A 138,440-nucleotide genomic window follows, 5' to 3' on the forward strand; every position below is an offset into this window, starting at 1 on the left:
TTAGTTCCCAGAGCAGGAATCAAACACGTGCCCCCTGCATTGTAAGCATGGAGTCTTAACCTCTTGACCACCAGGAAAGTCCCTGTGTAGGCACCTAGATCCAGTCATACCTGAAGCAGGTGGCCCTTAGCCCTTCCTGTGTATTTTGTTTTGGTTTTTTGGTTTAAGCTAATTTGAGTCACAACTTCAGTCTTTTGTAAACCAAGAGTTTAGACTGATAGTGTCCCTTTTGTTTTTTGGGTTTTTTAATTTTGCATTTATTTATTTATTTATTTATATATTTTGGCTGCATCAGGTCTTAGTTGCAGCACTCATGTGGGCTCTCTAGTTGTGGCATGCTGGCTCAGTAGTTGTGGCATGTGGGCTTAGTTGCCCTGTGGCATGTGGGATCTTAGTTCCCCGACCAGGGATCGAACCGGTGTCCCCTGCATTGCAAGACAGATTCTCAACCACTGGACCACTACAGAAGTCCCATGTTCCTTTTGTTTTGACGTGATTCATCATCCAGCACCTCTCACAAGTAACGTGACCCTCAAAACTCACGGTGGTAGGTTAGTGCCTGCCACCAAAATGTGGCAAAACCATGGAATCAGTTCCCCAATTGTAAGCTCAACAGCAGCAGAAAGCACCCTGGAGTCAGTCAGAAGCCTGTGTCAGCTGCAGAGGTAAGACTTCCACCTCTGCAGGGCAGTCAGTCAACAAATGAGTCCAGGGGGAAAAGAGGCTTCCCCCCAAGCCACCCCTATCTCCATGAGGCTGGGGCCAAAGTCAACATTTCTTCAGCCAAGTTGTGTGGCTTGTGTTTATCTGGCTTTTCATCCTGTTGACTTTCTGAGGTTGCTATGGGCAGCTGTATAGGCCCCAGGTGTTTCCCGCCTCTCTGGGGATCTTCCTGGAAATGGGTTGCAGGGGGCTTCCTTCAACTGCCCAGGAAAGGCAGATTAAAGGCTGTGAGAGCCTGACAAGGAGGGGAAGGTTGCCATCTCCTGTTTCCCGGAGGTTACAGGACACTTTCAATAAATGAATCCCTGCCTACCTACTCAGACTCTAACACACACACACACACACACACACACACACACACACACACACACACACAGCTCATCTGGCCATTCCCCCAGGCCGGAAAACATTAGTTTCCAAAAAGCAAACTCAAGTGTTGTAAAATTCTAAAACACAACCTCTTTTCTCACAGCCCTTTAACGCTTAGCTTACACACAATTAAAACCTACAGCGTTCTCTGTGTTCCCAGGTCTCAGATGCTGAAAGTAATGATAATAATTAATAGAGGTTAGGGACTTCCCTGGTGGCGCAGTGGTTAAGAATCTGCCTGCCAATGCAGGGGACATGGGTTCGATCCCTGGTCCGGGAAGATCCCACATGCCGCGGGGCAACAAAGCCCGTGTGCCACAACTCCTGAGCCTGCATGCCGCAACTACTGAAGGCCGCATGCCGCAACTACTGAAGCCCGCATGCCACAACTACTGAGCCCACGTGCTGCAACTACTGAAGCCTGTGCGCCTAGAGGCTGTGCTCCGCAACAAGAGAAGCCACTGCAATGAGAAGCCCGTGCACCACAATGAAGAGTAGCCCCCGCCTGCCACAACTACAGAAAGCCCGTGTGCAGCAACAAAGACCCAATGCAGCCCAAAACTAAAAAAAAAAAAAAAAGAATAGTGGTTAATATTGAGACTTCCCTGGCGGTCCAGCGGTTAGGACTCCATGCTTCTGCTGCAAGGGGCATGGGTTTGATCCCTGGTGGAGGAACCAAGATCCTGCAAACCATGTGATACGGAAAAAAAAAAAAAGTGGCTAATATTTACTAAGTGCTTATTTGGAAACAGACACCATTCTCAACACTTTATATCATCTCACTTAATCTTTTCAACAACTCTGTAAGACAGCAGTGTAACCTGTTTTAAAGATGAGGAAACAGAGATGCAATCTCCTAACCACCCAGCTATCTTTCATTGAATCTGTGTCCTTTTGATTATTTTACATTTATGCTTATATTTATGTGTGCACCTCCCCAACTAACATCCCAAGGTCTGCCTAGCTGTCCACTGTGCTTCTAGCTTAGACAAAAACAGGGCCTGGCACAGCTAGGAAGACCACAAACCTTCGTCTCTGAGTTTTGCGGCTGCGGAATGACCCCTTCTCACGTCAGGGGGCTGGAACGCACCCCACCAGGCACACATTCCAAATGATCCTCCCCAAACCCCTGGCCACGTGGGAGTGGGGTGTCAGAGAGGAACCCTCATCTCTAGTACTCCCTATTCTTTCCCGGCCAGCTCTTTATTGTATTGTCTTTTCAGCATTTATATTAGCTGGTGATATTTACCTAGAATGTCTGCTCCAGGATGACTGGACATGTCTACGGAGGTATCCCTATTGTCCAGGGTGGGAGCGCAATTCGTGCGAAGGGACCACGTTATTATTGTTATTATGTTGACAAGTCGGTCGCTCACGCATCCCGCCCCCCACCCCACCCCACCCCGCATCCCTGCACCCCTTCCCCGACCTCCAGGATCAAGCGGGCACTGTCGCCACCTAGCGACGAAAGGCACCATGGTCCGAATCCCTGGCTTCAGGCCAGATCTGGAGATGCAGTCATTTGAGCACTTCCCCCCAAAACATCTACCCACCACCCCGCCCCTAACCCCCCACCGCCTCTGGCTCCGAGTGGCTCTCAGTCTGGCAGGGGTGGCGTTACAGCAGTGGGTCTCCAAGAGGGATTCCCCACAACCAGCAACACCTGCATCACCTGAGGTCCTTTAGAAATGCAGATTCTTGGGCCCCACCTCAAACCTGCGGAATCAGAGACTTGGAGCGAGGCCAGGCCTTCTGTACTTCAGCGGGGCCCCCGGGGGATACCCCTCCAGCCCTGAGCAGCAGTCTTCAACCACGTTTGCTCCCCGACATTTTCCACAATTAGGGAGTCCTCCAGGCATCATGCAGGTGGGGACCAGGGATGCTGCTCAACACCCTACAGTGCCTAGAAGGGCCCCAACTCAGAGAACGATTTGGCCCCAAGTATCAGCAGTGCCGAGGTTAAAAAGCCTCGCACTATTTGGGGGAAAAAATGAAATTGGACTCAGTTGAGTCCCTGCTCACACTACGCACCAGGATAAGTCCCCGATGGTCAGATAGGGTAAACCAGGGTGACCCCCAGTGTCTGTGTCTCCTCCTCTCCCTCCCCCTCAGGTGTGTATTTAAATGTGTGCAGCATCCCAGGACCTCAGAGATCAGATGGTCATGGAGTACATTGTCCTGGGGGGTCCATGAAATCCCCTAATCCAGTGAATCTCACTCATGGTGATCCTGCCAACCCCCCAGGGGACACTGGGAGATGTCTGGGGACATTTGTTATTGTCATGACCGGGGGGCGGGGGTCCTGGCATCCAGTGGGTGGGGGCCAAGGATGCTCTCCACACCCCGAAGAGCCCAGGATGCCCCCCCACAAGAATCATCCACTCAGTCTACTGTCTAGACTGAAATTCCTGCCCCAGAGCCAAGCAGATATGCTAATCATAGTGGGGGACCTTGGGGCTTGGGGCTCCGAGCCAAGTTGGGGCCTCCAAGCCCCAACTTTTGTAAGTTGGGAATGATGACAGGACCTATCCGCCTAACGATGTTGCAAAGACAAGGACGAGCATGGACAAGGAAGGACCCAGTCCCTGGGTCTGGGAGGAAATCTATGGGGCGGCAGACCCCACCCCTTTAAAACTGAGGCCCCTATGGGACTTGGGGAGACCTACTTAGGGAAATGGGGGCCCTTCTGCAGAAGCCCGTGCCACTGTGCCAGGGACTGGCGGAGCCCCCTTGTCCTTCCGCCTCCTGCTCTATCCTGCAGGTACAAATGCCTGGGCGTGTCTCTTCCGCGAGAAACGAGGAGACCTACTGGCTGCCCGTCCCGCCTCCGCCAGGAAAGACCGCTTTCTATTGGTCTCGGGCAGCAGTGGCGAGGGCCGATTGGCTGAGAGGCGGGCCGTGGCGAATGATGGACAGTCAGGGGGCGGGGCCTCGGGGCCCTGAGAGCTTTCAGCGCGCGTAGGCTGGTCCTGGCCGCTGGAATCGGGGGCGAGGAGGGCGCGGACAGAGCGCCCCAGCCCCCGCGGAATTGCCCAGGGGCAGATTCGTAGGGGTGGAACCGCAGCCGCGGGGAGATTGCCTGTCTTGCTCCCCCCCTCTCTTTTCCTTTCTCAGATAGGAAACTGAGTGTTTATTCAAAATTTTATTTCCTCCACCATGGCTTTTTTGCATTAATTTTTTTTAATTAAAAAAATTTTTTTATTGAAGTATTTGATTTACAGTGTTGTGTTAATTTCTGGTATACAGCAAAGTGATTCAGTTATACATATACATACATATCCTTTTTCATATTTGTTTCCATTATGATTTATTATAGTATATTGAATATAGTTCCTTAGGCTATACAGTACGACCTTATTGTTTACTTATTTTATATAAAGTAGTTTTTATCTGCTAGTCCCAAACTCCTACTTTATCCCTCCCCCACCCCCTTTTCCCCTTTGGTAACCATAAGTTTGTTTTCTGCATTAATTATGATTTTTAAAATATATTTCAATAAAATGGTATTTACCTTTATGACTGAGTTTTTCTGGCGTGACCCAAGTCCACCTCTGCAGAGGAGGATCCAGGCAAGTGAGCCCAGGGGATCTGCTGCTGCTTCTTGGGCCTCCAGCTGCTGGGGTCAAATCATCACTCCCAGATCTGACCTTTGGGGGGGAGAGGGAGGGACCCTGGCTCCTTTGGCCTTACATTTTAAAATTGATTAATTAATTAGGTACAATGACTAAGTTTTGTAACATGTGTATTGAGACATGCCTTACAGTTCACTCATTTAAATTGTACAGTTCAGTGGTTTTCACAATGTTGTGCAACCAGCACCACGATCTATTTTAGAGATTTTCATCACCCCAAAAGGAACCCTGCCCCCCTCATTAGCAGTCACTCCCCACTCCCTTCCCCAGCTCCTGGCAACCACTAATCCACTTTCTGTCTCCGTGGATTTGCCTGTCCTGGAATGTTATATAAATGGATCATACAGCATTTGTCCTTTGGTAACTGGCTTCTTTCTCTGAGCATCATGTTTTCAAGGTTCATCCACATTCTAGTGTCAGTACTTCATTACTTTTTACTGCTGAATAATAGTGTGTGGACAGACCACATTGGTTTATTCATTCGTCGAGTTATGGACATTTGGGTTGTGTCCACTACTTGGTGATTATGAATTATGCTGCTGTGAGTATGTGTGCATACGTTTTTATGGGGCATACATTTTCATTTCTTGTGGGCATGTACCAAGGAGCGGAATTGCCGGATCATATGGCAATTCGGTGTTTAACCTTTTGAGGAGCTACCAGACCGTTGTCCACAGGGCTGCTCCATCTTACATTCCCACTTGCCACGTGTGAGGTTCTGATTTCTCCACACCCTCACCAACATTTGTTATCATCTACCTTTTTGAATGCAGCTGTCCTAGTGGGCATGTGGTACCATCTCACCATGGTTCGGATTTGCATTTCCCTGATGGCTTGTGATGTTGGAATGCCTGCTGTGTGCCAGGCTCTCTCCTGGGCTCTGGACATAGAGCGTGGACAGCAAACTTGGTCCCTGTTCCAGGAGTACTCACGAGCAGTGGAAGGAGACAGGTAATAACCAAGTAAGATAAAATTGGGACTTCACAAGCAGTTCAGTGGTTAGGACTCTGAGCTTCCACTTCAGGGGACCCAGGTTCAATCCCTGGTCAGGGGACTAAGATCCCGCATGCCACGTTGTGCAGCCAAAAAGAAAAAAAAAAAAGAAAGAAAGATGAGGTCACAGGAAGTACTCTACGGAGAATGGAAGGTAGTTGCTGCCTTCAGGATGACCATGTGGCCATGGTAAATGGAGTGGTCAAGAAGGCATCTCCGCAGAGTGACACTTTCCCTGAATCCTGAATGATGAGACGTTTTCTGTTGGAAAAGCATTCCAGGCAGGACCTGGCTCTGCACATTGAAACCAGGAACATTCCCTGGGATTTGAGTTTGGGGAAAACAGGGGCAGGTGGAGGAGATGAAGCCAGGGAGCTAGAGAGCCTGGCTACTCTGAAAAACCATTTGGCATTTTGGACAAAATCTAAACTCATGGGTATTCCGTGACCCAGCAAATAAGCTCCTGAAGGCGTAGGTGTCTGTTAGGGACTAAATTTTGTCTCCCTAGATGCATACATTGAAGCCCTAATTGCCTGGACCTCAGAATGTGGCTGTATTTGCAGACAGGGTCTTTACAGAGTTAATTAGGGTAAAATGGGTCTAGACCCTAATCCCATCTGACTGGTGCCCTTGTAAGAAGAGGAGATTAGGACACAGGATTGAACAGAGGGATGACCATGAGAGGAGATGGGGAGAAGATGGCTATCAAGAAGAGAGGCCTCAGAGGGAACCAGCCCTGCCCACACGTCAATCTTTGGAGCCTCCAGAACTGGGAGAGAATCAATGTCTGTTGTTTAAGCCCCCAGACTGTGGTACTGTGTTATGGGGGCCCAGGCAAACGAATGCAGTGCCCAATAAAATATGAGTGCGGGCTTCCCTCATGGCTCAGTGGTTAAGAATCCGCTTGCCAATGCAGGGGACATGGGTTCGAGCCCTGGTCGGGGAAGATCCCACATGCCATGGGGCAACTAAGCCCGTGCGCCACAACTACTGAGCCTGCGCTCTAGAGCCCGCGAGCCACAACTACTGAGCCCACGTGCCACAACTACAGAAGCCTGCACACCTAGAGCCTGTGCTCCACAGCAAGAGAAGCCACTGCAACGAGAAACCCCCGCACTGCAACGAAGAGTAGCCCCTGCTCACTGCAACTAAAGAAAGCCCGTGCGCAGCAGCGAGGACCCAACTCAGCCAAAAGTAAAAAAAAAATATATATATATATATATATATATATATATATATATATATATATATATATAACACACACACACACACACACACACACACACACACACACAATCAGGAAAAGACTCATAGCAGCTGTGTTCATAATAGCCCCAAAGTGGAAACCACCCAAGTGTCTATTTGCAAGAGATGGGTCATGAAATGGTGGTGCATAATAAACAATGATAAACCATAATGAAAAAGAATATATATTTAAAAAAAAAGAATGTAAGTACTTCCCTGGAAGTCCAGTGGTTAAGACTCCACGCTTCCACTGCAGGGGGCACAGGTTCGATCCCTGGTCAGGGAACTAAGATCCCGCATGCTACACAGTGTGGCCGAAAAAAAAAAAGTATATATATGTATAACTGAATCACTTTGCTGTACAGCAGTAAGTAACACAATATTGTAAATCAAGTATACTTCAAAAAAAAAAAGAGAAATCACAATTCTCAGGTCAGTGCATCAGAAGAACAAGAATGCTTCTGAATTCTTGTAATCTGTATTTTGACTTAGGATCATGCAGTGCATTGTGAAAGATTTCATTTAGACTATTTGTGAATTTAATATATGTCAATTAATAACATTGAACGGTTTTTAAAATAAATTCATTTATTTATGTATTTATTTATTTTTGGCTGCGATGGGTCTTCAGTGCTGGGCGTGGGCTTTCTCTAGTTGCGGCGAGCAGGGGCTACTCTTCGTTGCAGTGCAGGGGCTTCTCATTGCAGTGGCTTCTCTTGTTGCGGAGCATGGGCTGTAGGTGCACAGGCTTCTGTAGTTGTGGGACTCGGGCTCAGTAGTTGTGACACGTGGGCTCTAGAGTGCAGGCTCAGTAGTTGTGGCGCACGGGCTTAGCTGATCCGCGGCATGTGGGATCTTCCCAGACCAGGGCTCAAACCCGTGTCCCCTGCATTGGCGGGTGATTCTTAACCACTGTGCCACCAGGGAAGTCCCTCGTGTGCAGTTTTTTTTTTAATTTATTTATTTTTGGCTGCTTTGGGTATTTGTTGCTGTGCGGGGGCTTTCTCTAGTTGCGGCGAGCGGGGGCTACTCTTCGTTGCGGTGCGCGGGCTACTCATTGCGGTGGTTTCTCTTGTTGCGGAGCATGAGTTCTAGGTGCATGGGATTCAGTAGTTGTGGTTCGCGGGCTCAGTAGTTGTGGCACCCGGGCTTAGTTCCTCTGCGTCATGTGGAATCTTCCCGGACCAGGGCTCGAACCCATGTCCCCTGCATTGGCAGGCAGATTCTTAACCACTGCACTACCGAGGAAGTATCCCTTGTGTGCAGTTTTTAAAGACAATTTCTCAGAGCAGTTTTAGGTTCCCAGAAAAATTGAGCAGAAGGTACAGAAATTTCCCACTTCCCCTCCCCCCACATGCATAGCCTCCCCCGCTATCAACATCCTCCACCAGATGGGACGTTTGTGACAAGGATGAACCTACACTGACACGTCATTATCAGCCATTGTCTGCAGTTGACACTCGGATTCACTCTTCCTCGTGAACGTTCTACAGGTTTGGACAAATGCATAATGAGAGGCATCTATCGTTATGGCATCACACAGAGTATTTTCACTGCCCTGAAAGCCCTCCATGCTCCACCTGTCATCCCTTCCATCCCCCGACCCCTGGCCACCATGGATCTTTTTACCGTCGCGACATTTGCCTGTATATGTGTAATTTCATTAAGTCATGCGACATTACGCTCTGTAAGATACGTCTTTTTTTTTTCTTTTTTGTCCTCGCCACCGTGGCTTGCAGAATCTTAGTTCCCCAACCAGCAATTGAACCCGCTCCCTCTGCAGTGGAAGCTTCGAGTCCTAACCACTGGACCGCCAGGGAATTCCCAATATATCTTCATTTTTTAAACTTGATTTCTGGGTGTGTCTGTGCAGGGCTTTCCGGATGAGGTGGTCCTTTGAATTGGTGGACCCCGTAAAGCAGATGGCCCTCGCCTAAGTGGGCATCAACCAGTCCATTGTGGACATGAATAAAAAGCAAGGCAAAAGAAGGGAGAATCTGTCCCTTCTGCTTGACAGCTGGCAGGACCATCCATCACCTCCTGCCTTTGGCCTTACAGCACCAGGTCTCCTGGGTGTCCAGCTTGTAGATGGTAGATCCAGATAGAGGGACTTCTCAGCCTCCATAATCCTGATTATACATCTCTTTCTGGGTAGCAATATATCTATATCTATATATTAATAAATTTTCTTTCTTTATTTTTTTGGCAGCGTGGCATGTGGGATCTTAGTTCCCTGACCAGGGACTGAACCCACCCCCTGCATTGGAAGCACAGAGTCTTAACCACTGGACTGCCAGGGAAGTCTCCACAATATATCTATATTTGTATCCTTATATATTCTATTGGTTCTGCTTCTCTTGAGAACCCTCATCCAAGCTCTTAGGGTGGTCCTCCGGCACATCTTTGCTTTGAAACCCAACTCCTGAGGCTGGGCTGGTAGGGCCGTGGTGCAAGGTCTGGCTGTGCCCAGGGAAGGAGCGGGGCTGGGTTCCGGGGAGGGGGCTTCCTCAGAAAAGTCCCATCCAAGCCCCTCTCCCCCTCTCCACCCACAATCAGCTGGGTGAGCAGTGCTATTTTCAGACCCTCCCCCCCCACTTCCTTCCGTGTCCTGTCAGAAGCCCACTTCCTGACTGGGTCTCATCCTCTCCCCTCAGGGTGGGGCAAAGACAAACTTGCATATTGTGGTGTTTCTCCACTGACTCCAGGGTCCCAGACCCCGACCTTGAGTCCTTTCCCTGAACCAGGACTGGCCACATAATGTACAGATCCCAGTGCAGAATGAAAATGAAGATGCCCTTGTTCAAATACTATGAGGAATTTCAAGACACAAGCCACAGAGAAGTAAATCATGGGTGGGTGCGGCCCTTCTGAGCGCGAGGTCCTGGGTGACTCCACGGGTCTCAGCCCAGGACGCTGGCACTGCCCCCAACCACCTGCAGCCCTCCCTCCACCTCCTGGTTTCATAAAGTTTTATTTATTTTATTGTGTTAAAATACACATACTATAAATTTTCCATCTTAACCATTTTTAAGCACACAGCTCAGTGGCATTAAGCACATTCACATTGTCGGGCAACCGTCCCCGCCATCATCTCCAGAACTTTCTCATCTTCCCAAACTGAAACTCTGTCCCCAAGAAACACTGACTCCCTGGCCCCTCCCCCAGCCCCTGGCCCCCACCATCTACTTCCTGTCTCTGTGGATATGACTCCTCTTGGGACCTCACATGAGTGGAATCAGACAGTATTTGTCCTTCTGTGTCTGGTTTCTCTCACTGAGCATCGTGTCCTCAAGGTTCATTCATATGGTAGCAGGTGTCAGAATCTCTTTCCTTTATAAGGCTGAATAATATTCCACTGTGTGGATGGACCACGTTTTGTTCATACATCGATCCACGCATGTTGCTTCTACCTTTGGCTGCTGAGAACCATGCTGCTGTGAACATTCCTGTACAGGTATCTGTTTGAATACCTGTTTTCAGTTCTTTTGGGTCTGTACCCAGAAGCACAAACATTAATTTTTAAAAATTAATCAATTAATTAATTTTTGGCTACGTTGGGTCTTCATTGTTGCACGCGGGCTTTTTTTTTTTGGGGGGGGGGTGGTACGCGGGCCTCTCACTGCCGTGGCCTCTCCCGTTGCGGAGCACAGGCTCCGGACACGCAGGCTCAGCGGCCATGGCTCACGGGCCCAGCCGCTCCGCGGTATGTGGGATCCTCCCGGACCGGTGCACGAACCTGTGTCCCCCACATCGGCAGGCGGACTCTCAACCACTGCGCCACCAGGGAAGCCCCGCGGGCTTTCTTTAGTTGCGGTGAGTGGGTGCTATCCTTCGTTGCGGTGCGCGGGCTTCTCACTGCAGTGGCTTCTCTTGTTGCAGAGCACAGGCTCTACGCGCGCGGGCTTCAGTAGTTGCCGCACGCGGGCTTCAGTAGTTGTGGCTCGTGGGCTCTAGAGCACAGGCTCAGTAGCTGTGACGCACTGGCTTAGTTGCTCTGTGGCATGTGGCATCTTCCCAGACCAGGGCTCGAACCCGTGTCCCCTGTATTGGCAGGTGGATTCTTAGCCACTGCACCACCAGGGAAGTGCCACAAACATTAATTTTTAATAGCCAGCCTTCCCTTAGGCATCTAGTTTTATCTCAGCTTCTAGCTGATCCTAACAGTGAAACACTCCCTTTGCCTGGCAAAACCAACAAAAACTCAGAAGACACATCAAAGAGTGAAGAAGAGAAAAAAAAAAATCTCCTGTAACCTCATCCCCCATCGTCCCCCTCCCGTTCCCACTGTGGCGTGTGTTTGGGGGCGGGGGTGTCGGCTACGGTTGCGCTGGTTGCACTGTTTGCTGGATGTGGCCCGAATCTTCTCATTAGAATCCTCTGCTTCCAGGAATCTTCCCCGCAAGTCCCGCCCACAAGTGGGAAATGCCCCAAGTGCTGTTTTTGTCCCGCCCACAGCGGAAACAACCTAAGTGTCCAGCAAGAGTGGACTGTGTACATAAACAGTGGGCCAGCCCTAGGGATTGCATGAGAGGATCGCAAGTGCAGTGTTGCTGAAAGCTACTATATGTGTCAAAAAATAATAATAATAATGGGGATTGTGTCTTTACACCTGCTCACAGGTGAACACAGATGCCTGGGTTTCTTGGCACTGAATCGGTTGCAACTGAGAATATTGGCCGCCTTAAGATCTGTTTCCTGCGCAGCAGGATTGGGGGAGAGATGTTTTCTGCACAGCCTTTTAAACCCTTTGGATTTTGAACCATGTAAACATATTTCCCATAAAAACATAAATCAAAGTAAAACTTTTTTTAAAAAAATTATTTATTTTTGGCTGCGTTGGGTCTTCGTTGCTGCGTGCGGGCTTTCTCTACTTGTGGCGAGCAGGGGCTACTCTTCGTTATGGTGCGCGGGCTTCTCATTGCGGTGGCTTTTCTTGTTGCGGAGCACAGGCTCTAGGTGCGTGGGCTTCAGTAGTTGCAGCACATGGGCTCAGTAGTTATGGCTCGTGGGCTCTAGAGCACAGGCTCAGGAGTTGTGGCGCTTGGGCTTAGTTGCTCTGCGGCATGTGGGATCTTCCCGGACCAGGGCTCGAACCCATGTCCCCTGCATTGGCAGGCGGATTCTTAACCACTGCACCACCAGGGAAGTCCCCCAAAACTGTTTTTTTCTAAAAAAAAGACTGACAGCCTAGTATGGGTCCGCATACCTCAGGGCTGCAGTTTTTTTCATCGAGGGTTGACCATAATCTTTTTACTTAATTTCCTCTCTTCACTTTGAGGATGTTTTTCTGTTTTCTTTTATATTTTGTTTTATTTTTTATTGGAGTATAGTTGCTTTACAATGTTGTGTTAGTTTCTGCTGCACAGCAAAGTGAATCAGTCATACATGTACATACATCCTCTCTTCTTTAGATTTCCTTCCCATTTTCACCACAGAGCACTGAGTAGAGTTCCCTGTGCCAGCAGTCCCCAAACATTTTGGCACCAGAGACTGGTTTCATGGAAGAAAATTTTTCCACGGACCGGGGGCAGGGGGCAGGGGCTGAGGGTGAGGGTGTGGGGGGGATGATTCAGGCGGTAATGCGAGCAATGGGGAGAGGCAGATGAAGCTTCCCTCGCTTGCCCACCGCTAACTTCGTGCTGTGCAGCTGGTTCCTAACAGGCCAGGGATGGGTACCTGTCTGTGGCCCGGGGGTTGGGGAGCCCTGCCCTGTGCTATAAAGTAGGTTCTCATTAGTTCTCTGTTTTATACATTGTAGTGTATATATGTCAATCCCAACCTCCCAGTTCATCCCACCCCCCTTCCCTTCTTGGTAACCATAAGTTTGTTTGCTACATTTGTGACTCTATTTCTGCTTTGCCAATAAGTTCATCTGTACCATTTTTCTAGATTCCACATATAAGTGATATTATACGACACTTGTTTTTCTCTTTCTGACTTACTTCACTCTCTGTGACAATCTCTAGGTCCATCCACGTCTCAGCAAATGGCATTACTTTGTTCTTTTTTATGGCTGAGTAATATTCCATTGTATGTATGTACCACATCTTCTTTATGCATTCCTCTGTCGATGGACACTTTTCACTATTGTAAATAATGCAGGGATGGACATCTATGGATAGAACTTGCTATCTTTTTTTTTTTTTTTTTTGCATTACGTGGGCTTCTCACTGCTGTGGCCTCTCCCGTTGCGGAGCACAGGCTCTGGACGCGCAGGCCCAGTAGCCATGGCTCACGGGCCTAGCCGCTCCGCGGCATGTGGGATCCTCCCAGACCGGGGCACGAACCCGCGTCCCCTGCATCGGCAGGCGGACTCTCAACCACTGCGCCACCAGGGAAGCCCAGAACTTGCTATCTTCATCAGATTATTTACTTTGATTCCTACAAGGAGAATTCCTTATTTCCTCCCTCCCTCCTTCAAACATTCACTGAGCACTGACTGAATGCTAAGCCCCAAGCTAGGCACCAGAGACGCAACAGGAAACCAAAAGGATACCGATGCAGATGCCTTTCATCTTGGAGCTCAGGGGCTAGACCGATGCTTCTAGAACTTTCTGGGTGGGGGCTTCCCTGGTGGCGCAGTGGTTGAGAGTCCTCCTCCCGATGAAGGGGATACGGGTTTGTGCCCCGGTCCGGGAAGATCCCACATGCCGCGGAGCGGCTGGGCCCGTGAGCCATGGCCGCTGAGCCTGCGCGTCCGGAGCCTGTGCTCCACAACGGGAGAGGCCACAGCAGTGAGAGGCCCGCGTACCGCAAAAAAAAAAAAAAAAAAAAAAAAAAAGAACTTTCTGGGTGATGGACTTGTTCTCCATCTGTGCCATCCAAGATGGGAGCCCCCGGCGCCAGGTGGCTCTTGAGCACTTGAAAATGAGCCCATAGCAACTGGAGAAGTGAAATTTAAATTTTATTTACTTCTAATCAAGTCATTTCAATTTAAACAGTGGCTTGGGGCTGATGGCCTCCATATTGGATAGTGCGGGGCTGGAACTTATGGCTCCAGGTGGGATTGATCTGAGAGAGAGACGGCAGTGAGTGGGGGCTTGAAGTGAGATCCTAGTTCCCCACCCAGGAATTGGACCTGGGTAGCCTGGATGAAAACCAGGAATCCTAGCCGTTAGTCCACCAAGGACTAGAGGCTAGAAGCAAGGTTCCCCTGGCTCTTGCCCCCATTGAAAAATGCATTTCTCAAGGAGGCAAAAACTGTAAAAAACAGGTACGAAGTCTGTTATTAGAGACACAGCACAACAAGCAGGAGAACACACAGAAAAACAATTTGTTTAGTTAAGACAGAAGCAAGGCAGAGATGCACCCCTGGACGGAAAGATATGGGCGTCCCCCCTAAAGAGGAGGATCACAGTAAAGAGGCGGTTAAGTCATTCATATAGGGTAGTTCTTCCGGGTCTTTGTTTACCTTTGGCCAATTATCTGGCTTATTTTTCCACACATGAACTGCTCTAGGACCCTCCCCAGCACGTGTGTGCAACTTTTTTCCAAGATGGATTCCAGCCCAGAGGCCCATGGGGGGCCTTGGCATCACCTATTATGGGTTGATGCCCCCTCCCTTTCGTCCCCGAAGGAGGCTTTCTGCGCATGTGCGGTGTCTCCCTTGCCCCAAGGATGGGAAATATGTGACCTCTTGATCTTTTCCTCAAATAGGATTGCTTTTTTTTTTTTTTTGCGGTACGCGGGCCTCTCACTGTTGTGGCCTCTCCCGTTGCGGAGCACAGGCTCTGGACGCGCAGGCTCAGCGGCCATGGCTCACGGGCCCAGCCGCTCCGCGGTATATGGGATCTTCCCAGACCGGGGCACGAACCCGTGTCCCCTGCATCGGCAGGCGGACTCTCAACCACTGCGCAACCAGGGAAGCCCAGGATTGCTTTTAAGACCATTGATTCCTGTGGTCACGTTATTTTGCCAATGGGTTGAGTGTCTCGGGAGAGAAGGAAAAGCACAGCATCCCGCCAGTCTGAGGTCTGTGCCGGTGGCACCCAAAAGCTCATGGAGCCTCCCTCCACCCTCCCGAAATCCTTCCTCTGGGCTGGGAACTACCCTCCTCCTGTGCGTCCATTGATTCATCAGACAGCATGGGAGACAGCTGGGGACCTGATGGGTAAGAGCCTGGGTCCCTGCCCCAGGGAGCTCATGGAATGGGGGGAAGACAGATGACAAGCAAACAACTCAATAAAATGATGTCAAGTTCTATGATGGAAATGAATAGGGTGTGGTAGGGATTTTGACTGGGGGTGGTCAGGGAGGGCTTTCTGTGGAGGTTATATTTGAGCAGGTGCTTGAAGAGGAGGAGAAGCCGGCCATGTGTCTATCTGGGGGCACTCCAGGCAGTAGGCACCACTTGTGCAAAGGCCCTGAGGTAGGAACAAACTTGGCAAGGATGGTTTGGCTGGGGCAGAGAGAGCAGGGGCAAAAGAGGTGGGGAAGGGACATCCTTGGTGGTCCAGTGGTTAAGACTCTGCACTTCCAATGCAGGAGGCATGGGTTCGATTCCTGGTTGGGGAACTAGGATCCCACACACCTCGTGGTGCAAACAAACAAACAAAAAGAGGTGGGGAAAATGGGCCAGCAGCTGCATGGCGACATCAAGCAGGGGCTTTGGGGAGGGGAGGAGAGAGGAGTGACTGACCTTCTGAGACCTTGGGGCATTCACAGCAGCGCCTTCATCCTTGCGGAGTGCCCTCTGGTTGGCGGGGGAACTCAGTGGGAGTGGGGCAGGCCACATTTGGGTGGGGACTAAGCCTATCCCCACCTCCTGGCCACCCCCTTCACAAGTGTTCCCCTTGGGGCATTTCAGTCCTGGTGGAGCTGGGCTTTCTGGAGGCGCCACTGCTCTGGCCCTTTCTAGCCCAGGGGAAGAGGGCCTGGAGGAGAAGATGGGCAGGGGAAGGAGGCTGCAGACAGGCCTCTTCCTGTTCTGGCACAAGGAAACTGGAAGGAGCCTGGCCCAGGTGTGACCTTTGGACCTCAGGAGAACAGCTAACGCCAGGAGCTCTGAGGGGGGCAGCCGAGGCAGGGGGACTCCGGGGCACCCCTCAACAGCCCCCTGGCACATGGCTGTGGAAGGTGGCAGCTGATCCCGGGGCCGGGGGCCAGAGGAAACCGGCTGGAAACTACCTCTGGACAGTGTCCATTCCTGAGCCTAAGCCTCTCCGGGAATGGGGCCCTGGGGGAGGGCTGGCCAGGGAGGCTTATCTCTGCAAATGAAGCTGAAGGTTAGGCTCCCCGGGGAGGAGAGGAGCCTGGGGTTGCCTGCAGCTGGTGGGGCGGATTTTGAGCTGGAATAGGATTGCCGGCCCAGGGAAAGGCACACGCAAAGGGCGGAGGCCTGGAATGACGAGGCTGTCGCACTAACTCATCTCCCTGACTCAGGCTGGGCCCTGTTGGCCTCTGCAGCCTTCCTGCCCCTGTCCCTGTCACTCCTCAGGAAGGCCTGCCCTGACTACCCTCGAAGAGTTTCCCTGGTCACCTTCAGCCACACCGCCACTTTGCTCTCAACTGACATCGTTTTTCATCTCTCCTACCTTCAGCTCTGTAACCATCCACCTCCCTGCCCGCGGGGTGAGTTGAGTGGGAGGGGCTCGCGATCCACAATATTTTATTATATTATTTATTTATTTGGCTGCCCCGCGCGGCATGCGGGATCTTAGTTCCCTGACCAGGCATAGAACCTGTGCCCACTGCAGTGGAAGTGCGGAGTCTTAACCACTGGACCTACTGGACCGCCAGGGAAGTCCCCGATCCATATTTTAATTGCACTAGTAAAAAAGCCAAAACCAAGGCAAAAGAACCCATGATGAACAAAATATCAAGATTTTAAATAAAGGCAGGATCACTGCCTCATCCCAGTCAGGGGGCCTGGTTCCAACAAAACTTTGTGGGTTTTTTAGTAGTGCATTAAAATATTTTTTTTATGTTGACTACTGAGGTTTTTGGCACGCTGTAAGCTTATTTTCTAGGCGAGTGCCTCACTTGCCTCACCCGAGTCCTGGCCCTGGAATGAGTGAAGGATCGAATGAACGGTTGTGAGTCTGCACTGCTTGAAACCTAAGGGGAACCCAAAGCCCGGGCCCCGCCCACCCACTCTTGCCCCGCCCACCACGACGTGCCCCCGCCCCTCCAGGGAGTCAGCTCCACCCACAAACCCTGCCCAGCGCCCGGCGCCCGGCGCCTGGCCCCCGGCCCCTCCGGCCCTCGCGCACACCTGCGCGTCACTTCCGGGGCGGCGGTGGGAGTGAGGTTCACTTCCGCCAGCGGGGGAGCGGCGGCGGTGGCGGCGCAGGAGACCGGGCCGGGGCCCCGGGGGATTGACGGACGCACGGGCGGGCGGCCGGGAGCCATGGAGCGCGGCCCCGGGGCCGGGGGGCGCGGGCCGCGGCGGTGAGTGTCCTGCAGGGGCTGGCGCGGCTGCGCGGAGCGGTCTCAGTGCTTCCCGCGGCCGTTTGGAGAGCCGGGCCGGGCCGCGAGGCCGGGGCAGTCCGGCCGGACGCCCCCGAGACCCCGCACTCCCGGGGCGGCCGCGGTCCCAGCCGGAGGACCCCCGGATCAGGGCCAGGGACCGCGGGACGGCGTCTCCGACTCCGGCAGAGCCCCGTCCGCCGTCCATTCAGCCCTCCGACTTGGGGTGTGTTCTCACCTTTCCGGGTACGCGGCCCCGCCTTCGGGGAATGCGCTGTCCGAGCCGCGGACTCTATCCCCGGCCCCGAACCAGTGCCCCAGCCTGACACCCGGACCCGCCGAAGCAGCCGGAGCCCTGCTTCCTAAACGTCTCCAAGACACCTCTGCCCTTTCGCGGGCGTCCTCTGGCGGGCTGGGACACCTGGACAGGCTTCCCAGCCTTTGCTCCAGTCCCATCTCCAGGCTACAGCTAGGGCATATCCACAGCTCCTAACCCACGGGCTCCATTCCCAGCCCGGGACTCCTCCAGGGCTCCTCCTTCTCCCCCAGGATGAAGTCCAAACTGCAGCAGGGCTCACGGGCGCGGCCCGACCCAGCTCTGGCTCTCTCCAGGATCCCTCTACTCTCCTCTTCCTCCCAGTGTCCCTCTAGCCTGGAACCCGCTGTCATTTCTGGGTTTTGCCTGTTTTCTCCCCTCCGCCCTGCTTCCTGTCACCCGGCACTTTGCCTGTGCCTTTCAGGCTGACTGGCTGAATGAGGTGCGGTCATAGTCGTCCGTATTTAGGTCGTCCTGGAGTATTATAATTGCCTGGTTCCATGTTGGCCCTCATGACACTGCCAGCCTGCACCGGGCCCGGCAGCGTGGTGTCCGATTATGTGCTTGTGGGTGAAATCGCTGGGCTCTTGGTGCCAGGGGTGCTTGCCCAGTGAGTGAGGCATCTGGATGTGCTCTGTCCAGTCCGAGGCCAGGCTCTCAGGTCACATTCAGTGACATCCATAAAAGACAGCGGGAGGTCCCAGGTCTGCGTGGCTTGAGAAGAGACTTTCCCCGCTCTGTCAGATGTCAGACCCGGCGGACTGTAGCGTCCCCCTTTCCCTTTTGCCCCTGGTACTTTGTCCATTCGTTCAGTCAGTGTTTACTGAGCAAGAACAGGTAGTAGTCTTGCCCTCATGGAGTTTCTCTTTGGTTTGAGGGGTATGGTTGAACATGCAACTACAAGCTGCAGAGACAGATCTGAACCATGAGAGTGTGTGTGTGTGGGGGGCTGACCCTGTTTGGAAGGGTGCTGGAAGGGAGATGTGAAGGGTGGGTGGGACAAGGGTCACAGGTTGTCTGGTGAGATTAGGGGAACTGCTGGGGCTTCGGCTCTGAGTCAGGAGAAGGCAGTGGGGCTCATCAGGGGAGAGTGAGGTACAAGATGCGTGAGGCTGGAGAGGTCGGCCCCACGCCTGGTGCCAACCTGGCAGATCGTGGTGAAGGCTTTGATCTCTATCCTGAAAATAGTGGGGCTACTGGGGCACCCCAAAAGGGAGGTAGCGTGATCAGATTTGTGTTGTGAAAAGATCTTTTGGCAGCTGGGGTGAGAATGGCCCAGAGTGGGTGATGGTGGCCCAGCTGGGGGTGGGGGTAGGGACCGGCGAGGAAGGAGACTGTGCATGCCCCAGGCAGAGTCAGCAGGCCCTGGGATGGGCGGATCTGAGGGTGCAGGGAGGTGTCAAGGACGGCACCCCGGTTTCTGGCTTGGTCAGCGGGACCCTGTCCACCTTAGTATGCCTGTTCATCCTCGGGTCACCAGAGGCCTCCTACCTGCCCACCGGCTCTCAGCCAGGCCTTCCTCTCAAAACGAGCCTTCCCTGTGCCACCCAAACTTCAGACCCGCCAAGTCACCAAAGCACCAGTGCAGTGTCATCTGTTGGGGCCTGGGCCTCTTTGAGAATATGTTGGAACAACATCGGTTTGGTTGACACTCTGGAGGGGGAGGGAGGGTGTCCTGGGCACTGTGGGGTATTGAGCAGCACCCCTGGCCCCGCCCACTCAGTGCCAGTAGTAACCCCCCCCGCCCCCAAGTCATGACAACCAAAGATGTCTCCAGACCTTGGCAAGTGTCCCCGGGGGGCAAACTTGCCTTCGTCTGAGAACAGTGTGATGGACTTGTAAAGCGAGCATCCCACCTGGGAGTCTGGGGGCTCCTGGAGGTGGTCCGTGTCCCCGCCTCGGCTCTTGCCACCCTCTCCCACACCCCTCCGTGTGCCCCCATCCGAGTGACTGTGATGCGGCTCTCTGCAGCCCCCGGTCTCAGATCACAGGTCTGGAGGGAGCAGGTGTATTTCTGGGCCTCAGACTGCGCCGACCTGCTCTGCATCCGCGTATCCCTGGCCCAGTGGTTTACAAATGCTGTGGCCCCGAAACAGAACGGGCTCAGGTGCTCTGCTGCTGACACTTGAGTTGTGAGCGTGTGTCCCTCCCTCACTCCAGGCTGTAGGGAAAATGTAGTAAGTGAGTAAGTACTCTGTATTTTCAAACCTCTATATTTTCTTCCAGTCTCCCTGTTGGCAGCTCCATGTACGATTGTAGTTGCTTTAGCAATTTTGCTGTAGTCTGTTCAAGGCCACGTTTCACACGACATTCTGCGTTTCTTCTCTGAGCCTGACCCATTCCACCACTTTCCCCTCATCTTATTCACTGTCTCTGTGACCTGAGTGGTGTCTGATTGATAGATGAGGAAACTGAGGCCCAGGGAGGCTAAGCAACTTGCCCAAGGCCACAGACACCTAAGCTGGCAGAGCTGGGGAAGGAACCCCAGGCTCCCATGACCCTGCCCTGCCTCCCCCCACCCCAGCAGGCTGACCCCTGGGCCTGGCCCCAAGCACTGGAGAGAGCCATTGTCTCAGCCCAGTAGGCCTTCCCAGCCTCGAGATGTATCCTGCTTTTGTTTCCAGAGCCTTTGTTTGTTGTATTTCCTCTGCCTGGGCTCCTGTCTCTGGACTTCGCAGGCCCTGGGAGCTGGGAGCGTGCTCCTGGGTCCCTGTGGTCAGCAGTCGGTCCTCGCCTGGCTGAGCTGTGGCACCTGGGGGTGGCAGTTGCGGACGGGCCCCAGGGCAGAGTCTGGGCCAGCCGTGTGGACAGAGGCACGGGGTGGGAGTGGGCTGGGGTGACATTTCCCGGGGCCTGGAGCAGGAGCTGTGCTAGGGAGAGCTGGGGGGGGCCAGGGCTCTGATCACCCCGCACAGCCTGCAGGCCGAGGCTGGGCTGATGAATGGGCTTAAATGGCAAGAGTTGGTGTCTGCCAGCGGAGGAAGGGTGCTGGCAGGCGGGGTCCTGGTCAGGTTTAGGTCCCACCAAGGTCACTTGGGAGCCCCGGGGGAACTCCACATCTTGCTGTCCCCCTGCAGGGTTTCCCTCTGTGCGACATGGACACACGAGGCTGCGAGGCTCCCAAGGGCTCAGCTTGGACCGCGATGGGGCTGGGCTGCGGCCTCCTAACAGGGCTCTCGTCTGGGGCGGTGGCTGGGGGTCGCCCTGCCCCCTGCCCGTGTCTCCGAGCACCCCCATCCCTCCCCTGCCGGGCGAGGCCCGCCCCGGGGCCCGGCGCCCGCCATGAACGGCCTGTCGGTGACTGAGCTCTGCTGTCTCTTCTGCTGCCCGCCCTGCCCTGGCCGCATTGCTGCCAAGCTCGCCTTCCTGCCTCCAGAGCCCACCTACTCGCTGGTGCCTGAGCCCGAGCCCGGGCCCGGTGGGGCCGGGGCTGCCCCCTCGGGGACCCTGCGGGCCTCAGCCGGCACCCCCGGGCGCTGGAAGCTCCACCTGATGGATCGCGCCGACTTCCAGTACAGCCAGCGCGAGCTGGACACCATCGAGGTCTTCCTGACCAAGAGCAGCCGGGGCAACCGCATCTCCTGCATGTACGTGCGCTGCGTGCCCGGCGCCAGGTGAGCCACGTGGACTCGACCCCCCGGGGTGGAGGGACCGGGTGGGGGGTAGGAGCCCAGGATGTGCTCCATCCTCAGGGCTCTCGTTTCGGCCTGTGGTGGCCCCTGGAGGGCCAGAGACCGGCGAAAGCCCATCTGGAGGTGCGGGTGCCCGGGGATTCTTCTCGCCAAAGGGGTGGCAGATGAGATCTGCCCATGGCCAAGGAACTGCCGGGGGCCCTTCCACGTGCAGCCCTCTGGGGGGCCCTCTCGGCACCCTGTCTTGTGGACGAGGACCCTGAGGCTCGGGGGTGGCTCTGAGTGGCTGCGTCACGTCACCTGCTCGATGTGGAGCTGTCTCCTTCCGGGTCTCAGTGTTCACCTGCCCAGGGCTGGTCTCCTGGGCCCTGGGTGCCTGGTGAGGCCCGGCACCCGCTTTGGGCCGGTGGCCCCTGAGGCCCGGCTGGCGGCTTGGGCCAGCTCTGACTGCCAAGCCCTACGGCGGTGCAGAGGGGGGCCTTCCAGCTGCTTCTGCCTCAGAGCAGGCTAGGTCCAAAGGGCAAGCTTTTACCTTTCAGCTGGGCTGGGCTAGGGCCACAGTGGGGCTGGAGGAAGAAGGCTCTGCAAGGCTGTCAGCCAGGATCCAGCCTGGTCACCTGCCCTTGGCATGACCGCCTGGCAGGGCCGCCATGGGGCAGAGGGCAGAGGTGGCAGCCCGGGTCATTCCCTGAAGGAGCGGGAAGAGCTGCACCACGGTGAACGGGGCTTGGCTCTCTTCGCCTGTGGTCGGAGGGCCGCATCTCGTCCTCCAGGATGGTTCCGAGCAGTGGGCAGACGCCCCTCCCATCCTGGGGCCATCACAGTCCCTCCAGCAGGAACAATTCCAGGGGAGAGGTGGCTGCTGCCCAGGGCGTCAATGTGATGGTCACTGCGGCTTCCTGGGCTCACGCTGGGGGTCCACCTGTGCCAAGAAGGTGACCGGTGGGCCCAGCGGCCCCCTTTGATGAGCGGAAGCCCGAGGCTCCACTGTGTGTCATGGCCTAAGTCACGCCAGGCAGAACCAGGCACTGTTCCCCTCGGCGGGGCTCCTGCCCCCTCCGCCCTTCGCCCTCTGACCTGTGCTTCCCCACTGCCCACCCCAAGGTACACGGTTCTCTTCTCGCACGGCAACGCGGTGGACCTGGGCCAGATGAGCAGCTTCTACATCGGGCTGGGCACGCGCCTCAACTGCAACATCTTCTCCTACGACTACTCGGGCTACGGCGTGAGCTCGGGCAAGCCTTCCGAGAAGAACCTCTACGCCGACATTGATGCCGCCTGGCAGGCCCTGCGCACCAGGTGAGCTCACGCGGCAGGGAGGGGCTGGCGGGTGCGTCTCCTTACAGGTGGCCGGACCTGGTGAGACCAGGTGGGAGGAAGCCCAGGTGGGTAGCCCCGCAGAAGAGGGAGCTGGTCTGCGGCCACACTGGCCACAGGAAGAGGCCCGACCCCTGTTCCCTCTGCAGGGTGACAGGCGTGCTTGGTGTGCAGGGGGAAGGCAGTCCTCCAGCCTCCCTGGGGGGGGGGGGCCCTCCTGGGAGCCGCTGGCCTGGGACTGTCCCCATGGGAATGGAGGTTCCGCCTGGAGGGAGGGGGCGGGCAGAGGACGAGGCCCCTCCTGAGCCCAGGAGGTGGCGTGTGAGGGCGGTGTGAAAGGACTCTGGGAGCCCCGAGGCTGAGGGAGCACTTGGGGTGCGGGGAGGGGCTGGGCCTCTGTATCAGGGTTCTGGTCGTGGAGCTTGGCCTCATCCTGAGGAGGGTCTCCTCTGAGCCTGGAAGGTTCTGTTGGGCAGCTTCGTACCCAGCACAGTCCTGGTGGCTGGAGGGAGGTCAGCTCCCAGAGGCTGGGTCCTCCCCAGGCATGGTGCCCAGCACACAGCTGCTTGCTTGACTCAAACAGGGCCCCCACTGTCTGGTCTACATCTCCGTCCCCAGACCCCACCACCCCGGTCATCCAGGTCCTGGCAGCCCCCTTCCACCCCGTGCTCGCTCACTGAAGCACAATAGCTCAGTCTCTGTGCAGAGATGGCCCGGGCCCTGTGCTGCTCTAGAGGGAGACCCACCCAACCCCACCCTCCCGAAGGCGGTGCCCTCTGCCTGCCCAGGGCCGCTCCATCTTGGCCCTGCCTGGCCGACTGGCGCAACCAGCTCCTTCAGGGACCACAGCCAGCCTGCCCTGGGGAGGTGGGGCCCTGGTTGCTGGAGTGATGCACCAGGCAGTCCCTGATGCAGGCCCTGGGAGCAGGATCCCCTGGCACCACCTTGGCGCTGGGGACCCGTGCTGGGTGGCGTGGTGCAGGTGTGTGTCCACACTCGGCTGCCGCAGCCTGTCCCCACTGGCTGGGGGTCACTGGCAGAATCATACCCCGCCGAAGGGTCAGGGGTCTGAGCTCTGTCATCCATCCGTCTGTCCTGCTGCCAGCCTTGATCTCCAGAGACCTGGTCCCTCAGACCCAACAGCTGAGAATCAGCAGGAGGGTGGGCCGCTGGGGCCCAAGTGGTGGCCCGGGGCGGGGCAGGCCTGGAAAGAAGAGCTGTGTCAGCCGGCACCTGTCACGTTTGTCCAGGTGGAGACAGCCAGGTGGCAGCTGGGGGTCCCTGCCTGGAGCTGGGTGATAGGACGAGGCTGGTGCTCAGCACAGCAGTGCTCATGGTGAACCAGGGAGCAGGTCGGGAGGAGCTTGCAGGGTGGTAGGCACAAGGCCAGATGGCATCCCCGAGGCCTGGGGGTTGGGGCCGGAGGACAGGGACAGGTGCAGATGGCGCCTGGGTGCCCAGGTGGGTTGCCCAGGTGAGACAAACACCTTCCCTGGCCACTCGGAGGAGGGGCATCCCCTTTGAGATCAGGATGTGGGTGTGGGGAGGAAGGCCGTGGAGGCCCCCTGCAGTGGGAGGGTGGTGAGTGGGTCCTTGTGGGGTCAGGAGAGGACTGTGCTGGGGTGGCGCTGGGGGAGGCCCGTGTGGAGGGGGCGTGGGGGGGTCAGGACCTGGCCACTGTGTAGGAAAGGTGCCCAGGGAGGGAAGTGGTGGCCACCCACCTCCTCCCCTCAGGAGCCGCTATGCCTGCTCACCCACGTTGTACTAAGCAGCTGAGGGGCCGCAAACTGGCTGAGACGAGAGAGGAGAGGACGAGGCTGCCTCCGTTCCCCGAGGCCAAGGGGGTGGGTGAGGGTGACGGGTGCTGGGAGGAAGACACGCCCCCGCCCAGGTGTGACCAAGTAGATGCTGTCGAAACTGAGGGTAGAGCTGGGGGCCTGGGGCTTCGGGCAGCCAGCTCCCCTCACACCTGTGGATCCTGCCTCCCCTGCTGAGCGGACCGCCTCGGGGCTGGGAGGCAGGGGAGCGTGCCTGGGCGCCACCCTATTGCCTGGAGCCTGCGCGGAGAATGGGGGACTGCACTAGGAGGGCAGGCAGTGGGAGGGGTGTGCGTGTTGCGTCGCGGCTGATCTGCCCCCACCGCCGCCAGGTACGGCATCAGCCCAGACAGCATCGTCTTGTACGGGCAGAGCATCGGCACGGTGCCCACCGTGGACCTGGCCTCGCGCTACGAGTGCGCCGCGGTGGTGCTGCACTCCCCGCTCACCTCGGGCATGCGCGTCGCCTTCCCCGACACCAAGAAGACCTACTGCTTTGACGCGTTCCCCAAGTGAGCGCGGAGGGGGGCGGGTCCGCGGGCGGGGGCGGGGACCCAGGGGGCGGGGCCTCGGCGGGGTTGGGGCGTGGAGGCCTAATGTGCCCCGACCCGCAGCATCGAGAAGGTGTCCAAGATCACGTCGCCGGTGCTCATCATCCACGGCACGGAGGACGAGGTGATCGACTTCTCGCACGGGCTGGCGCTCTACGAGCGCTGTCCCAAGGCCGTGGAGCCTCTGTGGGTGGAGGGCGCCGGGCACAACGACATCGAGCTCTACAGCCAGTACCTGGAGCGCCTGCGCCGCTTCATCTCCCAGGAGCTGCCCAGCCAGCGCGCCTAGCCTAGCAGCAGGCCCGAGCCGCGCCGGGACCTCAGCAATAAGGCGGCGCCCGGACCCCGCCCCGGCCCCGGGGGCTGCATGTGAACCCCCGGGCGCCCCACGTCCTCGAAGCAGCTGGCCGGTAGGGGTCGGGACCTGACCCGGCCCCTGGGCCGTGGACAATGTACAGGCGACGGAGCTATGCTCTCCTTTCCTTTTGGAAGCAAAACGAAGGAAAAACGTGAGAACAGAAATTAAAGATTTAAAATTTTAAGGTTCCTCTCCCTTTCTTGGCTCATGCGTGCTCTCCCTGGGGCTCAGCAAGCACGAAGAGGGGGCCGGGCTTTGTCCCCAACCCCCCAGGGAAAGTTCACAACTGCGGGTGTCAGGTCACTCCCTACAGGAGAGGGGTCCAGTTCGGGTCCTTGGGGCTGCCGGTTGCCTGGGTGGTGACGGAGGGGCGGCAGCATTCGAACCCAGGACGAGGGCGCGCCTGGGGAGGGTGGTGGGCTTCCTGTCTCCGAGACAACCCTGGGGGTGGAAGTGGCCGCCGCCGGTTTAGGCTGGGCCTGCTCCGGTCCCCCAGAGAGGCAGACAACCCTTACGTGCCCGTGTGGTAGACATCGCAGGGCTGCTCTTCCCATCCCACCCGTCCTCGGCTCCCGCTGCACAGAGAGCTAAGAGAGTCTTGCAAACGGTGACGCTTGGGTCCAGTGGAGGGCAGTGACAGGTCCGAGGCCCCGTGGGGCCTCCCCAGGAATGAGGTCACGATGAGCACCCCGCAGCACGCCTCCGGACCTTGGTCTGAGCTGTATCCTCCGCCCGGGGTGCCCTTGAAGACAGGGTCGGTCCGCGTCACCCTGGACCCTGGCCAGACGCCTAGCTCATCAACGGCCTCCGGAGTACCCTCTGCGACCTCCAAGGGCGGCACTCTAGAGTGGGTGAGGCCTCAGAGGCCTGTCATCCACCCCGAGGTCGGGCGGCGGCTCGGCGTGTGTGGCGACACTAGGCAGTGGCGAGGCCGGGAGCCGGCGATGCTTCCGCCTCGGCCCCTCGGGGTCCGCGGCCCCTTTAAGAGGGGGCGGTGCTTCGGTCTGTGGGCGGGGAAGACGGCAAGGGGCGCGGCCGGGCGAAGCGGAAGTGGGGTGGCGCGCGCATGGCGGAGGCAGTGGGTGGCGGAGCGCGAGGAGGCTGCGGCTTGCGCGGTAAGTGGCAGCGGCTCGGGCTCCGGCTGGCCGGCCCTGCCCTTGCCGCCGTCCAGGTCGTGGGAGCGCGCGCAGCGGGCCGGCCGACGCCGGCGGGTGTGTGTCAGCGCTGTCTGTGGCTCACAGCTGGGCCTCGGGCCTGGGGCGCTGGAAGAGCCAGGAGTGGCCCCGGCCACGCCGCCGTCCCTGACCCAGGACGGTGCCCGGCCTTGACCCTCCCGAGCCCCACGGGCACTCCCGCTGGGAATCTAGGCTCGCGTTTGATAATCCAGGACGTCTGGGAGCAAAACTGAACGTGGGGTGTGTTCTCTCGGGAGCAGAGAGCATCGGGTCCTTTCCGCCGCGGGGCGTTTGCACGGGCTTGTCCTCGTGACCGACGTGCCGCCACTACGGCTCGGCCTTTGCCGATCCCCCTCAGCACGTCCGGCTCCTCAGCCTCCCGCTGCAGTATTTCTTTCCCGAAGCTGCCCCCCAGCCCTGTGCTCCCACTGACCCCACTGCTGCCCGTGTCACAAGAGTCCGCCGACTTTTCACTCCATCAGAATGTAAGTTCCCTGAGTGCCGGGGCTCCGCAGTGCAGCAAGTCCAAAGCGACGGCTCACGATCGAACAAAAATGTTTTCAGACACACAGAGTAATTCAGAGTATAGAAGTGTTGGGTGAAAACTAAGTGTTCTTCCCACCCCTGACCTCAAGTGCTCCCCTCCACTGGAGCAGAGAGGAAGCAGTTTCTTATGTGTCAACAAAGAAAGTGCATGTGTAGCTAATGAGTTTATATAAAAGTGTGATCCTCTTAGCGTGCCTTGGAGAGTGTTGAGTTTCCCCTACATAGATAGATTGGATCCAGTCCTCCTGGTGGCCACGCCACAGTTTATTAGCACTATAATTTATTCATCCTGTTTCTTGTTGGTTGACATGTAGGTTTTTTCCAGTCTTCCGTAGCAGGCAATGCTAGGTCCAGTATCCTCGTACAAATATCTTCCTACCCAAGTACGAGTACTTCTGGAGGCTGAATTCCTTAATACAGAAGGGTTAGGTCCAAGGGCTTTTCATAGAACTCTAAATGGGTATGTGATTCCTTAAAATAGTATTTCATTGTAGTTTCATTTGTGTTTCCTAGAAGTATAATCAAACATCTCAGTGCTTCTGTCAGATTTGTTTTTATGTTGATCATTTCTACCACTAATATAATCATTTTGAAACTGGAAGTCTATTATAAACATGTATATACTTAAAAAGCCGTTTGTATTTCACGTTCTTTGCCCATTGGGTTCTTGATGTTACTGTTGGGCTCTTGGGTTGGGTTCTGTTGGGTTCTTGGTGTTACTGTTTTATAGGAACACTTTACATATTAAGAAAATTAGCCCACTGTCTTAAAAATATATACATTTTTTCCAACTTGTCATTCGTGTTTGACTTGGATTGTGTGTGGGTTTTTTTGGTTTTTTTTTTTCGTTTGTTTGTTAATTTTATTTATTTATTTTTGCCAGGCACCTAAAATCGTTATCAGTCATTACCTTATCAATATGGCTTCTGCCTTTTGTATCGTGCTCAGAGATATCTTCCCTACTACACGATTGTAAAACTTTTGATGTTTTCTTATGTAAATATAATGGTTTGTTTTTTAAATATGTATTTAAATTTTTGGTCTAACTCTAGAAAGGACTTCTGAGAAGGAGTAAGGTAGGAACCCAAACTGCTTTTTCCCAAATCGTTCGCCCCCAAAGCCATTTCCCGTTAAAGCCATTCTTTCCCCGACTGAAGCACCGCTTTTACCGCACGCACGAGGGGCTCTCCGTGTCCGGGGCTCTGTTTCTAGACCCTATCACCCCAGTCATCCTGAACCCTGCTGACTTCTTTACTGTCTGGAGGCCCCAACTCCCCTCATGAAAATCAAGAGAAGTTGTCACAATAAACAGCTGATGGCTTGAACATGTTCCCTGTAATGCTAGTTCTGACAGATAGGATTCTGAAAACTTAAGCCTTTGGGGCCTCCCCCCGGCCCCCGTGTACAGTCACAGTGCGAGGTGCTGACCTTGCTTGAGGTCAGCTTTACTCGCCGGTGCCTGCCCATTGCAAGGAAGGGATAAGCTAAGGCCAGGGGCTCCGCCGTTCTGCGGGGGACTCGCCTCTCCCACGGCGGGTGCCTCTGAGGGGCTCTGCCTCTGAACCGCAGGGGCTGTGATGGGGGGAGTGGTACCTTCCGGGATGCACGCCCCCCCTTCCTTTCCACTTGGTACGGCCCATGAGCCAGGCCGCCTGGGACAAGGGCCAACTTTCGGTTCTCCATTTTGTGAATTTCCCAGGACACACGTGTTCACACCGGGCAGCGTTCTTGCGCTGCTCAGCAGACGCCCCCGGCTCCCCGGCGCCTCGGGTCCTCGGCTCGACACCTGGCCTGGCGCACCTCACCTGACACCTGGCCCCTGGGTCCCGGAACCAGGGTCCAGGCTCTCTGTTCCGCGGCCTAGGCACGCCTGGCACCCAGAGACCCCGGGGGACACAGCCCGCCCAGGGGGTGGGGCTGCCTCAGCCAGGCACAGGCCCCTCCCCGAGGGTGGGGTCCGGGTTGTGCGCGTGCCCCTCGCCCTGAGGAGCCCCGACTGGACTTCCTGCGGGGCCCAGCCCCCGAGGGCCCTCCGTCCATCCTCCCTTCCTTCCTCTGGCGACCCTGCTTCACTGCCCCCGCCATCAGGCTGAACTGGTGGGACCCACCCCTCTGGTTCTGCCGTCTCTGTGTGAACGGGGGGACCCCAGGGGTCCCAGAAGAGGGCGGGGAGTTCAGTGTCCTCCCTGACGCGTAGTGGCTAAGGTTATGTGAGGAGCTGTGGCCCCCCCAGGGCCCAGATCTGAAATGGGGCCTCGCGGTGGGTGCCACCCCTCAGGGCTCCCGGCACCCCGACCCAGGGCCTGGGCGCTCCCCCAGGGCAGGCACTTTGTCTGCTTCACGGTCAGGGTGCAGGGCCAACGTGTTAACTGTGCGATTCCATCAGGTGGGAGTGCCAGCCCAGCGTCAGGGTCCCCCTTAAGTTTCGAAGCTCCTGCCGTGTGCCAAGTGGATCTTCACGACGACAACCCTGGGCTACTGGGGTCGCTGTCCCCACTGTCCCCACTTCAGGGGAGATGGCTCTGGTCAAGCTGCCCAGAGAAGGAGGCCTGGGACCCTGGCTGGACTCAGGCCTGGACTCTCTGGTGCTCAAGTGGTCTTGGGACACAGGTGTGCCCCTGCTGGACAGTGAGCTCTGTGCTGCCAGACCCCAGGGCCAGGGGGCACAGATCAGAGCCCCGTGTGTGTCCACAGCACGTCCAGGTGAGGTGGAAGGGATGGGCCTGGCTGTGGTCACGGTCATCGCTGGGAGGAGCCGAGCCTGGTGCTCTCTGAAGCCCAGCAGAGCGCCGCGCAACCCACGTTACAGGAGAGGGCCTTGAAGTGGGCTTGTCATCTCCCCCAGCAGGGCACGGGGAGGCCAGGCCCACGGGTGGCCCCCACTACAGCTGGCCATCTGAAACTTGCCTCTGGAAGTCCCTGCTTTCCAGGGGTCGGTCCCAGGCCAGCAAGGAATGGAGGATGAGCAGGGGCCCTGGGGAGGGAGTTCACGCGGCTCAGGCCAGACCCGCCCCCTCCCGCTCCTAGAGAAGGGAAGGGTTGGGGGGGGGGCGGGCGGGCTGGCTGGGTCTCTCCCCAGCAGCTGGGAGCAGGGACCTGGCACCTCCTGTGGGGGAAGATAGCCACATGCCCACTGCCCGGCTAGGCCTGGGCTGGGGCCTTCTGCACCTCCTACGTGTGACCAACCCCTAGGACCATGGTGAGTAATCTGACACACGTTAGAAATAAACACGGATGGGGACTTCCCTGGTGGTCCAGTGGTTAAGACTCCACGCTCCCAATGCAGGGGGCACGGGTTCGATCCCTGGTCGGGGAACTAAGATCCCACACGGTGCACGGCTTTAAAACAGAAAAAGAATATTTTTTGTGTACCTTTGCAGGAGTGGAATTGCTGGGTCACAAGGTACCACATTTACGGCTGTGACAGCTCTGTACACAGCTGTGAGAATGTAGAACTCCTGGTGCCTCCGATGTGGGCTGCTAGCATCCACCCCTCGTGTTTAATTTCAAATGTTCACCTCGGACTAGTTTGGGCTTTACAGAAAAGCTGTCATGTCTAGCCTCCCCCCAGCGCCCCTCGTGGGAGGGTTTTGTGAAAACCAAGGACTAACTTGTGTACCTGCCCATTCGCACACTCCAGACTTTTTTCCCATCTCTGCAGTTTTCCCACTAACGTCCTGTTCTGTTCCAGGGTCCGACCTGGCAGCCCACATGGCCTTCAGTCATCATGTCTGCTTACCCTCTTAAAACATGTGACGCTCCTGCAGTCTTTCCTGGTTTTTCATGACCTTGACAGTTTGGGGACCAGTCGGGAATTTCTGTAAAATGTCCCCTAATCTGAGCCTTTCTGAGGTTTTCTCGTGATCAGACCAGGGCTATGGGTATAGGGAAGAACACCCAGAAGTGAGGTGCCCTTCTCATCACATCCCACTGGGGATTGCTGACACCCTGAAGACGACCTTGACCTCCTGGCTAAGGTGGGGTCCCCAGGTTTCCCCACAAGCAGGTTACTGTCCTCAGCCCAGCCGACACCAAAGTGGGGGAGTTATTTAGAAGATAACTTTTCAGGGACTTTCCCGGCAGTCCAGTGGTTAGGACTCTGTGCTTTCACCGCCAGGGGCCCAGTTTTGATCCCTGCTCGGGGAACCAAGATCCTGCAAGCCGCATGGCATGTACAAAACAAAAAGAAAAACAAAAACTTTTCATACAGAAAAGTATGAGAGGAAAGGGCCCATGGCCCATAATTGCACTGCCTAGATATCTACTGACATTTAAAGAAAATAAAAGTAATAAATACACATGGATTAAAAAAAAGGTTGAACTATACAGAAAGTACTATTAAAACAAAAAGTAAAGGATTCACTCTTTAAAAGAAAAAAAAAGCTATGGTCCTTCCAGAATGTCTGTACATACAGACACACCGACGTACACGCAGGTACATGAGCCTAGATTCCCACCCTGACCTGTCAGGGCGCCAGGGCATCCATGTTTCCGATGCGCTCCACTTTATATTGCCTTCCCCTCACTGGCAGCTGGGAGGCTCGCCCTCTGAGCCCCCTTCCCTTCCACACCTCCCTGTGTCTGCTCCTGCCCAGCTTGGCTCCATGGGCCTTGTGGTCTGGCGAGAGCCCCCCTGAACCCCTTGGTGACAGAAGGGAAGGCTAGAGATGGGCCCCCATCTACAGGTGAGGAAACTGAGGTCTGGAGAAAGAAGGGACTGACCTCTGTGTGGGTGCCCCGGCCAGGACAGAAGCTCAGGCCGCCAAACCCTCTGCTGCCTCCTAGCTCTTCCACGTGGGCCAGCCACTTCAGGCCACTTCTGGGGCCTCTCCCAGCCTTGATGTCTTCGTCTATGAAATGGGGTGAAAACTCCTGAAGGGCTGTAGTGAGGATAGGGTGACAAAACATAAGGCAGAGGTGGGCATGGGGTCAGGGTGGGGCAGGGGGTGTCATCAGGGGTCACCCAGGCATCCCCCGGGGCCTGGGGTGTGAACAGAAACACTGTGGGTGGAGTGTGGTCCCCCGCCTGGGGTCTCCTGCCTGCACAAGTGGTCCGTGGAAGAAAGCCACAGGTCCAAGACCCTGATTATCCGTGGGAGCGAGTGCACACCTGGGGTTCTGAGAAAATGGTCTGTCTGGGGCCGTGAGATCTGCCAGGCACAGCCAGGACGGCAGTCCTAAGCTCTGCTTTGCCACGGTCCACCCCCCGCTTGCCTGTGGGAAGAAGGGCGCCCCTTCAGTTCTGCCTCCATTTTCCCGTGGCTGCCCCCTTGAACTGCAGGCCTCAGGTGGAGCCATCTCTGGGATGCTACCCCCACTTCTTCCACTTGTCAGGCCTGTGTCCATCCCCTTTGCCACTGTCTTGAGTCCCAGCTGCCTTGCCCTAGACTCTGAGCCCCTGGAGGGCAAAGCCACTGGGGAGATCTTGCTCTGGGCCCTATAAACATCAGTGGAAGGAAAGAACAAAGGGTCTCGGCATCTTTCTTGTCCTGCTTCTTCCCCACATGCTAGGGTGAGCTGGGGCCTATGGGGGCAGCCTGCAAAGCACTTCCTGCCTTGTCTGGACTTGGGAGAGGGCAGGCACAGGGACTTGGGGAAGACCTGAGGGTGGGTGTGCTGAGATAGCGGAGGGTGGGGGCCTGCCCAGGCGGGCCACCCTCCTAGACTTTCAAAGGCACAGGAAGCCCAGGCCAGCAGGAATGCTGACAGCCGGCGCCCACCAAGTGCCCACCTGGAGTGGGAGTGGGCTCATCTGTTAAAGGAAGAAGCGGCGTCTCCTCTCTGAAGCCTGAAGTCATTGCTCCAGTGCCCCTCTCCTCTCCCTCCCTCTGTTCACCCTTGTGCAAGGGCGGGCCCCCAGAGGGGGCTGGCACAAGCTGGCACCACCAAGGATGGTCGGGCCTAGACCAGGGGGACGCATGGGGCGGAGCCAGGCCTTGTCAGCCAGCGCGCGGAGTGGGTATGTGTTGCAGGTGGCCAGGGTGAGTATTCAGTCCCGGGATGGGGTCTGGGCCAGAGCCCCGGGCCTCTGTCCACACCCAGCTCAGGGCGGGTCACCGAGACGACTAGAACCCGTGCAGGAAGGCCCCCTGGAGGCCGCTCCTGCCAGTGCACGGTCCCCGTGGCCTGCCGAGGAAGGGGCGGGGGCGTGGTCGCAATGGAGGGGACCACCCCATCGCCCCACTTCCCCGCGCCCGCTGCTTCAGACCTGAGGGTTGGGCGGATCCCGGGCATCTGCGTTCCTGGCGTCATCGACGACATTAAACAACTTGGCCAGGACGTCCTCGGGGGCTTGCCGAGGCCCCACTTTCCCCGTCTGCGCCCCAAAGATCCCTCAGTGGCGCCGGTAGCGATGTTCCCGACCCCCTTGTCCTGGCGGGGCCGGCCCACTCTTCCTCACCAAAGCACCCCGCGCCCCGCCCTTTGTGACCCCAGCCCTCCTCACTCCCGAATGGGGCAAAAAAAGAGGAACGAGCGCACGTTAGCTCGACGCTACCAGGCGGGGAGTCCTCCCCTCCCCTACCTAGCTGCGGGTCTCCGGGAGCGGCAAGGGGGACCCCCCATGAAAGCAAGCGGGCGAGAGAAGGCAGGGGTCGCGCGGGCGAGCAGGGCCACAAACGGGGGAGGAGAAGAGGGGGAAGGGTCGCGCACGTGGCCGGGGGGCGGGGCTAGCCGCTTCCGCACCCCCACCGGGCCACGTGGGGAACGGACCCCTCCCCCATCTTGACCTGGGGCGCGCCCGGGCCAGGGTGGAAGCGTCCGAGGAAGGGGCGGGCCCCCGCCGGCCGCGCGCCCCAGCGTGGGGTGGGCGAGCCCGCGGGGAGGCGGGGCGCGCGCCGAGCAGGGAGGGGCGCGCCCTAGGGGGCGGGGCCCTCCGAGGAGGGAGGGGCGTGACGGGGCGGGGCGCGCTCCGGAGGCGGGAGGCGGGACCGTAGCGGGGACCGGGCGGAGCTTCCTGGTGTGAGGATAGGGTGCTCGGGGAAGCGGACCAGGGGTGGCCGCAGGGGGAGGGGAGGGCCAGAGGGGGCTGGATCCCCGGCCTGGCGCCCCGCGTGGGGAAGGAGTGCTCGGAGAAGGAGGAGAGGCGTACTCCGCTGCCAGAGTAGGCGCGCCAGGGGGCGGCTCCTTCGGCCAGGCCCCGCCCCCGGCGGCCGCGCGCAGCGGGCAGGGTGGTGGAGGGCGCGCCAGGCGGGGGGCGTGGCCGCGCGCCCCGAGGGGGCGTCCTCCGGGCGGGGCGGGCCGCGGCCGCCCCCGCGGGCTCCGGTGCGTCAGGGCGCGTCAGGCGGGGCGGGGCAGGCCGAGCGCGGGCGGCGGCGGCGGCGGCGCGCGCCGGCCTCCTCCTCCTCCTCCGCCTCCCGCACTCGATCAGCCGCCGCCGGCCGGACGGGCGCCGCTCCCGCCGCCTCCGCTCCGCCCGCTCCGCCCGCTCGGCCGCGCCGCCCGCCCCTGCCTGGCATGTCGGCAGCCGTGGCGTGCGTGGATTACTTCGCCGCCGACGTGCTCATGGCCATCTCCTCAGGCGCCGTGGTGCACCGCGGGAGACCGGGCCCCGAGGGCGCGGGCCCGGCCGCTGGCCTGGATGTGCGCGCGCCGCGCCGCGAGGCCGCCCCGCCCGGGCCCCCGGGGCCGCCGCCGCCGGCCCCCGCCGTCCCGGGCCCAGGCCCGGGCGCAGCCGCCGCCGCACCCCACCTGCTGGCCGCCAGCATCCTGGCCGACCTGCGCGGCGGGCCCGGCGCCGCGCCGGGGGGCGCCTCGCCCGCCTCCTCTTCTTCGGCCGCCTCGTCCCCGTCCTCCGGCCGCGCCCCCGGCGCCGCGCCCGCCGCCGCCAAGAGCCACCGCTGTCCCTTCCCGGGCTGCGCCAAGGCGTACTATAAGTCCTCCCACCTCAAGTCGCACCTGCGGACGCACACAGGTGAGTCTGGCCGCGCGCCCGGTCCGCGCGAGGGCGGCCTCCCGCGCTCCCCCCCCACGTCGGGACCCCGAAACTGCGTGGCGCGTCGGGGGCGGGGAGGGGGGCGCGCCCGGGCCGCCGCCGCGCCGGCCGGGAGGGCGGGGCCTTGGTGGGTGGGGCGCGCGCGGGGGGCGTGGCGGCCACGCGGTCGGGCGGCGAGCGGATGGCGGGCGCCGAGGCAGCGGCAGGGGCTCGCGGGGCGCGCGTCGCGGCGGGGTCCGCGGGCGGGATCCGCGGGCGGGATCCGCGGGCGGGATCGGGGCTCCCGGGCAGTCTCCTTCGCTCTCGGCCTCGTTTCTCTTTTATTTTCCGTTGGTTTCGGATGTGGTTGGTGGGCATCGTGGTCGGAGCGTCCAATTCTGAGGTTCTCGTTCTCTCTGCTGCCTTGGTTTCCTTCTCTGTAGAAAGGCAGGAGGAACCGCGCGCTGCCTCCGAGGTGGCCGCGAGGATTCACCCCAGAGAGCGGCAGAGCGCCTGGTGCGGAGCCAGGTTGGGGGGTGCCCGGCACGTTTTCTCTTCCTTTATATGTATTTTAATAAGGCGGAAGGCAGGGTTGGGAGTGCGGGTTAGGGCTTGAGTCTGGGGAGGAGGGGGATCCCTGAGGGTGTCACGTCTTCAGTGCGTTTCGCAGCTTCCTGGGTCCCCCCCACGCCCCCGCCTGCAGCGGGAGCCGGGAAGGCTTGGGGGCGGGGGACGGTTCCGCGCGACACTGTCACGTCTCACAGCCCAGCCGGGGGTGGGGAAGGGCCGCTAGGGAGCCGGAGGTAGGGGGGCTTTGGCTACCCTTTCACTCTGTCACCCCCTCTTTTTCCTCCTGTGGGTCCCCCCAGTCCTCCCCACGGAGTCCCACCCTCAACCCTGAGGATTTTCTCTTGGGCTGGGGGTCTGGGGATGGTGGGCCTCGGTCACCAGCCTGAGTTTGAACATTGGAGGTGTTCCTTCTGTTGGGAAGGGCAGGGGAGCTGGGTGGTCGTGCGCTTGGACTTGGTGGTTCTGTCCGTTTCTAGCGCATTACCTACCGCCTCCGGGCTGCCTTCTCCTGAGGGCCGTTATGGGGGTCACGTCGGGCAATAGGGTGCATCAGCTTGGCTCAGTGGACACGCTCTCACTGTAGAAACAAGTGCAGTGGATGCATGGAAGCGAGGTTGGATTTAGCGTTGTGGCAGAGACATGGATGGTGTGACCCCTGAGAGTGGCTCAGACCCCCGAGAGTGGCTCAGACCCCCTAGTGCTCTAGTTTGGTTTGGTTTTTTCCACATTCTGTTTGAGTCTCTGGGTCTGGTGAAGGGGGTGGCCACCCCCCTTCCCACTGTGGCTCTGTAGGGACACTTCCCCAGGGTATACTGGGATCCTTGAGAACCTCCGTGGGCCCCCAGGCAGTACTGGCCGCCCCCCTAAGCCTTTGGGGGAGAAAGGACTCCTTGTCGAGGGCCTGGATGTCAGTATTGCCATTCTGGTTTTAAAGAGAAAGTGAGGCCCAGGGGACTGAGTTGGGGTGTCCCAGTGATGGGTGGGGAAGGGCAGGGTGCCATCCCCCCATGCCTTGCCCCCTGGATAATAATGGTGCTGGGCCCTGGGGTAGGGGGTGCTGCTCCTGAGAGTCAAAGTCGTGCACCCATGCACCTTTGATGCCGGTTTTGGAGGGTTTGGGGCACCTTCGTGCTCAGTGATTGCTAATTCAGCATCTGTCTAGTGCTCAGGACCACCAAACCCTACCCAGGGTCTGTGTCAAGGCCTTCGGGTTTTTCCAGCCCCCAGGGGAGGGGGCAGCTGTTTTTATGCCTGTTTTGGGGTGGGGAAGCCATGCTTGTCTTGGACCTCTTGTTGCCCACTGCTGGGGGCAGGCCTGGGGAGTGATCTGATGAGGAGCTTTAATTAGATGATGGCTGTCTGCTGCGCCGTTGTCCCCCGAGGGCCTTTGGGAGGGAGTCCCATTCCACCCGCCTCTGCCTGATGACGGCTCTCCTCTCTGTAAAGTAAAGAGAGCTCCCATCCTGGCCTGGCCCCATTTTACAGATGAGCAAGCAGGCCCAGCAGGAGGAGCCAGGCGAGTTGAGCATGGCGCCTCATCATCCCTGCTCCATTTGGCACAGAGGCTGGGGTGGGGAGACCAGGAGGGGCGATGGGGTCTTTCACAGGGCCACCCAGCTGTGGGGGAGCGGGGACGGCTGTCCTCCGGTCCCCTGTGTCTGGCCTGCAGCCCCTGGCCCAGAAGGAGCTCTCCTGCCTCCGGTGTGGGGTACGGAAGGACTGGGAAGCTGCAGGAGATGTTGACGCGGTTGCCGTGGATACCGAGAGGGAGAGGGAGGGAGGTGGGGCGGGGGCGGAGAGGCTGGCAATCTACTCCTCGCTCTCCCAACCTCCCTCGTCTCCGGACTGCTCCCCTACCCCAGAGCCCCCGGTGTCCAGCACCTTCTGGGGGACTCACCCCCTCCCCGCAAGGAGCTGAGATCTGGAAGTGGGGCTGTTAGTCTAGGGTCTCCCCTTCGGCCTTGCTGACTTCAGGGCCGGCTCATTGTCTGTGTGGGGCGTCCTGGCTACTGTAGGGTGTTGAGCAGCCTCCCTGGCCCCCACCTGGAGCACCCCCCGTTGTGACAATGACAAATGTTCTCAGACATCATCCAGTGTCCCCTGGGCATTGCGGCAATACCTCCAGCTGAGACCCCCTGTAAAACCCTGTCTGCTTGAGCCTGAGCAAGAGTAGCTGAGCCTTTACAGTGTGTGAGAGGCACCGTGGGGATGACCCAGTCCCCGTCCCCCGGGGTTCCTGGAACACTGGGGGGACAGTGACAGCAGCGGTGATGGAGGAAAAGGCTTCCTGGAGGAAGAGGCCTCTGAGCGACACCGTGGGGTCAGATGCAGCAGGGAAGGGTGTGTCCCAGGAGAGGGGACGGCACCCTGGCTGCAGGGGGTGGGGGCAGGGGCCCTGGGGCGTGGATTTGGAGGGCTGCGGCTGTGGTCGGTGGGAGGTGGGGAGGGGGCAGAGTAGGTAGGTGCGCCCTTTAATCCCAAGGGCGGGGGGGGGGCAGAAAGGCCCGGCTTTGCAGATGAAAATCCGTTTATGAGGAAGGGATTAGGATCCAGCAGAGGGATCGAGGAGGGGGGCCGCTGCGTGGGAGGGAGAGCGGTGGGGCACCGCATGAATTGGGTGGGAGGGACAAGGCCCAGGACTTGGAGGACAAGAGGCGGCTAGGGCGACCTCTGTTTGCCGAGCGGCTAAGGGGGGTGGTGGTGGTATTCTTTGCTGAACAGGCCCCCAGGACGAGAGGCAGACAGGGAAACTGAGGCCCAGAGGGGAAGTAGTCACCGCACCCCCCAGGGCTGTCTGAGTCAGCAGACCCCACCTCCACCCCTCGCAGAGCTGTGAGCGCCCCTAGCGCGCCAGGTGGGGCGCAGGAGACTGGTGGCTTATCTGGGGGGCCAGAATGGGGCAGTGCCAGGGCGCGGGGTGGGGTGCAAGTGCCAAGGACTGCCCGCCCCCAGCCCCCACCTCCCGCAGCAGGGTGCAGCGAGCAGCTGGGACTGCTCACGGTGCCGGTGCCCCAGCTGGGGGGCGGGGGAGGGTGCCCCCAACCTTGCAAGGGGCGATAACCACCCCCCACCCAGGCTCCCTGATAAAGGTGGCCCAGATGGCCCGGGAGTTGGCACACGATACCAGCCTGAGGAGCTGGCCTCCCGGGGAGGGAGGGCGGCCACTCTCACCCAGTCCCGTTTCCAGAACAGCGGGGCTCCGGAACACACATGCTCTGGGGGGCCTGAACACACAGGCACTGAGTGGGACATCACCCCCGATGCTGAAGATGCCAGTCCGGGTGGGGAAGCAAAGCCAGGGCAACCTGGGTTCCCCGGGAGGGAGGAGAGGTGTGGGGTGGCAGGTGGCCTGCTTTTTATGTAAACGGGGGTAGTGGTGGCTCCTACCTGGGGGGTGGGGAGGTACAACAGATGACGCACCAGCAAGCTAGCTGGTTAGCTGCTGCTGGAGCTGTAGCAACCTGAGTGCCATTCTCGGGGCTTGTAGACGCTTTCCACGCATGTGTTAAGCACCCACGGTGTGCCAGGCCTGTGCCGTCAGCTTTATGGTCAGGTGGGGGGCACATATCATACCCAGGAGAGACAGCATAAGCATAAGAAAGCCGAGGACGGGGACGGTGGGTGGGTACCCCAGCGGGATAAGGAGAGTCTGCTCTGAAGGGTGACGTTAGCACAGAGAAGGGACGGAGTGATGGAGCAGCTACCGGGGCTGCAGAGAAGCGAGGCGACAGTAAAGACTTCAGCTTCGACTCTGAGCCAGGGAGCAGAGCACAGGCTGGGCGGCCCAGGCACCGGCCGATGGGCTGCCGCCCCACTCCCGGCCTGAGGGGGGGCGGGGGCTGGAGCCACGAAGAGCCGGGGGGGGTGGTGGACATATTTTGAAAGGGGCTCTGATGGGATTTGCTGCCAGGTACCACGTGGGGAGGTGAGGGCCTGCAAGACCTCTGCCTACGGTTTTTGGTGGCAACCGCAGAGCAATTGAAATGGAAAACCTACAGGAGGGGCGGGGACAGGGAGAGAGATGGGGGTGGCTAATGTCTAGGAAGTATTTAAGATCACAGAGCAGATGAACTTAGCACGGGTTGGTCTTTGTTAAAGCCATCGGCATGGCCAGCCGCACGGGGACCCTGTGCTCTGACCCCCGGACCTCAGCATCAGTTTTCAGTCCTTTTGGTTGTATGTCCGTACTGTCCTTCGCGGCCTGCTCAGGCCTATCTCCTTTGGGACGCCCCCTGCCCCCCCACCTGCTGCAGTCCCAGCCTTCTCCAGCTCTCCTGGGATGCTACCTTACCTGGGCCCCTCCCCCGCTGTAGTCCACCTGGTAGGTGGGCATTTGCGCAAGGGTTGGCTGTGGGCCACACACCCCCCCCCCTTAGGTTAGTGATGACCTCAGGAGGTCACAGTGAAGGTCAGCTGTCAGACCCTTGGCCCCCAGCCCCAGCCCAGGGAGGTGGGGCGCTGTCCCCCGTGAAGGCCGAGCACACTGAGCCAGGCCTGGCGCACGGTCGCCAGGACCTCCTTTCCGGCCGTCCTGAGCTCACCCCTAGTCCCAGCCCAAGTCAGAGGGTCAAGTCCACCGCAGCCCCGCCCACCGCATCTTCCTCCGGCACCCAGGTGGACTCAGCAGACTGGCGGCTGCACCCGGCATGCCGGCTCTGAGCCTCTGAATGTTACGGCCCTTCCCGGCCAGAGGACTGAGAGGGTGGCAGGTCCTGGCATCCTGCAGGCATCCGCCCGACGTTGTGGGGAGGGAAGCCTGCGAGCCCCAGGCCGCGCCACCCACGTGTGCACGTGCGCTGCGCTACCCAGCAACCGGGCATGGGGCGGGGTTGGCAGGCGGCCAGCCGGCGAGGCGACCCCCGGCCCCGGCGGGAGCGGGACCACGTGAGCGGGGCCGGCTGGGGCTGCGGATACGTGCGGCAGCTGTGTTCCCGGCGGCTGCAGGCGTCCGGCCCCTGCGGGCAGTGGCACCGCTCTTGCAACCTGCTGGTGGCAAAGTAGAGCTGCGGGACGAGCAGAGGGAGGGGAGGGCAGGGCGGGAGGCGGGCCCCGCTGCCCTAAATGGGGAAGTGAGCCAACTGCGGGGCGCACCCGTGGCGGACTGGCCCCCCTCTCCCCCCCTTCTCCCCGCCTGCGTCCTGCAAGATGGCGACAGGGCCGCATGCCCCTCGGAGGGGCGTCGCTCCCCTAGGCCCCCGTTTGCTCGGAAGCCAGCAGCCCCGCCCCCAGACTTCGGCCCTCGGGACCTGTCGGTTCAAAGTGGGGTGGGGCGGGGTGTCCCTTCTGGGACTGTTTTGAGCCCCGTGATTCTATGGAGGACGTCCCCGCTGGGGCCCCTCCCCCAGCGGCTGCGGACTCTGCCTGCTGGATTGTTCCAGGGGAAGCATGGGGTGTGTGTGGTGGGGGCAGTCCCAGGGATTTGGGGCCACCTGTGGTCTTGGACAGTTGCTCTCCCCCCAGCACCATGATTGTGGCCTGTGACCGCTGGGGGAGGTGGCACCAGCGCGTCTGGGTCCCCAGCCTCCTGGGGCCTGCCCTCCCCCAGCCGTGAGTATAACCGACAGGTATCCCACAAGAAACTTTCTGGGGGAGACTGCTGGGCTTTGACCCACCCTTTTCTGCCTCGCTGGTGGTGTCCGAGTGCGACCAGGAGGAAGGGGTGGGGGAGGGGAGGTTTTAGTCCCGCTCTCTCCTGGGCAGCCCCTCTGAAGTCCACTGGTGCCCCTCAGTGGTTCACGATCCCATCCCCCTCCCAGCCCTCTCCCCAGGGCGGGCCTTGAGCTTCCAGAGCAGAGATGTCACTGGGTCACCCTGAGAATGCAGGTTCCCCCCACCTCACGGCTGCGGGTCTGTCCCATGGCCCCCACCTCCGGCTCCTGGTCAGCTGTGCACCTCCCCACTAGGGTGCTGCTTTGGGGGTGCTTCTCTGATCCTCGGCTGAGGACACCCTTCAGTCTGTCTCCCTCAGCACCTCCCCCACCGGTGGGCGTGTTTCCTGAGGCAGGGTCAGCCTGGGTCACCGCAGTCCCCAGTGCTCGGTGTGGGCCTCCCAGTGTGTAACCTACCCTCACCCCACTGTGGCTCCCCCTCCTGCCTCCCCCTCTTCCGGGTTCCGTCCAGTGCCACGAGGGGCGACCCTGCCCACGTGTCCACACTCTATCCACCCCCAACATACCCTGCAAACCCCCTGGGCATTGGGCAACACAACGCCTGGGGATTCCAGGGTCCCAGGTACCCGGCGCTGGGTCCAGAAGGGTGCAAACTCTTAGGTGCTTCACGGCCCCCGAGCCTGGGGTGTGGCGGGGGTCCCCCCGGGTCGGCTGGGGACACGCTGACAACACACACGTTGATGTGTTGATGAGGGGGGTCGGGCGACCCCCCGAGTTGATGAGGGGGGTTGGGCGACCCTGATCCGGGGCGGAGACCCCCCAAGGGATGGGCGGGTGGGGACTGGCAGGCGGGGGATGGCGGTGGCCCGCAGGGGCAGGATGGGCGAGGCCGCCCTGGCGGTGGGAGGGGTCTGCGGAGGAAGTTGCCGGTGGCGGCCCGCCCCTCCCCTCGCCTTTGCTCCGGGGCGGGGCGAGTCCTGGGCTGCCTCACCCAGGGGCTGTCCCCTTCTCGCCTTGCGTCCCTCCGCACCCTGCGAGTGCGGCCCCGGGGTTGGCTGGGGGTGGGGGTCCCTTCACATGTCCCTCTGCTCGTAGAGGGGCCACGAGGGTCAGCAGTGGCGTCAGGCACGGGAAGCTGCCCAGACGGTGCCCCCCACGGGGTGGTCATTTCCAAAAGGAAGGGGCTTGACTGGGATCCCGAGCACCTGGGAGCCCCCGGAATGCCCCCACAGGAAGGGCAGAAGGGAGTTTCGCGGGAGTGGGGACGGCAGGACCCGTTTGCATAAGAAGCCTCTCCGAAAACTCGACGTGCGTTCGGAGCGGACACGTGTGTGCGAAGTACACGTGTCACCGAGGTGGCACCTTCCTGGGGGTGGGGGCGCGCGGTCCTGGGAGAACGCGGTCTCTGTAGATTATCCTTTCAACCCATGGCAGCTGCTCCCAGTCTGATTACCATTAGTCGTAGGAAATAGGAGAGTATTCACGGGGGTTCGCGAAATGAGTTGGGGCCGTTTTCTTTAAACATCTAAACGTTTTAAATTCACGTGCAGAATTCAGCCTCTAGAACGAGGTGGGGAGGGATGAGGCAGATGACGAGGACCCTTGGGGATCTGATGGGACTTCTTCCTCTCCCTCTCTCCCCCGATATTGACCGCTGTCTGTCTGTCCTCCGCCTCCTCCGCGCAGGTGAGCGCCCCTTCGCTTGCGACTGGCCGGGCTGCGACAAGAAGTTCGCGCGCTCCGACGAGCTGGCCCGCCACCATCGGACGCACACAGGCGAGAAGCGCTTCCCCTGCCCACTCTGCTCCAAGCGCTTCACCCGCAGCGACCACCTGACCAAGCACGCGCGCCGCCACCCCGGCTTCCGCCCGGAACTGCTCCGGCGCCCGGGCGCCCGCAGCACCTCGCCCAGCGACTCGCTGCCCTGCAGCCTGGCAGGCAGCCCCGCGCCCAGCCCGGTGCCCAGCCCGGCCCCCGCCGGCCTGTAGAGCCCCAGTCCAGCCGCCCTGAGCGCGCCCCCGCTGGGCCTGGGCATGGAGCACCAGCAACACGCCTGCTGTCCCGGCCCGGGGCGGGGCACGGACTGACCGCCAGCCCGGCCCCTTCCAGTGTCCCCCTGAGGGCCCCCAAGATGCCCTTGCCCCCTCGAGAGAACAAGGAGGGGTCTGAGACTGGACCGGGGTCATCCGGGCCTTGGAGTTTGCTCTCGGGAGGGGTAGTGGCCCCGTGTCTGTATATAGCCATGATCGTTAACTCTCTTCCCAGCTGTTAAACAGGGACCCCGGGTGGGTGGCCAGGAGGCGTCCCCCTTCCCCCTTCGCCACCTCCCTGCTTTGAGGGACGTGTGGGCCTTGGGGGGAGGTGGCCCAGGAAAGGCACCCCCTAACCGGTGTTCACACTTGGTCCCCAGGCCCCTCTGTCCAGGTTGGGATGAAGTATGCAAAGAGCCATAGGTGAACCAGGGGTTACCGCGGGCTGCCTCGTGTCCCCCCATCCCCCGCCCCGGGAGCCCCTCACCCCGCCGAAAGCCATTGGAGACGTTCAGGGAAACGGGGTGTGGCCCAGCCGCCCCCATTCGGGTACTCAATCTCAGGTGTCCACAGGTTCTGCCCCACTGCTCACGGGAGGGGCCCCTCAGCTCCCCAGCCTCGAGGGCTGGGTGGGTGGGGACGGGGGAGGTCGTAGGGTTTCCATAGGGGTACCAGTTTTGCTTCTGAGACTTGGGGTAGGGAGGGAGAGAAAGGGGGGGGTCTTCCAAAGAGCAATTTGACTCACGGTGGGGGCAGGGTGCGGGGTGCAAATATCACGGGATGGGAATTACTGCAGGCTTATTTATTTTCCTCTGCTGGCTTGGGGGGCTGCCCTGCCCCTCTGGGTGGGTGTGTGAGTGTGTCAGTGAGAGAGACTGGGGGGAAGCTGGCCCCCCAGTTTGGATGGCCGGCTCCCCTCTCCTGAAGGGGAAGAGTCCCCGACTTTGGCCTTGTGCAGCATCACGTGACAATCAATCCCTCCTATTTGGGACCAGGCCAGCCTTCGGGCGAAATGCACCCCTTCCCCGCCCTGCGGATGGGGGTGAGAAGGCCCCGGGCCTTTGCACCATCCTGCCCCGGGCATGGCCACTGGACCAGCGGTTGAGGTCCTGCCACGCGGGCGGGCGGGAAGTGGGAGGGCTGACCCCCGAACCCCCTGGGATAGCTCGATTTTTTTGGACCGGGTAGAATATTTTTTCAGGCGCCAATCTCTTCCTTGATCTGGGCCCCGGTGGGTGGTCTGTTGTCCTCAGGCTTTGTGGTTGTGGGGGGGAGGGCCTGCGTGGTCTGAACTTAGGATGGGGAGGGACAGATGTCACATCCCTTCCTGGTGTCTTCCCACTGTGGCTGCGGTTGAATTTCATTTTGGACAGAGAGACTGAAGACCCCGGCCCTGGAATGGGAAGGGACCCAGGCTCCCTGTCCCATACCCTGAAAAGGCCTATCCCGCCTTTGGCTGCACGAGGTCTGTGGCACCCCTCTGTGTTCCAGAACCTTCCTGCCTCCCAGTTGGCGGCTGGGGCGTTTGGATGGCACTAGCGTGGACCGGAACCGGCCCTGGCAGGATCCAGGGACAGGTGCCTGGGGTCCTGGGGAGGGGGGCGGGGCTGCAGAGGATCTTCCCGCGGTGGTGAGATGCCTTAGTCCAGGGGGCAGAGGGTGGGCCCGGGTCTTGTTTCCCTTTGTGTCTGTCTGGACGCCCCCTCATTGTCCCAGCCCTGGCCGGTGCGTGTCCGCAGGGGTTGGACTGTGGTCTGAGGACCCAGGGAGCTGAGAACTTGTCCCTGCCCCCCCCCACCCCGTGTCCAGGGGTCTGAAGGGACCGATGGTCATTGGGATCTGGCTCCAGCCATTTTAGCTGTGGCCTCTCGAAATGTGGGGGGTAGGGTCCCAAGGGATTTGCGCTTTCGGGTGACCCCCACCCTCCCCTTGCCCTGCCTGGCCTCATCCTGGTATTTAATTAATTAAACATGTCTTTTTTAAACCCGATTTCCAGAGCCTTGTGGTTTTTCCCATCGCTGGTCCGAGCCGGTGGGCCCTCTGAGTCCCTCGCCAGTGAGGTCCCCAGCCTCCTCTTGGGGAAACTGAGGCAGTGGGCTAGTGAATCCGGGGACCTGGTGGCGGTCTTGGCAACGCCCCTCCAGCCCTAAGGTGCGGGGAGGGGGCTGCCCTCTGCGGCGCGTGCTGCAGTCCAGCGGCACCCACGCCTCGCGCAGCTGCGCCCCCAGCCCGCCTTCCGGCTCCGTTACCCGGCAACCAAGGCGCTGTGACACGGCGCCCGGGGGCGTCCGCTGCCCGCCCCCTTCCGGAACCGGGGGCGGGGGTAGCCCGCGCTTCTCTAGACTCTAAAGGACTCGCGGGCTCGACAGGGCTCCTCCCCGGAGGTTCCCCTCGACCCCTGCCCGGCTCCTGTGCCCATCGTCTGGCTGCTCCTGTATCGTATGCCTGCTGTATGCCGGCTTCCAATTGAGAGGGCAAGGGGCCTTGGGAGCGTTGAGAAACTGGTGAGGGCTCTGAACCCCTTCTTAGGAAAAGTGCATCCCAGGTTCCAGCGGTCTCCAGAGCCCGGAAGGCGTGTGGGACTGCGGTGGGGGGAGCGCGGACCCTCCCCACGGGTTTCCCCGCTTCCCGCCCCCGGGAAGGCGGCAGACCCGCCATCTGGTGGCCTCCCCTGGTACTGCACCACCGGCTCCGGCCCACCCCTCCCCAGGGTCCTGTCCTTGGGGCCGCCAAGGTCGCCCCAACCTGGGCACCGGGCCCTCGCCTTTACTCGAGGGTGGCCTCCTTCTGGCACTCCCCTTGCTCCCTTTCTCCTGGAATCTGGCCCGAAAGCCCGCAGATCTCGCTCCCTGGACCCCTGTCCCCCTCCAGCTCTGGCAGGCTTCTCTGCTCCTTTGTGGCAGGGTTCCTGGAATGCTGGGTCCACGCGGGCAGCCCCCCCCTTTAGTCTCTCTTGGTCGCACTCCCACGTGCCCCAGAAACAGCTAGAAGATGCCCCCTCTGCCTCCTGGACGCTTCATTGGCAGGTCGCCTCGGGGACCCCTGGTCCTTCTCCCCAGGTGTGCTGCGGACACCCCCTGGTCCATGCCAGCTGGACCTCACCCTCAACTCCAGGCCCGGGATGTTCTTACCCCTGCCCCCAGTCTGCCTTGGTCGGCTCCCCTTTATCACTGCAGCTTCATCTTTCCAGGTGTACAGGCCAAAATCTTTGGGGTCACCCTTGACTCCCCTCTGTCTCACCACCCACATCCAGTCCACCCGGAAATCTCCCTAGAGCTCTACCTTCAATACATATCCAGAATCCACCCACTTCTCCCTCCTCCTCGGCCTTCACCTGGTCCCACCTCATCATGGCCCACCAGGACCAGCGTGGCCTCCCCTGTGGTCCTTGACTCCCACCCTCACTCCTGACAGTCTGTCCACCCTGTAGTGGCCACAGGGCGCCAGTGAGCACCTGTACCAGGTCCAGTCCCTCCTCTGCCCATAGGCCTGCAAGGCTCCCACCTCCCTGGGGGTAAAAGCCAATGCTCTCTCCGTGGCCCACAGGGACCTGCACGACCTGCCCCGTCCCCTCCCTGCCCTCCCCTCCTCCCTCTCTCACCCTTGCTCAGTCTGCTCCAGGCACATGGACCTTCTAGATGTTCCTCCAACATGCCAGGCCCGGCCCTGCCCCAAGGTCTTTGCACGGGCTATGCCCTCTTCCTGGAAAGCCCCTCCCCCAGATGCCTGCTTAGCTTCCTCATTCGCTTCCTTAGAACTGCTCAAATCCCACCTTTCCCATAGGACTATGTGAACCACCCCTTGTCCCAGCCCCCTACCCTGTTCTACTTCCCTGCCATAGCACTTTTTACCTTGTATCAAGATATTTACTGATTTCCTGTTGTCTGTCTGTCTGCATCTATAATGCTACAGCCACCAGGGTGGGGATCTTTGCTTTGTTCAGGAGCCCACCCTCCTGTTAGCAGTGGTGGAGAGGCACTGAGAGACCCCTGGGGTGAGGGGTCTCAAGCCCATATGTCTGCAGGGCCAGGTGGCTGAGGTAGGGAGAGAGGTGGGTTGGGAGAGGGGGGAGGTGACCTGCGCAGACTACTGCCTGCTCACAGGAGGATCCTTGGTAATTGCCAGCTGGTGCACAGGCTGAGAATTGTAGTTGTATGTGACATCTCCCTACATTTTAAAAATGGGCAACAGGGCTTCCCTGGTGGCGCAGTGGTTGAGAGTCCGCCTGCCGATGCAGGGGACGCGGGTTCGTGCCCCGGTCCGGGAAGATCCCACATGCCGCGGAGTGGCTGGGCCCGTGAGCCATAGCCGCTGAGTCTGCGCGTCCGGAGCCTGTGTTCCGCAACGGGAGGGGCCACAACAGTGAGAGGCCCGCGTACCGGAAAAAAAAAAAAAAAAAATGGACAACACAAATTTACATCATTTGAAAAACTAGTACTGAAACAAAACTGGTACTCAGATACACATACACACATGTCACATACACACATGTTCACAACAGCACAATTCACAATAGACAAAAGGCGGAAACAATCTGAATGTCCATCACCTGATGAATGGATAAAATACGACTTAGGGCGGGGCCTTGGTATACAGTAGGTGCCCAATATTTGATGGACAAATGAGTGAATTGGAACAGGTCTCCTCTGGTAGACCTGGGGATTAGACTGCTGACAAGAGTCCAGGTGGGAGAAATGAAGCACTTATTGCCAGTCAACCAGGGCGGAGTTGAGTTTCAGAGCCTGAACTGGGTAACTCAGGTGAGGGTTCCCAGGTGCAGGTGAGATGCGCCCGCAGGACTCGAATCGACCAGCAGAGGGCGCTTTAGGGAGACAAGCTAATAGAACGCAAATTGAGTGCAAATGAGCCACAGCCGGGCTGTGTGGGGCGTTTTTTTTTTTATCAGGCGCGCCTTGGACAGCCCAGGTGCCGCAGGGGCCTGGGGCTGAAGATGGTGCTTCTGCCGCCACAGAGGCCCGGGCGGCGGCGGCGGCAAGACACACGGAGGCCGCAGGCAGGGCAGCCCGCGCCCCCCATCACTCCCCCCGCAGCCGCCTGTCCCAGGCCAGGGGTCCGCGACCCACCTTGGTCCCGCGGGAGCAGGCGTTTCTGATCAGGCGCACTTCGGGCAGCCGCTCCCGGGGTCCCTTGCGGCGGCGTCCCGGGGGCCTCCGGGGACCTCGGAGCAAGATGGCGGCGGTGGCGGGGTCCGTGAGCCGCGGGCGGCGGCGACCGCGGCGCCAGTGAGGGGGCCCGGGGGCCCGGGCGGCTCCGGGCCGGGGCCCCGCCGCGGGACGGACCATGCTACGCTCCACCGGCTTCTTCCGGGCCATCGACTGCCCCTATTGGGCCGGGGCGCCTGGGGGACCCTGCCGGCGGCCCTACTGCCACTTCCGGCACCGCGGGGCCCGGGGCCCGGGCGCACCTGGCGAAGGCGGAGCGGCGCCCCCCGCAGCAGGTAATGTCTACACGCCCGCCCCGGGCTCCGTTCCCTGGCGCGGGCCTGGACCCCAGCGCCCGGGTTTCCATGGTCTCCTGTTCCCCGCTCAGCCCTCTCCCTGCATGGTCGTGGGCTTCGTCCCCCCAAGCCAGGACCACCCACCCCGGGGCCCAGTGCCAGTCGCGGGACCTCTGTGAACCACAGTTTCCATGAGTGTAAAACGTAAACAATGGGAGGACTTGCTCTCCTAGAGGTGTCGCGAGGGTGGAGCGCGCGGGGGTCGGGAAATGAGCGCGGCCGACACTGGTCTGCAGGCCCGGGACTCCTGCCCGGGGAACCGTTCCCGCCGCCTCCCCGGCTCGGGGTGTTGGTTGCAGCTGTTGTTTATTTCCGCGCTTCCTCCCCCGCCGCACCTCTGCTCGTGGCCGCTCCTGTTCACTACAGCGGAGTCGAGAGAGTCTTGTTTAGCGGCCGCCGACTGTGTGTCGAGCCTTGTGTGTCATGCCAGGGTTAGGGAGTGAGTCAGACCCGGTTGACTGTGTGTTGTGTGTGTTTTGGGGTCGGGGACAGGCTTCCGAGAGAACGCTCAGAGACTGCGCATCCCGTCAGCGTGCTGATTATCAATGTCATGGCAGAGTTCGGTGCGAGCTGTCAGGGGGCAGGCAGTGCTTCTCGTAGGAAGTGTGGGCCTTGAGCCGAGACGTGAAGAACGGGGGCAAAAAGAGGGATATCACAAGGAAAGGCCCGCCGGGAGAATCGAGTGTGGTGTCATTCTTTCCGAGGGGAATTCAGGCTCCCGCTGTGGCCCCTGTCCTCCGGGACTGGCTCCCCCTTTCCATCAGGGCCCAGATTTCCCCCATAAGGCACTGGTCCTCATCTTAGAGCCTTCTTTCCTGAAGAGAGGAGCGTCATTGCTAGGATGAAACCATAGGGCTGTTTTCCCAGTTTGCCAGAAAAAAAAAAAAAAAGGTAGAATTTTTTCAAGTTTCCACTGTGAATTTGCTCAGACCACTGGCCCCTGTAGCCCAGTGTTTGTAGCCGGGCAGATGTGAGCGTTCAAGGTCGGGCTCCACACCTGCGTTGGGCTCCGGCCTGCCTCTCAGGAACCTTCCCTCGAGGAGGGAAGACAGCCGTGCACACAGGTGCCTGAGCTTCAGGTCTGGGAGAGGGGAAGGGGGTGAGTGGGAGGCCTCTCGGTGGTCACCCTGTCACAGGGCAGTTTCTCACTCCATCTGTTGAGTTATTGGCGCGGTGTGTGGCGTTCTGTAAAGAGCTCCTGGTGTTTGGGTTCCTCACCGTCGGGACAGACCGGGCGGGCCGGCTCCCTCAGACCCCGGGACTGACTCTTCTGCAGGCCCACAGGTGGCCTTCCAGCCGTCTGCGCTCTGGGGCGCTGACTTCTCTTCCCGTGCATTCCTCTCGTGCCAAGTCAGTCTCTTGATTGCTTCCTACACCACAAATGGTCAGTTTCCCAAAGGATCGTTTTTGAGAATCCATTCGGTGATATAGCCCTGTCTGCTTCACTTTCCCGCAGGAAAAAGTGCAGCTGCCTACCCTTGACCCCAGTGTGTCTGCATTTTCCTTTTGCAGGTGAGAATAAGCAGCCCTCTTCCCATCACAGAGGGCGGGGCCTGGGGGGTGGGGTCTCTGGTTACCTTTTGGTCGAGGGCTGCCTTGCTCTGCAGAGAGGCAGGGGCAGATCCCAGCTTGGCCTCTTTCTCGCTGCGGGGCCTCTCTGACACTCTCTTTCCTCCTCTGTGGCGTGCTCGTGGGCCAGGGGGAGTGTGTGCCTAGACCTCCCCCACCCCTTCAGCTCCCCTTGCTCCAGATTTTGACAAACCCACTTCCCATTGGGCTTGGAGAGACTGCAAAAATCCAGGCTTTGGCTGGATCCACTTTTGACCAGATAGGCACGGCCCAAGCACAAGTGCTTTGGCAAGGGTGGGCTGCGCAAGGATGCTGAGGTGCTGGGTGATGGCCACCTGCAGGCAGGATGTGGGGGGTCCCTGTGTAGCCCAGCACCTCTGGCCTTGGGTTGATGGCCTCCTGAGGGCTGGGCGGGCATCCCGTTCTTCCCGGCCCTCAAATCTGCCCTCCTGTGCTCCAGGGTCCCCACCTTGGCACTCAGCTGGGGGATGCCCAGTTACCACCACGCACCCTCAGGCGTGCTCTTTAACCAGTGGTAGGGACGATTGTCCCCATTTTACGGACAAGGAGACAGACCCAGAGAGGGGAAGCCACGCACCTGTGTACACATGGCTGGTAAGTGGGGGACACGGGGTTGATCTGGACTGTCAGGCCCTTGCCCCTCACCACCGACAGCCAATTCCTGCTGCCTGGCACATGTGGGGCCTGGGCACCTGGGTGCCTATTACATGTGGGCTCAGTGCTGTGCCCTGAGGCTGGGAGGTAACAGTGAGATGTGGGAAAGACGATATAGCAGGGCCTGAGCACTGAAACCTTCCAAGGATGGGCCGGAAGGAGGCTGGAAGGCGGGGGTGGCCCCAGCTGGGTGGCAGTGGCAGCTCCCTGGGCAACCTCCTCCCCCGGGTCTCAGATTTGGGCCTCGGCAGCGGCCCCTTGTGGTCTGGAATCCTGAGAGCAAGCCCTGCTTCTCCAGGGAAGGTGGCAGCCAGGAGTCAGGCAGGGAAGGGAGGGTGCAGCCAGAGAAACGAGTGCTTCCAGCAGAGGGTGGGTTTTGTTTGATTTTCTCCGCGAGCTGACTTGGAACAGGAGGGGGTAGCAGCCCCTGCAGTATCACTGCCCCGGGCCACTGGCCACGCTGCCCCTTAGCTGCCTTCCCCGTGGGCTGGGTGCCAGCAGCTTTCCCACTGCCCTGATGACAGTGCTTTCCCTGGTTTGACACTTTCTCTTCCAGAGTGAACTGCTGTGTGCACTTCCCTCCCTCCCCTTCCTGGGAGAGAACTGATACTGAGAAAACCTCAGCAGAGAGCAGAATCGCCTTTGTGTCTGGAGGCCCAGCCAGGGTACTTGAGGACCTGGGAGGGATTTTCCTAGCTGGTTGTCAGGTGTGGTCTTTGGTCAGGCCAGCCAGGGCCTCTCGAGAACTTTGTCGGGGGGTCGGGGGGAGCTATGAAGAACAGCAGAAACTGGGGACATAGGGGGTTATCCTCTGGGCCTGTCCTGGGCACTTTGGGGTGTGGAGCCGCCTCCCTGGCCACAGCCCCTCGATGCCAGCAGCCCCCCAATCACGACATGCACAGATGTCAGATGTCCCCAGACGTGGCCCAGCGTCCCCTGGGGGGGGCGGGATCACCCTGGGTGAGACCCCCTGGTCGTAGGCTGCTTCTTGCTGAGGCCACTTTTTTTTTTTTTTTTTTTTTTAAGTCTCTTCCCTGCCCCTCCCAGGGAGCTGTGTGCCCAGGTGCAGCTCCAGCCCCAGGGAGCCCGGGCCACCAGGCTCAGAGGACAGAAGCTTGTGGCCTTTCAGAGGAGGGGCCTTCACTGCCATCCCATGGGTGGTTCTCTTGTTCTATTGTTCTTGACTTTTTTGTAAAGAGGGAGTGGAGGAGAGGTGCTGTTGGATTTTCAGAGCAGAGTTCGTCTCTTACACCAGGATGAGAAGAGTCTAGGTTGTGTTGGTGGTTCAGCCCCACCCAGATGCAGCCCTTGTCTTTGGGGGCAGTGTCCCAGCCAGCGGCAGCTTGGACACGTTGTCTCTCCATTCAGAGCACTTTTTTTCCTGGACTCGGAGAAACATTCGTTTTAAAACCACTGGAGAATACCGCAAAGTCAAAGGAAAGATGTTTCGTATGTTGTCGCAAGTCCTGCATCTGCCGGCTTGTTGTGCGTCCTCCCAGCCTCAGAAACAAAAGGCTCTGTGTCTCTTTCCTGTACTTGTGACCCTGCCTCACTGGTGAAGTTGCATTCTTTTGCAGAGGCTCCAGAGACTCCAGTGAAGTGAGAGGCCGTCCCCAGGCCTGCGGCCCCTCTTCAAGCACTTGGGGAACTTTAAAAACCTGCCTTCTTGCCCAGATCCAGGCTTGGGACATTTGAATAAGGGTACATCTGCCCTTAAAGCTGTTCTTGGTATTTTAGGATTCTTTGCTTAGTGTCAGTAAAGCAGTGTCTCTCACCGTGGACAGTCCTGATTCCCTGGGGGACACAGGGCGATACAGGGACATCTGCGGTTGTCATGACTTGGGGGTGCTCCTGGCAACGAGGGGCGAGGGCCAGGGATGCTGCTCAGTGCCCTCCGGTGCCCAGGATGGCCCCCTTCCCCTACACACACAGACTTTTCCAGCCCCACACGTCAGTGGTGCCAGGTGACATGGAGGAGCCTGATCAGTATCCCAGCACCTGGCCCCTTTCGTATTTGAGAATAGGACGGGAGAGCTGGCCACGCCTGCAGGGAGCCAAGAACCCCCAGAATCGTCGCCGCCCCAGCTCCTCCGGCTCTGGAGGTGAGGCAGGGCGGCCCAGGCGCCCAGGTTGGGGTGGACAGGGACAGCACCCAGCTGGGAGAGCTCAGAGGACCACGTGGATGCCCGAGTGTACCCCCCACCCCCAGAGCACCCTCCAGAGAAGAGGTGCAGGCGCCACGGCTGGCTTTCAGCCCTGCAGGTGGAGTAGGGCCTCAGATGAAGGCCTTTTGGCTCTACCTTCCATTGTGCGCAGAGCCTGGCGTCAGTTACCTCTTCTGCAAAACGAGGTCACGACGCAGACCCTCTACACACAGTGCGCCTCTCTCCTCTCAGCTGTGCTGCGCAATGCTCCTGCTTTGCCGTCCTCCTCCACTCCCATTCTGCCCTCAAAATCCCCCGCACAGCATCATTTCCAGTGACGAGCGAGTGCTGGGTGCATAGGAATTTGGTTTATTATTATTTAAGCTGTCCAAGTGGGGAAGGTAGACTTCTGCTGGTCTGATCTGACTCAAAGCAAAACCTGGAACGCTAAAGAGGAAAAGCGCGGAAGGAGGGTCACAGGAGCTGGGAGGTGGTCAGGACAGATCCGGCTGGAGCCCCACAGGGTTGTCTCCTGGTCCCCTGTCCTCCTTGGTGGTGGCAGGTCCTCAGGCTCCTGCGGTAGCCAGTCTGCCCTTTGAAGAAGCAGGCACATGTGGGTTTTAGGGCGCTGGGTCTGTGGCTTCCTCTGAGCACTGAGGCTTTCTGTAAAGGGCCATTTGGAGCACCCTGCCCCCGAGGGCTGCGCGGGTGGCAGGCAGTGTTGAAAGCCCAGGAACGTTGCTGGGGGAACTGCCCTCCTGCCTGCTGCTGTAGTTGCTGGGAGGAGCAGGACGGGTGGCTGACGGACCTGGGTGCGCTGGGGGCTGGGACTTGGCCATCTCACAAGCTGTGGCCTCAGCCTGGGCATGCACGTGGGCACGGCACGGCCTCTGTGTCGTCCGTAAAATCAGGAGCTGGCTCTGGGTCCCTCCAAGGGCTCTTCTGGGTCTGTCTAAATTCAGTACTTATCTGGGGACCAGGCTGTGGGGACTCTGCAAGGGAAGGAGGGGTGTCCAGCAGCACAGATAACGGAGCAGAGTCCAGGAGAGCGAGCCGTTGGCACCTGAGGTTGCAGGGAGTCAGGCGAGTGTCCCCAAGCAAGCAGTTACCGAGCTGGGCTTTGAAGGATGAATAGAAGTTTGCCTAGTGGCTGGGAGTGGAATGTCCTCCGTTCTTTGGCTGCCGTTGAGGCCTCTGCCACTTGGGTAGCTTCCTGGGTCGGGGCGTCTCGTTGCCCTTCTTTGACTCATCCCTGTGTCGTGCTTACCTCTTGTGTGGCGGGACGGTGTTTGTCTTCTCCTGGCCCCCCCGCCCACCCCCTTGTGTTGTGACCGTCCCCTGGGTTGGAGGAGTCCCCGCTGATGTCTAATCAGGGCACAAGTGGGCAGGGGTGGGGGGTTGGGACCACTGTGTGCTTATCGTCTTTGGAGGTGCAGGGGGGAGGAGGGGTGGGGTGATGGGGAGTCTTTCGGGACCGGAAAGGATCGCGCGACGCTGGGTCTTCTGGTCTGTGGGCAGGGAGCCAGGGTTTGGAGTTAGGCAGATCCCTCACCCGCTGCCCTAGACCCAGCCTCCTCTTTGCTCTGTGAGGGGGGCTGATGCGGGGGGCTGATGCGGGCAGGACGAACGTCAGGATTAAAGGGGAAGGCCTCGGAGCCGGCTGGGTGGGGGTCACGCGCCTCCCCGTGGGGTCTTCACACTCGCGTGTCTGCTCATTTTCGCTTGTCGTTAATTTTACTTGCAGCTAGAGCTTGTGGGCCGGGTGTCTGCGCAGTTATGGAAGGGTGCGGAGTGTTTTCTGGAATGGAGGGGCGTGGTGGGAGCAGAGAGGAGCAGGGGGAAGGCTTGGAGGGGTTGGAGGTGGCCACCACCCCGTGTTGTCCTTCTACCCGCCGTGGGCTCCGCATGATCCGTTCCCTGAGCGCTGTGGCTGACCCCTTCCTTGCCCTGGGCCGGGGGCAGGAACTTCTCCTGAGAGTGTAACCCCAGCAGCCAGGCCTTCAAGGTGCTTTTCCAGTCATCCTGAGGTTCACCCCCTTTCCGAAAAACAGCCCAATTAATCTTGTTTACCAAAGGCATGCTTCCCTGGTGCCAGCCCCAAAGGAGCTCCCATTGGCTCCCAGCCAGGTTAACTCCCCAGTAACGGGGAGGTGCTTCTGAGGTGCTCCCACGGCCATTACGGCCATTCCTGACCTCTCGAGGGTCACCTGTCGAGTCACTTGTAAAACATTTTCTCAGGGAGCTTCTCCAGTTCCTACCAGTCCCTGAGGCGGGGTAGGGCGGGGGCGCTAGGTAGCATCACAGATATCTTCTCCATTTGCCCGCCTCCCTCCACGAGCCTCCAGTAGCCTTGGCAGGGGCTTGGAGTTGCTGCTCCAGGGGCCAAGCTCTGGGCCCCATGCACTAGCTTCTGAGCCACAGGGGGCTGCAGCCGAGCCCCTGGCAGCTGTGTCCTTGACGCGTCTAGACCTGTTTGGAGCTCCTCGGGCTGGTGATTTGGCCTTATGGTACCTTGGGGACACTGAGGCCCTGGAGGGGAGGGTGTTGGCCTAGACCGGCTCACGCCCACCTCGAGCTGTTCCTTTTGCTTTTTGGTGTAGCCTGATGGGGTGTGAGGAGCCAGCCTCTCCTGGGACTGAAAACACCCCACGCTGACAGAGCTCCTGGACGCTCAGATCTAAGGGGCTGGGGGCTGGGTCCCAGGGCACCTCCTTCCTCTCCTTGCTTCCAAAGCACAGACTTGTTTGTGGGGGGATCTCTTTCAAAATGCGAAGTGCAGGGGTTTGAACTCTGCCCTTACTTGGGAAGGGCTAGAGGCACTCCTGGGTGATTTGCATGTTGTCTGTGGCCCGTTGTGACCTGTTCCAGAGCAGGTCACGGGTGGGGAAGGACCCCCATCCATTTGATCCTCACCCTGCCCTGCCCACCTCTCCTGGGGGAGGGCATTCCCACCAGCTGGGCCCTTGCTCCCGTCCCCCACCTAGGGGATCTGGCTGGGCTGGGAGCCATCTTGGCCACAGGAGGGAGGTTGGGAGTGAGGTGGGTTGGGCTGGAGGCCCCCTGAGACCGGCAAGCCCCGACCCACCCCTCACTTGACATGCCCTGTAAGTGCCCCCTGGCTTGTGTCCTGGGCCCTCCACTCCAAGGGGACGGCGTGCGGGGGCGCTGGCTCTTCTGTTCATCCGGGCGTGTGGTGGGCTAGGGGTGGGTCTGCTTTAGTGCCTTCGGACCCGTTGAGAGTTAGGGTGGGCTGGGAAGAGGGCCGTGGATCTCGCTGTTGGGGTTTCTAGCCTTCCCTCTCTATGGTGCCTTCATCTTGAACCTTGTGGGGGGCAGAGGGCCCAGTGGCTGTGTGTCCTGACCTGTCCCCTACTCCGCCCTTCACCCTGGTGTCCTCAGCTGGGAGGTGGGGGCATGAAGTGACTGCTCCCCGGCACCCCAGTCCCGCTGCCCCCTGCGGCCCCTGCAGCTTGGCTTTACCTCCCCATCTATATAACCCACAGCCTGGGCGTGTCATCGGTGTTCTGAAGCACAGGTGTACGCGCGTCCTTTCTCCTTTCTAAGCGTTGTTTGAGAAATAGGTTCCAAGGTACAAGCCAGACAACAGGCCTGCAGTGGGCCCCGCCTCACCTTGGGCCCCCAGGCGGCCCAGGCCCAGCCACTGGCCCCGGCAGTGCCAGGTTCTCTGGTGCTTTGTCAGTCAGTGATGTGTGCGTTTCCCGGGGCTTCAGCAAGACCCCACTCACCGGTGGCTTAAAACAACACAGGGTTTTTTTTTCTGGTGGTTCTGGAGGTCAGAGGTCCAAAGTGGGTCTCCCTGGGCTACAGTCCAGGTGTGGGCACGGCTGATCCCATCTGGAGGTTCTGGGAGAATTGGCTGTTACTCTGTTAACCAGAAGGCACCAAATCGATCCACTTTTTTGTCAGAGGTTTTACATTATGTTTGGCAGACGCTCTAACAATGAACTGTCTTTACGTTCCGGAATATTTGAACACGTTATTCCTTTCTTTGAGCGTTGGGCTTTATTTGCTTACATCTTACCGAGAATTTCCACACCTCTGTCCTAAGTGAGTCTCCCGTGAGCTTCATGTCAACGTGGGTGGTATTGGGGTTGGACTGGTCTCGTGGAATACACCCTGGAGCCAGGTAGCCCGCCAGCCGCTCCACCACCCCTGTTCAGATTGATACAAACCTAAGTGTGTCCTGTGCCCACCTTGCCGTCCACCCCACTTCGTGCTTCCCCAACATTGCCCGTTGTCGGAACGTCTTTCATGCCGTGGCGCTGTTCCCTGGACGTTTTCGTGCCTCGCTTACCCCGTGAGATGTGCTGTGCTGTCCTTTGTCCACCCTACCCACTGCCCCTTCCCAGTGGACGCTTCGGGGCTTTCTGTGTCCTCACTGGTACACATGCAGCCGGTGGAGTTATCTGGGCGAGAGCGCGTGTGGGGGACAGAACCCTAAAGGCGCTGTCGCCAGGCAGGGCCGTGTACATCCGCCTGTCCACCCGCTGCTGTGGGCGGGCTGTGTCGGCCCCGCCTCCCACCCCCTCTCGCACCCCTGTTGCCCCCAGGTGCGCCCTGCGCTTTCTGCCCTGGCTGGGTGTCCGGCCTCCCCGACTGCAGGGAGCAGCGTGGTGTGGCTTCAGTGTGGGCTGGGCCCTGGGGGGAAGCCACCCTCTCGCCCAGCTCCCCAGGCCTCACCATCCCCTGTCCCAGGCGGTGAAGTCCCCGGGCTCTTGTGGCCTCCTCTGGGGCCTGGGCTATGTGCTTTCACCCCACCTGGCAGCCTCTTCGGGGCAGGACCTGCAGGGAGGGGCCCTCTGGAAACCCTGACTTGCTGCTGGAGCCTTGGTGGGGGTCGGCCGGAGGCCTGGCCCCCGGTAGGTTCTGGAGGCTGGTACTCTGCTCTTCCTTGCTGGCCCCTGGGGTCGAGGCCCGGGATGAGGCAGTGACCGGTCACCGGCTCGTCTGGCCTGCTGCTGTAGCCACCTGCTCACTGCTGTTTTCTCCCTCTCTGTTTCAGGGCTTGGTTATGACCCGTACAACCCCGAGCTGCCCAAGCCCCCCACCCAGAGGGAGAATGGCGCCCTGGGCAGAGGTGCCGAGCCCCGCTCAGACATCCTGGAGCTGGAGCTGGTCAACCAGGCCATCGAGGCCGTGCGCTCTGAGGTGGAGCTGGAGCAGAGGCGCTACCGGGAGCTCCTGGAGACGGCCCGGGAGCACGGCTCGGCCGAGGCCCCTGCCCTGGCGCCCCACGGCCCCACTGCCGGCCTGGATGGGGACACCTTCCCTCTATCCTTCGAATACAACCCCGGTGGCCGTGGCCTGTTAAGCCCCGATGCCAGCTACCAGCCCACGCCTCTGGCCAGCCCCACCGAGCCTGGCAACAAGTACTCGCTGGCCTCTCTGGACCGGGGTCAGGGCCATGGTGGAGGGGCTGGTGGCACCCTGGAGTATGTCCCCAAGGCCGTGGGCCAGCCCCGGCGGTATGGCCGCCCCGTCTCCAGCGGCAAGTACGTGGTGGACAACTCCAAGCCATCTACAGACCTGGAATACGACCCCTTGTCCAACTTCTCCGCCCGCCTGCTCAGCAGGGCCAGCACCAAGGACGACAGGGCCCCCAAGCGGCCCCGGGGCTCCCGCGGCAGTGAGCCCTACACACCTGCACCCAAGAAGCCCTGTGACCCCTTCAGCGGCTGCGACGCCAGGTTCTCAGACTCGGACGATGACACCGCTGCCGCTCCGGGCGACAGGCCCGCCACCACCAGCCCCCCGAGAGCCCGAGCGGGCCCTGAGAGCAAGGCCCCGGGGAAGCCGGGCTCTAGGGAGGGCCCAGAGCCTGAGGAGGGCAGCCTTCGGGAGACCAAGGAGATGGCCGTGCAGTACGACGTGGGGGACCTCGGTCAGCCTGCCAAGGGCCCAGACGGGCTGCCTCCTGCCAAGCCCAGCTCCCCGGGCAGGGCCTCGCAGGAGCGCAGCAGCCCCAAGGAGGGGAGACCCAAGAAGAAGAAAAGCGGGGGGCTGCCGGCCGCCGGCCGCAAGGATGGTGTCGGGAAGACAGGCAGGGGTCAGGATGGAGAGCATGGGAGGCCAGCCGAGAAGCCCTGTGTGGACAGGAGGGGCCCGCGGGCCGGCAGCCCCCGGCACAGGGCGGAGCGGCCCCAAGGGACCAAGAAGAAGCCATCTTCAGCCACTCCGGTGGCCAGCTCAGGGAAAGGCCGGCCCGAGGGGCCGGGACCGCGGCCCAGCCCCGCACAAGGGGCTGCCCACCAGCTGCCAGACAGGACGGGCAGGAAGACCCCGTCAGGGAAGCTGGCACAGCGGAAGGCCCGCTCGCTGGATGAGGGTGCCCCCCGGGGCGCCCCCAAGCTGCCGAGGCGGGCCCTGAGCCACGCCGAGCTCTTCGGGGATGAGAGTGAGGACGAGGACCCGGGGCCCGAGGCGCCCGCCCCACGGCCGCCTGCCCTCCCCAGCCTCAGCTCCAGCTCCGATTCGGACTCAGACTCCAGCCTGGGCCTCTGCGTCGCGCGGGGGCCGCCCAAACGCCTCAAGGCCTCCCCGCCCCCCTCGGCCAGCAGGTCCTCCCCTCCCCCCACCACCTCCTCCTCCTCCTCCTCCTCCTCGGGGGCAGGCTCCGACGTGGACTACTCGGCCCTGGAGAAGGAGGTTGACTTTGACTCCGACCCCATGGAGGAGTGCCTGCGCATTTTCAACGAGTCCACCGCTGTCAAGACGGAGGACAAGGGCCGCCTGGCCCGGCAGGTGAGGGCGGGCTGGGCTCGGGCAGCCGGGCCCTTCCCGGCTTCCCCCGTGACTGGAGTCCCAGCGCCCGGTGGAGACGGCTCGCTCAGCGTCGGCCTCTCAACTCGTTCAGAATTCAGGACCCCTCGCTGGCTGCCTGCTGCCCCCCTGCACCCCGTCCAGAAAGAGGACGCTGGCTTATGGCCCACCCGGCGGGGTTCCCACAGCAGCCTCCTGAGAGCATCCCGGCTAAGGGGTATCAGGCACCACCATCCCGCCTTCCCCGGCCCTCTCCCCTGAAGCGTTGCTTCTCCCCTGCCTCTCTTGCCTCTCCCCTCTTCCCTCCTTCCCCGGCTTCCCCACCCCCCACCCCGTCCCCGACCCCCCAAACTCAGCCAGCCTCCACCTTTCTGGTCTCCTCCTGCAGTGTCCCCACCTCGCCACCAGAGGGAGCTTGCTCTAAACAAAGCAGGCTGAGCCAGTCCCTGCAGAGAACCTGCCGCTTCTGAGGGATCCCAGGGTGGGACCCTGGCCCCGCCCCTTGCTCCCTCCCTTCGTGCCCCACCCTGTTCTTGGCCCTTTGCTTTTCTGATTTCTTCCCCTTCATTCCCGCGATTCTGATCTCGTCCCTGTGCTGGCTGGGTGGGAGGGGAGCAAGAGGCAGGCGTGAGCGTGGGCTGGGCCAAGTGTGCAGAACTCACCATCCGCAGGGCCTGGGAGGGGGGCCCAGGGCTCAGGCAGCACTGGGGGCCTTGGCTCCGGGGCGCTAAGTCTGTTTGCTCACCTGGGAGGCAGGGCAGGGCCTGCGCACCTCCCGGGGTGGAGGTGAGAACCCCAGATTGCATCTCTAGACGCGGCAGCCCTCCCTCAGCACGGTACTGTCTTCCACCCGCTCCTCGGGCCTGGGAGTCAGATCCTCCGCGTGCTGCAGGCCAGGGTGAGAGGAGCCGCAGCATCGGTGTTGGGGGGGGCGGCCTCGCTGAGGGCCGGATGTGTGTCTCAGCCCCCCAAGGAGGAGAAGACCGAGGAACAGGGGCACTCGGGGCTGACCACTCTGTTTCCTGGGCAGAAGAGGAGGATCTCTCACCTCTCCAAGCAAGGCAAGGAGGTAAGGGAGGGCCTGCTTCTGGGTCCTGGGTAGAGGCTGGTGGGGGGGAGATGGGCCTCGCTCTCCCTTGCCCATGGGCGCCTTTGGCAGCCGTGGATCCAGCACTGCCCGTGTCCTGCAGAAAAATGCCTGGGACCCATGTCCAGTCATCAAGTTGCGCTTAGTGCGCAGAGTGGCGCACAGAGCAGGGACAGCGAGATGAGGGGCAGCCCTCCAGCAGGGTCACACTGCCCCATCCCAGTCCCAGTTCAGAGGTATGCTGTGTGATCTTGGGCAAGTGGTGTGACCTCTCTGAGCCTAGGTTTCCTCCCCTGTGGTCCAGAGACAGGATCAGTTGTCATTCACTATGGGGCTGCTCAGTGAGTTAGCACAGGGAAGGCTGGAGCAGAAGACAGGGCTCTTGGCTGAAGAACTGCAGGTGATCCAATCACCAGACCCCTGCCCCACCCGGATGGGGATTTTGGAAGTACAGTTTAGAGAAGATTGGATCAAGCAGGATCTAATCTAGGTGCTGGGGGTTCCCACCCGCTCTGTGTCTATATAAGGGCTGAGAGCACAGTCTGGGCACTTAGAAGTCAGGACAGCAGGGCTGGGAAGGGACCTGGGATAGTGAAGCATCATGGTGAGTTTGAGAGCCGAAGCACCAAGCTGGTTCCCTCCCAGGTATCTGCAAACTTGGGGGGAAGCTAGTTGGTTCCTTCCAGGGTATCAGCAAACTCAGAAGACCAGCTGGTTCCCTCCAGGGCCCCTGCACGCTCAGGAGGAAGCTTCTGAGGTGGCCTGCTCCATCCCAGCCCTGGAGCACCTGCCGCCCGCCCCACAGTACTACCCCTCTCCTGACGCCCCGAGAGGCCTGCTCCGGGTACCTCTGATGTGCAGTCTGGACTTGAAATTTGTCACCCAGGCGGAGCCCACGAGCAGAGGCCCAGCGCCTCCTACCCGTCCCCCGACGGCCCAGGAGGTGTGCTACCGCCGGGCCCAGCAGGCACAGAGGGAGTCAGCCAGCCGGCTCCAGGCTGCCCAGCCGCTGGCCGAGAAGCAGTCCTCCGTGCACATCTCAGCCCCTGGAGAGAAGAGGAGGATTGCCCACGTCCCCAACCCCCTCCTGGCTGCAGGTGGGTCCCAGGGTTCTGGTCTCGGGAGTGCTTCTTGTCCCACAGGAGGACCCCAAGGCTGGGCTCCTTTTATGCCAGTAGTGGTGGCCTTGAGCAGGGCCTGGCTGCGTCTTGGTGATTATCTGTCAGACGGGGATAAAAGTCTCCCAGCTGCTAGTGGGAGGCTGAGGCAGGCCTGGTGTGGTGCCCAGCGGCTCTGGGCCTCTGTGGGCTTTGGTATTAGCAGTGGGGCGGGCCGTAGGGAGTCTGAGGGGTGTCTTCCTCCCTTCCCTGTCTGTCCACCAGCCCCAGAGGTCTGCCTGTGATTCCGCTCTGCCCTTGCTGCCTGCTCTGTGGGGGGGCTCCCACCCAAGTGTGGCTTGCACCTGGTAAGGTGTTAATGGGGGGGTGGCCCTGGAGGCCTTCACCCTTGAGTCAAGCCAGCTGATCTGGGGTGGGAGTTGGGGGCTGGTTTTCCTCCCCCTCCCACCCTGAGGGCCACTTTCCCCCCACTTGGGCTTGTCTGAAAGCTGGGTTGCCCTTCAGCAGTCCGATGCGTGGGGTGCTCAGTGGTGTGACTGGGGCTGAGGACGTGGGACAGGAGCCGGGGCTCTGCAGCCACCTGGAGGCTCGTTCAGATGCAGTCGTTTGCCCCCTTGGGCTGGGGGGACCCCTACTGTCTGACCAGCTGCCTGCGATGTCTTTCCTGCTGGTTCCAAGACCCCTTTGAGGAGCCAGCCCCGAGGAGACGGCTCCACACACTGGTCCTGCGGATACAGGCTTCTGCAGGCCTCCCTGGTTTCCCTGGGTGCTAGAGCCTCCTTTAGGAGAAGCTGGCCAGATCCCCATCCTTCCCCCTGCCCCAGGATGCTGGAGGGAGCGCTTGCAGCCAGGGGGCTTGTCAGCCAGGGTCTCTGTCTCCGGCATGGGCTTTAGCAGTTGTTTGGCCCTGGGGGTGTGAACAGAGATCACCCTGAGCTACGGACCTGAGATGCACACTCTCAAAAGCCTGCACCTGCTCTCAGGTTGTCTGGTCATTACCGATGGCTTGGGACAGTCCTGCCACCGTTGTCACTGCACGCGCTCGGGTGGGGTGGCGGCTCTCCCGAGCCCCACCTGTCATCCGATGCCTCGTGCTCCAGATGACCGTAAAAGCGTTCCTTCCTCCGTCACTGAAAAGTGTGCATTCTTAGAGTCGTGGCCTCCTTTGTGGCCTGAGAGGCTGGGCCTGGTGTGGGCCCCGCCGCTCTGCGTCTGTGCCTCGGTCTCCTCTCGCTGCTCCTGTCCTTCCTCGGGGCTGAGCCCTCCCGCCACCACCCACCCCACCCCCACCCCGGGCCCTTGGAAACAGCCCTGCTGGTGGTCACAGGAGACTGCCTGGTTTGTGACCTCATCAAAGGGAGAGACAGAACACAGAGGCCTCACACTTGAGCGCCTCGGGGTTGGGGCCTCAGCATGTGGCAGAGGCTCCCCACACCCCCCGCCAATTGTGGGGCCACCCCAGTGGTGACCTTGCCCGAGCCGGCCTCCGAAGCCCCATTTTCGTCCCGTCCCCTCTCGATGGACTTGCCCGAAAGCCGAAAGAGCCTAATGGCGTTCCACAGCTCGCAGGCCAGACCCCGGCCCTTCCGCCTGTGCCCCGAGACGCACATCGTGCTGATGCTGAAAGGCCGCAGCTGCCTGGTGCTCTGCAGCTCAGTGATGGGCATGCTCTCCTCCCGTACTCATGGCCCCTGTCCCCCTCCAGCCCCCACAGGTGCCAAGAGGACCCTCTCGGCCAGCAGCAGCCAGCCCCCTAACGGCCCAGAGCCGGGCAGCCAGCCTCTGAAGACGCGCACGTTGTCGGGCATGGCGTCCAAGACTACCGCCACCGTGGCCCCCAAGCGTGTGGCGCACAGTCCATCCTTACAGGTGAGCCCTCTGCTCAGCTTGCCTCTTCCTGCTCCCCTGTTGTTTCCATTTAACCTGTAGCCTTACTGCTTTGAGCACTTTCAGTTTGCAGACCCTGAGCGGGGTGCAGGCGGGAGCGTGCCACACTCTGCTGGTCTCTGTTCCCCTAGAGTTTAAAGAAGCCCGTTATCCCAAAAGAGTTCGGGGGCAAAGTCCCCACTGTCATCCGCCAGCGCTATCTCAACCTGTTCATTGAAGAGTGCCTCAAGTTTTGCTCTTCTAACCAGGAAGCCGTAGAGAAGGTGCGTGGGGCGGGGCTGGCAGGAGGCGGGGCTGGGCGGGGCTGAGCCGAGTGTCCTCCTTCAGGCGCTCAACGAGGAGAAGGTGGCCTATGACCGGAGCCCCAGCAAGAACATCTACCTGAACGTGGCCGTGAACACCCTCAAGAAGCTGCGCGGCCTGGGCCCTGGCACCGGGCCTGGTCTCAACAGTAAGTCGCCTCCGGAGGACCGGGGCCCAGCTCTCCCCGCCCCCATGCCCGGGCCACCGGCAGGTTGTCAGACAAAGGCTCTGCGCGCCGGCCACCCGGTTGCCAGGCTCCTGTCAGGATGGCGCTGGCCCCGTGCCCTCAGAACAGCCTCCTTTCGCTGTTAACCTCCCTCCTCAGCGAACCGAGGGGCCGCCACTAATGGGGGCCTCTTCAAAGCGCAAGGCAGGGGGGCATTTCCTGACCCCTCTCGAGGGATGCATTAGCGCCTGTCCACTCCGCCTGCTCTCCTGCTCGGCCCGCTTCCCTGGCAGGCAGCTGCGCACAGCGCCCGAGGTGGCCATCAGAGCCTGTGTAGAGTCCTTTCCCTTCTCCTCCAAGGGGTGAAGACCCCCGGGGGGTCCAGGGGAGGTGGAGGGGCTGCCGGTCCCCAAAGAGGTCAGGCCGTCCCCTTCTGGAGGAGGGTGGAGGAGCACTTGTGAGGGCTGAGAGCTGAACCTCCTTTACCCTCCCCTCACCTTCCAGAACCCAGCGGCCGGAGGGTGGTGTCCCATGAAGTGGTGCTGGGGGGCAAGTTGGCTGCCAAGACCAGCTTTTCGCTCAGCCGTCCCAGCAGCCCCCGCGTGGAGGATCTGAAAGGTGAGCCTGGCTCCTCCGGGTGCAGCCCCTGGAGGCTCTCCCACCTTCCCCAGCTCCTGGGTCCAGCCCCAGCCCTGCTGGGGGCTGACCCCCTCTCCCCTGTCCCCAGGGGCCTCCCTGTACAGCCGCCTCAAGGAGTACCTGCTCACCGAGGCCCAGCTCAAGGAGAACGGCTACCCCTTCCCGCACCCCGAGAAGCCAGGGGGTGCCGTCATCTTCACGGCCGAGGAGAAGAAGCCCAAGGACTGTGAGTACCTCCTGTGCCACCGCCCTGGGGGCGGAGGGGCCAGGGAGGGGGCCATCTGGGGACAGGGAACGGCCCGGCCCCGGCTGGCCTGACGCCTCGCCCTTCCTCCTGCCCCGTCCCCCACCGCAGCCGCTTGCAGGGTCTGCTGCCGCTGCGGCGCCGAGTACCTCGTGTCCTCCTCCGGCCGCTGCGTGCGCGACGAGGAGTGTTACTACCACTGGGGGCGGCTCCGCCGGAACCGAGGTGAGACCCCCGCCGGGCCACCGGGCTGGGCTGGCGCCAGCTCTGACCATTTGTAACTTTTTCCGTTGGTTGTTCTTCATGGGAAAAGTAATACAAAGGTCTTCCTGTGACAGTGTCCCCGGGCAGATAAAAGGAAGGCCTCCCACCCCATGGGGCCCCCACGCACCCTTTCCATGCCTGTCCCTGTGGAACTACGTGGGCGGTTCTGCCCCAGTGGGAACAAAGCGTTCGTCCTGTCCTGCGGCTGCTTGTTTCATTTTGTCACCGATGTGGCCAAATTCCCTCTCCTGGGAACACACGGGGTGGAGCTGCCCACTGGCTGCCCGCAGACCCGTCTCTGTGTGGGCAGGCCTCCCTGGGGGCTGCGCCAGGCATGTCCTCACTACCAAATGCAAAGGGCTCGCGCTAAGCCTGGGCGGGGGGGCGGGGGGGCGGGTCTGCGAGCTGTCCCGGCCCCTCACTGCCTGGTTGGGAATGGCACCCCTCCAGGGAAGGGCACTGGGAAGCCCCTGCCCCGCGCAGGCAAACTAGCCGGCGTTTGTAGTTCCCTGCGGGAGGCTTGGGCCCAGGGCCTCAAGGAGGTCTGCTGACCGTGTCTCCCTTGCAGTGGCCGGGGGCTGGGAGACTCAGTACACGTGCTGCTCGGCCGCCATCGGCTCCGCCGGCTGTCAGGTCGCCAAGGTAGGTGTCCTGGGCCCTTCCTCGTCCTGGGAAGCCCCTCCCCCATTCTGGCCAGAGCCCTGACCTCTGAGCTGCCCTTTTCCCATCCTTGATCTACCTGCCTGGTCTGGGGGCTTTGGGAAGAGGAGGACAGTCTGTGAAAGCCACCAGCACAGCACAGCCCCCTGAGCCCGGCCTTGCCTTTCTGAGCCTGCCGCCCTGACCTTCCTTCCTTCCCACCCTCAGCAACACGTGCAGGACGGCCGGAAGGAAAACCTCGAAGGGTTTGTGAAGACCTTTGAGAAAGAACTTTCAGGAGATGCACACCCAGGAGTCTACGCCCTCGACTGTGAAATGGTGAGGCGGCCCGGCTGCCCAGCAGGGCTGCCCCAGTACCTCTACCCAGAGCCTCGGGCCAGCGCAGGTGCCATGATAAGAGGGTGAACAGCAGCCAGGCCTACGTGCCCACTGAGCACACATCACAGCCTTGCCTGCGTCCGAGGGCCTGGCACACACGGGCCACCTTGGCACTCGGAGGGTGCGTGGGCCTCGTGAGCACAGCTCTGGCTTCGGGAGGGTGCCCGGGCTCACGCCCCCTTCAACCCGCAGAGAAGCCCCGGAAGGCCTCTGGCCCAGTTTCCGTATCTGAGAGTGGGAGCTGTGCCTCCGCCCGCAGGGTTCAGGGACAGGGGTGGCCTAGGTGGGAGGGCTGGTGTGCGGGGCCGGGGTGGGCCACCGGGTGCTGCGTCTGAGGCCCGTCCTGTGGCCCCGCAGTCTTACACCACGTATGGCCTGGAGCTGACGCGCGTCACGGTGGTGGACACGGAGCTCCGGGTTGTGTACGACACCTTCGTCAGGCCGGACAACGAGATTGTCGACTATAACACTAGGTGTGCCCCTCCCACCGTGACCCTGGACCCCTTAACCAAGGAGCTGGGAGCCCTGGCAGGACCATTTCCCACCACAGCCCAGCCTTCCTGCCCGCAGCCCAGCCCCCGGGTTGTGGTCCCTGTGCCCTCCCCAGCTTCCTAAGGCGTCCATCCTCCTGCCCCAGGTTTTCAGGGGTGACCGAGGCCGACCTCACGGACACGAGCATCTCGCTGCGGGACGTCCAGGCCGTCTTGCTGAGCATGTTCAGTTCAGACACCATCCTCGTCGGCCACAGCCTGGAGAGCGACCTGCTGGCCTTGAAGGTACCCGCCCGCCTCGGCTTCAGCTCCGGCTCCCTGAGGGTCCTCAGAGGGGGGACGGGGGCGTCTGGGGCCTGCTGCCCTCAGCCCAGGGCGGGAGCTGTGGGGTCAGGGACCAGGCACTCGGTGTCCCCCTCCCCCCTTTGCCACCCCAGCCCTCCTGGGGTCCCTGACCGCCCGCCCGCCCACCTGCCCGCCCGCAGGTCATCCATAGCACCGTGGTGGACACGTCCGTGTTATTCCCGCATCGCCTGGGCCTCCCCTACAAGCGCTCCCTGCGGAATCTCATGGCCGACTACCTCAGACAGATCATCCAGGACAATGGTGAGTGCCGGGCCGCGGGGGCTGCGGGGGCCGCGGACTCCCTGCCCTGACGCATCTGTCTGCCCCGCAGTGGACGGGCACAGCTCCAGTGAGGACGCCAGCGCCTGCATGCACCTGGTGATCTGGAAGATCCGCGAAGACGCCAAGACCAAGCGGTGACCGCCGCCTGCCCTCCCGCCCGCCCGCCCGCCCTCCTCTCCTGCCGCCCCAGCCCATTCTCGACCCCAGGCCTCTTCCAAAACAGTGCAATAAATCTCGAGATCTAACCCTGTCCACGTCGCCAAGACACAGAAAACCGAGAGAACGGGACGAGCCGGAGGCCACGAGAGCCTAACGCCGAGACTGACCCCGGAGCCCCGAGCCCCCGCCGCACCCCTTTGCCCGTCCCTGCCTCTCTGCCCCAGACCTCTGTCCTCTGGAGACTGCTGCTGACTCGACGGGCGAGGCCGGGGCCCTCCCGCCTGGCACCCCCAGTGGGCCCTGCTCGTGCCCCAGGCAGTGAGACCACCTGCGCCTGCTCCTTCTCGTGGGCGGGGGGCGGCCGGGCAGGCTTGTCGAGGGTTTGTTTATGACAGGAGTTGTCTTTTTATTTTGTATTGTTATTTTTATTATTTGTAATTTAAACCTGATGACTTGCACAGTTGTCTTCCCCCACCCGGAGGAGCAAGACCCTGGTGCTGCCTTCCCTCCCGGGGGACGGGGGTAGGGCTGGGAGTGGAGCACCGGCACCCCAGCAGCCGCCAGGACCTGGGAGTTCTGGGAACCAAGCCAGTCCCTCCATCAGCCCCCAGGGCCTTGCCTTCTGGACGCCCCAGGGCCCGTCGGCCTCTGGACGCTGTCTTCCTGCCAGAGCCCCGCCCTCCTCGGGGGCTGTCCGTAAAGGCCCACAGCGCCCCAGTTCCTGCATCCCCTCTCCCCCACCCCCAGGCAGGGGCAGAATAAACGTTTGTATGGATTTTAGAGCTCATGGCGTCTGGAGGTGTTCTTGGTGCCAGGTGTGGCTCTACACACACAGTGGAGGTCACTGTCACCCGTAACGGGGGGAATCAGGAATGGGATCCTGCTGTCCTTCACAAAAACCAGCCCAGTGCCCGGGTTGCCCCCAGGACCAGTGTCCAGAGCAGACCAGGGCCCCATGCTTCCGGCCCCTCAGGGTGCCGTGACAGTGGGGCCAGCGGCCAGGCCCTGGGACTGGAGTTGCCTTGCCCACTCATGAGGTGGGGCCTGCGTACAGGGCTGGGAGTGGGGAGACCCCGACCACCGCTGCATGTTCCCTGTCTGAGCAGCTAACTTGGGAAGGGAAAGGCAGCCACTGGGTAAAGCAAAAAGTGAAGCCCAAAGAGCCTCGTGGGTCGGGGAGATGCTGGGGGGCCCCAGGTCCCAGTGCAGGAGCACAAAGGTGCTGGAAGGAGGGCTGCCTGGAGGAGGCCCCCTTGCCACTCCATTTCCGCATAAGTTCCTCTGGCTTCTGCTAAAGGCCAAGAGGGCAGGCCCCCATATGAGGACACAGCAGCCAGGGCTGCAGAGTTCCCAGGGGGTGTCGACTGAAAAATACAAGACCTGAAAGCTGTGAGTTATGTTTTATTCCAGGAACTTACTGAGGACTGTAGTCCAAGACATTGCCTCTCATAAAGCTCTGAGGAACTGTTCCTCGGAGTTTTTGCTGAAAAAAAAACATAGAGTCAAACATCGAAAGGTTCCTGCTAATCACAAAAAGCTGACATCTCTAGTTAATGATTGCAGTGCTTTTTCTGTGTATGGGAAGATGCTAGATGCTGTCTGGGCTCACTGAAATCATTCCTTTGATACGCACTTCAGCTATCCAGGGCCAGTATCTGGTTTTTCTCCATCCTGAATCCCCTCACGGCGCACCACTGTGGGGAAGGGGGGTGGCGCTGCAGTGGCAGAAGGCTTGATGGTGAGCAACATTCTCTGTCCACAGGGGCCCTGAGGGGAGGGTTCTTGGTGGAAGTCAGGCCCCTGCCACCATCGTGTCCCTCTGGGGCTGTTCTTGTGACCAGTTGACTTTCCCCCACCCTCTGTGAACAAGGAGTGTTCTTCTAAAGAAAGGATGCAGGCAGCATCCCAGGAGCCCCGTTTCTGTATGGTCTGTCCCCCTCCCCAGAGCATGAGTGCCCCAGGGAGGCCTTGGGCAGTTGGGAGAGGAGCTCCCGGGTGTGGGGGTGGTTGGGGCTGGGGTGCAAGCTTTCAGCTTGCCGAAACTGCTGCCTCTTGGAGGCCAAAGAGCCTTTGCAAACTCACTGCTTGGGAAACTCCTCTCCCTTCTGTCACCGTCCCAGGGGGGAGAACCGATCCCGACGCCCTCCTCACAGGTGCATACCGGGTGAGGTGTCTCCTAAAGGCTGTTAGAGCAGTTTGTCCAAGCCCATCCCCGCAGTGTCTTTCTCAGTAACCGCTGGGTAGGGCTGGACGAACGTTTCCCCGGTGAATGAAGGAAAGGAGAGGTTTACTTGGCATCCCCCAGAGGCCGCTGGGTGTGCAGGTCTTCCCAAGAAATGGGAGTGGGAGGCTGCTGCTGTGATGGGGGCGGTCAGCTCCTGGGTGCTGTCACCATCCCCATCATTCATTCCTTCACCCAACATCAGCTCAGAGGGGATGCCCGTGCCCCAGGCAGGGCACAGTCAGACAGGCACCCTCGGTCTGTTGGGTGGCGGCTGAGCCAGAGGGAGAGAGCAACCCCGAGGCTGGGGAGAAAGGGTGGTGGAGGTGTCCAGTACCTTCCTACTTTCTGCGCTTCAAAGGGTTCCTAAAAGAATATGAAAAACCGAGCTTAATCACCTCCCCTGAACCCCCAAGTTTGCCCCTCCTAGGAGGACCCTACCTTCAGTAGCGCCTCCCACACACCCTCCCCACCCTGGCTCAAGTCCCCCATCTCCGGCCTGGACGCTGCCCCAGCCTCATCGTTGTCTCCCACCCCTGTCACCACCTCCAGGAAGGCCCCCGGAGTCCCGGCCGCGCGCTGGGTAGACACACACCGGGCTAGAACCCTGTGGGCTTCTTCCTGGCGGGATGATCTCGGTGGTTCTAACAGCCTCCCCCAGCCCGGCGCCCAACACTGTACCTGCGCGTACGACATGCTCGCTGAACTGGAACGCGCACACAGCTCAGACTCACGCCCCGCATACCTGCGATTTCCTCTGCGTCCTTTCTCCGCCCCTAGCGTCTCCCACCAACACATCCGGCCCCGCCCAGCTTCAGCCGGGTCCAGGCCACCCCCGCCAGCAACTGGCCCCTTAATACCCAGGCCCAGATTAAGACTCCTCCATCCCGCCCCAGCTCCTCGAGGTCCCGCTCGGTCCCGCCTTAGGCCCCGCCCCTTTGGCCCTGTTCGGCGAGGCGGCCCAGCTCGGCCCCGCCTCTGTCCCGCCCCTACTTGTCTTGGCCCCACCCCTGGGGTCCCGCCCCGCCCCCTCTACCCTGGCCCCACCTTCCACCCTGGCCCCGCCCTCGGCCCCCTGCATTCTGCCCGGCCCCGCCCCTAGGCCCCAACCTTCCGTCCCGGCCCGCCCCGCGCCCGCGCCGCCCGTTTCAGGCCCGTTTCAGGTCCGTTGGCACCGGGATAACAGCTCCACCACGTCCGTCGCCCTGGACGCCTGCGGACCGCCCCAGGAAGCCCGGCCCCCCACCGCCCCGGCCCGCGCAGGTGAGCGGCGGCGCTCCCGCAGCCGTGCGTCCCCGGGCGCCCGCGCACCCTCTCTGGACTCTGCCCGGTCTGAGGGCGGGAGGCCGCAGCCGCGGCGGCGGGGTCGCCCCCTAGAGGTTCGCGTGGGCCAAGGTCCGGACGGGCGCCGGAGCGCCCGGTGTCGTGTGGGACAGGATCTCCAGGTGCATTTCCCAGGGGGCTGGGCGTCGAATCCTGAACCGCTTCGCTGCGGGAATGCTCAGGGCTTCCCGGGGGGTAGTGGGCGTTCCGGTGAGCTGAAAATGCGAGGGGGGAGGGCGTGTCCCTGCCCCCTGATACGCTTTGATTGGATTCTGGCCCACAGCATTCGTCTAACCCCATTTGGCCCCGGCCGCGTTTCCCCCGGCTCTGGCTCCGGTGGGGCCAGAGCTCATCCCGGCTCTGGCCCCACGGGATGAGCCTCGTCCTGAGCCTCACTTTTCCTCATCTGGTGAATGGGCACTGGCCTTGCTCGGGCCCCCAGGAGCATCAGAGCTGGCCCTGAGCCAGGCCCTCCCCCTGGGGGCGGGCCCCGGGACCAGTGACCCAGACGCCAGCATTTCTTGCCCTGGGAGGTTCCAATTTCAGCAGGCAGCCCAGTGATCAGAACTAGGATGGGGGAATCCCACAGGCAGAGGGGAGGCCCAGAGGAGGCGCCAGAACAAGGCTGGGCAGTAGGAGAAGTAGGGGCTGAGAGCGGAAGGGTGAGGAGGCTCCGGCCATTCGAGCGGGAATGGTGCTCCCGGCAGAGGGAACAGCGGGGCCAGGGCGTGGGGAGTAGGGAGCTGCTGAGTGCTGGGGGTGGGAGTCATTTGGGGAGCTGCCAAGGGCATCGAAGGACTAGGAGTGACCATGAACTAGCTGGTGGGAGGGCTCCGGGCTCTGTGGAGGGCTGGTGGTCCCTGCCCCAACACCACACTCAGACCTCTCAGCCCCTTGGTCCTCAAACACACTTTGAGACATGATGGAGAGCCCTGGGGCCCCATTTAGTCTGTCAACAAACATTGACTGAGCACCTGACCAGGCTGAGCATCGTGTGCCATGTGGTGATTGGGGCAGGAGGGGCAGCAGGGGGGCCCGGGAGGATGTGGGTGCGATCGGCCCCGGAGAGGTGGTGGGGGCCGACCATGGGGGGCCATGGGGGTGGGGAGCAGCGGCCAGGTGACCGGCTGTAACGGGGAAGGACTCACAGCTGGTGACTGGACCTCCAGAGCCTGGGGAGGGGACAGCAGATGGACGTGGGAAGTGACATTTCAAAGAAGGTGGAGTGGTGGGCACTGTCCGGCCGCCAGTGTGACCTCAGACCCCTCTCCTCGACAGCCCCACCAGCATGGGCAGCCTCACGTACCGAGAAGACCTTGAGGAGGAGAGGAACTCAGGTGCGTGTTCGGCCAAGCGCGGGCGCAGGGCTCGCGGTAGGGGGGGGCGGTGCCAGGGGGACCCCGACAAGGGGCGTTAGAGTGCAGTGACTGAAGTGGGGAGACCGGAGGCCTAGCGTGGGGTTCTCAGTGGGTTACAAAGAGTTCAAAATCCTATCACTGAAAGGTGGACTCAGGATTTGTGGGCCTGTGAGCCCAGAACTATCTGGGCAGGGAGTTGAGCCTCGGACACCTCGGCGCCGTCCCTGGGCCTCAGTTTACTCCTCTTTAGAAGGAATGTGCGTGAGTGGGTCTCCCAGGGCCTAGGGATTGGCTCAAGGGGAGCCGGATGCTCAGATCCACCTGGGCTCCCCGAGCGCCTACTGTTGTGCAGGGGCCGCGTGGGCCCTCTCATCTGTTTACCGGCTGGATCCCCAGGAGGCCCCTTAGCCCTCCTCCGGGGTGTCGTTAGCCCGTGTTTGTCCTCTCGGGCCTCAGAGTTCACCTAGGAGGTGCAAGCCAACAACCGGTCCTACAACAACCAGTTCAAGGAGAAGGTCTTCCTGTGCTGGCAGAGGAAGAGGTACAAGGTGGGCAGGCCCAGGCCCCCACGGCGCAGGCCTCCCCCGTCTCCACCCCCACCCTGCCCCCGCGGGCCTTTGGGACCTGCCACCCAAGCTCTGCATGCTGGGTCAGTCCACTTAGTCCTGAGGACCGTAGCGCCGCCCTCGCCGAGTCATGGGGGTGCTGGCGCTTCGCGTGTCTCCTCTGCCCTAAGTAAGTTACTAGGCAACCTTCACGGTACGGCATGTCCATTGGGCTCTACCCGAAACCCCCTGCCTGCGTCTCACACGGGGAGTCCTGGGGTCACAGCTCGGCTCACTGGGTCTGCATGCGCGCTGGTCATGGCCAGAGGGAAGGGGGAGGCGGATGGGGCTGGGTGGGAACCCGGGACCTCCTGGGCGGCGCCCCCATGCCGGCTGCCGGCTCTTGTCCCAGAGGAACGTCATCCACACGGCCAAGTACAACGTCTTCTCCTTCCTGCCCTTGAACCTGTACGAGCAGTTCCACTGCATGTCCAACCTCTACTTCCTTCTCATCATCATCCTCCAGGTGGGGCGGGTGGGGCAGCCCCAGGGGTCAGTGTCTGTGCCCACTCCACTCCTTCTACCTGCTCGAGCCACCTCCTCCAGGAAGCCCTCCCTTCCCACCTTCCCACGTGGCTCTGTAGACCCAAGGTGGTCCTACCCTGTGTTTGTCTGTGTGGCTGGTGGGTCAGTGTCTGGCCCCCCTCACACTGGGAGCACCCTCATGGCTGGGTCCCCACTGCCCAGCCCAGGGCCTGGCACACAGGAAGCGCTCAATATATGTTGGATGCTGAGGGTGCATGGGTGGCCCCTCCAGTTCTGAGGAGACCTCCTGACCCCTTTGGCCCCAGCAGGCTGAGCTGATCCCAGAGGGCCAGGAGGAAGGATCAGGTTCTTGGGACCTGCCGGGTCACTTCCTGGCATCAGGCCGGTCATGGGTGGAGATGGGTGAGGGATGGGCAGTTTCCAGAGCACCCCAACCGCACCCAGTTTCTCATTCTGTTCTGAGTGAAATGAGACACTCTGCTTTTATCCGTTGATCCGATAAGCTTTTATTGAACACCTACTGTATGCAGGTCCTATTCTGGGTACTGGGGACCCAGCAGTGGCCCTAGCCCCTGTCTTCAGGTGGCCCAGGGAGTGCAGGAGGTGACTGTCATTAAACCACATGGTGGGGACCAGTGAAGGGGACAGGGACCCCCACCCAGACTGGTTTAGGGGCCACTGGGAGCTCAGACCTGAGGGTTACAGGGAGGGGAGCCAGAGAGAGCCAAGGCCCTGAGGAGGGAACAAGCTTGGGGTTGGGAAGGCTTCCTGGAGGAGAGAACGTAGGAGCGGGGCGTGGAGGGGAGAGGAGAAGGCATTGCTGGGGAGGAGGTCTGGGTAGGGAGAGGGACCGAGGTCAGAACACATGATGCCGGGTTGGGCTGCTGGGCGTGTGGGCGGGGGCAGGGCAGGGGCACCCAGGACGGTGGGCCGGCATGACCCCCGCGCCCCATCCCGTGTCAGGGCATCCCCGAGATCTCCATGCTGCCTTGGCTCACTCTGTTCTCCCCGCTTGTCGGCCTCCTCACCATCCGGGCCACCCGAGACCTGGTGGATGACATTGTGAATGGGGCGGGGGCAGCCGAGGCCTCAGGACTCCTGGGCACGGCGGGAGGAAGGTCGGCCCGGGCAGCCCCGGTGGGCTGCAGCGTCCATCGTGCCTTGTGGCCACAAGGGGCAGGGGACGATGAGGTCACCTTGGTGTCGACGCGGGCGGCAGAGGCAGGAAACTGCCCTCCTTCTGCCTCTGGCCCCGCCCTCCTGAGGGCAGGGTCGCTGGACGGACACAGCGGGGTGTGGGCTTGCTAGTGAGGCACCTGAGTCTGTACGGTCACCTGGGCAGCGTGGGGGGCAGCCCCATCGCTCTGACCTACGCCCCTGTCGGCCCAGGGGCGACACAGGAGCGACAGGAACATTAACAACAGGCCATGCCAGATCCTGATGGGGAAGAGGTGAGGCCACGGCAGCCGGGCGCGGGGTCCATCCCCAGGCGGGGGGACCCCAGCACAGAGGGGGATGGATGGACACCACAGGGGAGGGTGCCCGGAAGATGGTCCAGCACCTTCCATGCTCCCGGACGTCCCGGTTGGGTCTGACGGCGGGGTGGGGGTAGGGGGCAACCCAGGCCAGCACTTATTCGGCGCCTGCTGTCTACCAGGCCTGGGGTGGGCCCTGTGAAGCGACAGAGGCTGAAGACCCAAGTGTTCACCCTCGTGGAGCTGAGCGTTCAGCCCAAGGGGAGGGCGGGAAGGTCTGAAGGGGCTTGGAACCTGGGAGGAGGGGGCGGTCAAGGCTAAGCCCCCAGGGCAGGTGGGTGGGGGCTGGGAGGACCCCCCTCCCCCCCTTCACCCCTGCCTCCTGCACCCGCGCAGCTTCCTGTGGAGAAAGTGGAAGAATCTGTGTGTAGGAGACATGGTCTGTCTGCACGAAGACAGCATCGTCCCGGTTGGCGGGCTCCAGGGGTCAGGGCCGCCCCCGACCGGTCTTCCTCCTCCCCACTGCCCCCACCGTGCAACACCGTCTCCTCCCACCCCGCTCCCCACCCCAGGCCGACTTGGTCTTGCTGGCCAGCACGGAGCCCAGCAGCTTGTGCTACGTGGAGACGGCTGACATCGACGGGTGAGACCAGGTCATCACTAGGGCTTTCAAGGGCCTGGGGGCTGCTTGCCCAGCCCACTTGGATATTGTGGTCCTTTGCCCTGGGAGCATGGATTGGGGGGGTGCCTGCGAGCCAGCAGGGGCAATAAGATGCACCAGTATTTCTGGAAGCCCCACTGGGTGCCAGGTGCCAAAGCAAGAAGGGCTAGGGTTTGGCCTCAGCCCGTTGGCAAACGCGCTGTGTGACCTGGGGCAAGGCCCTCTCCGTCTCTGGGCCTCAGCCTTGTGCTTGGCAGCTGGTACACAATGGGTGCTAGGGGAAAATGCTGGAGGGGCTCTGAAAGGAGGCTGGGGACGACTTGCCTGGGCGCTGTCTGTCCCCACCTTTCACCTCGCTCCCCTTCTCGTCACCAAGGGAGACCAACTTAAAGTTCAGGCAGGCCCCAACGATCACCCACCACGAGCTGACCAGTATAAGGAAGATGGCGTCCTTCCAAGGTGGGAACTGGCAGAGCCATCCACCCGCTCTGGGCCCTGTATGCGCCCCCGAGCGGTGGGAGCACAGGCTTCCCACTTGCTTGGGTGGGGGATGGTAATGGGGTGCAGTGGGGTGTGTTGGGTGGCTTCTGGCATCCAGATGGGCACAGCCTGTTCTCCTGCGTTGTCCCTTGTCTCGTTTATGCCCAGACCGTTGGGATTGGGATAGCTTTTAAGAGATGGGCTTATTCCAGGCCCATATCAAATCCCTTAAATCGATGCAACAGTGGAGGCATTTTCTGTTGTTATTACGAAATGTGCTGGGCATTTTTTTTTTTTTAAGATGTTGGGGGTAGGAGTTTATTAATTAATTTATTTATTTTTGGCTGCATTGGGTCTTCATTTCTGTGCATGGGCTTTTCTCTAGTTGTGGCAAGCGGGGGCCACCCTTCATCGCGGTACGCGGGCCTCTCACTATCGCAGCCTCTCTTGTTGCGGAGCACAGGCTCCAGACGCGCAGGCTCAGTAGTTGTGGCTCACGGGCGTAGTTGCTCCGTGGCATGTGGGATCCTCCCAGACCAGGGCTCGAACCCGTGTCCCCTGCATTAGCAGGCAGATTCTCAACCACTGCGCCACCAGGGAAGCCCCTGTGCTGGGCATTTTATCAAGTGTTACATTTTATTTTAACACACTTCAAAGCAAACGCTTTCGGTTGTTTATACAAAAAGGCAGCCTGGGCTTCCCTGGTGGCGCAGTGGTTGGGAGTCTGCCTGCCAACGCAGGGGACACGGGTTCAAGCCCTGGTCCGGGAGGATCCCACATGCCACGGAGCAACTGAGCCCGTGCACCACAGCTACTGAAGCCCACGTGCCTGGAGCCCATGCTCCGCAACAAGAGAAACCACCGCAATAAGAAGCCCGCGCACCACAACTAGAGAAAAGCCCGCACGCAGCAACGAAGACCCAACACAGCCAAAAATAAATAAATTAAAAAAAAAAAAAAAAGGCAGCCTGTGGGAATTCCCTGGTGGTCCAGTGGTTAGGACTCGGCGCTTTCAGTGCCCGGGCCTGGGTTCAATCCCTGGTCGGGGAACTAAGATCCCGCAAGCTGTGCGGCATGGCCAGGAAAAAAAAAAAAAAGGCAGCCTGTGTACACTGGCTAGCAACTCACCCGCATGGTGGGAGAGGCCCATGGGAACAGGAACCATCCTCCACCTCCAGGTTTCTTATTTTCCACCAGGAAAGTATGACATTTCACACCGTTTCACACTAGGGATCCAGTTACTGTTTGCCAGGGCCCAGCGAGGGGATACTTTTTAAAAATGATTGTCATTTTTATCATTATTCCCCTGTCATGTTGCAGAGGCAAGTTACTCTAATTGGTTCTGGAGCAGACCAGAGCCCTTCTCTCCAACCACAGCCTCTCTGCTCCCAACATCCACACTGGTTGCATGTCTGCTCATGAATCTGGGGAAAGGCCTTCCCATCCCGACGGCTCTCTCTGCGTCCCGACCTGGCCCAGCTGCCCCAGAATTCCTGCAAGGCGTGGCCCCATTTGCCAGAGGAGGGGACCGAGGTTCAGATGGGTGGCGAGTGGCGTGGGCTTGCCCTGTGGCTCCTCCGTAGTCCTTTGCCCTCCCCCACCCACCCAGACAGCTTTCATTTCTACGTTCAGGACAGACTCAGGCTCTGCACCCTGAGAAGGAAGGGGTGGAGCAGGTGAGGGTCATTCAGAAGCAGCCCCATGGCCCCCAGCGGACTCCCTTCTGGGGTCCCAGCCCCTACCCCGCCAGATGCTGCCAGGGGCCAGCCTTTGCATCCTGGATGGGTTTTGTCAAACGCAAGTGAGGCCAGTGGTAGCACTTTCTCAGGGTGATGGGGGCAGGCCCTCCCCTTCTGCCTGCTGGGGAACTCTACGCTGTGCCCTGCATTTGGCCCCTGTGGTTTAGGGTACCGGATGGGGGCATCCCTTCCTTCCTTCCCTCCTCACACATTTACTGAGAACTAGTAAGTGCCAGGTGCTGGGCTGGGCCCTGGGGTCCCCAGCTCAACTGAGACAAGGCTGGCACCTGCACTCAGGAACCTCATAGACATTAATATCTGGTGACATCCCAGGATTGCAACCACGGGGAGGGGCTTAATGGGGGGAGGTACCTGATCTGGCTGGAGGATCAAGGAGAGCTTCCCTGAGGAGGTATGATTGCAACCACAGGGAATAGCACACATAAAGCTCCTGAGGCAGGGAATGGCCAGCTTTGGAGCATCCAGGAGGAGGCCGCGTGGTGGGGGTGGAGGTGTCAGCGGGTCAGGTTTGGGGCAGGGTAGGGCCTGTGAGGGTGGCCCCGGCCAGAGAGTGACAGGAACATTCTCTGAGTCCCCCCCCGCTCCAACCCCACATTGGAGAGGGGTGGCCGAGCCCAGCTATGCGCGAGGCTCCCTGACCGCTGGCTCGCCCCTAGGCAAAGTGGTGTGTGAGGAACCCAACAGCCGGATGCACCACTCTGTGGGGTGCCTGGAGTGGAAGGGCAAGAAATATCCCCTGGATAGCGGCAACATCCTCCTGTGCGGCTGCAAGATCCGGAACATGGACACCTGCGATGGACTGGTCATCTACGCCGGTACAGTCACTCCAGGGACCCTGGGGCGTGCACCGTCCAGGTCAGGGGTGGGTGGGTGAGAACCCTGAAGTCAGTGGCAAGAGGTCACATGGCCAGGCATGGCCGCTGCATGTCTGCTGCTGTGTGATGAGGGGCTCCTGGCGTGGTTTCTCTGCATGCTCGGTTCTGAAACTGGGGAAATGGACAAGTTGAGCCAGCACCTTTGTTTTGACTGGGAAAAATGGGGTGCCTGTAGTAGACGGAAGGATGGGTGGCTGGGCAGGTGGATGGTTGGGTGGGGGGGTGACAGAGGGATGGAGGACGGGTGGATGGATGAGTAGATGGAAGAGCGGATGGATAAATGGATGGATGGATGGACAGATGGATGCATGCATGGATAGATGCATGCATGGATGCATGCATGGATAGATGCATGCATGCATGGATGCATGGAGAGATGGATGGACAGATGGATGCATGCATGGATAGATAGATGCATGCATGGATGCATGCATGGATAGATGGATGCATGCATGGATGCATGGAGAGATGGATGGACAGATGGATGCATGCATGGATAGATGGATGCATGCATGGATGCATGGAGAGATGGATGGATGGATGGATGCATGGAAACCCTGCAGGTTTTGACACAAAGATCATGAAGAACTGTGGCAAGATCCATCTGAAGAGAACCAAGATAGACCATCTGATGAACAGACTGGTGGTCCTGGTGAGCTCCTCAGAGCCCCTGCCCCGGGCTGGGGAGAGGGACGCGGAGGAGGGGAGGGAGAGGCCCCACTCCATATACAGAAGCCCCGGCTGTCATCTTCCAGGCCTCAGTTTCCCTCCTCTGCCAAATATGCAGCCCGATCCTACAGACAGGTCTGCGGGCCAGAGAATGTTTTCTTAAAATGACCATTTGAGGGCTTCCCTGGTGGCGCAGTGGTTGAGAGTCCACCTGACGATGCAGGGGACACGGGTTCGTGCCCCGGTCCGGGAAGATCCCACATGCCACGGAGCGGCTGGGCCCGTGAGCCATGGCCGCTGAGCCTGCGTGTCCGGAGCCTGTGCTCCGCAACGGGAGAGGCCACAGCAGTGAGAGGCCCAGGTACCGCAAAAAATAAAAGAATTAGACCATGGTTTTTCTCTCTGCCTTTTATCTTTCAGTCTTTATCGCTTAATGTGGCCCTGATCTTAGCCCCAAGCTTGCTTGCAGCTTGACTTTCGAAATCACCTGGAATCCTCTCCAGGTGCCGACCTAGCTTGGGTGGGTTTCCTCAGGTAAAGGCTGGTTTCTGTTTCTGGCCATTTGGCTCTGAAGGCTCACCTCATTCTCCCTCCCCTCTCCCCCCTCCCCCACCCCACACGCAGCCTCTGTATGAAGGCTGGTTCCTGGCGTTCTTCAGCCTGCTCTACACCACCCTCCCGGTTCTCTACATTGGGCTCTTCGAGCAGGTGAGCAGCTGCATGTCTTGCCTCCTGCTTCTCTGTAGATGGTCCTGTCTCTGCCCCACCTTCTCTTTCTGGGGGACTGGGGTGGGGTGGGGGACGTCCCCACCTGGTCCCTAGAGAGCCGGCCTCCCCACTGCAAACTCAACAGGACGTGAGCGCCGAGCGGAGCCTGGAGTTGCCCGAGCTGTATATGGCGGGCCAGAAGGACAAGCTCTTCAACTACTGGGTCTTTCTCCAAGCCATTGCCCACGGCACGGCCACGTCCCTGGTCAACTTCTTCATGACCCTGTGGATCAGCCGTGACTCAGCTGGGCCTGTCAGCTTCAGTGACTACCAGTCTTTCGCGGTGATCGTGGCCCTGTCGGGACTGCTGTCCATCACCATGGAGGTAGGCATGGCTGCCTGCCCACCCCACCCCCGGGGACCTCAGACAGGCACTGAGGTCTTCCCGCTCAGTGACCTGCCCCTTCACGGGCCCCAGGGGCTGGGCCGCCACCCTCCCCACGGAGAGCCACCCCGGGGTTCCTGGCCCCCCTCCTTTAACGCCCCCTTCCTGTTCAGATCATCCTCATCACCAAGTACTGGACCGTCCTGTCTGTGCTGGCCATTTTCTTCAGCCTCTGCTTCTATGCGGTCATGACCTGGCTCACCCAGAGCATCTGGCTCTTCAAGGTCTCCCCCAAGACCTTCCCATTTCTGTGTGAGCCCCCAGCAAGGACGGGGCAGTTGGGGGGACCCCAGTCGGAGCACCCTCTCTGAACCTCGGTCTCCTTGGCCATGCAGGTGGGGGTTTGTGTGTGCAGGGGATGTCGGTGTCTTTTGGGAATTTTCACAAAGGCATCCCTGGGGTAAAGGGAGGGGAAGGAGATGGGGTGTTGGGGGGGAGGCTACACCCCAGGCCATTCACGACCCCGCCCTGTCACCAGATGCTGACCTCAGCGTACTGTCCCAGCCCCCCATCCTGCTGGTGACCCTGCTGAACATGTCATTGAACACCCTGCCCGTGCTGGCCTTCCACATCATTTACCAAGCCCTCCAGAAGCCACGGCCCAAGGTGAGGGGCGGGGGTACCCACCGCATATGTGGGACCCCGGCAGCTGGAGCCTGAGCTGGGAGCCGGGGACTCGACAGAGACGCAGAGCTGGGGGTACAGGGATGGAGACCAGACACACACCCAGTGCCCCCAGGGGGGCCAGAGGGGAGGCCGCACTTCCTGGGGTGGAGGCAGTGGAAGCACGCAAAAGGCCAGTGCTGGCGACGTCAGACTTCCGCCAGGAAGTAACTAGGGCTTGGGGGTCGAGGTGACAGGAATGACTTGGAAATGGGGCAGGCAAAAGGGGGACTTAGGAGTAACCCCAGTGCTTGTCGGCAGATGATGGATAAACAAAATGTGATATAGACACACAGAAGAATACTAGTATTAAAAAGGATGGAGGTTCTGACACCTACTACGATGTGGATGAACCTGAGGACATGATGCTCAGTGAGATAAACCAGACACAGAAGGACAGATACTGTCTGATCCCACTCACAGGGCGTCCCTGGGGGAGTCACATCCATAGAGACAGGAAGTAGATGGTGGCGGCCAGGGGGTGGGGGGGTGGGGAGTCAGTGTTTCTTGGGGACAGAGCTTCAGTTTGGGAAGATGAGAAAGTTCTGGAGATGATGGCGGGGACGGTTGTACCACAGTGTGAATGTGCTTAATGCCACTGAGCTGTGCACTTAAAAATGGTTGAAATGGTACATTTTATGTTATGTGTATTTTACTACCACAGTGAAAAAAGGTGGGGGAGAGGACTCACTGGCTCATGGAATCAGAATCTAGAAGGATGGGTCACAGCTGGGCTGGGCCCCAGAATTGACTGGAATGATGGACTAGGACATGGCCACAAACCTGCCACCTTCAGCCACACAGGCTGGACATTGGGCTGCCCCAGACTCTGATTGGCTCATCCAAAGTCAGGTCCTAGGGAAGGAATCTGATTGGCTGGTCCAAAGTCACGTCCCATGGGACTTCCCTGGGGGTCCAGTGGTTAGAACTCTGCACTTCCATGGCAAGGGGCACGGGTTCGATCCCTAGTTGGGGAACTAGGATCCCACATGCTGCGCGGTGTGGCCAAAGAAAAAGAAAAAGAGAAAAAAGTCAGGTCGCATGGAGGACTCCAGTTGGGTCAACTTGGGTAGGAAAGAGCCTGGCCAGTTAATGGTGGCCTAGGGCTCTGATTGGCCCCCACTGGAGGGGCAGGCGACCCGAAAGCAGTCAACATGGCTTAGGAGGCTGATGACTCCTGCTTTCCCCTTTGCTCTGTAGGAGGAGGAGGAGAAGACCACAAGTGAGGAGATCATCACCGTGGAGCCCATACCCCATGTCCTCCGGGAGGCATGGACCCGGCGCTCCAGCTATGCCTTCTCCCACTGGGAGGGCTATGCGGGCCTCATCACGCAGGGCACAATTCTGCGGAGGTCACCAGGGGTCAACAGCGACATGCTGGTTGATCACACGAGGCCACCTGATGAACTGCCCTCGAGCATGGAGGAGTCCTCCTGGTACCCCAGGAAGATGTCGTTCCTGGGGAGGAACAGGCGCCAGCACCAGGGGAAGGTGTCCTCTGAGGACGTTCAGCCTGCCTCTGAGGTGAGCTCATCCTTGCCTGTGGATGGGCAGTCCTCTCCTTGTCAGGAGAGCCAGCACTCTCTCACCCAAAACCGGCTGTCCGGGTCTCTCCAGGAGAAGTTGCCGAAGAGGCAGGAGAGGTCACTGTCATATGAGCCATGGCCATATACTCCCGAGAGTCTGCCACCAACCAAGGAGACACCACTATCAGCGGAGGAGAGCCAGATGCTTCCTTCAAGCCAGCTGTCTTTGAAGAGCCAGTCAGCACACTTGCAGGAGAAGACATCCCTCTGAAAGATCCAGAAACTGTCCTGGAAGAACTGGCCATACACCCGACAAAAGGAGCCCGGGCCCCCCAAGGAGGGGACGGTGCCAGTTTCCAACTCGAACCTCACTGCTCTGATGGAAACTCCACCACCAACTGCGAGAGGATCATCCACCAGCGAGCAGCCAATGGAGGTGAAGCCCTCACCTGTGGAGAAGCAGCCGTTGCCCATGGAGTGGCTGCCAGGGCCCAGCGAGGGTCAAACTCCACCTGATCTGGCAGGGCTGCCGCCCTCGCCTGAGGAACAGCAGTGATTGCCCAGGCTTAGTAAGTGTCACCCGGCATCATGTGGCCTTCCCCCAAAGACAGGGGCTCCACCTGCTCTTCTTTCTCTAATAAACCACGGTCTGTCTGACCCCAGGTCTCCTTGAGGCTCTCTCTTCCTATACTTCTTTCTGTGATGTCCCATGGAATAGTTCTTTTCTGGTTTTAAAAATCAAAACACTGACCTCTAGTGGCCTGATGGGGGATTTGCAGGGAAAGCTGGGTTTCTTTGGGTTTTTTTCTTTACCCTGGGGTAGATAATGTGGATAAAAGCTTTATTGCTCTCAGAAGGGAGAAAGGTGCTGAGCAGACTCTGCTTACCAGCCCTGGCTTCCTGCCTGCAGCCTGCTGGCCTATCTCAGGGCAGTTTATAAGGTCCAGTCCTGACACCACCCAGCCTTTTCCTCCACTGGGCTGCCCTGGTTTCTTCTCAAACAAACCACCTTACACTTTAGGCTCCGGAAGGCAGTGGTCAGTGACACCTCAGAAGCAGAGCCCAGCAAGATCCTGAGGCTCAGGTGGCCCAAAGGCCCTGTGGAGGGTGGAGCCCTGTCGGGGCAGGGGCTCAGGGAGGGCTGAGTTCAGAGCGGAGAAGGGTGGGCTGGGAGAGGCCCGCTTCCACTTTCCCTCCTCCCCTTCCTCTTTCATGGAGGGTGAGCCCCATGCCTCCCTTTCCTGCACCAGCCCCTCCCCCCCATTCAGCAAAGGCACAAGCCCAGGTGAGTGACTAGAAAATAATTTATTGGAGGGAAACAAAACAACAAATCCAGCACAGCAATGATTCACAACGATGATGATATATTTTTTTAAACTTTTAAGCCTGTCGCCTGAGGGTAGGGTGGAGGGGGCCTCTGTTCCCTCTAGCCCTGGGGGTTCGGGGGAGGACTTTGGATGACCCAAATCGTGTGTCCCCTGACAGCAGCCCTAGTGTCCAGTTGTGGTTACACACTCAGGGCCCCGTGGCCTCTTGGCCCCCCTCACCCCTGGTGGAGACAATCCCCCCAAAGACCAGCCCTTGGGGGGCCTGCCAGGGATACAGGAGGAGCCCAGGGAGCTGATGGGCTGGTGTGGCTGAAACTGCTTTGGGCCAAGAATGTGAGTGGCCCCAGTTCCAGCCGGTGCAGGGGCCCCGGAACATGCCCCCACCCCGTCTCATTGCAGGTGGGTTGAACCTGCGCCCCCCAGGTCCAGCCCTCCAAACTTGGGCCTTCTGTCCTTCAGGGTGAGAGGGATCCCCTTTGGCCACCCAAACCTACCTTACCTGGGGCCTGTCCTGGAAAGTGGGCTCTCTCCTGGTGGGAGCGTGGGCCCTGTGGCAGAAGAGTCACAGTCCGGGAGACTGTCCCAGAGCCCCCTTTCATGATTTTTTTGGGGGCCCCTTTGTTCTCTGGGTACCAGTGGGGGCTGGGAGGGAGGGCTCCACAGGTGTGCACCCCCTACCTCCCAGGCCACACAGAAAGGTGAAGGCCGGGGCTGGGGCGTCTGGGTGGAGCCCGGGCAGGTGCCTGCCTTGGGGGGGTTGTCTCAGGAGGGCGCTTCAGATCTGAGGAAGTTGGGGTACACCCTGCCCCCCACCAACCTAGGCGACAAGACTCGAATTGGCTGATTGTCTGTCTCCTCTGAACAAGACACTTGGGAAATCATGCTAACGTGAGACCGACCGACCGGGCGGGGGGCCCGAGGTGGCAGTGACGCCCACTGGTGCCCCAGGACCAGGACCCGAAGGGACTCTGGTGCCAGGAGCTGGAGGCCCCGCCACCAGCCGCCTTCCTTCTCCACCTGAGGCCCGTCCACCCACCACCAGCTGGACACAGATCCTTGGAAAGGGGGGAAAGTAACACAGAGCAGTGCCGAGGAGCACCGAACAGCACCGACTGGGGCATGAAACACAAGATGCGACACGGAATCCCAGGGCTCCGGCCCAGCGGCCCCGCCCCACCCCCACCCTTCCACCTAGTACATTATCTTCAAGAAAAAGTACATTAGTCATGCATCAAATCAAATTCCATTCTTTTTTTTTCATTTTTCTTCCTTTTTTTTTTCCTTAAATTACATTTGAACACAGAACACATAGAATAATAAATACTCTTATAAGACATGACTCCAAAAAACGAGAAACAGAACACGCCAGAGAACAGAAAGGTATCCAACGCTCTCTCTCTCCTCTCTTTCCTAAAGGACTCATTGAAATAAGAAATCTGTAAACGCCGCCGGTCCTTCCTCGTGCGCTCCCAGACTCTCTCTCTCGCTCATGCTCCCCCGGCCCTTTGCCTCTGACCACCCAGCTTCCCCTGCCCTGACATTCAACGCGTCTCCCACGGAGCTCACCAAAAGAAATGACATACCATCGTCTGCAAAATTATAATTTAACGGTATAAAGCTTCAAGTCACGTATTCCAAAAACTAGCTAAGGATTTTTTTTTAAATCACATAAACTATACATTAAATATCTTGAGGTATTTCAGAGAAAATTGTCAAAGGCTCGAAGGAGCTGTGCTGGAGGTGTCATTCCCTGTGTGGAGAATGGTCTTTGGTGTGTGACAACCAGCTGGGTGTTGGGGCAAACGGGGCTGGGGGGCTGGCCAAGCGGTGGGGGTGGGGCGTCAGAGGGAGATGGTGTGTGTGCACGTGCATGCGTGCGTGTGTGCATATGTAATAGGAGGATGTTTGAAAGGGACGCAGGAGTCAGGGACACTTCTGTGACCCGTGTCACTGGGGCTTGAGGGATCCCATCACCAGAAAGGTCCCATGTCCATTCCTAAGTGTCCAACAGGGCACAAACCCAGGAGACCCTGGCCTCTGACCCTTGGGCCTTGGACGCAGGACCAGCAAGTGACTTAACCAGCAGAGAAGCCCCGTCCCCCGAAAGCAGGTGCTCTCTCAAGTGGGGCCCACGTGTTCGTGGCAGGCTGAGGGAAGGGCCGTGTCCACCCAGACCCCAGCTCCCAGCCCCCGCTGTGGTGGGACCAGTGTGTGCACAGGAGTGTGTACGTGTGTCTGGGGGGAGGGGTTGGTTGCTGAGTGGGAACGGGGGCCCTTAGGATTCTGCCCCAACACCCAAAGGTTCTAGAAGCATCACTCAGATCCGGTTGCTTGAAAAGCGGGGAGAATAGCGAGTCGATAAGGACAAGAGAGCATCTCACACACGTCTTTGGTTCAAGAAAAAGGCACTCATCGACCTCACCACCCTCTCCCTCCCTCCCTCTCCCTCTCTCTCTCTCTCTCCTTCTCTCTCTCTGTCTCTCTCTCTCTCTCTCTGTCTCTCTGCTCTCTCTGGTGGTGGACAAGTGGCACCTGGGGGGCAGGGCCCAAAGCAGACCCTCGCCCACACCTGGTCCCCAGGCGAGGGAATCCTAGCATCCAGCACAAGTCCTTGGGGGAAATCTTTGGTATCAGACGTGATTTTTCCAATCACAGACATGAACATTTGAGTGAGGTAGCCTTTACCTGGGGAGGAGGAGGGGCATTTCATTAGAAACGTCTCTTGCATTCTCAAAGGGGAGGGGTGTGGCCACCTCTCTGGGAGGCGGTGGTCAGGGGGTGGGAGGCAGTTTGGTGGGGAGAGGTTCCTTCTAGCCTCCAGCTCTTGAGCCCTGGGCGGGGGAGCAGGCTCTTGGGATCCAGCTGCCGGCCAGTCCTGGAGGTCACCTGGAGACGGCGAGCAGGGGAGGTTGGGGGGAGGGGGGCGTGCTCATCTTCATTTCTGACCCTTCCTTCCCCTTTGTCATTTTTTTTTTCTTTTGGCAAAAATCAGAGCAAGCAGATTCCACCTTGTTCATCATCTTCTTTCTTTGGAGAAAAAGCAGCAGCAGTACAGGTTCACCCCTGTGCCCCTGCAGGTCCAGCGCCGCACCCCCGAGCGCTGGGAGGTGGGGGGAGTTCCGGGGGGTCCCGAGCAGAGGGCGACGCCGCGACCCCAGCGCGCAGAGGCTCAGGTGCGCCCCTGCTCTCCCGGGGCCTGTTTCTCCGTGGAATCTGGGTGTTTTCTTCTGTTTCCTGGGGTCTGTCTCTCCCCGCGCGTCATTCATCAAGGTGCCTAGCGGTAAAGTGAACTGGCAGAGGGACGTGGGGAGGGAGGCGTCTGGAATTACCCGCTTCTTTGAGCTGCCGCCCCCTACGGTCTGGGACAGGGTGGGGAAGGGTGCTCGCCGGTGGGTGCTGGGCGGTCGCCGCTGCAGGGCCCCCCCCCCCCCAGACGTTAAGGCAGGCAATTCTTGGCACAAGGAATCCCGGCTGCCGGGAAGGGCGGCTGGGTCTTGGCTGCGGAGGCAGTTCTGCCGGCGGACCCGGGGTGGTCTTGGTGGGGTGGGGGCAGTGTGAGGCTCCAGCTCAACGTGGGCTTTGGCGACTTTGGAGGGGCTGAGTTCTCGGGGAAGGGTCCGTAGCGGGGGTTTGAGGGGGTACCGCTGGAGAGGAAGCCTCCCTGCCTCCTTCCGTGGGGTCGGGGGGCCGGCGAAGGAGGGGTTATTCTTTAAATTCCTTTTTTAAATACCCGGTTTATGTTTCTAGTATGTGCTTCTTTTTTTTTTTCTTTTTTTTTTTTTTTTTTTTGCGGTATGTGGGCCTCTCACTGCTGTGGCCTCCCCCGTTGCGGAGCACAGGCTCCGGACACGCAGGCTCAATGGCCATGGCTCACGGGCCAATCCGCTCCGCGGCATGTGGGATCCTCCCAGACCGGGGCACGAACCCGTGTCCCCTGCATCAGCAGGCGGACTCTCAACCACTGCGCCACCAGGGAAGCCCTCTAGTATGTGCTTCTTGACCCGCTTTCGGGACGACACGTGAGCCCTGGTTTTCCTCGAAGCCCCCTGGGCGTACTGCCTTGAAAGGGAGCCCGGGAGCCCCTTTCTGTCACCCCCTCCCCTCTGGGGGGGGTGAGGGTGGAGGGCTTCCTTTGGCCTGAAGGGGATTGGGACGGAGGGAGGACGGGGGCCCTTTTTGTGCACTTGGGCTGGGGGTGTGCTGCGTCCCTTCCCGGAGTGTGGGAACCCGGACGGCAGCCCCTCCAGGCGACCCCTGGGGCGGGTCTCCGGGCCAGCAGGGTTGGGGCTGGGGGACGTGGGAGGGCAGCGCCCGGGCCGTGGAGGCTGGGAGGGCGCGGGGCGGGGGAGGGGAGGGGAGGGCGCGGGGGGGGGGGGAGGGGAGGGGCCGGGCGCCTCAGGCCTTGGAGAAGGTGGCCGCGGCGCCGACGGGGCCCCCCGGGGCCGCACCTGGCTCCTCGGCCCAGCGGTTCATGCAGCGGCGCCGCGCGTTCATGAAGAAATTGCTGACGGTGTTGAGCTCCAGGCCGAGCTGCTGAGAGATGGTGACCTGCATCTCCTTCGACGGCCGCTTGTTCTCCTTAAAGATGGCGATCAGCGTGCGCCGCTGCAGGTCGGTGAACACCAGGCGCTGCTTCTTAGGCTGCAGCGCGCGCTCCTTCTGCTGCTCCTGCTCCTTCCGCTTGCAGGCTGCGGGCGAGCGGGCGGGCGAGCAGGACGCAGCGCCACCGTGCGGCCGGACGGAAGAAAACAGGCCACGCGTCCCGGAGCAGAGAGACCAGGAAACACAGAAATACGCGGGAAACGCGAGAGATGGAGGGAGAGACGATCCGGGGACAGGGCCAAAAGAGACAGGGAGACACAGAAAGAGGCCAGGAGGCATCGAGTAGAGACCACCAGTAATGGAAGGAAGGGGGGGGCAGACAGTCGTGGGCGGGAGACAGAGACAGAAGAGGCAGATGTGGAGGTGGGGAGAAACAGAAGGGGACACAGTGTGAGCACACCTCCACAGGCATGGGTCGCCACCCCTCCCATCCCTCTTCTGCATGCTGGCCCCCTCCCCAGCCTCATATCCCCAAACTCCTCCCCACCCTCCCAAGAATCCTGACCTCAAGAGCACCACTGGTGTTGGTGGCTTTCCGCCCTCCCTTCTGCAGCCCACACCTGGGGGGTGCTGGGGGAAATGACATGGAAACTCTACATGTGAGTTATTTGGCTCAGTGCAGACCTGGGTGAAAGTGGTTAATTCATAGGTCCTTGGAGATGTGTCACCTCCCCCTGGAATGATGGGGCAAGGGGGTCCTCAGAAGGGGGGTGACAGTCCATGCTTCCTTCCCTGGTGTCCTCTGGCGCCTGGCCAGCTCAGGGACCCTGAGCCAGGCTCACATGGGCGTCCATTGCCTGATTCTGATATCTGAGCCCCCACTCTGGCCTCCCCCCACCAGCAGACTGAGACTGAGGTTTGGCTTCCTTCAAGTCCCCAGAGGAACTTCTGGAGCTGGGAGGATCTAAGGGAGGTTGAGAGACCAACCCTCCCTCTCCCAGGGCCACCTGCACGGAGGACTGGGAAGGCTGCAGGAGGCTGCCCTGTGGTCGGTGGATGCTTGCAAAGGGGAAATGGCAACATCTCAGGGTGGTGGAGCTGGGCTGGAGCCTGTGGTCCTGCTCCTCCCTGCCCCAGCTCCAAAGCGGACCCCTGCCCTCAATGCCGTGGGGGCCAGTGGGTGGAGAAGATGAGCTTCACCAACCAGAGCAGGCTACTTCCCCCCCGTGGCTGCTGACATCAGCACAAACTTTATCAGAGTCTCAATTCCTCATCCATGTACCAGTCAGGGGCAGTGGGTGGTGGACACCTGCCCTATCCTGCCTCCCCGCCAACCGCTTGCCCCAGCGACTCTGTCACCCCCATAGTGGCTGGTGGCACAGGCTGTACTAGCAGATCCCTGCTGCCAGGCCTAGTGGCCTGCTGGGACCACATGCCAAGCCGGCTTTTTTTGGTTCCAGGACAGTCTGAACCCGATGACATGTCAGATCAATGTCCACACACGTCAGCAAAAATAAATGAATGTCCCCTGCACTGTGGCTTGTTTCTTGGGGACGACAGGTTCCCCTGTGTGAACTGACGCACCACGTCCCTCCCTGGCCCCCTCTGACCTGGAACACACACAGGGCTTCTGATTGGCTGTTTCAGGTTTCATGATTAAAGAAGAGTGATGATCAGAGGTTACTGGACATTTCAGAAAAGCCTCTAATGAAGGAGAGAGAGAAGTGAGAAAAATGGCAGGAGGATTGGGGGATGATGCTCTCAGAAGAAACAGGTCAGGCACTGTTGTAAGTCAGATTCTTGGAGAGGTAAGAGAAAAATACTGTATCCATGAAACAGGACCACGAAAGGGGAAGACAGTGCTCTTAGAATTTAAGTATATAATAGCTGGAATAAAGTCAATGTAAGAATTGGAACGTAGGGAATTCCTGGCGGTCCAGTGGTTGGACTCGGCGCTTCCCTGCCAAGGGCCAGGGTTCAATCCCTGGTCGGCGAACTAAGATCCTGCAGGCCATGTGACTGGGCCAAAAAATTAAAGTAAAAAAAAAAGAATTGGAACATAAAGCAAATATCTCTGGAAATACAGGTGGACACAGAGATGGAAAATGAGGGAAAGGTGATAACAAAGTTAGAGGATGAATGTGCAGGTTTGTCATCTGAGCAAGAGGCCATCCAAAACTAGAGGAAGGGAAGCCCAAATAAATTTTATATATATATATATATATATATATATATATATATATATTTTTTTTTTAATCCATGGCTGGAAGACATGAGAGTTCAGTTTAAAAGAACCCATGAAATGCTCAGCTCAATGAATGAAAAAAAATACACTCCCTGAGGTTCATGCTTGTGAAATGTCAGGGACCCAGGATGAAAAAGAAGATAAAAGGTCCCAGAGAAGAAAGCCACATGCCATTTGGAGACCCAAGAATCAGAGTGGCTTTGGGCTTCTTGAAAACTGGGAGCCAGTGGAACAATGCCTTCAAAATTCTGAGGGAAAACTGTATTCAGCTAGAATTGTGTGACTGGCCAAACATAAGCATGAAGGTAGACTAAAGATATAGTCAGACATTTAAGGTCTCCAGAAGTTGACTTCTGTATACCCTTTTCTCAGAAAGCTACTAGAGGGTGTGTTCCATCAAAATGAGGAAGTAAATCAAAAAAGAAAGGTGTGGGAATCAGGAAATGTGATTCAACCTAGAGGAAAGGGAAAAGAGGTCCCCCAAATGAAGACGGGAGAGCCTGAAAGACAGCAGGACAAAGGCACCAAGGGCAGGGAGGACAGCCCCATTCAGATCAGAGCAGAAGAACCAAGGAAAATGGAAATGTCCTAACATGCATTGGTTTTGAATTTTGTTGGAGGATGTGGGAAGAGTTTGTGATTGGCAACCATTAACTCCTGGAAAAACAAACAGCCATACAAGAAAGGAAAAGCAATCCTGGTACTGTATGAGGCAAAGCCTAGGAGATGAACAGTGTACCGGGCAGCCTTTTGTATACAAAACAGGGGAGTGAGAACATTTGTTCATATTTTATCTGCTTAAAGAAATGTTGGAAGGAAGCACAAGGAACTGCCTTGACCTCCCATCTCCTTGGAACTTGGCCAGCCTGTGAGGCTCACGAGAGAAGGCCACGTCCCCCATTCTTTCAAGGGAAAGCTGGGTCTCAGGCAGCAAGGCCAGGGAAAGTCAAAATTCAGCCAGGCCTTTACATTCCAAAAGAGGCCTTTCTTGCCCTCCTGTTGTGATCCTCAATTCATTCATTCACTCATGCATTCATTCATTCTCTTAGCAATTTTCTCGTGAATTCACTATGCATTTACACTAGGGACAGATATACAAATGCTCCTTTGTATCAATGCTCTAGCTTGCAAGAGCTTTACGTGTGCAGGGCCTTATAATTCCGTAGGGCAGGAATTTTCCTTCTTACTTACTCGGAGAAGGTAAGCCCCTTGCCCAAGGTCGCCCAGCAAGCCCTGGCAGGGGCAAGACAGCAGCCCGGGTTGACTGGCAGATGGGAGGGAGGCAAGATGTGGGTCGCCTCTTTGCCCCTGGCCTCCCCCTTCTCCAATCCAGAGCCTAATGGGGGCCCCAGAGGCAGAGGCTGGGGGAGGGGCCGGGCGAAGCAGAGTGGTGAAAAAACTTCGCGTTTTGTCGATCGCAGCAAAAAGAGGCTCCGCTCGCCCCCCCTTCCCAGCGTTCAATCTAATTACAGCTCCTCACAGCCTGGATCGATCCGGGCTCCAGTCGGAGCTGTTTACCTCGAGCAGCTTTTGTCACCGCTTCCCTCCCCCACAGACCCTGGCAGCACCGGCCTGGAGGCCCCTGCCCCTGGCGGGGGTGTGAGTGCCAGCACGGGAGGCACCCCAAAGCCCCCCAGCAGCGGGTCCTCACTATCGCTGCCCTGCCCCTCACCAGTATCCCTCCCAGCACCCAGCATCACCCCGGCCAGCCCTAAAAACCACTGCACCCCTGGAGGCAGCCCCAGAAGGAGGAGAGGCCTGGGTATGGGCCCCTTTCACAGAAGTGAAAACCAAGGCTGCCAGAAGACCGGCCAGGGAGCAGGGCTGGGGAAGAGGAGCCGGGGGAGCAGCGTGGGATGTACTCATGGCACCAGTCAGCAGCCTCACACTGCGGTGCCACTGCTGCGGCCACCTCTTCCACGATGATCTCCAGTGCGGACCGCCACTGTGGTGTATCCGCATCCCCTCCTGCACCTGCATCACTTCTCCCTCCATCACCTCCTCCACCATCGCCTCCTCCACCTGAATCACCTCTACCACCATCACCTCCTCCACCATCCCCTCCTCCATCTGCATCATTTCTCCCTCCATCACCTCCTCCACCTGCATCTCTTCTACCATCATCACTTCCTCCATCAGTGTCGCTTCTACCTCATCATGCCCTCCATCACCTCTGCTTCTGTCACCTCCACCACCCCCACCTCCTCCACCTGCATCACTTCCACCTCCATCACCTCTTCTGCCATCACCTCATCTCCACCACCATCGGTGTCCATCTACCACCATCCCTTCCATCATCTGCATCAATTCCAGCACCAGCCCCTCCTCCTCCACCACTACCACCACCACCTGTACCACCGCCACCTCTCTCCGCAGCCGAACTCCATCATCAGCACCACCTCTGCTCTCATCACCTCCTGCACTTGCACCTCCACCACCATCGCCTCCATTTTATCACCTCCACCACCATCTCCTCCAAAATCCTCACCGACACCATCAAACCCCATCCTAGAGTCCACCTTGTATGTGTCCAGCACAGGGGGACTCAGCCTACGTTCCCCCACCAGGGCCACCCAGCCTGTGGTGGGGAGACAGGGAGTGGCCTCAGACACAGGCCCTCACCACCAACCATGGTTGCCATGACAGCCAGCAGAGGAGAAGCCAGCTGGGCTGGCCTGTGGGATTGGTGTGGCGGGGTGGGCCTTCATTCATGCTCTGGGACCCTGGGTGGGTCAGTTCCCTTGCAGGGCCTGCCTCAGTCTCCTCAGTTGCAAAATGGGACGTTCTGCCTCCTTCAAACATTTTTCAGGGCACATCAGCTGCCCGAGCCCTCCCCATCTCACTTGGCCCCTGACTCCCCACTGCCTCTCAGTTCTCACCTCTTCCTGCTGTCCCTCACTCAGCTCACTCTTCCGTGACCACATTGGTCACATCCCCTGGGCACAGTCCAACCTCAGGGCCTTTGCACTGGCTGCCACCTCTGCCTGCATCGCTCTTTTATATTTTTAAAATATTTATTTATTTATTTGGCTGTGGCACGTGGGATCTAGTTTCCTGACCAGGGATCGAACCTGGGCCGCCTGCATTGCGAGCACAGAGTCTTAGCCACTGGACCGCCAGGGAAGTCACTGCCTGCATCGCTCTTCCCACATTTCTTCATTGTTCCCTTGCCTCCTTCCATTCTTTGCTCAAATCTCTTCTCTGTGAGGCCCACCCTGACCCCCCCCCCAATTTAATACTGCAACTTTCTCCCTCCTCTGCTTGTTTCTTTCTTTTTTCCACACCATTCTCTCACACTCTATCCAGGGGTGCCACAGAGTGAGGGTTTTGGACCCAACTTTCTCTCCTGTCCACCCTCCATGACCCCAGGGACTGAGAATCTGATACTTGGAGCTGCTGATTCCGAGATGCTCTGATCTTAAAGATGGTGGGGAAGGTGATGGAGATAGAAATGATTCAGGTGGAGGAGGGGATGCAGGTGCACCACAGTGGCAGGTACACCCCATCCTGTTTCCCTCATTGCTATCAGTCTTTTTGGAGTCCAGGGATGAGGAGGGTCTGGGGCTGGTTCCTGGGGGTCCCAGAAGCCCTGGAGATCAAAGGAGATACAGAAGAGACCTTATTCCCAAATCAGCCGCCTCACGGGGAGCCCAGCAGGCACTAACAGCGGGCTTTTCGGCTGGTCTGGCCCGTGGTTCCCACAGTGACTGGCAGGGGGGCTGTCCCCGCCCCAGCGCTGGCTGGGACTCCAGGTAGGAGGGTGGGTCCTGTTGGTCCACGTTTCAGGTGGCGGCAACGGGAGGTGAGTTGGGGGGACCCTCAAGTTCCCTTTCATTTCAGACCCTCGGAGACTTGCTCCCACGGCACCTCTGTCCCTCCTGCCTTTCTCGAAAGTTGCTCACGTCCAGGGGCCCAAGACGGCAGTCAGACCCGCCCCCACCGTGGATTACTGTGTGGTGACGGCCTCTGAGTCTCAGGTTCCTCGAATGGAAAATTGTCTTAATCATGATCTCTGCCTTGCCAGGCTCTGAGAAGGGGTTTAGCCAGAAAAGTCTTGAATACGATGGTGGGGCTGAGATGAGGCTCCCAGCTCCCATATGGGGGCCCCGGGGAGGAGCTAGGCTCTGGGCCCCACTTGCAGGGCAGCCGTGAAGTTTCTCCCCCTCTCAGGGCAGGCCTCAAGCCTCAGCATCTTCCCTAAAATCTTCCTGGAGTGGGGAGGGATGGAGAAAATGAGGTCTGGAGTAGGGAGTTGCGCTGCCTCAGCAAAAGAACTCCTAGACAACCCTCAAGGCCCAGCTCCAGTTGCCCTTGCCCCAGGAAACTCTTCCCCTCACCCTCAGCAGAGCCCCAATTCTCTCCCCTAGGAGCCTTCTGGTGCCCAGCACAGAGTGGATCCACAGGAGGCTGCCAGCTGGCTGTGTTGTCCAATGCGTGACACCCCTGTGTGGGTGGTAGGGGACTCAGCCCAGACTGGAAGACCCTGCACAGGGAGACCCGGCTGGCCACTGCCCTGGAGGGCCCGGTAAAGCAGGGGGACCCCAGGGAGGGCCCTCAGCAGGGAGCACCCCGTCCCCAGTCAGCCAGGGAGAAGCTGGGGCTGTGCAGCAGGCAGGGGAGGGGGGGGTGTCCCTGGATTCAGTCGCCCCTCAGTGGATGGAGAGGATCAGGTCTGCACCGGAGGGAGCTAGGATTGCGCCTGTTCACCCCCATCATCACCTGACAAACACCCATCTCCTTCCCCCTCCTTCTCCCCCCTCCCCCATCTCCCCTCCCCCATCTCCCCCTCCCCTCTGGCATCCTGTGCCTTCCTCCTCTCCTCCTCCAGAGGCCCACTGTGGTCTGGGTGGGTGACATGGGGGGATGAGTACCCCTGCTGTGCCTGTCCTGGGCCATCCCTGGCCCCAGCCGGCTGACCACGCGGGAGTCTGCCTGTCCCCCATCAGTTGGGTGTGCCCGCGTGGGGCTGCACAGGGCCTGTCCGGGTGGAAGGCGGTGTGTGCAGTACGGCTTTGCTGTATTGGGAGGGGTAGCCACGCAAAGCAGACCACACGCGTGTGAGGAACTGGGAAAACTGGGAGGGTAGCCAGAGCCTTTGGTGCAACCGGCAGACAGGTAGGCAGCGGGTGGGAACCTGGAGGGGCGGTGGGGGCAAAGGCTCAGAGGATGTGGCCGGTCAGTGGGCCGCGGGGAAAGACCCTGGGGGCCAGCAGGCCTCAGCGTGACGTTTGCTTGCAGCTGGCCTCGGGGGTTGGGGACACAGTGTGGATGTCAGACAGAGGATGCAGTGTGAAGAATCAAGGGCGGAACGTGACTTGCTGGCTGTGACAGCCAGTGTGCATGGTGCTGAGCCCACTGGGTCTGAGTCTACAGGATGGAGGATGGGCCATTGAGACCCCTGGGGTGGCTCCTGTCTGTCTTCTGGCCTTGGGCCTGCTAGCTGCCCCACTGCCCTGCCCTTTCCTAACAGCGGGGACGCTGGGCCTGGGCTTCAGGGGCCGAGTGGCCCTGAGCACACAGTCTGTGGACACTGTTTACCTGGTTTATAAAGCAGGCCCAGCGACCCCTGGTCCTGATGTCCCCGTCTGTCCGTGGGGTTGGGGGTCCCAACTGCGCAGTGGTCGGTCGCGAGGGTTAGCAAAGCTGGCTCCAAATGTGGGCCAGGGCGGACCCTGCGGCTGCTCACTCCTTCCCCCTCCCCCCTTCACTCACACAGTTATCAAGCACCTCCTGTGTGCACTGTGTGCAAGCTCCCACGGAGCCTCGATGTGGTGTGGAAACGCATCACCCGAATAATCGCACAGATACAGGGAAACCGATGACTGACTGTTCTCAGACAGGGCTGCCAGCTGCCCCCGCTGTGCAGCTCGGGATGGAGGTGGGCATGGGTGGGCTATCTGTGGGGGAAGACATGAGCCCGGCTAGTGGGGAACAGATCTGGCAGAAGCCAGGTGGCATCAGGAGGGTGACCCCCCCCCCACAGTGAAAGCCTGGGTCTGACAGGGGAGGACAGCAGCCAGACGGTGGCCCCAGAAGTCAGCGATGCAGGCACTTGGGCAATTGTGCTCATCCCTCTGTGTCACCCTCTGTACAGTGTCAAAGCCACCACGGAGCCACTCTTGCCTGCCCCCAGGGCCCCGGACCTGTGTGCCTGTACCACCCCCTTCCCAGTATCCGCCCACCTGGGCACGGGGTGGTGGTGTGGGAGCGGGAACCAGTCCCGTTCCCTCCCCTCCGGCCACCTCCTGCGCTCAGCTCAGCTTCTCGGGGCAGACAATTCAATACAGAGCCAGGTCCCCGGCTGGGATGATGACCGGTTTCCTTGGCGACACGCCCCACCCGGGCCACCAGCTGCCCAGCCCCAGATGTGGACCACATTGATGCCACTACCCTAGTGGCTTGTCCCCACTGGGCTGAGCTGCCCTGAGCATCCCCCGCTGGCCTCCCCTGGCCAGGGACAGTGAGTGACTTGCCCAAGGTCACACAGTGAGTCACTCGGAGGGGAGCCTGGAGCATATACATGCCTCGGACCCGCTTTATCCACACCCTGCACTCCTCAGGGCACGGGGAAAAGGTTCCCATGGGTGGGGGGGAGGGAACTCATCTCCAGGGAGACAGTGCTGAACCAGGCCCCTGCCCTCAGATGTGGACCCCCTGGAAGCCTCAGCAGCCCCTCTTCTGTCTCCGATGCCTCTCCACTCTCTACCCCTCCCCTGCCCGCCAGGTCCACACCTCCCCCTCCCCCAGCCTCTGAACGCACCTTGGCTGTCACCCAGCCTCCCTCCCCACCCCCCTGCTTCCCCTGATGGGATTTTAATGGCCGCATTTTCAAATTAGTTCTGAGCCTTTCAAAGACTTATCAGGGAAATGAGCGTTTCCACTGGGCTCTGGGCTGCCCCTCCTGGGGGGGCTCCATCTGGTGGTTGCAACGCCTGGGGATGGGGGGACGGGGGTGTCCAGGGGCAGCTCTCACGCCTTGAGACCCACCCCCCCATTCAGGCACTCGGGGGCAAACCTCATCAGCGGGTGCACACAGAGCTTTTATTTTTTTAAAAAGTGTTAAGAGTCACAGCGGCCGACAGTTGGAAATGGATTTGAAAAAGATGACAGGAAAGGAACCTTCGGTGATAAGAAAAAGCATAGAGAAGCCAAAGCAGAAAAGGCTGGTGGGGGGGGAAGGGGGGGAGGAGGACCCAGCATTTCAGTGATTGGGAAGCTAAGCCACAGATAAACTCACAGGCAAAATTGTCGTGCTCACTGCGGCCCTGGGGGCGACGACAAACCACCTGGACCGTCCTAAATGTCCATTGGGCAGGGACATGGTTGAAGATAGAAGGAAATGGCCAAAGAGAATACTATGCAGCAGGCAAAAATGCCTTCGAGGCTCTCTCTTTCCTGATGTGGACGTGCGGGGTGTCAGTGAGGCAAAAGCACAGCAGAACCAGTGTTTTTTAAAAAGAGGAAAAGGAAAAAAGTACGTGCACTATGGCTGCCAGATTAAGTGTAACCTCTCTTTAGAAGGAGCAATACAAAGTATGGTTTACAGAAAGGGGACTTGCTCCACTTAAATTTGGAACTTGGCGAATGTGTCCACTGTTTGAAAAAAAGAATACAGCTTTTTTTTTTTTTTTGCGGTACGCGGGCCTCTCACTGTTGTGGCCTCTCCCGTTGCGGAGCACAGGCTCCGGATGCGCACGCTCAGCGGCCATGGCTCACGGGCCCAGCCGCTCTGCAGCATGTGGGATCTTCCCGGACCGGGGCACGAACCCGTGTCCCCTGCATCGGCAGGCGGACTCTCAACTACTGCGCCACCAGGGAAGCCCAATACAGCATTTTTTAAAGAACAGGGTGGGTAGACAGGAGGGAGGTGGAGGAAAGCGAGCAGGGACTTTGCCGTTGCTCCAACGCGCGCAGGAGGCTTTTCTTTACGTGCTTCGTTCTCAGCCGGGCTGGGGATTCTAGTCTCCATTTGGGGAAACGGAGGTGCGCAGGGGAAGCGCCTTGTCCACATTCCCGGGCCTGACCGCCGCCGCGCGAATCCCTCCCCAAGCGCCCTGGGCCCCCCCTGCGTGCTGTGCTGTCTGTGTTCCAGGAGCAGTGACCCGACGTTCTGAGCGCACAGCCAAGCGCACCAAGTCCGCCGCCGCTCTGGGTTGGGCCGGAGGGAGGCGAACCCAGGGGCGGCTCCCCACGGGTGGGATGTGACTTCCCCCGGGGTAGGATGCGGGCGCTTGTTGAGGGCGCGCCGGTGACCCTGAGGCTGGGAAACCGCGGGTGTGCAGGGCAAGGGGCCGGGTCCTTACACTGGGCTGCGTGCGCCCATGTCCCTCCAGGCTGTGGAGGGCGGATGCACGCTAGATCCTTTCCGGTCTGTGAGATCCCACGTCCGCTGAGGACAGATGTGCGGAACGCGGCGGCCCTGGCTGCACTCCGCGGCTTTGCCGGCACTGCGGGGCGGCGTTGGCCTGGTGGTGGAAACTGAGGCACCGACATCTTCCCTAGTGGGCGCGGATGCGCTAGGGTGCATAGAAAAGCATGAACCCTGCTGTGCCCGCACCGGGTCCCCCATCACCTACCTCCGTCACCGCGGGCGGACGCGACCCTCTCCCAACCCCCCAGCTCCAGGGAGTGGGGTCCGGACAGCAGCTGCCCGGAAGTAGATGGGTAGGAGAGGTGGCCCAGCGGCTCATCTGGGGGCCCCTGAAAAATTCCCAGGCGCCAGCGCAGGTGTCGGGGGGAGGGAAGTGGGCTCTTCCCTGCTCCCCCAGCGCCGGGATGTGCCAGACCCCGACTGGAGGGCAGTGGGGGTCCTGGGCCGGAGTCTGCGCGCACTTGCCCTAGTGTGGATGTGGGCGTCTACACTTGTGTTCCGTGAGGATCTACACTTACATCCCCATTCTTTTGCATCTCCGCTTGCGTTCCCCGCGTGCATCTATACTGTGTCGCTGGCACGTCTACACTTCCGTTCCCTCCCTCCAGAGGCCCGCGCCGGTCATGGGCGCCTCTCCTTGTCCGTTTCCATCTGCTGCCAATCTGTGGCTTTGTGCGTGTGGCTCTTTAGGTCTAAGGCCCTGGCCTACCCCACATCTGTCCATAGGGCAGGACACCAGCAGCAGGAGAGTCTCCCCCGTTTCCTAGCCCCACCACGTCCACACCTACTCGGCAGAGGGGAAACTGAGGCCGCAGATGTCCCTGGACTGCCCAAGGTCAGGTGGGTCTCCCAGGCTGCCCCTGGCTCCCGGCCAGCCTCTTCCCTCCCCCAGGAGCACAGCCTTCCTTATTGATCAAGGGCCATATTTAATTAAACACTTGATTCAAACCAGCCTGAGCTCCCCTGGTTAAGCTGAGCTCGCTGCTACGTACAAAGACTCCAGCCGCAGGGGTCCAGCCTCCATCCTTACAGCAGCTCTGGCTTCCCACCTCCCAGCCTTTGTCCTTGGTGGTTCCACCTGCATTGACGCAGGACAGAAAGTTAGGGCTGTGGCAGGAAGTTTCCTCTACTTCTGGGCTCTCGGGAGCCACGAGGCACGGTACTAAGCAGAAGAATGATGAGCTCTGACTTACTGTAAGAAGCCCCCTCCAGCTTTGGAGAGAGGACATCAGGGGAGGGAGTGGAGCCTGGAGACCAGCAAGGAGGCGGCAGCGGTCAGAGGTGGGTTGCTCAGACTAGAGTGGTGATGGTTGATAGGGAGGGAGTTTAGGGAGAATGGCTGGGTCTTGGTTAGTCCTAGGATTTTCAGCTAAGGGGACTTCAGAACAAAGGAGCCAAGCCCAGCTCCAGCCCCTCACCCAGCAGATTCCTCTGTGTGCTTCTCTGTGACGTGGGAACGACCATCCTTGTCTCTCAGGCAGGAAGGGGCTATTGGGACTGGGGTCCAAGGAGGGCTGGACCTCCAGTTCAGGGCCCAGGTTCCCCCTGAGGGCTGGCAGCCAGGAGGGGGCAGTTCACCAGGAAAAGCAGAAGCCGGTGGCTCTGAGTGCAGCAGGAGGACACTGGGACCCGGCCCCCATCCCCAGGGTCTCTGGTGGTCCCTGGGGGGACTCATCTGGGTCCGTGATCCTGTCCAACTCTGAGTCGGAAGGAAAAGTGCAGGCCTGCCCTCCCGGCCCAAGGGTCACCCAAGCTGTTTGTAAACTGGACCTTGACATGACCTTGAGAGCCTCCCTCCTGTCCCTGGCCTCAGTCCACTGAGTTCCCCTCCCAGCCTTTGTCTCTGCTGGGCCACCTGCCCGGAATGTCCCCCCATCTCAGAGGGAGATGGGAGCCTGAGCATCTCAAGCCCCATTTACTAAAGGCTTTGAGTCACCCTGAGTGTGCAGCCTTGGCAAGCACCTTTCAGCCTTGGCTTGCTGGTCTGTAAAATGGGCTCAATATCCAAACTGGCTTAAAAGGTCCCTCATTTCTGGTGGGTGAACCAAGGGGGAGGGGGAGGGCTTCTGGGCATCCCAGCCCGCCTCCTCCCCATCTGACAACCTACCCCTCTCCTCTGCCTACCCCTCTGCATGGAAGTGGAAGCCAGAATCAGTGAACCTGGGCAGAGTGCTGGTGCCACCCCACTTGGGTCTTGTGGTCTAGAAGGAGGGACTGGTTTGGGGGACCCAAGGCATCATGCACAGCCCCTCATGGCCCTGGCACACACAGCCCCAGACAGTATCCCCCGACTCCCTGCTTCCCTGAGGAGGCCTGCAGTGTCCCCTTCCAGGTCCCAGACCCCTTCTGGCTCCCCTGCCCACTCTCTGTGGGTCCCACAAAGCACAGGTTGCCAGGGGTGACCCAGGTCCTCCCTAAAGACAAGGAGATATGGGTGTGAGTGGGTGATTAAGCAATGTGGCCTCAGGGTACAGGGGCTCTGGGGGGGGCTGGGTTGATAAGAAAAACCTCAACCAACACCCAGGAGGTGGTATCTGATTCTGTCCATTTCTCAGATGAGGAAACTGAGACTTAGACCCTCACCCAAGATCAGTCAGTGACAGAGCCCGGGTGAGGCCAGGTCTCCAAATTCTCTGCTGGGGTGGCTTTCTGGAGGGGTCTGTAAGAGGTGTGGACCCTTGTGGGTGGATCAAGGTCGGGTTTTACTGAAGGTACATTGGTCTTTGCGGGGGTGGGGGGATGGGGGGAGGGGAGAGGGGGTCGAGAGTGCTTGCGGGGGGATGGATAGTGTCCCTCCAAGTGGGACTCCAGGATTGGACCTTGTGGGTTGAGTCTCTTCAGCCTCAGGACCTCTCCACCCCCATTCAACACCTGTCCAGGATAGTGGCTGCAGAATGGGGGGAGGGGTGGGGGAAAAGCCTGTCCTAGCCTGGCGGGGGGCAGCTGGTGTGCCTTTCCCCTTTCCGTCACCATCCCTTCCAGACTCCAGGCCCCTGGCCACTGCAAATCCACCGCCAACCCTGACATCTGCCCTTACCGTACCCACCCCGTCACCTCCGGAAATGGCTCCCTCTCTGCCTCAGTTTCCCCCATGGCCGGTCTCCCACAGCCTTCAGGGATTCTGGGTCTGGGGCTCATCAGCAGGCAAGAAGGAGGAGGAGGAGAGGGCCCTTCTTTCAATCGCCACCATCTGATATTTTATATATATTTTCTGATCAGTTACAAAAAATACTTTTCCTCCGGAGTTGCAATTTAAACAATATTTGAAGACGGCCGAAGTTATCGACCCGGCGACGGTGATGAATTAGAGACGGTAATTCGAATTCATCGACCGCCCCGCCCCCGCGGAGTCCGCCAGCCCCTCCCCCAGCCCCTCTCCCGTAATTACTGTTTGAGACAGAGTAGGGGAGGGCTTCGAAGAGGCGGCGGCTCCGAAGCTGTGGGACTCTGAGGACCCTGGGGTGGAGTAGGGCTAGACCCCCCCCATGGCAGTGGGATTGGGGGGCTGCAGGATGGGCCATCCCCAGAATCTCAGAATGTCAGACCCAAAGCCTGGCTCCCCCAATGCACACACATTGTACAGGTGGGTAAACTGAGTCACAAAGAACTGGTAGGCCTGGGGGCAACGGAGTGGGGGACCCTCGGGTCTACCTGGCCAGATTTCTTGGGTACTTTAGAGAAACAAAGAAACTGCTCTTCCCTCCTCAGCCCCAGAGCCGGGAAGGAGAGAGGCTGGGGAGCTGGGAGGTGACAGGATCCAGACTAGTGGAACCCAGCAGAGGGGCAGCCACTGGGACCTCTCAACTCCCCTTTCCAGTCTCTCCTTTTCTATCTCTTTGACTCTCTCTTTGACTTTCTGTCTTCTTTTTTTTTTTTGCCACTCTCTGTCCTTCCTTACCTATCTCTCTTTCTCTCTGTCTCTGCGTGTGTCTTTCTCCCTCCTGGTCCAGCGCAAGGACGGGACTACCTGACGGGACTTCCGGAGCAGCTCGGCCAAGAGGCGAGGCCGGAGGCGGGCGAGCGCGAGGGGTGGGACTGGGGCGCGGAGCTGCAGGGTCCCGGGAAGGTGGGCGGCTTTCACTGGGCCCGGGATGGGGCGGGGATGAGGAAGGGCGGCGGTGAGTGCTCCCTGCCGGGGTTGGACTGCGCGGGTCTGCGCGCCGGGAGGTGCTTTGGGCTGTCGCTTGCGCGTCGGCGCGTTGGGGAGGGATGCGCCCCGCCTCCGCCCCCCCAACCGCTGCGATTTGCCGCCACTTAACAGCTTTTCATTTGCGCAGCGACCGGAACTAAAGGCCTCTCGGCTGGTCGGTGCCTAATTACCCCGGCCCGGCCACCTCTGACATCCTAAGGCCAGCCCCGCGCTGTGGACGGGGTCCTGAACGCGCTAGAGGTGTGGCGGGGGCCCAGGGCCGGGCGCGCGGACCAGGCGGACGGCGGGGGGCGGTGAGGGGGGTGGGTCACGCGTGGGCAGCGGCCTGGCGGAGCCGGGGACAGGCCGGGTGTCGCGGCTCAATGTCCCCTGGACCTGAGCATGTGCCAGGTCCTGCGCTCATCCTCTCCATTTCCCCCACGTACCCCTGAGATGGCCACTATTCTGACTCCCACTTCAAAAGGGGAAACCGAGGCTCAGAGAGGTGAGGCGTCTGGCTGCCACCGCAGAAGTCGGAGAGGCCCGGCTGGGATGCAAACGCAGCCTCAGTTTCCCCTGCCCTCCCCGCACTTACACCGACTCTGGGAGCTGGTGCCCTGCTGGCTGGCACTGATCCCTCAAGGCAGGCACCCGCCACAGGGACTTCTCACCTGAGGCTTGTCATTCTAAGACGCCCTGGCCAATCTGTTGGGTGGCCCCGAAGTGTGCCACTCAAATATCACAAAGAGGTCCAGTTAGTTACATGACAGTGACGGTGGAAAAAAATGGAAAGTGGTGTGTCCTTTGGGTACACACGTCAGACACAATGTCCCCAAAATACATGCACCGGGGAGCAGGCCGAAGGTGGCCAGTGTGCAATAAGTCAAACCTCACAAGTGACCCCATTCGTTGAGGGCTGCTTAGTACCTACAGCGTCAGAGCCCTGATCACCTGCATCACACACGGCAGGCTGTGGCTGTGTGTCGGTGTGACTGAGTGTCCCCTGTGAGCACACCTGTGTCATTGCATGTGTCATGAGGAGAAGGACAGAGTGGGTACTGCTCTTACACAAGACCGTCCAGGTTCCTGATGCCATTTCTAACATTTCACGGCCACCTTCCCACGCACTTGGTTACCTGCCACATAAAAGGAGGATTTAGTCCCCAATGTGGAGAATCTAGGAAGCCTATCCGAGGCTCAGGCAGTCACCTTGTTCTGCAGAACGGGCAACTGAGGCCCGCGTGTGGGTGCAGGTCCCCCAGGTTGTCCAGGACGCCTAGGGGGAGGGGAGCAACGAACACCGACCCCTCTCCATCCCCCAATGGCACCCCCTCTCTCCCAGCCCCCCTGCCCGGCCCCTCACAGCCAAGTCCCTCCCTGCCTCCCCGCTTACGGGGGTGTCTGGTTTGAGCCCCAGCCCACTCCATCCAGCCCCACTCTCCCCTGTGCGCAGAGAAGCGATCGATCAGGCGCCCGGGGCCGCTATTGTCCCCGCTGCTGGGGCGGCTGCTGCGGCTGCAGCCCCTCCCCAGAGTGGCCAGGAAAAGACCCCCCCCCACCCAAGCCAGGCCACCGTGGTGAGAGTGGGGGCTCTCCTGCGCCCCACCACGCACACCCAGGAGAAGGGGTCCTGGCCGCCGGCTCTCTGGGGGCAGGTGTGGACCCAGCTGTTGTCAGCTGGGAGGGAGGAGGGAGCAAGAGGGGGGATGAGCATCAGTGTGAGTGAGACACGGAGACAGAGGCAGAGAGAGGTAGAGAGGGAGCCGGACAGAGAGAAGGAGAAAGAATGAGACCAGGAGGAAAACGGAGATCGAGCCAAAAAAATAGACCCCAGTTCGCCCGACAGAGATAGAAGTAGAAAGGAGAGAAACACAAAACGGAAAAGAGAGGCCAATGGGGTGCGCGCACCCTAGCCAGGAGCAAACGCGTGGGGCGGGCGGCCGGCTGGGGTGTAAAGGCCTCCGCGCCGCGCGGGCCGAGGGTCCCCCGGGCTGCCCCTCCCCCGCCCGTTCTCGGGTGACCTTTGCCAGCGGCCGGAGAGGGGGAGGGCGCTATCGATCGCAGAGGCCCAGCTACAAAGAAGCGCGCGCTGGGGCCGGGGGCTGAGCGCGGGCCCGGCCCTGGCTGCTGAGGTTCTGACACCCGGTGTACGGTCCCGGCGCTCTGCCCCGGGGCTAGAGGCGCAGCGAGGGGCCGTTTGGGAGGAGAGGAGTGGCACCCCGAGCTGAAAGCGGCGGCACGTCTGGGGCACCCCCCCTCCTAAAACACACACGCACACATCACACACACAATGAGCGACCCTGCTGGAAGCTTGGGGATCCTTCAGCAGTCTAAAAAGGGTCCAGGGACCCCCCTCCCAGGTTCCGGAGGGGCTGGGCGGGAGTCTACGGGAGGGACGGCGGCACAATTCTTTTCCCCCTTTCGCTGACGGAACTGACGGGCAGGGGCGCAGATCACGCTCTAGCCTCCTGCAAGGGGATTCAGGGAGGGCGGCGGGGCGCAAGGCCGCCGACTGGGGAGGGAGCCGGGGCTCTCCGCTGCCGCACTGATTGGTGCTGGGGAGCCTCGAGCCGGACCCCTAGGGTCGGGCGGTACGCGCCGCGCTCCTACCTGCGAGGCGCAGCGCCGACATGCGCTGGAACTCGGGCTCCTGCAGCCACTTCCACATCCTGCGGAAGGTCTCGCGGCCCGACTTGAGCTTGCTCCAGGGCTTGGGGTTGCGCAGCAGGTCGGAGAGCGTGCCCTGCGAGCGGCACAGGATGCGCTGCGCGAAGATGGCCTGCGGGATGCTGTAGCGCTTCAGCTCCGCCGTGATGCGCTGCGCCACCTCCTTGGTGTTGATCTCCTCGGCCGCCGCACCCGCCCCGGGGCCGCCGCCGCCCGCGGCCGGGCCGCCGCCGCCGGAGTGAGGCCCGTGCGCTCCGGCCGCCGCCAGCCCGCCCAGCGGCGCCAGCAGCCCCCCGGTGCTCCCGGCGCCCGAGCTGCTGCCGCCGCCGCCGCCGCCTCCGGGCAGCCCGCGGGCCAGCGCGTCCTCCGCGCGACCCAGCAGCGCGGCGTGAGGCTCGAAGGCGGCGGGCGGCAGCAGCTTATCCCCTGCCAGGTGGCCCGGCGCGCCATAGGCGGCCAGCGGCGGCGGCGGCGGCGGCGGGGGCTGAGGGGCGCCGTGCAGCGCGGGCGGCAGTGCGTTGGGCAGCGGCGACAGCGGCGACCCCATGGCGGGCAGCTCCTTGCCGTAGGGCCCGTAGAGGTGGCCCACGGAGGCGAGCGCCGCGCGCTCGTCGCGCATGAGGGTGAAGCTGCCGCTCACGCTGGCCGCCAGGCGCTGCGGCGGGGGCGGCGGGGGCGGCGCGGCCGCCGGGTGCGGGTGCGAGTGGGGGTGGCCGCCGTGCGCCCCGGCTACGGCCGCGGCCGCCGCGTGCTGGTGGAACTTGTCAGCCACGGCCGCGAGCGGGGGCAGGTGCTGCAGGGGCGTGAGCGTCGTGTAGGTGCCGCCCAGGCCGGGGGCCTCGCAGGCCATGCCCATGGCCGGGTGCAGCGGGCCCGCCAGCTCCCCGCGGAAGTCGGCGGCGCCGCCCGCGCCGCTCGAGCCGCCCGCGCCCCCGGTGCCGCCGCCGCCGCCGCCGTCCAGCAGGCTCGCCATGCCCGCCACCAGGCCGGAGCGCCCGGGCGCCACCAGGCCGCGGTGCGGCGCCGCCGCCGAGCGCGCGTGGCTCGGGCTCAGCAGCTCTCCCGCCTGCGCATGGGCCACGCCGTGCAGGCCCCCCAGGCTCTCCAGGCTCAGCTCCATGCTCGGCCGCCGCGCGCGGGCCCCTCGCCGGCTCGGCCGCCCGCCCGCCGCGCGCGCTCCTTGGCGCCGGCCCGGCGCGCTCAAGGCCGACGCATGTCCCCCGCCCGCTCCCCGGTGGCTGCGCGCGAGGCTGCCCGGCTGAGCGGCGCACGGCCCGGCCCGGCTGCGAGCGCGGCCACCAGGATGTGGCGGGGGAGCGGCCGCCGGCTCCCGGGCCCGGGTCTGACGTCAGTGCCCCCGCCCACCGGCTCCCCTCGCCGCCACCTCCCGCCGCCTCGCTCTCCGCCCGTCCCGGCCCCTTTCAGCGCCAGGCAGGCCGGAGTGGGCCAGACTCCGGGCTTTTGGGGTCCCCTGCCTCTGTCTCCGCCGTGCCCCCTGGGGACTGGTCGTACCCGGGGACAATGGGCGGGGGTCAAGGACAGACTCTGCCGAGGTGGGACTGGGGACCTTGTCTCTGGGTCTCTGATTCCCTGTCTCTCCCGAGGGTCGTGAAGGTTACTTTCCTACCTGGCACCCGTGAGTCCATCTTTAGGGAGTGCGCAGGAGTGTGGCTGAGTGGGGGTCTGTGATCGTGCTCCCCCCAACTCACACAGACCCCCCAGGAGGTGGGCCCTCTGCTCGCTCACCTCCATCTCAGCACAGGTAGGGAGTCACAGCCCCCCACAAAGGTCTCTCTGGAGCGAGCGTGCTGAAAGAGGGTCTTCAGGCTGGGTCACGGCCTGTGCCTCCCAAGTGTCTCGATCTGCCCCCATGTGTGGGCATCTGGGCCTCAGTTTCCCCAGCTGTACAATGGAGCGCCTGGCCTCAGGGGTGCCCAAGTCACCTCCCAGTTCCTTCTAGTTTCGTTCATCTCCAGCGTGGGAGCAGCTTGGGGGTGACTCTTAAAGAACCCCTCTCCCCCTCCAGAGCAGGCAGGCCGAAGACACATCCTCCCAGCTTCCCACAAAGCCCCTGCTCCAGCTCCACGCTCTCCTTGGGGTTTCTCTTTTAGAGGGGAGCGAGGGTGCTCCTTTTCCTCACCACGTGGAGACAGGTGAGGCCCAGGGATCCCTGGGAACTGGGATAAATGAGGGGGCCTCCCACACTCAGAGAGACCCCCTCCTCAAGGTGATCCCTCTATTGGAATAAGATACAGATCAGGGAGGGGAGTCTGGAGTGGCCAAGCCAGACCCCAAGTGGTGTCCCCATCTGAAGGCCAGAGTGTGGGCTGAGGAGGGACTCCCCAAACCGGCCCCACCCCTTCTTCCTTCCCCATACATCTGCCCCATGGGGTAACCTTTGCCTTTTCCAGAATGGGGAGGGGAAGGGTAGAGCTAGTAAGCCCTCTGCTAGGGTACCCTGGGAACCCCCACCTCGAGGGGAGGACCAGGGCTCTAATCTGCGGGCAGAGGGAGGGGAAGACCCTATCAGTGAGCTATGCTCCCCCGCCGCAAACCATTGGGGCAGCCCCTCCATCACCACCTTCAACAGGATTCCCGCCCCTGTAGACGCGGCTACGCATTGGAGGTTTGATTCTCTGAACTGCCACTGGGCTTGGACCATGTGCCAGGGCCCTTTCAGTGTCTGTTTCCCCTCCTCTGACGGGGAGGAGGGTGCCTTCCTGCCTGCCCCAGCTGAGAGCCTGGGGCACATCTGTGTTTTCCATCATAGCGGGAGAGGGAGGTGGGGGTCTCTGAGTGCGAGGGAGTTGGGGAGCCAGGATGACCTGACCCCCAGCTTTGGAGGATCAGACAGTAGAATGGCCTGAGCCAAGTCCTGGGTGGGATAGGGCTAAAAGGGACCCCTTTTAGTGCCTTGTGCTCAGGACTCAGCATTTAGTGGCTGCCTACTCTTTACCAGGCACACACACTCTTCACGATCCCCAAGGGGAAGTTGCATCGCTGCTTTGCTTCTGCCTCAGGCCCAAGGTAGATTGTGGCAGTGATCGTTCTGAGATTCTTCCCAAGGGCCAACACTGCCCCCAGGTCCAGGTCCATGAAGTTTTCAATTCAGGATTTTATATATAATTTCAGGTTATGTATCAGTACACCCATATTCCAGGTAGGAAAACAGAGGTGGCAGAGATGGGCAGGTCTGAACAAGTGAATATCCCCCTCCCCATGCAGATTCCAAGTCTGGGAGGTTGGGTTCTGGCTGTGCGGGGCTCCACCCCCCGCCCCCCCATCTCACTGGCCAACAATCACAGGTAATTAAAAATAATCGTGGGATCTAAAAATCAATCAGCCTTCATAAAACGATCGCATCCCAGGCCCAACAAGCTCAGATCAGGCGGGTGCGGGGGTGTCTCTATGGGTGGGAAAGCTAAGGTGGAAGGAAGTACCCCCAAAGTCAACCAAGGGGTGCTCTGTGGGGGTCAGGGCCATGCAGCCTTTTACCTCCATCTTTATATAAATATTTCCTCCAGCTTGATTATCACTTTCATTTTTATAACAACCATGTGTGCCTTTTCTAACGGGGAAAGCGTCCATTTTGAAAGAGGGAGACCAGCAGCTTTGAGATGAAGGGGTCCCCTCCTCTCTGCTGCCTCAGGGCACCCTGAGCACCTCCACTCCGCAGGAGATACCTGGCGGAGGAACCAGGCTCATCCAGGTGCGCGCAGCCCTGCACCCCTTTTAGGCTGGACATTCAGACACCCACAGGGACAGGGATCCCGCTCCTGAAGAGGCTATGGCCCCCCTGGGAGACTGAACAAAAATTTGCCACCCTCCAGAGAGTGAGCGGAGAGCCCCCTGGAGCTCCAGAACCGGCTTCCCCCACCAGTGGCCTTTTAGTAATTAGTAAAATAGAATTGAGCTGACCACGGACGGGCCGGTGGCTCAGGCCCTGATCGATCTTGGGTCATTAGGCAAATTGCGGCAGGGGGAAGGGTGGGCTGGATGGGGGCAGGGAGACCTTGGCCACGTGGCGGAAGCTCTCTGGCCTCAGTATCCCGTCCAGGAAAATTGGAGTTTGACGCTTGGAGCCCGCGTCTGCGCCTAGGGGTGCTTCGGCCCACGCTGGGCTGCCTCTGTCAATGCCCACCCTCTCTGTGCACAGCCGGGCCTGGGAGAAGCCGGGAGTTGCAACCCCGCATCCCCCTAACCCCGGGGGCTTGCAGCTTCCAGCAAGCGGCAGGGAGGCTTGGCTGGAGCTCGGGCCTCCTCCCCGCTCCGGGGGGCCCAGCCATCTCCTCCATTTCAACATCCCCAATCCGCCCCAACTCGAATCAGTACCGTCCACCTCCTCTCTTCTTGGGACAGGCAACATTCCTTGTTGTTTTGGCTCCAGATCACAGCCAAAAATATGGGGGGGGGGGGAGGTGTTATACTCAAAGTTTTCCCTTTCCGGGCCTCCGCTAGGCACGGTTCGCGGCTGATTCTGTGATTCGATTTGTCGCCCACGGAAATGAAACTCACCAGCCGCTGCGTACCTTCCTTTTTTTTTAGAGCGAGGTTTTAATAAATAGTGGAGATTAATGTCCCCCTCCAGTCCCACCCAGCCCGAGATCCGTGTCAGCCCCAGGTACGGTCTCCCAAACCTGCAGACGCCCCAACTCCTGGCCGGCTCGCACTTGGCTGGGCCCACGTGCTCCGCCCGACCTGCGCCTTCGTTCGGGCGGGGTCGGAGGACTTTATTTAGATTGGGGGTGTGGGGGGAGGGCGCTAGACTTTTCCGGCCCGGCCGGGGGTCCCAGCCCGGCTGCGCTCGCGGCGCCCGAAGGTTCCACCCTCGGACGTTGGGTGTGGGACACCCCAGCGCCCAACCTGGGGCGCCACGACGTTGGGGTTTCGCCGGTGGCGGGCAGAACGTCCGAGCTTCCTGCCCGCCGTCGCGGGGCGCCCGGTCGCGCTGGCCCGCGGGGTGGATGCTCCCGCGGGCGTGTCGGCGACAGCTGCGCCCGATCGATCCCCGCGCCCGCCCTGGCTCCGTTGCCCGCGCCACGCCGCGCGGCTCCATCGAATCCTCATCGCTCCTGGGCCGAGCCGCCCGCCGCGCTCTCCGCAAACACCGCGCTTGTTTGCGCCGGGGCACCGGAACCGGGATCCCGTGGCCGGTGGGGGGTTCCCTGGGGCCCCGCGTCCTCGTCCCCCTCCCCCAGCAGCTCGGCCTTCGCGGGCCCGGGAGTTCCAGGCGCAGATAGCGGAAAGAATTCCACCCCCACCACTACGACTCCGGGTGGGTGGTCGCGGCCCGGCCCGGGCTGGAGCGCGAGGCGCCCGGATTGCGGAGCTTGGGCCCGCACCTCCTGCCAGGTCAGGAAAGTGACCCGCAGGGGCGAGGGGACCCCAGGGCTCTGGAGGTCTGCTCGTTCTCCTCCCGCCCCCTCCGCCTGCTTTCGCTCCCTCTGCGCGCCGGGGATCGCGTGCAGGTCCCGGAGCTGGGCTGGGGGCCTGGAGCCTAGGACGCCGACCTTGTAAATACGGAGAGTTCGAGCTGGAGGCGCAGCCAGAAGGGGCTGGGGACACGAAGACGCCCCCCTCAGGCCCGAACCCCTGGTCTCTCGGCTCCTTCGTGATCACAACCCGTCGTCCCCTCGCCCCCACCCCGCCCCCTGCTAGTGAGGAAACTTCGACCTTGTTCCGCGGTGCGCAGTTGGGGAAATTGAGGCCAGGCCAGGCAGGGCGCGGGCTGCGGCCTCCCGGAGGATGGGAGAGGGGGGCGCCCCACTACCCAACTCCGCTGACCGCGCGGCCCGGGCATCGCAGGCCGCTGACTTCCCCGGCGCAACGAAACCCGCTTCTGGCGCCCTCTCCGGAGAGGCCGGGCCACCCCCGCGGCCAAGCTCCGGCCCCGACAGTGAAGCGAGTTCCCCCACCCCTGGGCGGTCCTGAGCGTCCTCTGGCCCTTCCCGGAAGGGACGCTCCTTTGACAAGTAAAGATGTAAATATATTTATTTATTTATTTATTTATTTAATCCACAACGCTTTCTTCCTTGCAGAAAGGCGGCCCGCGGATCCTGGAGCTGGGGGTGGGACGGGGCGCGGTGGATGGGTTCGGGGAGGCCCCAGGCCGGGTGATCCCGGCCAGACTGCAGCGGGGCTGACCCTGGGGTACCTCCAGGAGCTACCTTGGCCCGGGTCGCAGCGAGGGCTCTGCTGAGCCCCAGCACGCTAGCTTCGACCCCCGGGAGGTTCCTGCCCTGGATCCCCAGAGCCCACGATGAGACGAGACAGAGGCGGGGGTGGGCAGCACAGGCCTGGGAGAGCGCCCACTTTCCCGATACGGAGACGGAGGCCCAGCGGGGACGGAGGACTCTGCCCCTCCCACTCGGGGAGGGTCCGACGCCCCGCCCCGGTAGGTTACCCTCCCCGGCATCCGGCAGGGGAGCCTCGCCCTGGTCTGGCGCCCCATTAATGCGCCATTTATCTGAACACACCCGTGCCCTTTCCGCTGGGCCAGGAAGGGGGAGGGGAGGCAGAGGAGGCTTCCCGGCCCATCCCCAAGGCTGACCGCCCCCTACCTCCCAGCTGCCCTCTAGGTCTGTCTCTTTTGCTTGCACCCCTGGGGGCTGAGGGGATCTAGGAGACCTGTCTGAGGGACACTGAGAAGTTGAGAATGGGACCGGGGTGCGCGCCCCGCCAGGCAGAATCTACACGTCAAGGACGGAGGAACGGAGCTGGGCTGTTCACCTGATTTAACGAACCCCTCTGCGTAGTCCCCACCCCAGAGCTGAGGCTGCAGCCCCTGCCCTCCAGGTGTAGCTCCTCTACTTGGGGAGGGGGAGACAAAGACTACACAGTCACTCATGCCCCTGAGGGCAGGACTGGGGGGAGGGAGCAAACTTCCTGGAGGGGAGGACCTCCAGGCTGGGTTTTGTAGGCTGGGTTTTGTACGACGCGCAGGAGTTTGAGTCAGGTAGGCAAGTCCAGGGATGCAAAGGCCCCTTGTAACTTGGGGCAGAAGGGGATGGAGCAGGGGCAGGAGGCTGGTGTTAGCTCAGAGGCCTTCATCAAGGAAATATTTGTTAAATGAGTCAATGAGATAAAACTGGGACCTGACAGGAGGGGGTGGGTGTCAAAGCCAGGCCTTGAATGCCAGGCTAAGTGGGGCTGGGCTTTCTCTCCTGGGCTGGGACGCCAGCAGGAGAGGGGGTCCCAGTGGCCTCTAGAACAACTCCTTCCAGCCCCAGTCTGTACAAAGAAGCGTCCTCAAGGATGTGGTGGGGGCTGAATGACTCCCCCTCCCCCCAGGGCTGTGACAGTGGGGGAGGGAGAGCTGTTTGTTCCTGAGCCCAGCAGGTGAGTCACCGAGGTGTGCGGAAAGGAAACAGTTTTCTCCTTCCTTCTATCAGCTGCCGCCTTCTTCCTCCCTCCCCAGGTGTGGGCGTGAGGGGGTTCCCTGAACCCTGGCGGGTCATGCGCCCGGCAGAACCCGGTTCTACCTGCCTGCCCTCCCCCCACCCCAGCAATGCCTGCTGTGCGCTTGGGGAGGTGAGACTCTGGGGGAGCAACGCTAATCATCCCCATTGTTCAGATGAGGAAACTGAGGCACTTGGAGGTTCCGGGATTTGCCCCAGACCCCCAGCCGGTGAGCCGACCGACCCCAGGCCTGAGTCCCAGTGTGAGCCCAGTTTGCATGTGTTGTGGACACATCGGTGTGTCCAGCTGGGGATAGAGTTGATCTCGGCGGCAATGCTGAAGTCCCAGCCGAATCTGTGGGGCACGGGGTCCAGCTACACAGAATATCCCTGCCTGGGGTCCCTCCCTTCAACCCAGCGCTTCGGACAGTCCCAGGGATTGCGGGGGGCAGGGGGGGGGTGTGGTGGTGATGACGAAGAGACTGAGAGGGACACTCCAGCCTGCACTTTCGGGGTGTCCCCTATTCAGGGCCTGTGAACCAGCAGCCGGGCCATGGGGGCTAAAGTTTGGAGGGCCTCCTGCATCCTCCCCCATGACTCCCACCCAGCCAGATAATCATTAAAGGAACTGGGGAAAGGTAGGGTCAACTGGGCTCCTCCAGAAAAGGCCGCTGCAGTCCCGCTCGAACTCTCTCCAGCTTGACTTTTGGGGAGCCCAGGGAGTGGGGAGAGCAGAGCCTGGCCCAGACACCCCAACACGGAGGGACTGAGAGGGTCTGCCAGGAAGGAGAGGGGGGTGTCTTGATGCCCCCCTCCTCCCTCTTCCCTCCCCCTCTTTCCCTCCCCCACTTCTCCCCTCCCCTTCCCCCTCCTTCCCTCTCTCCACTCCCCTCCCCTCCGCTGCTAACAGCTGTAACTGCTGGTTAACCCACTTCCTTAACAAGCACCCTGGCCCCCAGCAGTCCCTGCCGGCTCCCTGTGTAATTGCCTCTGTAATAAATCCCCTACTTTGGCTGGGTAAGGGACCCAGCTTCCTCCTCTTCACTTAAGATACACACACACACACACACACACACGCACGCACGCACGCACGCACGCACGCACAACATAACATTTCTATTATTATCGACCTCTAACTCCCTGTGCATCAGGAGGGAAGAAGCCAGGCTCCCACTGGCTGTGTCTCCCAGGGGAACTGTGGGGGGAGAACCCCTCCAGCCCCCTCCTCACCTGCCCTCCACATAGAGGGAAGGTAGACGGGAGGGCAAGGGCCCTGGTGGAGCGAGAAATCAGGGACGTGCTCCCATCAGGAGGGTCCCCGAGTGGGCTGCTAGTCCTGGGGGGGGGGGTCCCCAGGAGCATAGCAGTGGCAGGAGGGGGAGGGGCTGGGGAGGGCTGAGGGTCATCTTGTCGACCCCTTGCTTGTTTTCTGGGTGAGGAAACTGAGGCGGAACCCAGGCTCCTGCCTCCCAGTTTGCTGAGCATCTCTCGGCTGCCCGGGAAAAGCCCTCTGAAGGTCCCAGAAGCATAGTGGGGCACAGGGTGCAGGAGGACGACCCATGTCAAGCCAGCTAAGTGCTGCCATGGCTGATTCGACCCCTCTGAGGGGCGGCCCATTTCACAGATAGGAAGATTGAGCCTTGTGCTGGCTGCTCGGTGGAGCCAGTGACCCCAGCCCCCTGGGTCGCCAATCCCCTGTGGGTGCCTCTTTGGCTCAGGGTCCTTGGTACCAGGGCTTCACGCCCCCAAAGTCAAGGGTGAGTTCTGAATGTGAACCCCAGTGCCCCCTTACCCACCTCACGGCCCCTCTCAGCATCCCAGCGTACTCATCTGTGGAATGGACACAAAACATACACGGTGCAAACCCAAGGGCACCTGGGTGATGCCCAGGAAATGCTTGTGCAGGTGCAGCCACCGAGCTGTGTCTGAGGGAGGGCAAACCGGGTGGGGGTCAGAGGGTCCCTGAAGCAGGGCCAAGAGGACAGAGCCTGGCATTGACCTGCACATTGATCCTGGGAAGAGGCAGGAGGGAAGGGCGAGGGGCGGGCAGAGGCGAGGGAGGCTCCTCCTTTCCCCTGCAGGCCCAGCAGGACCCCAGCCACACTTCACAGGAGGTTCCAGGGAGGCAGTGCCAGGCGCATGGTGGTGGATTCATGCGCCTCCGCCTCCGGTTAGCCAACCCTGGTTTTGTGTGTTGGTTCTGGAATTCCCAGTCTGCCTCTGTGTACCAAGCCCCTGATTTTCTGTTCCTTGTACCTTCCCAGGGCTATTTTTTTCCCCAGTTCCTCTGAATGGGGCAGAAATGACTGGGCAGGGGCAGGGCTAGGGCCCTGGATTCAGCATCCTTGGGCATCATTGAGGTGTGGGCCTCAGCTCACCTCCTGCCCCAGATCCCAGCAGGTGGGCAAGGCCAGGGTGGTCAGTCCCCTTTTATGAGTGAGGAGACTGAGGCCCCAACTCCCCAGCTACCTTGACAATTACAGACTTGGGGTGTGAACTCAGGCCCCCGCTGATGGACTCTGGGTAACACACCCAATTCGTTGTGCCTTGGTTTCCCCATCTGTAAAATGGGGATCACGTTGAATTACTGTGAATTGATTCAAGGGAAGTGCAGGGCCTTTGTTCTAATGAAAGTGGCTGGATGCATACTCAGGCCTGTGTTTGGAACCCGGGGCTGCACAAAGCTGCACGGAGGCAGCTCTGGAACAGGGGACTGGAGGGTCTGAGGACCACACCCTGAGAGGCCCCACTGTGATCCCGTCTTGTCCTGCTCCATCTGCTCTCCACCCAGTGTGTGCGCTGCCCTGCGTCTTACCTGCTGTCTCTCTCCCAGGCCTGGGCATCCCCTGAAGGCACAAACAGCATTTGGGGTGCCCTGGTGTCCCCATCGCCCCGCTCAGGCCAGGGGCGCTCAGTAGGGACGGACACCTGCCCGGAAGGTCCATTCAAGTGTGCTTCAGCAGCAGGCTCGGGCCTGTGTAGTCCCTGAGGACAGCTAAACACATGGTGTGAGCAAGCATCCTGCCTCAGCCCTGGGCCCCTCATCTTCCCTTTGGGGGGGCTCTGGGAGGGGCATGGGGCCGGGGCTTTGTCCGGGGATTTGAGGGGGGTCCCCAGCAGGCTGGTGCAGGGGCTTCACGTTGCTCTCTGGAGCAACTGTTTCCCTGAAGCAGCGCTTTCCGTCCTGCCCACAGATCGATGTGTGGGTGGAGGCGCGTTTGCAGAAGATTATTTATGCTGGGGCAGCCCCACAGTCCAGCTGTGGGTTCAGGAGCGGGGAGGAGGTGACGGCTGGGCAGCCTTCCTGCTGGTTCAATCCTCTCCGAGGTTGCTTTGCAGATCAGTCTCTGTACGTGATTTCATTGAAGGTCCGTGATGGGTGCCTATAGCCCAAGATCTCAAACCCAATCTCCTGGAATTGAGCCCAGCTTCTCATCCGGATTCTCTGTTCCACTTCTTAGCTGGTGTCCTTGGGCTTGTTCTCACACCCGCTCTGTGCAACTTTTCCCTCATCTGCAAGAGGGGGTTTTACTGAGGATGAAATGAGAGAATTCATGTAAAGCCCTTAGAACAGTGCTCATCTGCTGAGCAGATGGGAACTGCTGTCCTTATCAGCCTGTTTTGGGTCCAGAAAGTTGGGACGGAGGAGGTTGCAGAGAGATAAGGCAGCCAGAGAAAATAAATTAGAAATGAGGTCGAGAGAAGCTGTAGCTGGAAGAGAAGTTAGTCCATAAAACCCACAGCAGGTGGTTCTAAACCCAGCAGGTGGGCCACAGTATTGGCTCTGAGCTCCTCAGCAGGCAATGCGAAAAGAGAAACACTTGCTGGTATGTTCATACTTATGGCCACGCATACTTTTGTGGCCATTGCTAAGCCTGGTCCTTGACGTGTGCATGTGAGTGTGTGCCCGAGCAGGGTGTGCTCAGCAGAATTTTAATGGCCACGGAAACTGTACCCACAGGTGTTGCATCCTGTATAACCCCCTCCCCTTGAGTGTGGGCTTACGTACCACCAGTGGAATATGGCAAACGTGATGGGTGTCCACCCATAATTACACTGTGTTACATAAGACCCTATTCCAGCAGAGATTCTCCTGCTGGCCTTGAAGAGGTGAGCTACCATATTGTGAGGGGTCCCTGGAGGGGAGCATGTGTTGGGAAACAGCTGGCACACTCATTACTGAAAGCCAGAAAAAATAAAACAACCCAGACTTCAGTCCTACAACCACAAGGATTGAATTCTGTCAACATCCACGTGAGCTTGGAAAAGGAACTTGAACTCTAGAAAAGAACTCAGCCTGGCTGATACCTTGACTGTGGCCTGTGGGACCAGAGCAGAGGACCCAGTGCCCTGACTCCTGACCCACAGAGCCTGACAGATCGTAGATGTGTGTTGTTCCAAGCTGGTAAATTTGCAATGCTTTGTTATGCAGCAGTAGCTAACTAATACATGGTGTGACATGCTCTTGCTTTCTGCATTTTGATCGGGCATCAGCTCAGAGGAGGGTTCCTGCTCCTTAATCAGTCACGCACCTGATCATCATTGGCGCTCACATTTATTGAGCACCTACTGTGTGCCAGGCTCTGCACTAAGTATTTGATCTGGGTCATCTTGGTTCGTTCCTTCTCCTGTCAGGAAATCGGGATGCTCACCATGCTCGTTTTCCCTACGGGGAAGCTGACACCTGAAGGTTGAAGTGAGCCCCCCCAGAGCATGCAGACAGTAAGCCGGACCTTGAGGGTGTCTGGCCCCAGGGCCCCCCCTTTGCCTGTCTCTGGAGGTATGGCCCTTGTCTGGATCTCACCAATCACTGGTGCTTCCCCTGGTGCGGTGGCCTTCAGAGAGAGGATCGCCTGCTGAATCAGTGCCCCAGAGGTGGGGGGCTGTCTGGCTGGGCATCAGGGAGCCTCCCATGGGACTGTGAAACATGCTTATGTTTCAGAACCACTGAGAACAGGTTCTGGTGCCTTGGGGTCCCGCACAGGCTGCTGCCTTCGGAGGAGGTCTGAGCACCTCACTGCCCCTCTTCCCAGAGGCCACTCCTCCTGGCTCATCAGGGCTCAGCTGGTGTCACAGCCCTAGGAAGTCCCTGACCCCTCCCTGTTTTACAGTCTCACACACCTACGTGTCTCTCACAGCGGTCTTGTCACAAGTTGTAATGATATCTTTTTCCCTGGAATTTTTGGGTTAGTACCCTTCTCTCCCACCAGACTGTGAACTCCAAAAGGGCAGGGGTCAGGGGCTGCCTGGTGGTGGCTGTGGCTCCAGTACCCTGCCTGGTGCATAGTAAGTGCCTAGTAACCGGCTGATGTACAAGTGAGTGAGTGAACGGAGGGATGGGTAGATGGATGGATGGATGAACAAAAGAATGGGCCTCCCTACCTTCCTGCTTCTTGATCGTCATGAGAATAAGGCAGGCATATTTCAAACAACCCGAAGATGTATCTCAGCCTGGAGCTGCTGGGAACACCAGCTCCCCTGGCAGGGCGCATCGACCCACCTTGGGGCGGGTGGGCATCTGGCTTTGTGCAAGCAGAGGTGGGGGGCTTGAGGCAGGTAGGGGGCTGTGATCAAAACCCACCCGACAGCAATCAAAACACCCCACCCCACTCCCAGCCATCTCTGCAGACACCTGGGCCTCCACAGACAAGCGTGGGTCTGCTGATGGGGGGCTGCAGCGGTGTGTGTGTGTGTGTGTGTGTGTGTGTGTGTGTGTGTGTGTGTGTATGTGTAGGGGGGATAGCAGCCTCTGCAGCAACCAGGATGGAAAAGCCCTCTCAACACACAAAAGCAGGAAAGGCACATTAAAACCATTATCAATATTTTGCCTGGAAAAAATACAAAAAGCATTTTCTTCTCTGAAAAATGAATAACCTGAAAGACGGGGAGGCTGGGTTTGATGTCTGGGTAGTGGGGATAAGGTGAGGCTTTGGTCCCCGCAGTGGGTGCCTGGGCCCCTCTGAGCAGGCCTTCTCAGCCCCCACCTGCTCCTAGTCCTGGCCGAGGCCCCAGGGGGTCCCTCAATTCACCCCCATTCTCCCCTCTGGGGCGGGGGGCATCCTCCTCATCTGAGTTCCTCCCAACCCTCCCCAAATGAGCCATGATCTCTCACCTGCGTTTCTGCTTGTCCCTCTGCTCACTCTAGGAAACTCCTACTCTACCTGCAGAGCCCAGTCCCAGTGCCCCCACTCTATACAACTTCCCCACCCCTCCCAGATAGAACCTTCGCTGCCCTTCCCCAGCTGCCCGACTCCAGCACCCTCACTTCCCCCTCCAGGGACTCCTGAACCCTGGGGCTCACACTCTGGCCCACCCAGTACCCCCCGCCCATCTCCCCATCAGCCTGGGGGCTTCCTGAGATCCAGACCAGAGCTGGCCCTCCGGGACTTTGGCATCTCCCAGCGCAGTGGATCAGTGTCTGGACAATGAACAGGGCTCATTTTGGGAGGTGGCAGTTCCCCCACCCCTCTTCCCTCCCTGCCTCCCCCTTCCCATTCACCCTTAGGCCCGGACAGAAGATTCTGGAATCTGGCTGTGGAGGAGGGGCAGAGCCACACTCTCTTCAGGTCTCAGTTTCCCTGTTTTTGAACAAGGGGTTTGAGTCAGATTTGAAATTTTGGAATCATTTATTTACTCATTCACTCTGGCGTTGACATCTGCTGCCTCCCATCCCCCCACCACAAGGGCAAGGCATTTTTTTCATCTTACTGGGGACGCTGAGGCCCAAGGAAGTCCTGGGAGGCGTCTCTCAGAGGTCCTATGTTCTGACGAATGAGGTCCCCTCCCATCGAGAGAGGACTGGGGAGCTGTTCTTGGTGCTGAAGCTAGAACCGGAGGTCTTCAGTCTGGGGAGAGGGCTTCCCCCACAACCTGGCCAGCTGAGTTCCCTCCCTTGCCACAGCATTCAGACCCCATGTCCCCCCTCCCCAGGCAGGCTGGACGAGCCCAGTCCAGTCACATCGGGTTGTCTGCCCTCCAGTTTGCTGCCATCGCATCCTGAGGGGGCTCCCTCTAGCCCTGCACCCTGTCTGGTCCCTCCCTGCTCTGTAGCTCCGGCGCCCCACCCCATCTTACCCGGCCCCTCATGTTAGCCCCACGGGGCTGGGAGTACCAGAGCCCAGCTCGGCCTCCCTCTCTGTTGAGCAAATGGACAATTGAGAGTGGTGGCACCTGGACACTGCTGGGTGACCCCACTCAGTCCCCGGTCCCTCTATGTACCCCAGCCTCCCACCTCCCAAAGCAGGGCTGCAGGAATCCAGAGCCTGACTCGGGTGGTCCTGGAGGACTTCCTGGGAGAGGTGACCCCACCAGAATCTGGACAGATGGGAAGTGGGAATGGTTCTCCTTCCACCACCACCCTCAACCCTTGAGCTGAGCTTGAAAGCCTGGGAGGGTGCAGCATCTCATCCTCCTGGAGGGGACAGAACGGAGCTTATTAGGGGAGGGGATCAGACACGCAGCTTCGGCTGGGCGGGGGATGTGCTGACAAGAGGGAATGTTTTATCGAGGTGGCTGCAATCTCTCTTCCAAGGCCAGCGGCCCCTCAGATATTGAGTATCCCTGTCGATGCCGCTAGCTGTAAGTGGAGGAAAAAAATCGCTTAATGGGCTGCTTGAGCCTCATCAGGTGGGTGGGTGCCGGGTGGCGGTGGACCCTTAAAGGGGCCTCTGTCCCCCCCCTCGGGCTTGCGGGGGCTCATGGAGGGGGGGCTCCTGATGGCTGCTAATAACCCTTCAAACAGGGATCCCATTTGCTGAGTTCCTGCTACAAGAGGCTGTGGAGTCTCCATTTATTTTAATCTTATAATCGCTTAAAGGATCTTTACTGTACCTACTGTGTGCCAGGACTGGACAGGGTGCAGGGGGAGCAGGGGAGTTCAGTCTGGGGATGACAGACCTTAAAGCGTGACCCAGACTAAGGGGGGCTGAAAGGGGGATCGGGGCTGGACAGGCAGCCTGAGGGGTCCCCAAGAAGAGGACATTTGCCTTGAGAGCTGTAAGTGGAGCAGGAGTTAAGTGAAGTGGGAAAAGCATATGCAAAGGCTTGGTGGCAGAAGGAGGGCGAGCTTGGCAGCCTCTGTGTCCTGTGTCTGTACGAGCCCCACACATAGATGTGCCCCCGTTGCTTTGCTCAAATTTGAGCATCTTTCTCACTGTTTAGTACCTAGCTTTTTTTTTTTTTAATAATAAACTCTGCTTTTTAGAATAGTTTCAGATTCACAGGAAAAGTGAACAGTGTGTAGGAGGTTCCTATATACACCCCCACCACACACACACACACACACACACACAGCGTCCTCTATTATTACCATGGGTGTGGTACATGAGCTACAATTAATGAACTGACCTTAATACATTACAAGTGACTGTAATCGGTTGAATTTTATCCCTAGCAAAAGACACTGAAGTTCACCTGTGAATGTGACCTTATTTAGTAATCGGGTCTTTGCAGAAGATCAAGTTAAGATAGGCATTGGGGTGGGTCATAATCCAACGTGACTGGTGTCCTTATAAGAAGGGAACATTTAGACATAGACACACACACACAGGGAAAAGGCCATGTGAAGATGAAGGCTGAGATCGGGGTGGTGCTTCTATAAGCCAAGGTCACCAAGGATCACCAGCGATCCCCAGAAACAGGAGAGAGGTCTGGAACAGATGCTCCCCCAAGCCCTCAGAAGGAACCAGCCCTGCCCATGCCCTGATCTTGGACTTCTGGCCTCCAGAGCTGGGAGGGAATCATTTCTGTTGTTTAAGCCACTCAGTCTGAGGTCCCTTGTTATGGCACATTAAGGTCCATAACTTACATTAAGGCTCACCCTTTGTGTTGTAAGTTCTATGGGCTTTCATGACGTAATACTGTTCACCGAGCATTACAGCATCATACAGAATGGTTCTGTAGCCCTAAAAACCCTCTGGGCCCCGCCCATTCATCCCTCCTCCCCCCAATCCCCGCATCACTGATCCTACTCTCATCTCCAGAGTCCTGCCTTTTCTAGAATGTCCCAGAGTTGGAATCACAGTGTGTAGCCTTTTCAGACTGGCTTCTTCCTCTCAGTCATGTGCATTTAAGGTTCCTGCGTGTCTTTCTATGCATGGCTTGTTAGCTTTCTTCTTAGTGTAGAGTAACATTGCATCTTCTGGACGATCCGTCCACCTAGTAGAGGACATCTCGGTTACTTCCGGGTTTGGGCAGTTAGGAATAAAGCTTCCATCAACACCCCTATGCGGGCTTTTGTGCGGACATACGTTGCTGGCTCCTTTGGGGCAACTAGCCTTTGCACTGAATATATCTTAGGAATATTCAGTGCCGCTGCCTGGGCGGCACTCGCCTTTGGAACAGCTGTGTAGTGCTCGGAGCTGCTGGCACTCTGTAACTGATTTCAAGAACATCTTATCCCTGGCTTTTAGGCTGTTTCCACATTTTTGCTGGAACAATGAATGCCTCTAGGAACATACTCTTATGTAAATATTGCCCCATTGGGCATGCCCCCATGGGATGGGGTACATTTCTAGCAGTAGGAACACAGGCCAGGGGAATTCATTTACTATTTATTGAGTACCTACTGTGTGCTTGGCATGGTTTTAAGGGGCTCGGGACCCAGGGAGGAAGGGGACAGATAAAAGTTCTTGTCTTCACCAAGCTCGCATTTTCAATTTGGCTTTTAATTTTTTGTTAGATGTTGGCACATCATCTTCTGGAAAGATCCACTCAAATGGACCCAATCACCACAAGTGTTTAATTGTGAGTAATTGTTTGTGTGTGTGATGGGCCTATGAGAGGGTCCTGGTGTCCCCTGTCCTCCTGGGCTGATGGAGATGGAGGTGGGGGGCTCCTAGTCTGGGTCCCTCGAGGGGCAGGAGTAGCCAATAAGCAAACGTCAATCACTCGATCGGTCGAATCAGGTTAATAAAGCTGCCAGATGGAGAGATGGCTGCGGAAATCCATGCGCTAGGCCAGGTACGACAGGGAAAGTGTTCCAGGACAGCTGACACCCAGCAGGGCCGGTGCTTGGACGGGGTGGGAGGCACATCCCGGGGTGGGGGGACCTCTTGTCTAGGCCTCAGTTTCCCCATCCATCAAGGGGGTTTCCACGGCCGCCCTTGGCACAGTGTGCCGGCACCTACAGTCCAGGCCACTGTTCTTATCTACGGGTGTCGTACTCTAGTCCGTTCATCCTGTCCTGGGCTCTGGGGACTGAGGACCGAGCCATGCTTTGGACGCGGGCCCCTGCCCTCAGACAGTGCCCAGGGGAGGCGAACATTTATGGAATGAATGCATCTCAGCATATTGTCCCGAGTGGGGCACCTGAGGCTCGTGAGAGAATGAGCAGGGCAGCAGTGAAGAGGTACGGACCCGTGTCCCTACGGCAGGAGCATCAGGAGAGAAGGCAGGGAGGCCGGGCAGGGGCAGAGCGGTCTCGGGAAGCTGGGAGCTGAGCTTGCAGGAGTGAGGAAGGCAGGAGGGGCGGAGGCTCCGACACACAGCCTCACGCGCTCACGCATGTGCACCAACAAGGCACTTAATCCCAAGCACACGCACGCCTATCTAACCTGTAACCACTCACACACGGGCACGCACAGTTCTCACACACACGCGCAGAGGCATGCACTCACACGCACATCCTCCCACACACTCCTGCACATCATCCACATACTCACAGGCACACACACAGATACACGCATGCATGCTCCCACACCACACACACGTACCAACTCACCCTCGCACACCCGTGCACGCACACTAAGAATAGACGGTCAGGTGCACAGACCAGCCTCTGCCCCCTCCCTCTCCCCACCCCCTCACACAGTGCACACACATACACACACTCACACCCGTTCTGTTCACATGCTCAAATGCACCCACATTTGCACACTCACATACATGCATTCAGGACTGCCTTGGAACCACTCACACATCACAAACCCAAGCAGCCATTGTCAAAATTGCTCAGCCTGTGATAAAATCCAGCTTTTTCATCTTGCACACGAATTGGCCAGCCTCTCCCTCCCCCACCCCACTCAATAACCAGGTTAAAATAAAAATGGAATTCCAGCATCTGCTTTCAAAAATAACCCCACACACTCCACCGGTCAATGCAAGCTTCCTCAGCTGCTAAGAATTAGAAAGGCAAAGGCCAGGGAAGGAGACTGGGTGCAGTATGATGCGAAAAATAAAATAAAATAAATGCAAAACCCAGGGAGGCTGGCGGCTTTGTAAAGCGTGTCTGTACTGTGCACAGAAGCCAGGGAGGAGGCCTGAGCAGAATGACCGCAGCTGATTTTAGGTGGGTGAGCCTGTGGCCAATGGTTGTGACCTCTTCTGTTCTTTTTAAAGTGGTTATAGAACTGAATTTACAGTTTCTACCTCTGCAAAACCACGCTGATCTGTGGATGCGTGTGTGGGGGGGGATTAATTGAGATCATTTAAATAAATCTCTCAGCACTGGACTTGGTACAAGATGCACATTAAAACTATTATGTACATTCAATTTTTTTAACAATCACATATTTGCATCAAATAATTCATTCCTGTTTCTCACCCTCAAAGAAATATTTTTTGCCCCATGCCAAGAACCCTACCATTTTATTATAAACAGCATCTTTAGTTTTACAAAAAAGCTTCCTTTGACAAAATCCAATTGTTCATTTTAATAAACCCAATTGACTGTTGGGCGCTTTGGGATTTTTTTTTTTTTAACTGGAAGGTTTAGGGCAGCACACATACCCCCACCCCCTTCAAAATAACCAGTGTCTTTTCTGAAGTCTGTACCCTTGAGTCTGGGCCTCCCTGAACTTCTGTGAAAGGGGGGTGCCCTTTAAACAGGAAGATCCCACAGCATCCCCGAGCCCTTAATTTCAACATTGTATTATAGTTTAAATCATTGTCCTTCCTTACAGGGGCAGCCAGTGTGTAGGACCCAGTAAGCACTGGATAAATGTTTCTATCTCCTTTGGGGGGGTGGTTGGTGACTAGTGGTCACACAGATGTGGCAGAAAGAATCCAAAGCCCCTGAGCCACACTTTCTGGGTGGCAGGCCCACCTTCATCCTATGACCTGTGAATCAGGCAAGCCACTGGGCTTTTACGAGTCATGGTTTTCCCAGCAAGGGAATGGGGCCAGCCAGTCCAGGGAGATGGCCAGGTAGGGTTCGCAGATGCAGCCCCGTGCATGCTGGGGCCAGGGGAGAGCTGGGGAGGGGTCCTCGCCCCTCCTCCTCACCCCCTACCCTGGCTATTCAGTCGCCCCCACCTCAGGAAGCCGTGCGTCCCCGAGATAAGACACGGGTCAATAAACTTTTTTCCAAGACGGGCCGGGTTGCTCCATCCTCCCCAGGCCCCCTTCCCGCCTGCATCTCCCTCCCCACGCCGGGAAAGGTCAGACGGGAGGCGGCATCGACCCTCGCCCGGAGCCAGGCCCTCGGCCACGCCGCGGCCGCGCTGACCAACTGACCACGCGCAGCCGGGGAGCCCCGCGCGCCGCCGGCCAATGGGAGAGCGTCGAGCTGCTGTTGCTGGGCAACGCGGGCCGGGAGGAGGGGCGGGCCGACGCGCGATGGATCCGAGGCGGCCACGATCAATCCGGCGCCCGTGCGCATGCGCGGCCCGCGGCCGGGAGGGATGCTGCAGCCGGCGCCCAGTGGCCATCGATCGCCGCGGCCCGAGGCTCTTAATCAGCTCGGAAAAGGGCTAAAGGGGGGGTGGTGCCCCGCCATCCGCCACCTCCTCCCTTCCTTCTCCTTTCAATAATAATAACAACAACAACAGCAGCAGCAGCTCACGTTCATCCAGCACTGGACCATCCACTTATAATCTCCCAACATCCCAGCCAAAGGGGCCAGTTGGTGCCCAGTTTCATCCTGGAGGTGCACGCAGGGGCCACCCCGGGGCAGCATCCTGTCCCCACCACCCACCGGCTGAGTGGCCTGGGGCACGTGGGCTCCGGCTCAGGGTTCCCACCTGTACCGTAAGGTAAAGTAGTACCTGCCCGGTTGGGGTCTGCGAGGTGTCCCATTAAGCTCTTTGTTTCTAAGTTGGCATCAACCATGTTTTGTTCTCAGATGGGGACCCCGAGGCCCAGAGAGGAAAAGTCACTGGCTCGGAGACTGCACCTATTACAGATTCAGGGCGGTCCCCACTCCTCCCCCTCACTTGTTTCTGCCTCAGATTCATCTTTTTCACAATATTTAGTGAGCATTGACAGAGAGCTAGACTTCACTAAGTGCTTTGCACATGCAAGAGTACAGGTTCTTCAAAATCCTGTGCATTTGGGTAATGTATCCCCATTTTACAGATGAGGAAACAGGAAAAACGAGGCCAGCATGTCTGGAGGATCGAGGCCTTTCCCTCCTTCTGAGATCAAGGTGTCACAGGGCCGTGCTCCCTCCTAAAGCTCTAGGGGAGGATCCTTACTGCCTCTTCCAGCTACTGGTGGTTGTCAGCAATCCTGATGTCCCTTGGCTGGTAGCCACATCACTGCAGACTCTGCCTCTGTTGTCACATGGCCATCTTTTCTCTGTGTCTCTGTGTGTCTCTCCTCTTTTCATAAGGACACCGGTCACTGGATTTAAGGGTCACCCTAATTCAGGATGACCTCATCTTAGCTAATTACAACTGCAAAGATTGTATTTCCAACTTTCCAAATAAGTCCACATTCTGATGTTCCAGGTGGACATGACTTCTGGAGGACATTATTTGATTCACTGGGTGGGCATGGAGGGAGGCAGATATGGTGGTGACCTTCTGCATGGTCTCAGGACATTGTTCCATACAACTGGCTCTGGGCTAGGATCCCAGGGAAATGCTGACAGAGGCCCGAGGCTTTACCAAAATGGGCTCATGCGACCCCCGGCTGTCATGTGGTCAGTGTCTTTCACTTTATCACATGGGTATCTTTCCATGTCATTAAAATTTCTCCTCCTCCATCACCTCTAATACCCACCCAGCATTACCCCCAAGGAGGAGACAACTCTTTATCAATCCCCTTCCCCTGGGAAGCAAGGCTAATCCCAGCACATGTTCTTTTTTTTAAAAAAATAAATTTATTTATTTTTTTTGGCTGCATTGGGTCTTCGTTACTGTGTGCGGGCTTTCTCTAGTTGCGGCAAGATGGGGGGCTACTCTTCGTTGCAGTGCGCGGGCTTCTCATTGTGGTGGCTTTTCTTTGTTGTGGACCACGGGCTCTAGGAGCGCAGGCTTCAGTGGTTGTGGCTCGCGGGCTCTAGAGTGCAGGCTCAGTAGTTGCGGCACGCGGGCTTAGCTGCTCCGCGGCATGTGGGATTTTCCTGGACCTGGGCTCGAACCTGTGTCCCCTACACTGGCAGGCGGATTCTGAACCACTGCGCCACCAGGGAAGTCCCCCAGCACATATTCTTTTGGCAAGCAGCAAAATAGCACAGGGTAAGTGGAACAGGATGAAATCAGTTGGGGATCAGAACATGGAAAATAAAGACCCCCCCCACTGCTGCATGTCTGAAACTGGATAAAAAGCATTTGAAGTTTGTTACCCCACCTCAGGGGTGGGGAGGGGAGGCAGTATCACCAAAATATAGACAGATGCCCAGAGATGGGAATGGGCAGCCCTCATGGTATATTTTTCTTTGTAGTTGAGGTGAAATTCATATAACATAAAACTGACCCTTTTAAAGTGTACAATTCAGTGGTAATTAGTACATACACAATGTTGTGCGATCATTACTACTATGTAGCTTTGAAACATTTTCATTACCCCAAAATAAAACCCTGTCCCCAATAGCCATCACCCCCCACCATCCACTCCTCCGCCGCCCCTCCCCCCAGCCCCTGGCAACCACTAATCCACTTTCTGTCTCTGAATTTCCCTATTGTGGACATTTCATATAAATGGAGTCACACACTATGTGGCCCTTTGTGTCTGGTTTCTTTCTCTGAGCTTCATCCATGTTATAGTGTGTGTCAGTGTTTTGTTCCTTTTTTTAAAGAAAATTTAAAAATTGTGGTAAAATATACATAACAAAATTTACCACTTTAACCATTTTAAGTGCATAGTTCAGTGGCATTAAGTACATTTACACTGTTGTTCAACCAGCCCCACCATCTGTCTCCAGAAATCTTTTCATCTTGTAAAACTGAAACTGTCCCCGTGAAACACTGACTCCCCAGCCCCTCCCCCAGACCCTGGCCCCCACCATCTACTTCCTGTCTCTGTGGATCTGACTCTCTAGGGACCTCCTGTGAGCAGAATCAGACAGTATTTGTCTTTTTGTGTCTGGCTTATTTCATTGAGCATCATGTCCTCAAGGTTTATCCATGTTGTAGCGAGTGTGAGTGTTTCACTCTTATTATGGCTGAGTAGTACATACAATTCCATTGTATGGATGGACCACATTTCGTTTATCTGTCATCCGTTGATGAACACCAAACCTTTGGGTTATGGTGAATAATGCCGCTGTGAACATGGGTGTACCTTGGTGACTTTTGACCTCATTAACTTCCATGTGGCAAGTCCTGGGGCAGCAAACAGTCCCCATATGGGGCCAAGCATCCTCCATCCAACCCCACATGGGCCTCAAGACCCCAATTGAAGGGAATATACCAGAAGGGGTCCTGGACAGAGCCCCAGGTACGGCACAGGACCCACCTGAGTTTGAATCCCAGCTGTGTGACTTTGGGCAAGACAGTTTCCTGATTTGGGCCTCAGTTTCCTTGTCTGTAAAATGGGGGCAGCGAGCTCATTTCTTTCAAAAGCACAGTGCCTCTGTATGCAGAGCAAGTCTTCAGTGAACTTGCTGTTGCTGTTATGATGATGATTTTGAAATCATTGTTGAGTATCCTCACGGCTGCTAGACCCTCAGAAGCCCACACCCCCTCTCCTGCCTCTTCCTCCCCCCGCCCCAGGCATCCTCAGCCCTTAAGCAGCATGTGAATGCTGGACTTATTTCTGATTTATTCTGGGCCCCCAAAGAAATACATTTTCTTCAATTATTAATCATCGAGGTGTGAGAGATACACAGGAATGAAATTAACTGCCTGACCTTTGAGGAGAAGGACGCAGGGGTGGGGAGAGGGCAGCCCCTGTTCCAGCAGAGGTCAGATGGGGGTCCTGAAGTGGGGCTGAGACTCCGGGGTGGGTGAGAGGGGACTCATGGAAGAGACCAGAAAGGGGGGTGGTCTGGTGAAAGGAGTGGGGGAAGGGAAGCCCCTTCACTTGTCTCTTCTCTTTTTTTCTCTTTTCTGTTTCCTTCTTGGGAACCGGTCAGGTGGGGTCACACTGGTGGTGGGTTGGGGACTGGGTTCAAAGGCAAGAGGGAGCTGAGGGGCGTAGGACCCCCCCACGTGGGCCTCAGCTTCCCTGACTGTGGGAGGAAGGTTCTGGCTTTGTGTCCCCAAAGCCCCTAGCCCAATGTCTGCTACAAATGCCCCCCAGCACCCCCTCAATCATGGCTGGAGGACACAGAATCAGACACAGCCCAAAGGAGGCCCCGGGGTGGGGCTTGGAGGATGAGGAGGGGTTTAGTAGGTGCACTGGGTGGGAACAGAACTCCTAGCAGGAGGACAAAGTCCGAGTGGGATGAGAGCACGAGTGACAGCAGCTGGGGCAGCTCTAGCACCGCTGGCTGGCTGGCGTGTGGCTAGACATGCAGTGGGACATGTCACAGGCTGCTGTCCAGCTAAGGTGCATGGACCAGCGTCGGGGAGCTATGGGAGGGCTTAGAGCAGGGGAGGGGCCAGTTCAGAGCTGGGCTTGAAAGGTCTCTGGGGGAGCCAGTGTGAGGTTACGGCAGGAAGTGGTGACCGATGTGCCCTGGGGGTGGGGCAGGGGAGGCCAGGCCACGCCAGGGCCGAGGCATAGCTTCGGGAGGAAAGTTGCTGAGCCACTTGTCACTCCAGATCCTCCAGAGGCTCTCTTTTACCTCCGGGATTAAAAGCTAAAGCTGCCACAAACACCGTGCACCCTCCTTCCAAAGACAGGTCCCAGTCGCTTGTCCTGAACGCCCCATGTGGCATCCAGCCTCCAAGCCTTTGCACATGCTGTTCCCTCTGCCTGAAACCCTTCCCCCAAGCTGAGAAGGAGAGGAGAAGCACCTCAAAGATGGGAGGAAATGCAGAAGCCATAGACAGGAAGTAAGTCAGGAATTCTTGTTGGGGTATGGGTTACAACACCCATTTTACAGAGGCAGCAACTGAGGCCCAGAGAGGTTAGAAACGCACTAAGGTCACACAGCCCAGCAGTGGACGAGCTAGGTTTTCTGTCTTAATTTCATGTCACCCACAACAGCCGGGGAAGGATTTGGGGGTCTGCACGTGCACCGGGGGATGCCCTCCCCAGGCCCGGGGTGGGTGGGGGCGGGTGCGTGGGGCCTCTGCGGTGGGAGACCAGTCTGCTGGCCTGGTCCCTGCCCCCAGCCCACTGCGGCGGCCGCGCCGATCAGCAGAGAGCGATCGATGGAGTATTGAGCACTTTTCAAGCTTCGGTGATTTTCGTGGATTCAGTGTAAACCACAGCCCAGGCCCCCGCTCCCATCGACCTCGAGCGGAGGCGCCCCTCCCCACGATCCGGCGCTGACAGCTCCCGCTGCCCGAGGCTCTGCGCCCCAGCACCCCGCTCAGGGCCGCCCCCTCTCCTCCAGCCATTGTCCCGGAGAAGGTGGGGGCTGGAGGGCACAGACAGGGCAAGGGAAGGGGGGAGGTGCAGTGTGCACAGAGCGGGGGTGTGTGGGGGGTGTGGGGCCCTGGAAGGTGGGGGGCGGGGAGGGGCCAGCTCGGTGTCAGGGGGTCCCTCGGGAAGGAGGGGGGGCTGGGAGAGCAGAGGCCTGTCTCAGGCTTCCCACCCCTGCGAGCGTCTCTCCTTGTCTGGAATCCTGCTCTTCCCCTCCCAGGCCTGGCCCTGCTGCCAGCTCCAAGTCTAGTGGCTACTTCTGCCTCTTGCGACACTTTGCCCCGACCCCCATGCCGTCCTATTCTGAGAATCGCTTGCTGCTCCTGAGCCAGCAGGAGCTTTCCTCTCACAGCACCTGCACAGGTACAGTAAATACTTGGAAAGAGAGTAACCGGTGCAGAATAGTCCCACTTAAACACCTTTGTTCACCCACCCACGGGCCCACTCATCCACACGTTCACCAGCATGCCCATCAGAGTATTCATCCATCCACCTGCTCATCGATTCACTCAACCCACCCACCCATACGCCTTTTCACCAAGACACTCGTCCAGTATCCACCCACCCATCCACCCAGACAGTCAACAAGCCATACATTCACCAACGTACCCATTCATCCAATGCCTCCTCCATCCTTCCATCCATCCATCCATCCATCCATCCATCCATCCATCCATCCATTCATCCATCCATCCATCCATCCATCCATCCATCCACCTAGTGATTCACCCACCTATTCCACCCATTCATCCATCCACTGATCCATCCACCCAACCATCTGTCCACCCATCCACCCATACACCTATTTGTCTATCCATTCTCCCACACATTACACTCCTATTCACTCACCTACCTAAACACTCACCCACCTACCCATCCACCCATCCATACATTCACCAAACCTTTCACCCATCTTGCATGCGTTCACCAACTCACCCATCCATAAATACATCCATTTGTTTATCCCTTTGTCCATCCACCCATATAGTCAACAATCCATGCATTCACCAACATACCCAATGACCCATCCATCCACCTAGTGATTCACCCATCTATTCCACCCATTCACCCATCTACTTTATTCTTCTATCCATCCATCCATCCATCCATCTGTCCACCAAGCCATTCACCTGCCTACCCATGCACTTACCTATTCATCCGTCCAGTCATCCCTCCATTTATCTATCCTTTTAGCCATCCACTCATCCTTCCTCCCACCATCCAGTTTCCACGCAAACACACGTCCATCGGCCCATCTACCCACCCATCCATTTACACACCCATTCATTCATCAACCCTCCAACTCACCCCCCCATCCAACCACCCTCCTACCCATCCACTGATTCATTCACCCTTCCATCCACCTGTCCATCCACTTACCCATCCACCCACCCACCCACCCATCTATTTATCAATTCACCCATTCATTCATCCACCACAGGCATTTTCCGTGGTCCCTTCTGGGCCATGGTGATGCTGCCCTGTGTGGATAAAGGTGAGTCTGAGCTGGCCCCCGCCCCATGAGTTCCCAGACCAAGGACATTTTGCCCTCGTGTAAAACCAGGTTCAGCCCAGACAAGGGCTGACACTCACTGCCCCCACCCTGGCTGCCCTCTCTCTTTGGACTCCACCTGCAGGATCACTCAGCAGATCTTTATTGAAACACGGCAGGGAAAAAGCTGGTGAGGCCCCTCACGGAGCTTCCGTTCTAATGGGGAAGACCGGGGGAAAAAAATAGCAAAGAAGCCAAGAAATTAGAATCATTTGCTGCAAGACTGATTCCCAAGCTCTCTGTTCCTGGCTGGACTGGTAGGTGGGGGCAGGTGCTTGTCTCCCTCCTCTTCTCCCAGGCCTGGGAGATGCAGAGCCAGGGTACCACGGGCCCCAGACCCAGGGTGGCCTCAGGTGAGGGGGGCAGCCGCCGGAAGCAGGGATGGGGGGGCGCCATGTCACAGCAAAAGAAGGAGATGGCGGCTCTGAAATCTCCCTTCATAATTAATAAATGAAGAATATGGTTGTTAATCGATGCAGCTGTGAAGAGGGTATTGATTCCAGTCTCTCGCTATTTTGTGTGTGTGTGTGTGCCGCTTAGATTTTTACACCTCATTTAGAACAAGGCTTCCCTGGGGAACTCTTAAAACCAAAAGAGATTTGCAAGACTCCAGTGGGGCAGGGGACAAAGGGGGCTGGTCTGGGAAAGCTGGGGGACAGGGGGGCTAGGAGGCAAGTAGCAGCAGGCAGGGTGGGAGAGGAAGGCAAAGAAATATTCTTCATCATCAAAGTTGCCGAATCACTGTGTCTTCCCTCGAAGCACACATTTGAATATCTGATTTAGGATCAATTACTGTGGGTATTGGGAAAGGTCATTGGGAAAATTCACAGGAGGCCAAGGGGGAAATTCGTGGGTGGAAAAATAAATCCGTTATTATTTTTTATTACACAAACCCTGCGTGTCTGTGGTGGCAAAAATGCATTAAGATGAGGGTCATCATCCCCTACAACCAAAAATATCCATCCCACTGTTCCAGAGAGAGACCTTTCAAGATTTCTCCCATACAGATGTGTACATTTGTGGAAAATAATTGTACCTAAATACTAAAGAAGTTTGCAAAAATGGCTTTATACATTGTCTGTGATCTGCACTAAAAGATTGGCAGCTCTTTCTGATTAAAAAAGTAATATGTGGGCTTCCCTGGTGGCGCAGTGGTTGAGAGTCCGCCTGCCGATGCAGGGGACACGGGTTCGTGCCCCAGTCCGGGAGGATCCCACATGCCTCGGAGTGGCTGGGCCCGTGAGCCATGGCCGCTGAGCCTGCGCGTCCGGAGCCTGTGCTCCACAATGGGAGAGGCCACAGCAGTGAGAGGCCTGCGTACAGCACAAAAAAAAAAAAAAAAAAAAAAAAAAAAAAAGTAATATGTCACCAGGATCAGAAATAATTAGAAAATATTGAAAAGAACGGAGAAAATCTAATCATTGGTAATTTCATGCCTTAGAACTGAAACAGCAGTTCTCTCCCTTAAAAAAAAAAAATTCTCAGGTTTCAGCACCAAAAAAAAAAAAAAAAGTTTTTTCGTATTTTGGAATAATTTTAGACATACAGAAAAGTTGCAAAGATAAGGCAGGGAACCCCACCCCAGCCCCTACCCTCATGGAAACATCTTGTCACTGATGTGTGTGTGTTACGACCGAGAAATTAACACATATCTTATAGACTTGATCTGGATTTCACCAGGTTTTTCGTAATATCCTTTTTCTGTTCCAGAATCCCACGCAGTATTTCATATCACATTTAGACCTCTCTTATTTTGATCCATAATAGTTCAGGCTTTTTTTTCATGCAGATATGCTTAGGGATACGAATACACCCATTTTTATAAACAGGGAATCAAAATGTTGCTTTTCAGTCTTTCTTCCCACTTAATGTTATATTGAGAATATTTTTAAGCCAGTAAATACCCATCTTTTCTACAGTTTTTGCTAATAATATTGTGCTTGCTGACATAACTGAGTTTCTTTCCTTTTCCTCTTTTTTATTTTTTATTTTTGCGGTACGCGGGCCTCTCACTGTTGTGGCCTCTCCCGTTGCGGAGCACAGGCTCCGGACGCGCAGGCTCAGCGGCCACAGCTCACGGACCCAGCCGCCCCGCTGCATGTGGGATCCTCCCGGACAGGGGCACGAACCTGCGTCCCCTGCATTGGCAGGCGGACTCTCAACCACTGCGCCACCAGGGAAGCCCCCCTTTTCCTCTTTTTTAAGATTGAGATGAAATTCACATACCATAAAATTAAGCATTTTAAAGTGTGCAATTCAATGGTTTCTAGCATATTCAGAGTCGTGCAACCAACTTCACTATCAAATTCCAGAAGAGAAACCCCATCCCCATGAGCAGTCACTCCCCCAGTCCCTGGCAACTACAAATCCACTCTGTGTCTGTGCATCTGCCTGTTCTGGCCATTTCCCATCAGTGGAATCACACAGTGTGTGTCCGTCTGTGTCTGGCTTCTCTCACTGAGCATCGTGTTCTCAAGATCCATCCACACGGCAGCAAGTGTCCGTGCTTCACTCCTTTTCACAACTGAGTGATATTCCCATGTGTGGAGGGACCACATTGTTTATCCATCATCCATGGATGGGTATTTGGGCCGTTTCTACCTTCCAGCAATTGTGAATCATTCTGCTGAGAACACATGTGGTCACATATTTGTTTGAACACCTGTTTTCAATTCTTTGGGGTACATCTCGAGGAGTGGAATTGCTGAGTCACATGGTGATTCTATGGTTAAATTTTAAAAAATATTTATTTACTTATTTATTTATTTTGGTTGTGCTGGGTCTTAGTTGCAGCAGGCGGGCTCCTTAGTTGCGGCATGCATGTTGGATCTAGTTCCCTGACCAGGGATCGAACCCGGGCCCCCTGCATTGGGAGCATGGAGTCTTAACCACTGGACCACCAGGGAAGTCCCTATGGTTAACTTTCTGACTATCCAATTTTATTTAATTAGCCACCTCTCATTTAAGCTTTTATAATAATTTTCTCTTGTTAAGAGCGATCCTGTGATGAATATCTGTACCACATCTTCTCTGATGGTTTCACAAGTTAAAGGACAGTCATTTGAAAAGAAGCCTTCTCAGAATTGTCACCAAATCATCTCATTGAAAGGCTGTCCACATTTACTTTCACCAGAGGACAGGAGACACCCACATCTGTTCCAGTGGCGGGTATCATTATTCTTTTTAGTGTTGCTGCTCTAATATGGAGGACATAGCATCTTATTTTAATCATCTTATCTCATTTTGGTCATTTGTCACTGCTTCTGTGAATTGCTTGCTCTGATGTTTTGCCTATTTTCCATTGGGGGTACCTAAGTTTTTTCTTAAGTTGTAAGATCTCTTTACAGATTGAAGACACGAACACTGCCATTCATGTTTTCATATTTTTCTAGGTTTGTTATCAGCTTTCTATTTTTGCTTCCGGTGTTTTATTTTTCACATAGCCCGATTTCTCTCTTTATACTTTCTGCCTTTGGTTTCTTGCTAAGGAAGTCTTCCTCTCCCCCAAATGATATACATCTGACTATCCTCAGATTGTCTTTTGTCTTTCTGATACATCTGTGCTTTCATTACTTATGTTTAGAAATTTATTCCAGGGCTTCCCTGGTGGCGCAGTGGTTGAGAGTCCGCCTGCCGATGCAGGGGACGCAGGTTCGTGCCCTGGTTCGGGAGGATCCCACATGCCACGGAGCAGCTGGGCCCGTGAGCCATGGCCACTGAGCCTGTGCGTCCGGAGCCTGTGCTCCGCGACGGGAGAGGCCACAGCAGTGAGAGGCCCGCGTACCGCAAAAAAAAAAAAAAAAAAAAAAAAAATGGGTGTTGGGACTTCCCTGGCCGTCCAGTGGTTAAGACTCTGCACTTCCACTGCAGCGGGCACAGGTTCGATCCCTGGTTGGGGAACTAAGAGGCTGAATGCCGTGCGGTGTGGCCAATCAATCAGTCAATCAATCAATAAAAATTAAAAAGAAATTAAAATTGGTGGCGTTGTAAACCCCTAAGTTTGGGGTCATTGTTTACACACCAACGGGTACCATACATCCGAGCATGGAGAAGACATCATTAAGGTGATTTCAGGTCTTTGCTTGGGTCACAGTTGCTAACACCCCACTGGGCCACTGCAAGCCACAGGGTTGAACCCAGGGGCGGGATATTACCCCTCCCCCATCCCTGCAAAGTTCTCACCCAAGAAGGACTGAAGATTTGGTGCCAGATTGATGCAGACATTGAGATTATTTCCAATTTTAAAAGACAAGTCAAAGAATGCTGCAGTGAATATCTTACAACTATCTCTACAGCTGTGAGAGATTTTATTTATTTATTTATTTATTGTTGACTGCACTGGTCTTCACTGCTGTGCACAGGCCTTCTCTAGTTGCGGCGAGCAGGGGCTACTCTTCTTTGCAGGGCACGGGCTTCTCACTGCAGTGGCCTCCCCTGCTGCGGAGCACGGGCTCTAGGTGTGCGGGCTTCAGTAGTTGTGGCACGCAGGCTCAGCAGCTGTGGCTCGCGGGCTCTAGAGCGCAGGCTCAGTAGTTGTGGCTCATGGGCCTTGTTGCTCTGCGGCATGTGGGATCCTCCTGGACCAGGGCTCGAACCCACGTCTCCTGCATTGGCAGGCGGATTCTCAACCACTGTGCCACCAGGGAAGTCCCACTGTGAGAGATTTTAGACCCCTGCCCCCAACCCCACCAGGAATGGGCTTCCTTTGGTGTAAAGAGAGAAATAGAAAGCCTACATCATTCTATCTGTAATGGTAACAGCTGTGCCAACAGCACCCTCCCTTGCTGAAAATGAAAAGGCACTTCAATTATATTCAAAGCTAATATATAGTTTGATTAGCTTTTAGGCCAATGAGAGCATAACTTTCTTTTTTTATATTTATTTTTAATTAATTTATTTATTTGGCTGCATTGAGTCTTCGCTGCTGCATCTGGGCTTTCTCTAGTTGCGGCGAGCGGGGGCTACTCTTGGTTGCAACGCACGGGCTTCTCATTGTGGTGGCTTCTCTTGTTGCAGAGCACGGGCTCTAGAGCGCAGGCTCAGTACTTGTGGCTCACGGGCTCAGTAGTTGTGGCTCGTGGGCTCTAGAGTGAAGGCTCAGTAGCTGTGGCGCACAGGCTTAGTTGCTCTGCGGTATGTGGGATCCTCCCGGGCCAGGGCTCGAACCTGTGTCCCTTGCATTGGCAGACAGATTCTTAACCACTGCACCATCAGAGAAGTCCTGCCATAACTTTCTCATTGTTGTCATTTCACAATACATTTCAGTTTCTTGCAAAAACAAGTAGTCCCCTGCCCCCAGCTACTCTGCTCTTAAAATCCTGGCAACTCACAAATGTGTATTCTGCCATATGAACTTCAGAATAATTTTATTCAGTTCTCCTTCACCCTGTGGAAAGAAATCTGATT

General features: G+C 59.1%; 5 protein-coding genes across 5 annotated transcripts; 4 read left to right on the forward strand and 1 right to left on the reverse strand.

Annotated features, from left to right (window-relative positions):
* Positions 1–17,223: 17,223 nt before the first annotated feature.
* On the forward strand, positions 17,224–25,544 carry ABHD17A (abhydrolase domain containing 17A, depalmitoylase). The gene is made up of 5 exons (XM_079703097.1): positions 17,224–17,351; positions 20,763–21,299; positions 22,422–22,616; positions 24,784–24,963; positions 25,066–25,544. Exons 2-5 carry the CDS (start codon positions 20,968–20,970, stop codon positions 25,289–25,291), a joined length of 933 nt encoding a protein of 310 aa, XP_079559223.1. The 5' UTR covers positions 17,224–17,351; positions 20,763–20,967; the 3' UTR covers positions 25,292–25,544.
* Positions 25,545–34,536: 8,992 nt separating this feature from the next.
* KLF16 (KLF transcription factor 16) lies at positions 34,537–43,160 on the forward strand (the record flags this gene model as incomplete). Its single annotated transcript, XM_079703014.1, has 2 exons — positions 34,537–34,993; positions 42,859–43,160. 2 exons carry the CDS (start codon positions 34,537–34,539, stop codon positions 43,158–43,160), a joined length of 759 nt encoding a protein of 252 aa, XP_079559140.1.
* Positions 43,161–48,488: 5,328 nt separating this feature from the next.
* REXO1 (RNA exonuclease 1 homolog) lies at positions 48,489–68,696 on the forward strand. The gene is made up of 16 exons (XM_079702541.1): positions 48,489–48,660; positions 58,132–59,870; positions 60,853–60,957; positions 61,862–62,072; positions 63,799–63,962; positions 64,112–64,243; positions 64,308–64,431; positions 64,954–65,067; positions 65,177–65,314; positions 65,444–65,557; positions 66,165–66,238; positions 66,464–66,574; positions 66,992–67,107; positions 67,272–67,410; positions 67,611–67,731; positions 67,802–68,696. Exons 1-16 carry the CDS (start codon positions 48,504–48,506, stop codon positions 67,888–67,890), a joined length of 3,648 nt encoding a protein of 1,215 aa, XP_079558667.1. The 5' UTR covers positions 48,489–48,503; the 3' UTR covers positions 67,891–68,696.
* Positions 68,697–72,743: 4,047 nt separating this feature from the next.
* Positions 72,744–83,722, forward strand: ATP8B3 (ATPase phospholipid transporting 8B3; the record flags this gene model as incomplete). The annotated part of the gene is given in 17 exon segments (XM_079701440.1): positions 72,744–72,792; positions 73,270–73,277; positions 73,281–73,361; positions 73,771–73,884; positions 74,868–74,966; positions 75,294–75,355; positions 75,776–75,848; positions 75,952–76,022; positions 76,417–76,499; positions 78,937–79,095; positions 79,719–79,807; positions 80,449–80,532; positions 80,678–80,917; positions 81,091–81,229; positions 81,456–81,583; positions 82,841–83,434; positions 83,438–83,722. Coding segments are annotated over 17 exon segments (2,358 nt in total).
* Positions 83,723–88,889: 5,167 nt separating this feature from the next.
* On the reverse strand, positions 88,890–107,568 carry ONECUT3 (one cut homeobox 3; the record flags this gene model as incomplete). The annotated part of the gene is made up of 2 exons (XM_079702629.1): positions 88,890–89,182; positions 106,392–107,568. The coding sequence occupies 2 exons, from the start codon at positions 107,566–107,568 to the stop codon at positions 88,890–88,892; spliced, it is 1,470 nt and encodes a 489-aa protein (XP_079558755.1).
* Positions 107,569–138,440: the final 30,872 nt, after the last annotated feature.

Source organism: Hyperoodon ampullatus (genome assembly GCF_949752795.1).
Source record: "Hyperoodon ampullatus genome assembly, chromosome: 4".
Lineage (NCBI taxonomy): Eukaryota > Metazoa > Chordata > Mammalia > Artiodactyla > Ziphiidae > Hyperoodon > Hyperoodon ampullatus.

Bases quoted from the DNA above. Each gene is read 5' to 3' on its own strand.
- REXO1 (XM_079702541.1), top strand. From the start codon at position 48,504: ATGCTACGCTCCACCGGCTTCTTCCGGGCCATCGACTGCCCCTATTGG. The intron at 64,432-64,953 runs GTAAGTCGCCTC...CTCACCTTCCAG, and splicing joins CACCGGGCCTGGTCTCAACA to AACCCAGCGGCCGGAGGGTG. The intron at 67,108-67,271 runs GTGTGCCCCTCC...CTCCTGCCCCAG, and splicing joins ATTGTCGACTATAACACTAG to GTTTTCAGGGGTGACCGAGG.
- ABHD17A (XM_079703097.1), top strand. From the start codon at position 20,968: ATGAACGGCCTGTCGGTGACTGAGCTCTGCTGTCTCTTCTGCTGCCCG. The intron at 21,300-22,421 runs GTGAGCCACGTG...GCCCACCCCAAG, and splicing joins CGCTGCGTGCCCGGCGCCAG to GTACACGGTTCTCTTCTCGC. The intron at 22,617-24,783 runs GTGAGCTCACGC...CACCGCCGCCAG, and splicing joins TGGCAGGCCCTGCGCACCAG to GTACGGCATCAGCCCAGACA.